This window comes from Erpetoichthys calabaricus, chromosome 12, assembly GCF_900747795.2.
Source record: "Erpetoichthys calabaricus chromosome 12, fErpCal1.3, whole genome shotgun sequence".
Classification (NCBI taxonomy): Eukaryota; Metazoa; Chordata; class Cladistia; order Polypteriformes; family Polypteridae; genus Erpetoichthys; species Erpetoichthys calabaricus.
This window is the reverse complement of record NC_041405.2, coordinates 134,422,946-134,557,945: the sequence shown is the minus strand read 5'-3', so window position 1 is coordinate 134,557,945 and position 135,000 is coordinate 134,422,946. Positions and strand designations below refer to the sequence as shown.

At 41.7% G+C, this 135,000-nt stretch overlaps 5 protein-coding genes across 6 annotated transcripts in view; 2 read left to right on the top strand and 3 right to left on the bottom strand.

The window, feature by feature from the left end:
• The window catches only part of cope (COPI coat complex subunit epsilon), a 17,058-nt gene extending 13,646 nt beyond the window's left edge, over nt 1-3,412 (bottom strand). Inside the window, exon 1 of the mRNA XM_028816303.2 lies at nt 3,246-3,412. Within this exon, the coding sequence (XP_028672136.1) occupies nt 3,246-3,350 (105 nt within the window). The 5' untranslated portion in view covers nt 3,351-3,412. The remainder of the gene's footprint in view (nt 1-3,245) is intronic.
• A 29,024-nt stretch (nt 3,413-32,436) lies between these two features.
• Nucleotides 32,437-62,160, top strand: tnfaip8l1 (tumor necrosis factor, alpha-induced protein 8-like 1). 2 transcript variants are annotated; one of them, XM_028816301.2, is made up of 2 exons: nt 32,437-32,734; nt 61,125-62,160. In XM_028816301.2, the coding sequence occupies exon 2, from the start codon at nt 61,127-61,129 to the stop codon at nt 61,685-61,687; it is 561 nt and encodes a 186-aa protein (XP_028672134.1). In that variant the 5' UTR covers nt 32,437-32,734; nt 61,125-61,126; the 3' UTR covers nt 61,688-62,160. The 2 variants fall into 2 exon arrangements, with proteins under 2 accessions (XP_028672134.1, XP_028672132.1); XM_028816299.2 differs by having other exon boundaries at nt 61,122-62,160.
• An 11,863-nt stretch (nt 62,161-74,023) lies between these two features.
• On the top strand, nt 74,024-90,978 carry LOC127529778 (uncharacterized). Its single transcript, XM_051934517.1, has 3 exons — nt 74,024-74,578; nt 74,878-75,513; nt 90,788-90,978. Exons 1-2 carry the CDS (start codon nt 74,249-74,251, stop codon nt 75,445-75,447), a joined length of 900 nt encoding a protein of 299 aa, XP_051790477.1. The 5' UTR covers nt 74,024-74,248; the 3' UTR covers nt 75,448-75,513; nt 90,788-90,978.
• Nucleotides 78,625-87,064, bottom strand: mydgf (myeloid-derived growth factor). Its single transcript, XM_028816298.2, has 6 exons — nt 86,811-87,064; nt 84,721-84,771; nt 84,365-84,426; nt 84,058-84,139; nt 79,269-79,341; nt 78,625-79,127 (listed from the first exon to the last, which is right to left on the bottom strand). The coding sequence occupies exons 1-6, from the start codon at nt 87,000-87,002 to the stop codon at nt 79,048-79,050; spliced, it is 540 nt and encodes a 179-aa protein (XP_028672131.1). The 5' UTR covers nt 87,003-87,064; the 3' UTR covers nt 78,625-79,047.
• Nucleotides 90,979-109,714: 18,736 nt separating the features above from the next.
• The window catches only part of LOC114661556 (protein-lysine 6-oxidase-like), a 31,724-nt gene continuing 6,438 nt past the window's right edge, over nt 109,715-135,000 (bottom strand). Inside the window, exons 4-7 of the mRNA XM_028814693.2 lie at nt 134,684-134,840; nt 134,416-134,511; nt 121,376-121,491; nt 109,715-111,868 (exon numbers count right to left, since the gene is read on the bottom strand). Of these exons, the coding sequence (XP_028670526.2) occupies nt 111,862-111,868; nt 121,376-121,491; nt 134,416-134,511; nt 134,684-134,840 (376 nt within the window). The 3' untranslated portion in view covers nt 109,715-111,861. The remainder of the gene's footprint in view (nt 111,869-121,375; nt 121,492-134,415; nt 134,512-134,683; nt 134,841-135,000) is intronic.

The following is a 135,000-nucleotide window of genomic DNA, read 5'->3' as shown; positions in this document are numbered from 1 at the left end:
GCTAGGCTTAGGTTAAGTAGGCTATGAGCACAGTACAGTATACATGCACATAATCCATCCCCCTCTCTCCACTTACATTCCACCTCATCCCCGAGAAGGTTGCGTGCCCGTGGATCCGGGGACGCCGATACAGGCTCTGGTACATACAGAGAAGGCAAACTATGTGGGACGTAGCCCCCATGGTGTCCGCTAAAGGACGGTTCTGCTCTCCCAAATTGTGAGGCTGTCTTTGGTGTTTCGACAGGCTCTATTAGCTTGTCCATATTCCTGAAGTCTTTCCAGACCAGCTGAGTGAGATGGGAGGGGAGATTTCCTGGGAAGGGTCTGTTAGGGATTGACAGAGACAATCAGTGCGCCTCACCACCCCCTGGTTAGGCATGGAATTACAACTATTCAGGCCCTTCAGTTGTCTCCTATTCGTATGTGTGTGACAATACACACACACACACACACACACACACACACACAGACTAATTCCTTGCATCCATGACACCTTAATGGCATCCCACACTTCCTGCAGATTTTGTGGCTGTACATTCTTGCTGCGTGTTCCCTACTGTACCTCATCCCAAAATTGCTTGACAGGACTGACATATGAAAGCTGTGTACTCCACTGGAGTAAACTAAAGTCAACATACAACATTACCCTGTTAGAAGAATTCATTTAAAAAAAAAAAAACAGTAGACTGTGACCATAAAGCACACTCATCCTCTGTAGTACCCCAATTGTCTTCACGGTCCAATTTGTTAGGTGTTCGGATTTGCCCATCTGTACACTAGTGTTATAAAGAATAGCTGATGGAGTATTTGTGGCCTCTATATTAGTTTATATATGTCTAATCACTCATTTTCAAAGTGCTTTTGTCCAAAGAAATCCCACTCACTAGTTTTTAAAAAATTTTTCACATAATTCTCTGTAAACTCTAGAGCTTGTACTTCTGAAAATTCCACGAGTGAAGTTGCTTCTGAGATGCAGGAAACACCACGTGTGACACCAAAAATCATACCACTGTTAAAACACTTAGCTCATGTACCTTGATCATTCTAACATTTAGTTAAACAACAGATCAACCACCTAATTTGTTATTTCAAATAGCAGGTATTTTTGTAAAAAAGTAGGTGTACCAACTTAAAGCAGCCACTGCACCCGTACCCTAAAGCCCAATACACACAACATACACACTCACTGAGTAAATTACTAGAAAGACCTGTACACATATTTACCCATACATTTATCTAATCAGCCAATCATTTGCCAGCAGCACAATGCATTCAATCATGCAGATCCAAGTCAGGAGCTTCAGTTAATGTTCACATCTAACACCTAAATGGGGTACAAGTATGATCTCAGGAATTTTGACCATGGCGTGATTGTTGGTGCCAGATGGGCTGGTTTGCCTATTTCTGTAACCGCTGCTCACCTGGGATTTTCATGCACAATGGTCTCTAGAGTTTACTCAGAATGGTACAAAAAAACATCCAGTGAGAGGCAGTTCTGTGGATGATAATGTCTTGTTGATTAGAGAGGTCAGAGGATAATGGCCAGACTGGTCCCAGCTGACAGAAAAACTACAGTATGTCTCAGATAACCACTCGGTACAACTGTGGTGAGCGGAAAAGTATCTGATCATGATGGGTTCCACTCCTGTCAGCCAAGAACAGAACTCTGAGGCTACAGTGGACACAGGCCCACCAAAACTGAACAGTTGAAGAATGGAAAAACAGAACTTGGACTGATGAATCTCAATAAGGCACACAGAGCGCAGGAGCAGAATGTGGCACCAACAGCATCAATGCATGCACCCAATCAAACCTTGTGTCAACAGTATAGGCTTATGGTAGGGGTGTAACAGTGTAGGGAATGTTTTTTGGCACACGTTGAGCCCATTAATACCAATAAATCATCACCTGAATGTCATGGCTTATTTAAGTATTGCTGCTGTCCATGTGCACCTGTTCATAGCTGCAAATTAAATTTCATCTTCTAATGGCTACTTACAGAACGATAATGCACCATGTTACAAAACAAAAGTCATCTCAAACTGGTTTCATGAACATGACAAGGAGTTCAGAGGTCTACAGTGGTTTTCCTAGTCATCGGATGCGATTCCAAAAGAACACCTCTGGGAAGTGGTAGAAAAGGAAATTTACAGCATGAATGTGCAGGTGACACATTTGCAAAAATTGGGTGATGGAGTCATGTCAACATGGAGCAAAATCTCAACGTAATGTTTCCAACATTAGGTTAGATAAACTTTATTAATCCCATGGGTTGTTTTGAGAATAAAAGGAGCTCCAGCCCAGTATTAGTACAGTATTTGCAAAGTTAGCGTGCAAGAGTGATCAAATGTGGTTATCAAGTGTAGTATAATTGTTTTGGGCGTTGAGTCTACAAACAACAATATCAAGTACTGTATATTTATAAAAAATATACTTAAAATAGTTAATGCCTTTAAAAAAAGATTTTGTTTCAAATAGACTTTTTAAAAGGACTTTGAGGGCACTATGATTGCTTATTTTTACTAAAATCAACTTCTTTAAGGCCGATTATTTTTCTTTTAAGTGACCCAAACTTTTTTCTTTGCAGACTACAGCGTTAACCAACAGCTGCTGCTTGGAAAGGAATAACAAGTAAAACAATGCATAAATTACGATGGTGCGAAATGCAAGGTTTCCTTTGACTAATAACTTCAATACACGCCATGTCTAGAGATACAAGAGAATCAAAACGCGCTGCTGTAAAGTCTCAAACTGAAGATCTGGGAGCAAAACGAATTCATCTAAGTAAGCAAGAAGATCAACTGACAGCGATATCCAACCTCAGATAAACACATTTGTTGAAACGAAAACTAGCAAACAGTGTGTATACCTGGGGTCCAAGGCTTAAAGAACACTGATATATGGACACCTCTGGATTTTAATGAGACTAATTTGAAGTTAACACATTACCATGACGAAATCAATAGTTTTCTTTACTGATAAACTGCATAGGCTCTCCATAGTCCGCCCGGAATCTAACTGCCTGTGTTAACAAAAATGTAATACCAGTACATCTCATTTCAGTTTGCAAAGGTTTTAGAGCATGATGTCGGCAAGGTCACTTATTCCTACCCTTTGTTTAGCGTTTTCCTACTTTTTATTCTCTGATTAAGTTATATAGGCCCCTCAAAATAACAAAGTACACAGCCTTCTCTCTTTATACTCTGCTCCCTTGATAAACGACACCGAACACACAATCATATTACCTTGACCTTTTGTGCTTCATTGATGCACTGCTGGTAGCTCCCAATATAGTATGAATTTCTGACATCGAAAAGCTCGTCAACTTCTCCCTGCTGCTGAGACGCCATGTCGCCAGTTATGAGCCTCTATTCCGGGACACGTAGCAGCCCTGACGTTCTCACAGCGGAAAGACTATTGAGTAGCGTGTTACCCGCAGTGTACTCTGGGAGATGTAGTATTAGTCCCGTCAGCTCGTCAATACACGTGACCAATACCTTTGCTACAATGCTTTATGGGATATGTAGTGTCAACATGGTTACGAAAAGGAACTGAGAAAAAAGAGGAATGTAAACGAAAAATGCAAGCTGAAAAACTGAACCTAATGTATACACGATGAGGCACAGTTACCTCTGTTTAAAGAATGAGCGCTAAACATCGTGTCTCCAAATTCACTTTTAATTTTTTAGATCGGAGATATACTTTACTTATTTTTTGTATAAAGTCATGAGGATACAGGCTCTCGCTAATTCAAATAAGGTCACTATAATTTATGAGTGTAGTTTATTTATTTAATCTTGTTGGCTTGTTGGAACTCTTCTTTGTGAATGATTCGCTCCGACGAGTTTCAAAAGAGCCGCTAGGTGGCGCGACAGTACGCAAGCAAAACCAAAGGTCTTTGAGAAGCACGTAATGTCCGATTCTACACAACCTGATTTTGGTGCAACTCAGCATAACCCCGATGACATTCATTTGTGTAAGAGAAGACAACATGGAAATAGTGAAAGTTGTTTTGCTAACTCTTAAGTATATTTTATGGAAGCTGAGAGAATGTATATATATATATATCCACAAAGAGAGAAAATAAATCATCTGAGGAAAATGATTAGACATACAGGAATCAAAGGCAATATATAGCAAATGAGGAGGGATGGGTACGTGGGTGTAAGAGGGGTGTATTAGTACGGTGGGACTTTTTATTATTTGGATGTTCTTCTTTTTAAGCCTGCATATGTTGGGTTTATGTCCAAGTGCCTGTCAATGGCGTTTTCGTTTGATAGCCACGATTCTCTGGTACTCTTAGTATATGCCCTGAATCTTACTTGCACTGTGTCCCAGTTAAACGTGTGCCCTGTTGAAACACCCTCCAAACGCCACCTTACTAATCCACTCCTCTTACACCCACCTGCCCCTACCCCCATTTGCAATATATCGACTATGACATTTGTCAGGCTTCAATGTGAGCCAATTTGAGGGGCGATTACAGTTGGATTTAAAACATCCTTTGCAATGCATTGAAGAGCTACAGTCCTAATGCCATTTTGATCATTTAATTTTATTTTGCCACACCTGTTTTTCCAATGCTACTCCAGTCTGAGGATTATTATTATTATTATTATTATTATTATTATTATTATCATCATCATCATCTATGTTGTAGCCTATGATTTTTGCCACCCACAGAGATTTGTAAGACCATCCATAATTGTGGGGGCTCGTGTTGGTTGTCCGAAGTTAAGACCAAGCATCATAACATAAAATAATATAATTGGGTTTAATTAGAACATTAGAACAATCTAGACGAGAACAGGCCATTCAGCGCAACAAAGCTCGCCAGTCCTATCCACTTAATTCTTCTAAAAGAATATCATGTCGAGTTTTAAAAGTTCCTAAAGTCCTACTGTCTACCACTCTACTTGCTAGCTTATTCCACGAGTCTTTGGTTCTCTGTGTAAAGAAAACCTTGCTAATGTTTGTTTGAAATTTACCTTAACAAGTTGCTAACTGTGTCCCCGTGTTCTTGATGAACACATTTTAAAATAACAGTCTCGAGCCACTGGACTAATTCCACTTATAATTTTAAACACTTCAATCATGTCTCCTCTTGATCTTTTTTTGCTTAAACTGAAAAGGCTCAGCTCTTGTAATCTTTCCTCATAATTCAACCCCTGTAGCCCTGGAATCAGCCTAGTTGCTCTTTCTTCTCTGGACCTTTTCTAGTGCTGCTATGTCCTTTTTGTAGCCTGGAGACCAAAACTGCACCCAGAACTCCAAATGAGTACTCACCAGTGTGATATAAAACTTGAAAACTGGAATTGGACAGTTGTGTCGAGTCTTTGCAAGGCTGAGTCTGTATAGGGTTGTCCAGATCTAATTATGCAATTTTTATTACACTATAACTTATTAAGTTTATTACATAGAGAATTCACAGCACCTGCCCTGCACATAGAGATTTCACTTAAAATTCTTTTTGTTGCAGGTAGGTGGCAGCACTTGCCCTGCATTCCAAAATGGCGGGGAGACAGTTATCAGTCGAACACTTGCATAATTAGATCTGGACCACCTGTATATTGTATTGTTTAAAACAGTGAGGTTTGCCTAAATGGCAGATCCAGCTCATGGTGTTAAGGTTAATTGGTAGTGATTTCAAATCAGCCAAGTGTAGCTATGTGTGAAGGGGCTCTGCCTGATAGGCTCTGCAGGGCTGCTTCTTGTCTTGTGCCCGATGTTGCTGAAATTGGCTCCAGTCTTCCTTAAATTTCAATTGGTTTAAAAGAAATGGTCCTTTCTGAAGACAATAAAGTCACACCAAAAAGTATATATGTAATCTGCTGCACAATACATTTGCTGAGGTCTGTTGATTTGGGTGTAACATTATGCATGTCTGTATGTACTTTAATACAGAAAGAGTACTAGAAAGAAAAAGAGTTCATGATATGTATAAGGGGTCATCCTCTGGCTTATCTTTACCTTTAAGTCTCCTTGTATTGTCCTCTTAATTCTGTTGCTTGATCAGTATAAAGGATGCTTGCTTGCTTGTCTAGCTGACCGTGTGACTCTGTGCAAAGCACTTGGTAAAGGCAGACAATAAGAGTGCTAAGGCTCAACAGATAAGCAGGTAAGAAACGAGATTATTCAAATCCCTCCATATTATCCCATAACTTTGTATATGGAAAATGAATGAATGAATGAACCCTTATGGATAAAACTCTAAGCACTCTGCAGTCTTGTATATTTCAAGTGTTCTAACAGTAACTTCCCCTTCTTTAACCGTCACCTTATCGTGGTGGAGGGGTTTGCGTGTCCCAATGATCCTAGGAGCTCTGTTGTCCGGGGCTTTATGCCCCTGGTAGGGCCACCCAAGGCAAAATGGTCCTAGGTGAGGGATGAGACAAAGAGCGGTTAAACAAACCTCCTATGAAGAAAAACCATTTTGGACGGCGTTTTCCCTTGCCCGGACGCGGGTCACCGGGGCCCCACTCTGGAGCCAGGCCTGGAGGTGGGGCTCGATGGCGAGCGCCTGGTGGCCGGGCCTGCACCCATAGGGCTCGGCCGGGCACAACCCGAAGAGGCAACGTGGGTCCCCCTTCCCATGGGCTCACCACCTATGGGAGGGGCCAAGGAGGTCGGGTGCAGTGTGAGTTGGGTGGTAGCCGAAGGCGGGGACCTTGGCGGTCCGATCCTCGGCTACAGAAGCTGGCTCTTGGGATGTGGAATGTCACCTCTCTGAAGGGGAAGGAGCCTGAGCTAGTGCGCGAAGTTGAGAGGTTCCGGCTAGATATAGTCGGGCTCACCTCGACGCACAGCTTGGACTCTGGAACCAATCTCCTTGAGAGGGGCTGGACTCTCTACCACTCTGGAGTTGCCCCCGGTGAGAGGCGCCGAGCAGGTGTGGGTATACTTATTGCCCCCCAACTTGGAGCCTGTACATTGGGGTTTACCCCGGTGGACGAGAGGGTAGCCTCCCTTCGCCTTCGGGTGGGGGGACGGGTCCTAACTGTTGTTTGTGCGTATGCACCGAACAGCAGTTCGGAGTACCCACCCTTTTTGGAGTCCCTGGAGGGGGTGCTAGAGGGCATACCTTCTGGGGACTCCCTCGTTCTGCTGGGAGACTTCAATGCTCACGTGGGCAATGACAGTGAGACCTGGAAGGGCGTGATTGGGAGGAATGGCCCCCCTGATCTGAACCCGAGCGGTGTTTTGTTATTGGACTTCTGTGCTCGTCACGGATTGTCCATAACGAACACCATGTTCAAGCATAGGGGTGTTCATATGTGCACTTGGCACCAGGACACCCTAGGCCTCAGTTCGATGATCGACTTTGTGGTCGTGTCGTCGGACTTGCGGCCACATGTCTTGGACACTCGGGTGAAGAGAGGGGCGGAGCTGTCAACTGATCACCACCTGGTGGTGAGTTGGCTTCGATGGTGGGGGAGGATGCCTGGTCAGGCGTGGTAGGCCCAAACGTGTTGTGAGGGTCTGCTGGGAACGTCTGGCAGAGCCCCCTGTCAGAAGTAGCTTCAACTCCCACCTCCGGCAGAACTTCGACCACATCCCGAGGGAGGTGGGGGACATTGAGTCCGAATGGGCCATGTTCCGTGCCTCTATTGTTGAGGCAGCTGACCGGAGCTGTGGCCGTAAGGTGGTCAGTGCCTGTCGTGGCGGCAATCCCCGAACCCGCTGGTGGACACCGGCGGTGAAGGATGCCGTCAAGCTGAAGAAGGAGTCCTACAGGACCCTTTTGTCCTGTGGGACCCCGGAGGCAGCTGATAGGTACTGGCAGGCCAAGCGGAATGCGGCTTTGGTGGTTGCTGAGGCAAAAACTCGGGCGTGGGAGGAGTTTGGGGAGGCCATGGAGAATGACTTTCGGACGGCTTCGAGGAGATTCTGGTCCACCATCCGGCGTCTCAGGAAGGGGAAGCAGTGCAGTGTCAACACTGTATATGGTGGGGATGGTGCGCTGCTGACCTCGACTCGGGACGTTGTGGGTCGGTGGGGGGAATACTTTGAAGACCTCCTCAATCCCATTAACATGCCTTCCAATGAGGAAGCAGAGCCTGGGGACTCAGAGGTGGGCTCCCCCATCTCTGGGACTGAGGTCACCGAGGTGGTCAAAAAACTCCTTGGTGGCAGGGCCCCGGGGGTGGATGAGATACGCCCGGAGTTCCTCAAGGCTCTGGATGTTGTAGGACTGTCTTGGCTGACACGCCTCTGCAACATCGCATGGACATCAGGGACAGTGCCTCTGGATTGGCAGACCGGGGTGGTGGTCCCCCTCTTTAAGAAGGGGGATCGGAGGGTGTGTTCCAACTACAGAGGGATCACACTCCTCAGCCTCCCTGGAAAAGTCTATTCAGGGGTCCTGGAGAGGAGGGTCCGTCGGATAGTCGAGCCTCGGATTCAGGAGGAACAGTGTGGTTTTCGTCCTGGTCGCGGAACAGTGGACCAGCTCTATACCCTTAGCAGGGTCCTGGAGGGTGCATGGGAGTTTGCCCAACCAGTCTACATGTGTTTTGTGGACTTAGAAAAGGCATTCGACCGTGTCCCTCGGGGAATCCTGTGGGGGGTACTCCGAGAGTATGGGGTACCGGCCCCCCTGATAAGGGCTGTTCAGTCCCTGTACGATCAGTGCCAGAGCTTGGTCCGCATTGCCGGCAGTAAGTCGAACCCGTTTCCAGTGAGAGTTGGACTCCGCCAGGGCTGCCCTTTGTCACCGATTCTGTTCATAACTTTTATGGACAGAATTTCTAGGCGCAGCCAGGGTGTTGAGGGGGTCCGGTTTGGTGGGCTCAGGATTGGGTCACTGCTTTTTGCAGATGATGTTGTCCTGTTTGCTTCATCAGGCCGTGATCTTCAGCTCTCTCTGGATCGGTTCGCAGCCGAGTGTGAAGCGGCTGGGATGAGAATCAGCACCTCCAAATCCGAGACCATGGTCCTCAACCGGAAAAGGGTGGAGTGCCCTCTCAGGGTTGGTAGCGAGATCCTGCCCCAAGTGGAGGAGTTCAAGTATCTCGGGGTCTTGTTCACGAGTGAGGGAAGAATGGAGCGTGAGATCGACAGGCGGATCGGTGCGGCATCCGCAGTAATGCGGGCGTTGCATCGGTCTGTCGTGGTGAAAAAGGAGCTGAGCCGCAAGGCGAAGCTCTCAATTTACCAGTCGATCTATGTTCCTACCCTCACCTATGGTCATGAGCTATGGGTAGTGACCGAAAGAACGAGATCGCGAATACAAGCGGCTGAAATGAGTTTCCTCCGCAGGGTGTCTGGGCTTTCCCTTAAAGATAGGGTGAGAAGCTCAGTCATCCGGGAGGGGCTCAGAGTAGAGCCGCTGCTCCTCCGCATCGAGAGGAGTCAGATGAGGTGGCTCGGGCATCTGATCAGGATGCCTCCTGGACGCCTCCCTGGTGAGGTGTTCCGGGCACGTCCAACCGGGAGAAGGCCCCGGGGAAGACCCAGGACACGTTGGAGGGACTATGTCTCTTGACTGGCCTGGGAACGCCTTGGGATTCTCCCGGAAGAGCTAGAAGAAGTGGCCGGGGAGAGGGAAGTCTGGGCATCTCTGCTCAAGCTGCTGCCCCCGCGACCCGACCTCGGATAAGCGGGAGACAATGGATGGATGGATGGATAACAGTAACTTTTTTTTTCTAATGAAATCCAAGACTCTACCCTGTGATAGCCTGGCACACTGTCCCGAGTTGATGCTTGCCTTGTGCCTATTGCTGAGCTGGGCTCTAGCACCCCCAGTCCTGAACTGGAATAAGCAGGTTTAAGAATGTACTGTAAATCAAGCCATCAGCAAAGGAGTGTAGATTTTGGCCTGCCCAAGAGTACTCTATGAATGACTGCTTCCTGCCTAAAGCCCCTTCACACTACATGACTTTTACAGCAACTTTGAGTCACTTACATAACCTTAGTGAGTCAGAATTGGGCAGTCGCAGCACGTGTCGTGTAATTTGACATCCCCAATGACTCAATCAGACCAGTCTGCAATTCACTGAGATGTTTTATTTTGTCTTAAATTGTATGGGAAGGCTTGTGTCTGTAAGAACTGACCACCCAAAGATCTCATGCACAGAAAACGCTGCAAGCTGCGAAGACAGAATGAAAGCAAATGTTTTGGACCACACAAACAAAAGAGAAGTTTGTCTGTCTGATAGCTTGTGGTTGTTGTACCACAAAGGAATTGAAAAAGGAAAACGAAAGGGCTGAAATTGCAACTGAACTCTCCATACCTAGAAAACCTTCACACTGACGTGGGTACTGTCAGGCAGCACTAGGTATTGGCAGTTACAGTATGTAGCAAGATTGCAATACTTTACAGAGATGTGATTCTGTGCTGAAGAGACTGCACAGTGTTGTGTAATTTCACATATTCAGCAAATACTTGTCATGAAATCTTAATAGACTAGCTTAAGGCAGCAAGATCCAGCAACTGTGTTAATTAAATCTGACATCCTCTCCAACTAGAGATAATGTGCCACAGGCTTCTGTTTGTTATTAGTCCCCAGCTTCTGTAGTGGAAAAGATTGTGAGGTCACTGAAACTAGAGGGATTCTTTGAAAATGGAGAAAATCAAGGACTATTCTAAGAACAGACTTTTGGGAAGGTAACAATTACTGGCATAAAGGAGAATGCCAGCGCCCCAATCAGTCAGTCAGTAAGGTATCGACATCTTTGCCTTTCCAAGAGCACACTATCATAAGGTATTTGGGTCCCAAGAAGGAAGGACAGGCATCCTGGTCGAGATAATGAAAGGCTTCATACCCATCCAAGAGGCCATAATGGAAGGACCAGGAGAATGGGCTTACCAAGAGCAGGTCACTACCCTCTGCAGCAGTTGGCAGTGTTCCTCAGGGCTAAACCTGATTAGAATACCTACAAGGATGCAAGGAAAATGGAGTTTGGAAATGCAACTGTTTTGGGGACTGCCAGAGGGCATTGCCCTGGACAATTTGGAATGGAGACCAGAAGCAGTACCCGGGTCAACTTTAAAAGAAAGCCCACTGCCTCAGATTGATTGAGACAGAGTTGGGAAGCAGTGGGCTACGCTCTGTAGGAGAAGGAAGGAGAATTGTGCCTGGTGTGTTTCTTTTTTGGTCATTATTCTTGTGAAGAAGGTGTTGGGGCTCAATAAAAACCCTTTATTTGAGCTTAAAGTGTGTATTGTGTCTTATAATTGGTGCCTCTTTGTGGTTACAGGTGCTTTAAAAAACAAAGACTACAATAAAGTAAAAGACACATACTGACACGTGTGATGTTTAAAATAAGTGAGGCACAGTTGTTAGTGGTTTTACTCTTGGATTCAAGGTTCAAATCCATCACCACAAGTCATTGTCTGTGTGCAGTTTGCCTGCTTTACTTTACTGTGGACGTGTGGGTTTTTCTCTGCGTACTCCACTTATTCTCTTGCATCCCAAAGACATACATGCCAGGTGTGGGTGAGAGCATGAGTGGCTATTTCATGCCCAGTAGTGCCATTATGGGCTCTGGTAGCCATGATTTCGATTAAGAGGCATCAGAATGTTATATTATGCTTAAAATGATTTGGTTCAGCACAAGTAAGAATTTGAATAAAGAGACTGAAGCAAGAAATCAAAGCATTCTGAGTAAAATGCAATTCAGGCAATTCAATGAAAAAGCATTTGGAAGGTAATAAGAAAGGCAGGAAGCGACTCAAAACTGAACTTTCAATGTTTTAAGTTTCAACTTCATTTTAAAACAAAGTGGTAAAAGATGATATTGTGGAAGAAGAATACCATCTAGAGGTCATTCTCCAGTCTTATATACAAAGCTTAATATGTATGTGTTTGTTCTTTATAGAATTCCACACCCTTAGTCCACTCTTAACAAAATTTTGCACACTTCTCTCATCCTGTCAAGAACAGACAACTGACTACTTTGGAACCGAAAATATTGACACTGGAGACACCTTTGGGGAAGCTTTTTTTCATCTTTTTACTGCAGTGAGTTTTAAGGACAGTGCCACCTGTCCTTAAAATGCCACTGAGATCTTACCCTAGCGGGGCCCAGGCGTGATTCTAAAACGAGAATGGGGACAACTCAGTAAAAAGGTTGAAGTGAAAAGGGGAGGAATCTACTACTACAAAGGCTTTCTTCTTAAAACATCCACCCCCAATTCCTCCAGTCTGTGCACTTTACACATCGGGGTTTCAGGAAGAGAGCAAATAAGACTGAACTAAAGACTTGACTCTGAGAGAAAATCAAAAGGTACAACTGCTGTTGTCAATTCAGGAGCTCAGCAGCACAAGGTAACTGAAGCTTAATGATTAATATGTACTGTACATCGTTGTAATCTCTTCGACAGAAGAGCCAGACAGACACACAAATACATGTAGACCACTGCAGCTACTTGGCTCCATGTATTTGAGAAACACTTCTGTCTGGCACGATATCTTCCTGTCATTTTTGACTGTTACAGCACTATATGGCGAAAACAACAGCAAACAAAGTGTCGATAAGCATTGCGGCCTATGGATACACAACGTGTTAACACGCTGTGGCTATTTTGGCATGACATATTTGCATTTCCAAGTAGAAAGTGATGTTAACTTACTTTAGTCATTCGTTTAGATGTGCAGTCAGAAGGTGGATGTTTTGCACCCTTGTCTTGCTCCGTCCTAGGCATGATGTTAACCTGTATCCTGCCCTGCAAGTAGGCCCTCCAATCTGCAGGGAAGACTTGGGGGTTGATGAGAGGATTGGCACTCCGGGCACCATAAAAAACCTCCCACTGTTCCTGAGGTGGTTTGTCATGTAGTGGGTGTATCAGCTCATGCTCCTAACACCCCTCTCTCTGTGCTTCTACTGGTGTCATTAGGCAGATTCAGCGATTCGGGTGTGTTGAGTACTGAAATCTGCATCTTTTGTGGCTCTTTGTTATCAGCTCTCTCAATGGTATCCTCTTGATGGGGTGCGACACATTGTTTACTTGAAATGCATATCTTGCAATTCAAATTTTCTCAAACATAGCTGACAATTCCTTTACGCTTACATCAACTTGTACGCTATCGTCAAAACTGAACAACAGAGAGCACACTCAGCACCTGCGACATCAGATCGTTCACTTTTACCACTAGCCCAGTGATGCTTTCAAACGTCAACGTATAACCTGATATTACAGGTTATATTTATATTAACATGTGCGATGTGCTCATTGCACACATGACAAACATTTATATGCTTAATAAAGTTTTTTCAGGAGACGTTTTGGCTGTAGATGGTTCATCGCAAACTGAAGCTTGCTGTCTGCCAGACCAAGGTAACAAGAACACCACTGATCTGTTCAGTTCAGAATCACCACCCTCTCTTTGAGCATCACCTTCATGAGGTGTTGGAGTGGTTAAGGATTGTGACACTCAGTGAGCTGTCTACTTGTCCCCAGCCAGTTTTAAGCAAAATTTACTCCTGGTTGTGTCCTATCGTATATATTGTAAGCTTGGCTCAGTGGGACTAGGTTATCCACAGCTAGTCTGTCTACTGTGGTTCATAATGGATGTCCACACGTTTTGTAGGGAACCTCAATGCTACCACTTGTTGGAACTTCTGTGCTATCATTAAATTACTTCCATAGCCTGGATCATCTTTCTGTGCCTCTTGAGGAAGTATTGACTATAAATACAAGCAGAACAACAAGGGACCACCCTTCTAACCAACTGACACTACTCTCTGTTGTGCCCATGGTAGAAGTTATCATCTTAGTAGTCTTTCATACGGCTCTTCCCCTCATATGTAGTGCCTCCTGTTGTCTGCAATACCAGTTCCTACCAGGCACCTTTTGGCATGCAAACAATAACATCTGCAACCAGGGTTCAATCAGCCTTTATTTGCAGAGCCTTCACAAGGTGATTTACAAAGGGATATCCTGCCCAGACTAAACAATGCACTGGTGAGATGGGGTTTGGAGTATTGTGTGCAATGCTGTTCACATCCTTAATAAAAAGTAAATAAAGCAACACTAGAGTCAGAGCAGAAAAAAAATTAACCAGGTGCCATCCTGCACTGAGAAGCACATGCTACTCCAAAATGTTCCCAGAGTTCTGAGACTTTGGGAGAACTGAATTCTTCTATTCTTCCTTTAATTGTGGAAGTCATGAAATTCAGATTCCAGTTCATGTGTTCAATATTTCAAAACCAGTGTTGTATAAAGTATCCAATAGACATACCTGAGTAAAATCTGGGAAACTTTCTGCAAAGTGACTCAAGTAAAAGTAAAACGTGCCCATGAGAAAACTCCTCAAGTAGACTTTTTAAAATATCTGACATTAAGTGCAAGTAAATGTAGAATCTCTCCATTTTATATGTAGTCAACAAATAAATCTAAATCAATTCCAGCTATCTTCTTTTTGCACGTTGGTCGTATTGTTATTACAATCACAAAATTACAGTATGAGCCAAGTAACTCTAACATGAAGCAGTACATTCATTGTGAGGGGACATGTTAATGATTGCATCCTAATTCAGTGGGTTGGGTGCTAATAGGAAAGGCAAACAGGCTTCCTCCACTTTAAGAAGGAGCTGATCCAGTCCATATAAGGGGAATTTTTTATTATGCTAACACCTAATTACATTTAATTTAAATAGGAAACACTTTTAAGCATTTCCTGGCCCCAAAAATGACCCCAATTTTGCTCAAGTAACTCTAAACTGCATGAAATGGACAGGATTAGTTTAATAATAGCACAACAAACCCTAATAAGGCATTACATTAAATAATTAAATAATTCATCGAATAATTTAGAATTTTCTGCTTTCACATACAGAGGAATGACTATTCATGATCTGCTTTTGAGCTGTGATGCCCAGAATAATGTGAGAAAACATGTGAGTGACACACATGACAAAATCAGCCGACCATGTGAATGCACAAGCAAACATCGCTACAGCCTGCAAAACTAGCCCTGTCCTGTTGAGCAGGCTGCCATGAGTCCGGCCCTGCCCAAAACTCCCAGCTCCGCCCTGTTTTGTCGGTTTTCGGAGAGGTGTACTAGGAATGACTGCGTAGTTGACCAGGTGTTAATGTTTCTGCGTGCATCTGAAAATCATACCAGATTCTTTGTAATACACACATTTTCCTAAAGTGGTGGGAGCTGGTATTTTAGGTAAATAACTGTAAAGGTTAGGGGGTGCCAGTGAGCCCCAAAGTCCAAACATGAACACACAAGACAGTCCCAGTGTTTTATTACACAAATACTTTGTATACACAACCAAAATGAGCTGTCTTTTCTCTCTTTCTCTCTTTCTGCTTTTCTCTCCTCTCCTTTCCTGTCCCGCACTGCTCTCCTCCAGTCGAATGTTGCCTTCCTTCCTCCCAGCTCCAGCTCTGGCTCCATGATGGGAGGTAGGCAGTCCTTTTTATTTTCGCCACCCCAGAAGTGCTCCCGATCTTCCACATATGTGGTCTATCAGCACATTCAGGTGTGGCGGAAACCCCATGACATAGGGACTCCCCAATCCTGTGGCAGCTCCCTCTGATGGTCCCCATGGGACACAGCAAGGCTCTCCCCCTGCAGGCACCCATGTGGGAATCTGAGCCTGGACTCGCTGCCATCTAACGTCCTGGGGGAGCACCTTATGAAGGTTGTCTTTCCCTGTCCTTCTCTCCTAAGGGTGTCTGGCCGGGTAAGGATGCTGGCCGTCCTTCACATTACTATGTAAATCATTGTGCGTACGGACATAACCCTTTTGTTTTCTGGTGCAATCAGAGCTGCTCCTTCCATTACGCAGATCACACTATGTGTGTGGGGCCCATGATCGGAAGACTGATACAGAGTTGGGGGTGCCCGTTGAATGGGTTGGCAGACCTTCCATGATTCAGGTGCTCTGCTGGACAGCCAATTGGATTGCACGTTTTTGTCACTTGGTTTAAACTCCTCCCTCAATTCTAATCTTGTAATGGGGCATTTTATGTAACATCACTGAAGTATAATGCAAAGTAACAACCTCTACAGCAGAGCGGAGCTCTGGAGGTCCACAGCTTGACTGTATTGGCGTTATTGTCGTCTCATGAATCGTCAAATTAATGTTGTTGACAGTCACCTGTTGTGATAATTTTCCATTAGTGAGCAGAAAGATAGCTTCAAGTCAACACCAGTCACGAGCACAGAAACGAAAAAAGGAAAGCTTTGAAGAAGCAGCTTTGTGCATTGTGTAGAAATCTAAATTTGTCTAACTTCCAGTAAGCTAGCTCATGGGCCCCCAAGAAGACTCTGCTTAGGGCCCCAGTTTAACTAGGGGTGGCACTGGGTGTAACACTGCAGTAACACATATGTATAACAAAAAGAAGCCAATCGAATTTGAAAATTTATTGAATTAAAAGTAGAATTAGATAGAAAATTTTACATTCATGTAAAGCAGAAATCTTCTCAAAACATTCTCAAGTATAGAAACAAAGCATTTCTGCTTTGTTGCTATTGTCAAAGAGTTAATATGGACTGGTTGGCACCAAAACCGGGACTGATGGAACCTTACCCAGCTAGGAAGCTTTTGTAATGGACAGATGGGCAACCTGCCTAGAATCAATGGGACACCTTTATAATGGATGCTCCTAATGGAAGGATGATCATCCTGCATGGGATGGATAATCCTCGCCTGGCCGGGATGCTGAAATAATGAATGGGTGGAACAGGGCTGCTCCCTGGGATCATGTTGGGAGCGTGCACTGATACAGTGTGTTGCCGCATCCTACCACACAACGAACCACCTTAGGATCCCAAATTAGGACCCGGGCGCAGCCATGAAATGGGTGATACCTCAGCACCACACTAGTTCAGATGGAGTGGAACAGTGTGAGTTTTTTTTTTTTTTTTTTTTTTTTACATTGGCTCTACACCCCCAAAAAGATGTGTGGCATGAGAGTTGTAGTCCTGCTGGGCAGCCTGGCTAGATTACATGGGAGGTGCCAGGGAGAGCTGCAGGGATGACGATTCCTTACTTTAGAGGGGGTCCATCTGACCCAGGAATGGTCCTGGATTTGAGGCTGTGGCACCAGAAGTATTATCCAGTTTGGCATAAAAGGGACCGCAAAGCCGTCAGGAGTGGAGGAAGTACAAAACTTACTGGGAGAGGAGAAGAGAGAAGAGGACAATCAAACGTGAATAAACTTGTGTTATTTGATCAAGAAGCCTGTTTAAAGGCAATGCAGCAAATAAATAAAGCTGTGTATTTGTGTCTGGAGTTTAGGGCTCTGAGGTGCCCTTTACAGGCCACGATATGTAGCAGTGTTTGAAAATGTTTTCAGCATTCAGAGATTCCATATTATTTCTTGCAGAAGATAATCTGTCTGTCTGTCTATCTATCTATCTATCTATCTATCTATCTATCTATCTATCTATCTATCTATCTATCTATCTATCTATCTATCTATCTATCTATCTATCTATCTATCTAAAATTGTAAGGCTTGTTTGTCTGTCACTAAAAAGTCATGGACCTGTGGCCTTTGAAGTATGATCTTGATCTCAGTCATCAGCTTTCGACAAACAAAATTGTACTTCAAGTATCTCTCATGGCTGACACAGACACAGCCCGTGCCTGACTTCATAGGAAATGTGTGGTCACGCGCCCCACTGTTCTATTTGACACCTAGCTGAGATGACAAGTACGGCCGACCAGTCACACTGCTGGTCTGAATTGTACGTGCAGCACACAGCGGACTTCAACACAACACACATGCCCCCCCTGCAGCATTGACAGGCAAGGCCACCAGTGTGCACCATGCTGGATCACTGACACATAAAGTATGATCACGCTGCAGGTCTGACACAAAAATAAACTTCATCAACTGAAAACCTTTAGAATAATCTCAGTTTAGTGACAGGGACTGCTTCCTTTTGTGAGAAGTGCATACACTACCTAGTCTGACATGCATTCAGGCCACGTACTAGACAGGATAAAAATAGGTGCAAACACCGACCAGCGTTACAAAGACAGGCTGACTGTCTTCATTGCTCACGTAGGCTATCAAAGACGTGGCATCATCTCACGGGAAATTCACGGGTGCAGGTGACTCTGTGAACCAAAAAAGCAGCCAATTGATCATGCTTCTTGTTTGACATGAAAGTAAAAGAGGCCTTCAACTCCTTCTCACTGAGAGTGGTGACGCAGATATTCCAAAGTCTTGATGAGCAGGACTTTAGCTGTGGACTGGCGGTCTTCATGTTCAGCTAGTACTGATAATAATAATACAGTGGAATACTGCTAAGACATTCGGCAATGGCTACTGTGGATCAGGCCCTTGCATTCCCTTTACATTCCCATGATTAACAGGTTGGATTGATTAGTAATCTGAAATTGTCCAGGTGTGACTGAGTATGCCGTGCAATAGACAAGCTGTCCCTTTGGGACTGGCAGTAGTTGGTAGTCAGTGCCAGCTGTAGCATTTTTGGTAGTCTAGGGGTAACTGTAAATGGCACTTCCAAACTTTACTTGGGGGTGTCACCTTGGTGTGAGCATGCTTTGGAACTGGGGGCTTTGGTGTTTGAGCAGAGAAACTCATAGCTAGGAACTGGTGGAAGGGGTCCCATTTAGTGTTATGTTGAGTCCCAGTATTTCTACATTAGGTCTGCCAAATAGATAGATAGATAGATAGATAGATAGATAGATAGATAGATAGATAGATAGATAGATAGATAGATAGATAGATAGATAGATAGATAGATAGATAGATAGATAGATAGATAGATAGATAGATAGATAGATAGATAGATAGATAGATAGATACTTTATCAATCCTACTGTAGGTAGTAGAAGGTTTATTATTACAAGTATACAAGTATAGCGAAATTCTTACTTGCACTTCCATCCAAACTGTGATTTGTGACTACAGTCTGGTGCCATAAAAAGCAAGAATGTACTGAAATACAAAAATTCATTTTCTTTAACAGGAAAGCTTATCTGATGGACTCTTTATTTCTGTTCTGTTTTGGTTTGCCTCAGCTTCCTGAAACCTTGTGCAAAAAAAAGGTGGAGAAAAGCTCTAGTTGTGTTAGCTACTGTGGTGATTCAAAAAATATTGAAAACTCGAATATTGAAAAATATTGAACAATTGAAATAGATGGGTTGAGCAAAAAGGTAACAACACAGATTTGTTTTTGCCATTTTGTTTGTCTGAAGCTCTCACCGCTCACCATCTTAACCTTCATCAGTGCCACTGGACATTAACAAGGGCTATCCCAGGAAGTGATTAGCTGGCAAACAGTTTGACTGTACCTAAAAAGTCTATTCACAAAGAATGTAAAGCTTGTGGCCTGTAGAGGGCATACCAAGTCCTAGATCCCAGACACAACTACCACAGACACAGTCTCAGGTTCAAATATCCATCCATCCATCCATTATCCAACCCGCTATATCCTAACTACAGGGTCACAGGGGTCTGCTGGAGCCAATCCCAGCCAACACAGGGCGCAAGGCAGGAAACAAACCCCGGGCAGGGTGCCAGCCCACCGCAAAGGTTCAAATACAGTTCTTAAATTTAATAACCAAAGTGTATCTTTTACAAATTTCTTCCCTGGACTGCCGTAAAGAGTTCCATCACCCGACAGTGCAGCTCAGCACTTACTTTAGTCCTTCATTTATTCCCTCTGACCTCCTCCAGTCCACCCAGGTGAATGTGGTCCTTCACCTTTACCGACTCAAACTCCCTGGGTCAAGTGGAGGGCTCTCTTTTAACTCCAGACCTGGGAGTGCTACCAGTGCTCAATCTGATGAAGGCCCTCTGGGTGAGGTGGCACCACACCAGTCATGATGCAGTCAATATCTAATGATTCCCCCTGGCAGCCTCCACCAGGAATCCCATTGGACTGCAACTCCCATACTGCTTTGCGGATATCCAGACTGGGGTTCACCAGACGGGATGCTGCTGCCTAGTGTACCGGGGGACGCTCTGCTATTTGTAGGCAGTCATTCACTGCTCTGTCCTTCCAGCCTAACAAGCCCAACCACTGGGTTCCACCATGCCTCCTGGGACTGTAGCCCCAGTGTGATTTGCTGTAATAATAATAATCATAATAAAATAATTCTTTGCATTTATATAGTGCTTTTCTCACTACTCAAAGCCGTCAGCAATTGCAGGTTAAGGGCCTTGCTTAAGGGCCCAACAGAGCAGAGTCCCTATTGGCATTTACGGGATTCGAACCGGCAACCTTCTGATTGCCAGTGCAGATCCCTAGCCTCAGAGCCACCACTGTAGCAATGCCCTGGCATGGACACAGCACCCTCGCTGACCTTCCTCTAGCAAGAAAGCAGGGTCCGTCCCGGCTGGGATGGCAATTCGTCCTTACAACCTGTAAACTGCTATTTTATGCTGTTAGAATGCCAGATTTGCACAAATTATAGGCTATTGCACTGTTTCTGACCCTGTCTGGACAGGCTCCCTGGTTGAAAAATAGAGGAAAAGACCACTGCCTGAAACCCCTTTTGAGGAAAAGGGCCTCTTTATGTGGTTTTGAAGGTGCAATTCCAAACCCACTTTCACAGGCACTCTACTCTAAACTCCCAAACTAGAAAATGTGCTTTAAAAATCCAGAACAGGAATTCCTTTTTGTTCTTCTTGCGGAAGATGAAAACAATGAAACTGCATCCGCTATTGGAACATCTATCATGCTGTTAGTAAAAGGAAAACAGCTGTTTTTTTCCTTTTTTCCTGTTCTCAGGTCTGTTTTTATTATCATTTTGAATAGTCTTTGTATTTTACTGTTTAAACATTTGTAAGTGTCTTCTGTTTAGTTTTGTTAAGATTCTGTATTTAATTTCATTATTTGATCCTAAAATGAATAATGTATTGCTTAAGGACAATAAGAATTAAGTAAAATGGAGTCATAATATTGTGCAAGGCAGGATCCAAGCCTGGACAGTACACGAGTCCAGCACAGGACACAGTCACACAGAGAGTGCCACATTAAGGTCACCTGTCAACTTAACTTACACATCCAAACTGTTAAGGTGATAGGACATGCTTTGAGGTCCTGATGTTAGACTTTACAAATGAATTAAATGTAACATATTCAGACTCACTGAATCCAATTGAAGACCTTTGGGTAGCAGAGCCGACCCCATTGGAATGAAAAATCAAAAGAAAGATCTCCTAAATATCTATTTGGTTTGTCCTGGGCAACAATGAGATCATAAAGAAATAAAATGGAGACATTGCTTTGTATCTCCTGCTTTTTAGATTTTTCTCCTGAGACAAAATACCCCGGTATTCTCACAAGGGTCTCCTCTTGAGTTTCAGCAGAGACCTCAGCAAAGTCTTACAATGGCCTTAGATTTTCCAGGTTGTGTCTTGATATTTTTTTTACAATTTGAAAGTACTTGCATTGTGTGCTGAGTAATATGTGGTGAAATGTATGGACAGTTATTTGTGCTAATAAAACACTACGATTACAGAACTGTAGCCCTTGCTTCTGAATAATACTATTAGTTGCTCAAATTTATACTGGTGTGCTCCAGTTAGATCTCACTCAATCTAGAAGAAAAGGCCGGCAGTGTGACATATTGGTTAAGATTCTGAACTTCAAATCCTGAGGTGTGGGTTCAAATTCCACTAGTGATACAAGAAAGTCACGTCATCTGCCAGGTTGTAGCATTGCCACATAAAAAAGTATATGTTTTTTTTTCTTCTCTCTATGTAAAATCCCGTTGTCATTTGAAAATACAAAAGATAAGATAGGCGGGTTGGATAGAGAGGACTTTTTGGGAGGCACAGGGCTGTCATTGCGATTTCCGGGAGTGCCATGGAAACGGACGCACATTTAAATGGGGGCGCAATAAAGGCAAGAAGAGAAGGAAGAAAAGACAGCCCAAGTTTTTATGGTGAAAGAGGATAGGACATGACCCATCTGAATCCAGAAGAAAGATTGTTTTCGGGGAGTACCACAATTCCATCGCAGTCTGGGGTGGCCACCTTGAAGATTCCGGATACGCTGAGGTTACCGTGACAGGGATTGAAAGCAGTGTGAGCTGTAAATCTTTTATTCTGGGATTAGCATGTCTAAGGAACTATGGGGAAATAGGAAAACGGAAAAAAGACTAAATCGAAAGGACGGAGGGGAAAATTCTTGGATAAATAAGTTTATGCTTTGTGTTCATTGTATATATTGGAAGTGGGGGTGTTGTAAAAATGTATTAATTATACTTTTTTTTGTTGTTGCATTTTTTTCTCTGTGTGGTTTAGTTAATATCGCTTTTATTATTATAGATTATCTTTCGGCTCTCTGGGAAGGGGTTGAAGGCAGTTTGAAGTTGACCTGCAATCATCAGTATAACTTTCAGTGTAAACTTAGTGAAGTGTAGCGGAAAAAACTCGTTACAAGGTGGTCCAATTGGAAAAACAAAAGAAATATAACTGATTGTTTCTCAAACATTGTAAGACACCTTGGAGAAAGGCATCATTTCTTTAATTAGTAACAAATATGAAGCCTTGAAAGAGATTAAAAGAAGATCTCACAAAATTTCACATGCTTTTCAGACAGAATTCTCCATATTTGACTCCTTTCACTTCAGTTGTATCTCATGTCTTCTTTTTGTTTGTTCATCCTAAGGAATTTTAGGAGAACCATTTATGGCAAAGTTGATTCTTTACTGAAACCTAAATAAGAATCTCTTTTAAGTCTCATCAGCCATCAAAGATCAACCTTTGGGCTGTAAAATTGTCCTATGGGATATCAGTAGCAGTGTGCACAAGGCAGGAGAGAGTCCTGATCAGGGCACCCATCCATCTCAAGGCCCACTCACACATACACGGATGATTTGGAACACATCTTTGGGGATGTGGGAAGGAAAAGCCAATTAATATGAAGGTAACCCAAACAGATACAGGTGTTTGAACACAGGCTTCTGAATCTGTGAGGATTACTCACTGCACCACACACATGTAGTGCCTTCAGAAAGCATTCAGACTCTTTCACTCTTTATGCTTTTTGTTATTTGTGGCTTTGTGCTACAATCTTTTATTTTTTCCCTCATCAAGCAACTCAATAAAACAGCATGACAAAGCAAAAACAAGATTTAAGGAGGTTTTGCAGATTTATTTAAAAAAAGAAAATTCTTTGCACACCTGGATTTTATGCGTTTTCTGCCATTCTTCTCTACTGACCCTCTCAAGCTCTGTCAGGTTGGAAGGAGACAGTTGGTGGACAGCTATTTTCGGGTCTCTCCAGAGATGTTTGATTGAGTTCAAATTCAGGCCTAGTCTGAGCAGCTTAAGGACATTCGCAGAGTTGTCCCTAATCCACTCCAGGGGTGTCTTTGCTTTGCCCTTATGGTCATTGTCCTATTGGAAAGTGAACCTTTGGCCCAGTCTAAGGTCAAGAGTGGTCTGAAGCAGGTTTTCTTTAAGGGTTCTGCTTATGATTTACAAAGCATTAAATAATCTCACTCCGTCCTGTATCTTAGAATGCCTTTCACCTTACATTCCAAATCGTAACCTTGGATCTTCAAATGAATGTCTGCTTATAACTCCAAGAGCCAAACTTAAATGAAGTGGTGAGGCAGCCTTCTGCCGTTATGCACCTAAAATCTGGAATAGCTTACCAACAGAAATTTGCCAGGCTAATAGAGTGGAGCACTTTAAAAAAACTGCTAAAAACTCATTATTTTAGCATGGCTTTCTCATAGCTTCATTTTAGTTTAATCCTGCATTTAATTATCTTGTTTTTTTTGTGGCGCCGAAATCCGTATTAACCCCTACTTTCTCTGCTGTGGTGATCTGTGCCCCCACCACCTGATCAAAGCACTTTGCTGTCCCTACATTGATGGATTGAAGGCCAGAGGTCCACGTGACCATCATCATCAAAATCTTCCATGTGAATCTTGAAAACCATGAGGACTGATTGAGGTCATTTATGTTGGGTAGAATGCCTAGAGAAGGCTGGGTGGTCTCGTGGCCTTGGAATCCCTGCAGATTTTGTTTTTTTTCTCCAGCCCTATGGAGTTTTTTTTTTTTTTTTTTTCTGTCCTCCCTGGACAACTGACCTTATTTTTATTCTAAGTTAATTAGTATTGCCTAATTTTATTTTTATATTTTGTCTTTTTTCCTTCTTTCTTCATCCTGTAAAACACTTTGAGCTACATCATTTGTATGAAAATGTGCTATAGAAATAAATATTGTTGTTGTTGATGATGTCTCTGTACTTTGTTCCGTATAGCTTTCCCTAAAATCCTTCCATTCTCCCTGCCCCTGCTGCTGAAATACAATAGCACAGCATGATGGTGCCACCACCATGTTTCACCTTTGGACTGGTATTGTGCAGGTGATGAGCAGTGCCTATTTTCCTCTGACAAGATGATTAGAATTGAGGCCAAACAGTTCAACCTGGGAATTTTGTTTCTCATAAGAGTCATTTAGGTGCATTTTTAACAAATTCCAGGTAGGCTTTCATGTGTCATATGGCCACTCTGACATAAAGCCAAGATTAGTGGACAGCTTAAGGGATGGTTGTCTTTCTGGAAGTTTCTCCCACCTCCACATGGGATCTCAGGAGCTCAGCCTTCAGGTTCTTGGTCACTTCTCTTACATAGGCTCTTGCTCAATTTTGCCAGAGAGCCAACTCTAGAAAGAGTTGTGGTTGTTCCAAAATTTTTCCATTTAAGAATTTTGGAGGCCACTGTTTTCTTGGGAACCTTCAATACTGCAGAACTTTTTTTTTGTAGTCTTCTCCTCCATGCCTGCCTCTTTGTTCTGCAGGCAGTTCCTTTAACTTCAAGGCTTGCTCTGATACACATGGTCAGCTGTGGAACGTTCTTTAGACGGGTGTGGGCCTTTCCTAATCATGTCCAATGAAATGAATTGACCACAGGTGACCGCCAAAAAAGGGGGTAGAAACATTTCAGTGATGAGCAATAAAATGGGATACACCTGAGCAAAATTTCAGGTGTCACTGCGAAGGGTGTGAATGGTTGTATCTGTGGGACATTTCAGGTTTTTATCTGTAATAAATTTGCACTAATTACTAAAATTCCATTCCATGATATTGAGTGTTATTTGATAAAGGAAAAAATTAATTCAAATGATTTTAGCATCAGGCTGCAATATACAGTAAGAAAATGTGTAAAAAGTGAAGGAGTCTGAAAACTTTTCCAATGCACTGTAATTATTTTATAAATTTAGAGACCTCCTAATCTTCACACCACATTATTCACTGAGGTTGACATACAAAATAGCTATTAATTATAATAATTGTATTGGGTAAATTAGATACTGAAAAGGACAATCTAGTCAAAAGCTGTCTAATTCTAATTGATTCAGTGGGGTTTCTCCAAATTGTGACAGAGCCTTCACAATCATAGTTTAGATTTGATTAGCTTCCAGAGTGGTGACATCCTTCCAGTGATACATTTTCTAATCTACTTCTCAAGTTCTGGGTTGAACCAAGTCTAATAGCAATAAAAAAATCAGCAAACAAATAGCTTGTATGTGAAGTAAGTGAACTCATAACGCTGCTCCTTTCAAAACAAAGTAAAAGGGAATTCATCTTGGTTCAATTACAAAATTACAATCCTGAGCGTAAATGGAGATTAATACACATGTAGGCTTACCAGCCTGCACGGACTCAGAGTATTAAAATGTAAAAGAAATCTCTCTGTATGACAAGCTCTGATTACAATTCCAGATTAAAAGGTGAAAATATTTACAACCTCCCAGCTTTATTGAGAACAATAGCTGACCTCAATAATAAGAAATACAAACTATGTGACACAACTCCACTTAACATTGAAAGTAATGGGGTGGTGCAGTGGTACCTCATGGACCCGCTTCCTTGGCTCTAATCCTGTTCTTGGTCACCTTCTGTGTTATGTCTGCATGCTCTTGCTGAGTCTGTGCTTAGTTTCCTCTGGCTTTCATCTCAAAGACATGCAGGGTAGGTGAACTGGTGATTACATATTTGCCCAATGTGAGTGGATCCTGCAACAGACTGGCACCCCATCCAGGGCTGATGTATGTCTTAAATCAGGAAAGACTGCGACACTCAGCAACCCTGAATTGGTCTGAATACCTCATGCTATGTTATTGAATGCAACGGCATCTTCAGTGTCATCAATAATGGCATTAAAGTGCAGTCGACAACCAGATTTGAGAGCACTGGATCACAACATGTCATCTCCACCACTTAATGTCTTAGCAAATTTAAGTCAATAACAGCAAAAGAATTACATATAATACAGTATGTGTGATTTCTGAGATTAAACCAACAACCTTAGTCTTATAAGACTGAGCTGAAATAGTGTTGAAAAACTCAAGTGCAGTATTTGCACAACTAATTCTGAATATATGAATATATAATAATAATAATAATAATAGTAATAATAATAATAATAATAATAATAATAATAATAATAATAATAATAATAATAATGGACTGAGGGCCTTTGATGCAAACCCATAATCTCCTTACTGCATATGATTAATGTATCTTCTATAAATGACTCATTTCTTTATTCCGTTAAAGTGGACATAATGCTGAACTAACAGCTACCTACCATTTGAAAAATGTATATAAACTGCTCAAAAAAATTAAAGGAACACTTTGAAACACATGAGATCTTAATGGGAAACAAAAATCCTGCTGGCTATCTCTACTGATATGGACTGGGTAATGTGTTAGGAATGGAAGGATGCCACATCGTTTGATGGAAATGAAAAATATCAACATGCAGAGGGCTGAATTCAAAGACACCCCGAAAATCAATGTGAAAAAATGATGCGGCAGGCTAGTCCATTTTGATTAAATTTCCTTGCAGCAACTCCAAATTGTACTCAGTAGTTTGTATGGCCCCCACGTGCTTGTATGCATGCCTGACAACGTCGGGGGGGCATGCTCCTAATAAGACGACAGATGGTGTCCTGGGGGATCTCCTCCCAGATCTGGACCAGGGCATCAGTGAGCTCCTGAACAGTCTGAGGTGCAACCTGGCGGTGTTAAATGGACTGAAACATAATGTCCCAGAGGTGTTCTATTGGATTGAGGTCAGGCAATTGAGCATGGGGGCCAGTCAATGGTATCAATTCCTTTATCCTCCAGGAACTGCATACTCTTGCCACATGAGGCTGGGCATTGTCGTGCACCAGGAACCCAGGACCCACTGCACCAGCATAGGGTCTGACAATGGGTCCAAGGATGTCATCCTGATACCTAATGGTAGTCAAGGTGCCGTTGTCCAGCCTGTAGAGGTCTGTGAGTCCCTCTATGGATATGCGTCCCCAGACCATCACTGACCCACCACCAAACCGGTCATGTTGAACGATGTTACAGGCAGCATAACATTCTCCACGGCTTCTCCAGACCCTTTGACGTCTGTCACATGTGCTCAGGATGAACCTGCTCTCATCTGTGAAAAGCACAGGGTGCCAGTGGTGGACCTGCCAATTCTGGTATTCTATGGCAAATGCCAATCGAGCTCCACAGTGCCGGTCTCAGGCCACCTTCACGAAGTCTGTTTCTGATTGTTTGGTCAGAGACATTCACACCAGTGACCTGCTGGAGGTAATTTTGTAGGGCTCTGGCAGTGCTCATCCTGTTCCTCCTTGCCCAAAGGAGCAGTCCTGCTGATGGGTTAAGGACCTTCTACGCCCTGTCCAGCTCTCCTAGAGTAACTGCCTGTCTCCTGGAATTTCCCCCATGCCCTTGAGACTGTGCTGGGAGACAATGGCATGTATTGATGTGTCATCCTGGAGACGTTGGACCTCTGTAGTGTCCAGGTATCTCCTCATGTTACCAGTAGTGACACTGACCATAGCCAAATTCAAAACTAGTGAAAAAACAGATGACAAGGGAAAAATGTCAGTGGCCTCCCTCCACCTGTTAAACCATTACTGTTTTGGGGGTCATCTCATTGTTGCCCCTCTAGTGCACCAAAGCAGCTGAAACTGATTAACAATCCCCTCTGCTACTTAACTCACCAGATCAATAGCCCAGAAGTTTCATTGACTTGACGCTATACTCTCATTAAAAAGTGTTCTTTAATTTTTTTGAACAGGATATACAATATATATATATATATATGTACCAGACCTGAGAATCAATTAAAAAATAATCTCATAATGGAATGGAATTAATTGTAATTATTTGCATGTAACATTAAAACATGCAATCATAATATATATAAATATATATATACTGTACATATTTTTTTTTCCAGTTACTAATAACTTCCTTTGTCTTTGTTTTCTGTTTCTGGTATCCCGTGGTGGTGTTCTGCACCAGTGCCACTTTGCAACTATTGTGCTGGAAATGTTGAAGGATACTAGTGCTATGATATAAACCTGCAGCACATCATCTTCTAAGACTTTCATCATTTGCAGATAACATTGAATTATGATATCACATTTATGTATTGTAGAATATCCATTTGGGGCTGGTGGGCCTTTGGTTGTGGAAGCCCTTAAAGTTTATTTTCTCTAGCATTCTTGCAATCTTCAGTTTTACTTTGCTCTCCTCTCCAGGCATCTGACCATAGTATATGTCTTCAAGTTGGACATTGATGTTTACAAGTTTAATCATCAGACTTACAAACTATGGATTCTTCCATTTTACCATATTTATAATATTAAATTTTGTTTTAGTACTTGTTTAGCACTTGGAGTTACATGTATGCATGAAAATGTGCTATAGAAATAAATGTTATTGTTGTTGCTGAGTGGAAGTCATTAAAAGGCCACTACTTTCCATACATCAATAGGTTTAGACAAGCAGGCAGAGGCACAAAATTCCCCTTGTTGGTGGAAGGTGACCAAGTAAAGTGGAAGTAATAGCAGGAAAAAAAAGGTGAGGAAAATATTAATTAAGTCAGTATTAAGAGGTAAATGGGTGAACCATATTTCCAGAAAGTTAATGAAATGTGGGTCATTTGCTTTTTGTACTCTTGGTTAATTTCTCCAACAGTCCTTAACCATTTCCATCTTGCCTGATTGTAATCTTTTTAGTTAGCCAATAAAAGGTGTCATTTTGCTTGGCTTTTCTCTACATGGGCTTAACAAAAGGCAGTTATTCTTATACTTTGTCTGATTTACCATTTAATGCCTTCCAGGAGATACTGGGACATGGAAATGACCCAACTTACAGAGCTACATTCTTGTGCCTGCATCCGTGATAGATAGATAGATAGATAGATAGATAGATAGATAGATAGATAGATAGATAGATAGATAGATAGATAGATAGATAGATAGATAGATAGATAGATAGATAGATAGATAGATAGATAGATAGATAGCAACAACATCCTTGTTTTAAAAATATGCCCTTAGAGGGATGTATTTCATGCACAGTTCATTCCCAGCAAGAAGAAGAAGAAGAAGAAGAAGAAGAAGAAGAAGAAGAAGAAGAAGAAGAAGAAGAAGGTGGTTTACCAAACTCCTCTCAGACTCTCCACCTTTCATTTCCATCCTGAGGTTCCCCCATTTCACTCAAAGCAAATAAATGTGGGTTGTGCATTTGAAGTGGTTGTAATATATGTGAAGCACATTATATAAAATAAATGAGTTGAATTGAATTAAATGTACGCCCTCATCCAGGGTTAATTCTGCCACATGCTGCCAGGATAAGCTCTGGTTTTTGTGATGCCAAGATGGATTAAATGAATTCAGTAAAGCTTGGACTGATTTGGCTGAAATTATTCATTTGTTCCAGTCATATGCCACTGCCTCGTCTTGCTTTTCTTATCTCTATGAAATGTCATCCTAGCACTGGAGTTTCTGAAGCGTACCTGCAGCGTTTCTGAACAGAGTCTCCTGTGACAGCTTTATGTCACCACAGTGCAACAGGATCTGGAGTGTCAGCAAAGCCATTGGTCTGCCTTGCTATTAGCACGCCCCCATGATGTTATGTAACACTAAAAGCCCATAATGGTGCCGATTGTCTGCTCACCTGAATGCACCCATCTCAAATATTCATGTGCTCTTTGAACTGATAATCTCCTGATTTTAAATCCAACTCTTTTCCCATCTAATCATCTTGTTACTTTTTGGAAACCCCCATTTTAGCACCGTATCTCATTTCTGTTTACTGTGTGTTTGTTTTACTGTCGCAATCCCAAAACCACAAAATTGTAAAATGTGCAGTGCAAAGGACTTGTGTCTGTCAAGAATGGGCTCCCCTCCACAACCCCGCTCCTATTATACTTGGCTGACATTCCTTTTATTTGTGTTTTATCACAATGTTAACATCCTGCAGCCCATAATTTAAAAGTTATTTTGTGTTTCCTGTCTTACTGCCTTTGGTGCCTGGCCGGTTATGAAATCCAGTAGTCCTAGTATTACAGGAAAAAAAAAAATCTTCATAAAATGAATTTGTGGATGACAGTGGATGGCTGAAGCTGCCACTGCAAATAGTCAACAACAAGCCATTTTAACCTTTAATGCCTTCTTTTGACAGACCATAATTTCATTCTGAAGGATGAAATTACATGCCAGATGTCTAAAATACAACTTTAACTCTGCGGAATTCAGATGCAGCATAGAGGCTAGCACTACTACTACTTCACAGATCAACTGACTTGGGTTCAAATCTGTACCTTCTTCCTATGCATATGTGAGATTTTTCTCTGGATACTAAAGCTAGAAGATGTGTGTGCTAAATTAATAGGTGACTTTAAATTGACCCCCTGGGTGTGTGTGTGTGTGTGTGAGAGAGCAAGTGAGTCCTGTGATGGACTGGCACCCAAATCCAGGGTTAATTCCTCTCTAATACTTGATGCTAATGGGACACACTCCAGCCCCTGGGACCCTGAATTGTATTGTGTGCATTTGAGAGTGTTTTGTAATGTAATGTTAATCTAAATTTGAATCACAGATATCTATTGGTATCCTTCAATAAGGGCGCGCACAAAAAGGCGAGCTTCAAAAGGGCGACCTCAATTGGGCGAATGTTTTAATATTCTTGCTTTCGCCTTTTTTATACGTTCAATCATTGCCTTTATTTAATAAATTTTCAGTAATAATTTTGTTGCTTTTGCCTTTATTCGCCGCGCCCAATTGAGGTCGCCCTTTTGAAGCTCACAAACCATATCTATTATATACTGTAATTAGAGATATAAAAAACTGGGGGGATATTTCTCATTGGGGTCTATGAGACTTTCAAATATACATACCATATTATACCAGGCTCAGACAGGCTTAGCCCACTTCAGTCTCTATCCCAATAGCACTAGGTGCAAGGCAGGAACCAGATTTGGACAAGACACCAGTCCAACCCAGAGCTCACTCACATACACACACTGACACAGAGCCAGTTTAGAATTGGCAGTTCACTACAGTTACATGTGGGAGGAAAACAAAACACACAGACACAGAGAGAACATGCAGACTCCACACAGGCCGGATCTGGCTGTGGTATATCTGATAGTTAAAATTTGACTAGTTAAAGTCAGATTTAGAGAGATTTTGAAATGTATCTTGACAATTTAAAATTACTCTTTAGATATTTAAAATAGCATTTTAGACATAAATACATTAATATTACCTGCATTTCCAATTTCCACTATAGTCAAAATGTAACAGATACCTAAACTATTAAACACAGTGCTACATTAAATGTTAAAAATGACTTGCCATACATAAAGTGGTTGAAGTGGCTCATTTATGAGATCAATTGATTTACTGATTTACTGAGGAGAGGAAGCACAGATGACAGAGCTGCTGTTACAGAATGGAAACCATAAAGAGCTGCAAAATGCTTAACAAAGTGGACCCCACACTGTTGATCAATGGGGTTAGAAGAGCAAACAGACAAGTCTCAAGCACTGAAACAAAAAGGCAAATGGGAAACACTTAAAATATGAAATAAGGATAGATAGATAGATAGATAGATAGATAGATAGATAGATAGATAGATAGATAGATAGATAGATGTGAAAGGCACCATAAAGTACTGTAGATCACATAGCTTTATATAATCGCACACTCGTTCATTTTTCTTGATTTTCGATGATGTTCCAACAGCATTATGTGCAAGATGTGCAGTACAGTAACCCTATAGTCTACATCATAGCTTTAACTTCTACAAGATCGATTTTTTTCATTTAGGTATTTGAATGAAAACACACAGCAATCCGTTTCTTTCACATCGCACACTTAACAGCTAACCACATAATCATAGTGTAAAAGGTGATGTCGGCATTTGGACTCGTGGCTGAGTAATAGGAGCGGACAGGTGTGAGGCTGGAGAATGGGCTAGTGCTGATTTCAGATTTATACCAGTGTGTATGTCCACTCGTTTTCACTCAGTATTTGCAGTACAAACTTTTCAGAACTTTTTCCTTGTTTTTTTTCCCCTAACATTTAACCGAGTTTCCTTTTCCAGTTGTCTGCGCTCACAATTACTGGAAGCTGGATTGGGAGGAGTGGGGGAGCAGGTCGTTAAACTTTGCAGTCACCAGCCGGGCCCTAGGAAGAGGAGGCGACTAACCCTATTGGTTGCTGTCGAAGTGCCAAGTTGAAATCCCTCCTCAAATTTTGAAAGTTCTCTCGTCCAGTGTGGAGTCGGGTTTCCGCGCTTGTAATCGATCTACGCGTTAAAACACAACAAGGCTCTTCAATAATTTAACAGCGCGCCTGGAGGATCTACTGAGAAAAAAACAACGTGTCCACAGAGATGATAATCCTCGGCGCTGGAGTGAGAAAAGTTTGAAACGTGAAGATCGTAGAGGAGGAGGAGGAGGAGGAGGAGTACAAAAAGAAAGTCGAGTGAACTTCGGTCGAGAGGAAGACGAAGAGAGAGATAGAGGTGAGATAAACGTGCCGACCTCTAACTGCACACTGAAATCAAAAGTCGGTGAATAAAGCGTCCGCCGTCCTGCCACAGCCGTACTGATTGGCGACACTAAAGTGGCCTGGGTGGGAGTGTTTTTGTGACAGTGTGCAGAGATGGACTTGTGCCCGCACCGGGTTGGGTTTGTGCTTTACGACAATTATTGACGATGGAATTTTGAAAACATTTAGGTGAAGGGGTCAGTCTGAGGACCGACGTGTGTGCCGTGGCGTCACTTTGTCAGAGATGAGGAGCACCGGGGTGGCGAACAGCAGACCATGTTCGACCTCCCGCAAATGGGAGCTTCCGGCGTCCGCGAAGTATTTGTGGGAGCGCAATGACTGCTACCAAATATTCTTTTTATATGGCGCCATGCAGACTGTTTCTGTGGCAACTACATTAATTGCAATAGCTGCTTCCTCACTGAGTACCCCCATTCTTAAGCATTTTAGTGATGGATATTTATGTATTACGTGGCTTCGTTTTTAATTAATATAGCGCCTATCACACAATGCTTGACACAGCTTAGTGCGCAGGGTTTTGTTAGTTCTGCGCACTTTGCCTCCTTAAAACATATTGGTAGCAGAAGTGATGCGTGTTATTGCTGATAGAGCGCAGTAATAAAGTGTTACTGATCTATAAGAAAAGTTCAAACACGTTAGGATTCCGCACTGTAACAGATACAAGGGGCTCATAATCAAGTGTTACTGGTTCATGGCGACTGATGCTGCTAGATCGCTGTTTGTTATTTGATATCTTCTCACGTGATCTTGCCATGCCCCCACCTCTCAGACCCGTAAGTTTTGGGAAGACCCCGATCCAGACGTCCGTGCCTCACGCAGCCCTTTTTTCTCTGAGGGCGTCTCTAGGGACGCGAACTCTCTGAGCTGGAGAGGCGGAGGAGGAAACGCCTGCCACTCGTGCGTGATTCTCGGGGGGAGGAGAGCTGGTATCCGAGCAACCGGGGCGCGGGAACCGCGAGCCGTGGGTGGACCCTTGGGTGTCGCTGCTCCGGTCTGCGTCTTTGACTTTGACCGTCCGAGGCCCTGACGGGAACGCCATTGATCATTTCCAGAACTTTACTATTCTTTTTCCATTGACGCCCACAGTAAGGGGGACCGACCGCACTGGATCAGCCGCTGCAACTCAAATGTAAACCCGGGCCTAATGACAGGACTGGATTTAAACAAATTGATTGAACTCATGTGACCCAGTGGTGCCCTGTGCGGAGTTGGTACAACCCTTGACCACCATAAAGCAATTGCAGAAAAAATAACCAACATGAAGCTTGGTCGCACTATATGAGTGTTTTTTTTAATTGGTGCAAACAAATATAAATTAAAATCATCCACCAAGGAAACACTGATAAATATTTCATCATCCCACTGCCTGTAAATTTCATGAAAATGTTGTCATCCATTCTTGAGATACGAATCAATCAGAAATCAATAATCGACCTGTTCAATCATTTCAACTCGTCAGGTCAACCCAGACTTCCCTGTCCCCAGCTACAGATTGAAGAATTCTCACGTGTTCCCAAACCAACAGAGAGAATTATCCCTCTAGTGTGTCCAGGGTCTGCCATGGGGTCTCCATTTTGTGGAATGTACCCAGACCAGATCTAGTAGGAGTTGCCAGGGGGCATCCATATGACATGCCAGAACCACTTTAACTGTCTCTTTTCAATCTGGGGGATCAGTGACTCTACTCTGAAGCTCTCATGAAATTGTTGAGCTTCTCACTCTGTCATGGAATGTCAGTCCAGCAGCCTTGTGAAGAACCCTCATCTCTGCTGGTCATTACTTACAGCTCATGACCCATAGGTTAGGACAGAGATGCAGATGGACTGGTAAACCGAGAATTTTATCTTTACACTCGACTCCTGCTTTACCACCATGGAAATGCTGCTGCCATACTAATCCACTTGTTGATCTCGCATTCTTTTTTTCCATTCACTCCTGAACAAGATCCTGAGGTACTTGATCTCAACCACTGAGGGCAGACCTGAAGGAAGTAATCCACTCTTCCCAGAGAGGACCTGGAGGTGCTGATCCACATCCCAGGCGCTTAACACTCTACAACAAATTTCTGGAATGCGTGCCAAAGGTCACCGTCAGATAAGGCAAAGAAAAGCAATGATGCCAATCCTGGCCTCCTCAACTAGGCACCCTCTCATCCTCCGCTAAACCTTAATATCCTGTCCATGAAAACCATAAACTGGAGTCGTGACAAGACACAGCCCTGATGGATTCCGACACCCATAATGAACGAATTTGACTTAATGCAAAGTATTCGGACACAACTCTCACTACATTTATAGGGAACAGACAGCACCCAAGAGCGGCCCTGCTACCTCATATTCCTGCAGCATCTCCAATAACACATGCCGAGGGACATGGTCATATGCTATTTCCACATCTACAATACACATGTAGACTGGGTTACTCCCATGCACCCTTCAACAACTTCGGCAACTACTCCAGGGAGAATAGGTGGTCTACTGTTTCATGTCCAGGATGGATTCTCCTTTGTTCTTCCTGTGGCTCAACCATTGGACAGATTCTTCCCTCCAGCACCATTCCATATGCCTTACCTAGAAGGCTGAGGAGTGTGATCCTTCTGTGGTCAGAACACACCTTCTTAAATATGGGGACCAACACACCAGTCTTCCATTCCAAGCGTGCTTTACCTGCCTTTCTGCCATGGAATAGACTTGTTAACCACGCCATCCAAATAATATCCAGCGCTTTTAACATCTATGGTTGGATCTCATCCACCACAGTAGTCTTTCCACCACCCTTTTCAATCAGTAATCAATAATTGACCAGTTTGTGAACAAAATCTGTCAAGAATGGCTGAATTTGCAAGGAATGTTCATTGGACTGAATGAAAATCTTTTCAGCCGTTCATGAAATATTTTGTTTCCAAACAGGTCAGTGACTGATTGATTCTCCTTGACAATTATAATGATACAAATCAACTTGAGAAATCAAAAACCTTAGAATTTGTGTTTACCACATTTCTGTGTTATACTGCAGTTTCACTTGCAGTTTTGTTCCTTAGGTGGTGGCACCATGGGTAGCACTGTCACCTCACAGATGCAGTGCCCTGGCTTCAAATCCTCCACCTGGACGTTGATCTGGAGTTTTTTCTCCAACCTTTCTAGTTTTCTCTCACATCTCCAAAGGCATGCAGGTCAGGTTGACTGGCAATTCCAAATTGTCAGTTTGTGTATGCCTGGGAGTGGGCCCAGCAGCTCAGTGGTGCCCTGTTCAGGCTGTTTCCTGCCTTGAATTCGGTGATGCTGGGGTAGGCTGCAGGCCCCTGCAGTCCTGAATTGCACTGAGCGGGTTTGTGAATAAGATGAGGTGACATTTTGTCCTCTGAGTGATGGTGCTATTCTAGTGGGTTTAGTAGTGGTGCATAAGGCACGGGTGCCATATCCACATCTTGGAGGTCTGCAGTGGCTGCAGAATTTAGTCCTGGCCCACTTTTTAAATGATTTACTAATTACTTCTCTTATATGAAATACTCATTTTAACTGAATTTTAATACAAAATTGAGAATTCTTAACTGTTTTCTTTTTCCTAAACAAGTAACCAAACAATAATAAGATGCAAAGTGAGCAGCTGATTTGATCCCATTTGCACTAGTGTATCAATCATACAATACATGTTTCAATAAAGTATTTGAAAAGAAATGGTGAACATCTGAGAAATATTGATCTGCTCCTGGCCACAAAGCATTTAGATGGTGCACTTATGAAAAAGCAAATCAAGGAAGAGTAAGAGCACTAAGACACCATTGGATTAAATAATGTGTTTCATTAACGATAAGAATTTCTACCTAATTAAAAAATGTAGCCCTCCTGGATATGAATTTGAGATGCCTGAGGCCAGTAGATTAAAATTAGCAGGAAAGAAGCTGTTCAGTTCGTAAGAGTAATTGGTCGCTAATAAAGAAAGCATCTGGAATGAAAACCTGCAGCCTATGTGACCCCTCACTGCAGCTGATGTGGGGTATGCATCTCCTCTCTGAAGCGTCCTCTTGTTCATGTATGAAGAGTAAAAACAGACAGCATTAAAGATGAAGTCAGGTGACACACATTCAAAGCTGTTACAATACATCCATCCATCCATTATCCAACCCGTTATACCCTAACTACAGGGTGACGGGGGTCTGCTGATTCAACTTATATTTTGTATAGTGTTCTTCTCTGAGTGAAGATAGAGAGAGCTGTGAACAATTCTCAGTTAAAGTACAAGTACAGATTATACTAATTACTACAGTACAGTACATAGAGAAATGGTACACATAAAAATACAGATTTGTTAAAACACGCCAAGAACAAGGTAGAAACTGCTTATATATAAATGGAAACCCACAATATCTGTCCATTAATTCATTGATGAACTATGGCTGGTGGAGATTAAAATTGTTAAAGAGAAAGTCAAAAACAAAGTCACAGACTTGGAGACCCCGGCTACCTGGCTGCCTACCCCCTGCTGGGTTTTCTATGGTGAAGTCTGTGGCGGCCATCCAATCTAATGAGAGAATCTTTCCAATGCTCCTTTATTCAAGTTGACTTTTCCATACCCAGGAGAGCACCCTGGCAGTAGAGCAGTGGCACTAAGTGGCACATCCAGATACTTAGAAGAGAAACAGAACAGAGAAGGGTTAGAAACGGTTTAAAGATATTGAATTATTTATAATTTTGAACAAATGACTAACAAACAGAGATGCAGTATGCACAGCTAATCTGCAGCTCTAGTCAGGGTATGCCACACTAAGTTGTGAGTGTACAGCCTGATTTAAAAGCTAAAACTGAAGGGGCATTTCTTATATGAGCGGGCTGATCATTCCACAGCTTCAGGGCCCTGTAACTAAAAGCTCGACCTCCCAATGTTATTTTATGAATCCTTGGAATCTGAAGTAGACTGGCATCTTGAGATCTCAATGTGCTCTTCAGTTTGTAAGTAATGATTACCTCAGATAAGTAAGCAAGGCCTTGGCCATTTAAGGCTTTTTTATATTAAAAGGAAGATTTTGAAATCAGCCCTAAACTGAACTGGGAGCAAGTGTAAGGACTTGAGAACTGGAGTTATGTGTTTATATTTTCTGCTTCATTTTATAATCCTTGTAGCGGCTTTTTGAATTAACTGAAAGCTGCATAAAGAACAATTTAAATAGCCAGTAAAAACACATTGCAGTAGTTTATCCTAATGTTGTCAATCACTTTTCCCCTTTTACTTAATGTAAATTGCTGTTTAGTTATTTTTCTTTATTATTTGGCTAAGGCCATTTTCGAAGGTGACTTACAACATTTGAGTAGGAGAAGGTAGGGTGAAATGACACCATTTATTGGCTAACTAAATAGATTACAAATGCAGACTTTCAAGGCAGCTAAGGCCCCTTCATCAGGCAATTGGTTCAGTTCCTTTGGTCTTTCCAACTGGAGCACAGGCAGACGAAGTGACATGCACGTGGTCCACAGTGTAGAGTAGAGGGTTTTGAACCCACAACCTCAGGGTTTGAAGTCCAAAGCCTAAAACCACTGTGCCACACAATCTCTTTCAAATATTAAAATGACTAAAGGAAAGCAAGCTTGAGATACTGGTGGAGTTACCTGAGAGGAAGTATTAAAAGAATATAACCTTAAGTCCCTCTGAAAAAAATGGGGCCCTAACAATTGTAACAATTGGTAAGGCTGGCTCTTCTCCATGGGATGTTATGCTCTTTGTGTGTAAACTGGTGATCCAGTCACAATGGCCAAGGGAGCAGCAGTCTTTTGTCTTTTGGGGCACATGGTCACTGTTTAAAATTTGTGTCATATTGGCTACTTGAAGGGAGGAGATGATGACGATGAATGTATGGCAATTATGGAAGTGATTTGTAAATGAGGATGTGGCACCAACAGGGTCCGTTAAAGCCTCTCACTTGATTCTGTCCATTTGTCCCTTTTGGCTGGTAGGGCGACTTTACATCCTTCATAATATCCTTTTAGCAGAAGCCCATCATCTCCGATTCCAACTGTTTCTAACTGTTAGGATTGGTTCCTTTATCTCAATTTTTTTGTATGGTTTCTGGTAATCATACTCTCTTTTTGTTTTCTTTTATTTTTTGAGTCACAGAGCCTGATTCTTATCTTCTTCTTTTTTGTCCTAGCGGCTATCCCGCAATGGCACAGGGTCCGCTGTCTGGTACGCACGTCTCCACTTGGCACGGTCAAGGAGCCTTAATAGAGCCCGATTCCACCATTTTGGTTTTCACACTCACGGTCATTTTGGAGCTCTTGTCCTTAGTAGCATGTCCTCTGAGGTCATGACATGACGCGATGGGTTAAAGGGTCCTCTGGGATATCACTTCCTCTTCCGAGTTGCAGATTCAAGACCCTTATCAAATTGCTCTTTCAAACACTTTTTGTGAAATGAATTTTGGTAACAACTTCTTTGCTTTTGTTTTTTGGCCACAATTGTTATCTCTCATTTTGGCCTTGACAGTCGTCTCCTAGTAATGTTGCTTTTTTGGCTTTTCTCCTGGTTTACTCAAACCCAATCTGTTGGCAGTTGTGGCCAAAAGTTTTGAGAATGACACAAATATTGGTTTTCACAAAGATTGCTGCTTGAGTGTTTTTAGATCATTTTGTCAGATGTTACTATGGTACATTGAAGTAGAATTACAAGCATTTCATAAGTTTCAAAGGCTTTTTATTGACAATGACATTAGGTTTATGCAAAGAGTCAATATTTGCAGTGTTGGCCCTTCTTTCTTTCCCAAGATCTCTGCAATTCGGCTTGGCATGCAGTCAATCAACTTCTGGGCCAAATCCTGACTGATGGCAGCCCATTCTTGCATAACCAATGCTTTCAGTTTGTCAGAATTTGTGGGTTTTTGTTTGTCCACCCATTTGGACTCATTTGGACTATTCCCTTCATACTTTCAAACACTTCAATCATGTCTCCTCTTAATCTTCTTTTGCTTAAACTGTAAAGGCTTAGCTCTTCTAATCTTTCCTCATAATTCATCCCCTGTAGACCTGGAATCAGCCCTGCTGCTCTTCTCTGGACCTTTTCCAATGCTGCTTTGTCCTTTTTGTAGACTGGAGACCAGAACTGCACACAGGACTCCAGATGAGGCCTCACCAGGGTGTTATAAAGCTTGAGCAGAACCTCCTTGTTTAGATAAGGGTTGGATGGAAGCAGTTTAAAACCTTAAGCTTAATAGACTCAATCCCTGTGATTCTGAATTTGAATAAGTGGGTTTTGGAATATTATGCCATGTCATGATCTGTTCTGTCCAGTAGAGAGGCAGCCTGTCACATTTCCAGTCTCACCAGTATACTTGCACAACACATCTGCATATGTCAGTCCAGTACAGGATAATCATTGTCAAGATTAGGTAAACCTTATTAATCCCAGGCGGAAATTTAGATGCTTACAGTAGTGAAACAAAAAAACAAAGATACAGACGTACAGGACAAATAATACAATTGATCTATCAATAGATAGATAAATAAATGAATTTATACTGTGCAGAAATAGCAACATGAACTTAAAGAGTGTTAAGTGTTTAGTCTGGGACATCAGGAGGAAGCATTGAATTGCCTGATAGCAGCAAGCAGAAAAGCCTGTGGCTAAAAGGGCTCCAAGACAGCACCTCCAGGAGGAGATTTTTCATGATGACATCCAGTTTTGCCACTAGCCTCTTTTCCAAAGTAGCTTCCAATGTGTGCATTGATAAGTCTCTTAAGGCATGTTGTGTCTTTTGATCTCAGGTTTCTTCCGTAGGGGACCACAGCGTAGAACATTTCACTGGCTACTACGGACTGATAGATCACCAGCAGTTTGCTGCACACGTACAAAGACCTGCGTCTCCTTAGGAAGTCTAGTCTGCTCTGGCCCTTCTTGTACAGTGCCATTGTGTTATCAGACCAGTCCAGTTTGTTGTTTATGTGAACCCCCGGGTACTTGTAGCTCTGCACCCCTTCCACTTCCTCCTTCTCCTGAATGGTGACTGGTCTGTTGGGCACATCGAAGATCCACCATCAACACTTTAATCTCGCTGATGTTGTGTTGCAGGTGGTTTTTGCTGTTCTAGAGCCTACTATTCTCTGGCTCCTTTTCATTATTAATGTAGTCTATGATGGATGAGTCATCTGAGAACTTCTGTAGATGGCGAGTGCTGGTATTAGACTGGAAATGCATTGTGTAGAGGTTGAACAGGAAGGGAGACAGGACAGTTCCCTAATGTGTTCCAGTATTACACAACACCAGTTCTGACACACAGTCCTTGAGTCTCACTCACTGCTGTCTGTTCTTTCCATATTTACCCAGTTGCTTCAGTATGTCACATCCCAGTAGTTCCAGTACTACAAGTCCTGCTCCCTGTATTAGCCACAATTTTTCAAGTGCATTCAATTCAATTCAGGTTTTTTTTTTGTGTAACGCTCTGCAGGCCCAGAGTGTGGAGACAAGTTCACAGATAAATGCACATTAGAAGGTTAGCTCAGGATGGACATTTTAGAGACAAAGCCAGAGAGGCGAGATTGCGTTGGTTTGGACATGTGCAGAGGAGAGATGCTGAGTATATTGAGAGAAGGATGTTAAAGATAGAGCTGCCAGGCCAGAGGAAAAGAGAAGGTTTATGGATGTAGTGAGTGAGGACATGCAGATGATGGGGGTAACAGAGCAAGATGACGATGACAGGAAGATATGGATGAAGATGATCCGCTATGGCAACCCCTAATGGAAGCAGCCAAAAGAAGAAGAATACTAACTTTACAAATTACTAATTACATAATACATACACATTGTAAGAGAAACAGATGACAACGGTAAAGAGTTGGGGTATCAGCCTGGTCACCCCATATAGTTGGTTTTGTAAAAATAAACAATAAACGCAATGAATGCGGAGTCGTCTTTGCAGATGCGAGTTCAGAACAGAATTGTCACAAGATGGTGGAGCCTCCAGTGTTGGGTCCTTCTAACAGGAAGAGGAGGGTCCAGGAGGACGTACACCAGAAGTGATGTCAGAGGCCATCAGTCATCTGGTCTGCAGAGAGAGGGAAAGAGAAAGGCATTAGGACACAGCGCCAACCCCTGGAGCGGCAGTAGAATTACAGCCACTAGAGCTCTTCAGCTGTCCCCTATGCGTACGCATGTGACAGCATAAAGGCATGGATTAAAAATAAAATAAACGGCTTAACATAAATGGAGCCTAGCAATGTCTGTGCAGTACATAATTGATGAGCCGCGGTGTATCTGCTCCTTGCATTTTGGCCAGCTGTACCGGGCTGTTCAGTTTATTTAATTTGTTTTTGTCCTCTCACCCTCCTTTATGCTTTAACAAAGGGTCTCCAACCTTTTTTTCCCTGAGAGGTACTTTCACAAAATGAAAATGGCCGAGAGCTACTCATGTTTTCTAACGTTTATTCTCATAGCTTATTTCAACCCAAACAAACTGAATAAGCTTGTTTTGCCTGAACATTTACAAAATGTTAGTGTCCACAACTCGCATTTTGTATTAAAACACCACAAAAAATATTTAGTTCACCTGCAAGTGCACCCTGTAGGTAAGGCAGACAGAAGTTTCGAGGTAAAGCTGTTACAGTCATTAGTCATGGCGCCGGAGAGTGCTGACGTGTTGTTTGTTGACTAGCACATGTAAGTAAGAATTTCATTGTCCTGTGACAATAATGACTCTTCAGACCTCTGATTCTTTCGACTACCCACCATTTTTAGTGTCAGTTCTCCATGTGTTGGCCACAGTTTGCCCAGAATATACACCTTCTCTGGATTTAACCCAGCTGCCTCAGTCTGTTCAGTTTAGCCACTCGTGGCATGCAGTTGCTCCATGTTACTGGGTAAGACTGCGAGGAGATGCCAGTCACCTCTGTGACTTCAGTCTCTACCCAGGCAGCGGCTCATGATAAAGCCTGCCAGCAGTGCTACATCTGTGGTGCCATCCTGCATGCTCCAGTGTCTCGTGATGATGCTTTTCTGTATGCTGCTTTTGTCTAGGTTACCTCCATTGTGTTTTCTTTTTTTTCTTTCTATTGTTTCCTAGGATGAGTCACCCGGCACACAATAGGGCAGCTCACTGTGATGCTTGTATGTGAGTGGGTGTCTTTTTTTTTTTTTCCAGACTTTCCAAAGGGAACTTTTGGTCTTGTCATTGTGGGTAAACAAGAACTGAGCCTAGCATGTGGGCTTTGTCATTCCAGGGTGCGTCACCCATTTCAGCAGCCTTGTACCAAATTGATTTCTTTGTTTACTAAGTCGCCAGCTTGTGGAAGGAATGAAAAAGGACAATAAAGATGAATGTGCTGCTAGCAATGACAAGGGGAGGAGTGGCAGAGTGGCATGGCTTCCAGAGCATGGCTCTGTACCTTGTCTAACTATATTTGGTATGAGTGTACATGGTGGGGAAACACCAGTGCTATAAAAAGCTCATCAGTAAGGAGTATGGCAGAGCAGGGTGGATTATTAGGGTGGTCAGCACCTGAATGTGGTGTGCCAACGAGGGATCACTTGACAATTGCCGTGTGTCAAGTAAACATCATCCTCTCCCCCTGGAATCTGTCCTAACCCCCAATTCCAGACCCTATGTTACTCCATTTACTTTTACACTTTACAAGTATGCCAGTCTGAGGATTGGGAGCCCTGGCATACAGGAAACCCCGCTTGTGGGATGTGTGTGGGAGCTGGATTATTTTATCTTATTTATTTCTTTTTATCATCAGGCCGTCTTGTGGTGGGTGGTTTCATGATCCCTGGGGATGGTGGGATGCAGAGTGGAATTGTTTTATGTTTTTAATTATTTATACTGATCATTTTCACACTGTCCTCCCATCGCTCCACATTTTATACAGTGTATGCATGGACCCTGGAGTCAACTGAAAACATATATCCACATGCAAACCCCGAAGGGTCTCGGTCTCCGAGTAATGAAAGCAAAAGGTCGCCTCTTCACATCTGCTTCCTGACGTGGCCCATGAGAGTGGACAGCCTAAGACTGCCCGTCCAGTGACGACGCATTCCAGACATTGCCGGCCTAAATGGTGACGGGAAAGGAAGAGAACATTGTGCACGCTCGCACACTGCCAGACACAAGGGTGCTATTTTCATATGTAAATGTTATAGTGAGACAAAAATACTCGTCACTCAATTAAACAGAAGTTGCTACAATTTTGCAAGCAGTTACAGAATGCAGCACGTCAAATGAAAAAGACAAACACCGATTTTATATAAAGGAGAGAGATGAACAAAGAGTGTGTGCCTGCGCAGAACAGGACATGAACAGGTGCACTTTATACTGTATATTCTGATGGCAAAAAAGGAAGGCAACATTATATGGAAAAAGGAATGTACAGTAATGGATCCTGTGGGGTTAACTACCACAATAAATTCAGCTGCTGTCTCTGCCCTTTTTATTTTGTTTTCTTTTTCTCATTCTGTCGTGGTGCATTAAACACAAGATCATCTGGTGGATAAGCTTCTCTTCTGTTTGTGAGGTCCAAAGCCCCCACGTTTCTTATTCCTTGTCACTGCATTCTGCATTACACTTCCAGATGACCATTCATTGGTTGTCAGCTCTCATGCACATAAAGCCACCCGTCTCGTCTGAGCAAGTTGCAGAATAGCTGGAGTGAGTCACTTGGCATATCACATTACACGACTAGCCTTCACAGCAGCGTGCCGCTGACTGCCTCCAACTTGGTAACATTAAAGGCCATGACTGAAAATTGCTAGAAAAGTCGTTTAATGTGATGTGGCCTTTTGCCCGCAGAATGGCAATCCAACTTGTGTAGCATGGCATTGCCACTTGTCAAAAACACAGCAGTTCATGAGGTATACTTATATCCAACAAAGCACAGGTAGAACAATGCCTGATCAGGTCACAGCAAAATAAAAGACCCCATTATTTTGTATGCATTCTGTAATGCCTTAAATGTTACCAGAAGCAAAGGAGATGGCCATTGGCATGCTGCAGACAGACGTGTCTTATGCCAGTGTTGCCAGACACTATGATGGATTAAGCTGCTCCAGGTTGTGAAGGTTGTTACTTCAACTGCACAACGCAGTTGTTTGTTCAAGATTGCCACAACCATGGGGGGAGCTTAGGATGATTCCAAGGGTCTCTTACTGACAGGGGCACTCAAAATATTTGAGGATAATTTTTATCAGTTTTTATTTAGCATATAGAAATAGAGATAGCAGTGTGTTAAAGAGCATTTCTTATTTTTTGGCCAGAAATAACCATCCAGGCAGTCTCTATTGTGTTGTGTTATGGAGCGGAAGGTAATCCACACATTTGCTAGCCAACATTAGACGCATGTTTGTTTTGTTTAATTTGAAATGTCGAAGCCAAAGTTTGGGTTTCATAAACGAAAAGAAAGGCAAGAGAAGCTGGAAAGAGAGAGAAGTTGGTCTCCCAATTATTCTTAAAGAAATGTCAGTTTATTAGATCTATCTATCTATCTATCTATCTATCTATCTATCTATCTATCTATCTATCTATCTATCTATCTATCTATCTATCTATCTATCTATCTATCTATCTATCTATCTATCTATCTATCTATCTATCTATCTATCGTAGTCCATTCTCCCTACGTTGTGAGAACAAACCAGTTTACAGGATCGTTCCGTCTAACCCAACAACCAAAAGATCAAACAAATCAAATCAGAAGCCAATTCAAATAAGCTATACAGACATATGCTTATTATTAAGTAATCCACAAGGAATGTGCTGTATTGCAGTAAATAGAAAACTGCGCATTTCTGTTACTAATAATTTTAATACTAGACCGCTTTCTTTGAGGGTATCTGTGAGGTAACATGGTTCATGCACCTCTCTAAATCAGTCCTTCCCTGGTGTCAGCAACCCTTTGGTCATCCCAAATGAAGGTGGTGAGTACAACTTTGCTGACAGTTCTTTAGACACAGAGCTAACCCTGGCTGTGGAGCTAATTACATTAATCTTGACTATAAAAGTTGCAATTGAGTTCATTTACAAGATGTATATTGTTTTGAGACCAAATGTAGTTAGTTACTGTAGCTGATATTAGGGTGATATTAATATATACATATATACTACTAGCTGTGCTACCCCTCTAACACAGGTTGAAATGTAAGTAATCAGTATAGACCTCATTGTTAACATTTGCAATGCTCCATGCAATTCATATGTCTCTGTTTTATACCATTTGGCATTGGATTTGTAAAAGCGGTATTACTGTAATGTTTGTGGTGTGCCATCTGTTGGAATGTGAAGTGTAATGTATTTTATTACTACAAATGTTTGTGATGCTCCATCTTTTATAATGACAGAGACATAGCAACTAGACAGACAGCCAGATACATATCCTTTTATTAAAGATGAGGAGGAGGAAGAGGTTGGGTGGTTTGTCATGCGTTGGATTCGGCAACCCTTTTATTATGGTGGATACTATATTGTTTCCGGGCATTTTGCTTAAACAGCTATTGTACAGGTTAGTTTAGTCTGTGAAGGGGTCAAAAATCTCTAGTGGCACCCCTGGCCAGAAGTGCTTCCTGGCTTCAGTCCTAAATTCTCTTCTCCTTAATTTCCACTGGTGTCCTTCCTGGAGTACGTGGTTTGCAGTTTAGTAGAAAGAATTCTGCTGGGTTTACTGTGTCAGTGCTTTTTTTTTAAGCATTGAAGGTTGAAATTTCCATTTCACCACAACCTTTGTGTTTTTTGTTTCCATCATTATGCACCCACACTGAAGAGGCCACATGTTTATGTCCACCTATCTCTTTTGATAGCATCATACAGTTCCTGCAGATTTTTCCACCTCACTTTCATATTTCAAACCTCCTGTCCCACATCACCCTGAAGGTGCTCTATTGGATTAACACCTGGGGACTGTGCAGGCCTTTGGAGAAAACCAAAGTCACGGTCATGTATCTGAAACCATCATGGCATGATGTAGGCTTTGTGATACAGAGAACACATTTTGTATAAACAATGGTAGACTATGGCCATAAAAGGACGCATTGAGCTAGCAGTAGTGCCACAAGGACAAGGAACAGGGATCGGGAGAACAGCAGCAGTCAAATGCGGCCTAAGGTCATTACTGGAAATGTTGGTAGTTTTCCAGTTGGCAGTTGTCAAAGCCAAATTGAGAACCAAAGAACAAGGTCAAAAACAGAGCAAAGGTCGTAAACAAAAAAGTGAAATACTGAGGTTTTGTTGGGTTGTCCAAAAACTTGTGTAAAGCAAAAGTCACGGTTGCAGTGTGATTTATACATATTTATTATAATTATACATAATTATTTGTGACAGCACATAGCCCCAGACATCACTCCAGGGTGATAAAACAGAAATCTTATTAGTTGGTACCAAATCTGTCCTCTCTACCCTTCGTGGGCTACAAATTGACATTGATGGGATCCTGGTTGAACCCTCAGCATCAGTCCGTAATTTGGGTGTCATCTTTGATCAGCTTCTTACTTTTCAGCCACACATTAGCTCAATAGTACAGACAGCCTTTTTTCATCTTCTCAACATTGCTCATCTGCATTCTTTCCTCAGTGTGAAGGATACTGAGAGACTCATTCACGCTTTCATCACCACCCGTCTGCAATGCTTTGTTTTTTGGCCTTCCGACTAAATATATCAATAGATTACAATATGTTCAGAATTCTGCTGCTCATTTACTTACACACACTAAAAAATCTGCTCACATCACTCCTGTCCTCTATGATTTGCATTGGTTACCAGTTTCTTCAAGAATCAAATATAAAATTATTCTTCTCACCTTTAAAGCGCTTCATGGTTTAGCCCCTCATTATCTGTCTGAGCTGCTGCTTCCTTACACTCCTGCCCGTGCATTACAATCATCGGACGCTAACTTACTCACTGTACCGAAACACAGGTTAGTAACTATGAGGGGCAGAGCTTTCAGAGTGAAAGCCCCTAAAATCTGGAATGCTCTTCCTCTTAGCCTTCGCGAGGAAAAATCTATTATTAATTTCAAACTCCTGTTATTATTCTTTTTCGTGTTGTTAATGTGTGTATTGAATTGTAAAGTGTCCTTGAGTGTATGAAAGGCGCTACATAAATAAAACTTATTGCTAGTATTACTATTATTGTCCATGAAATTAAAAATTGCGGGGAGATGGAAGAATAATATTACACCATTAATACAGCTAAATGCATAAAAATAAATGGCAAAAAATTTGATTCAGAGATCTTGAAAATGGTATAGAAAATACAAGGAATGTATAAGTGAGTGCCAGTCATTATGACCGCCATTATATAATTGACACATGTTAAGGTGGAGCCTGGAATTATTTTTATAGTAAATTCTGACTCAATCCATCTGCATGTTGCTGCAGAAACTGAGATTCATCAAACTTAGTGTTGTTTTTTTGCATTCTGTAGTCATCCACTTTTGGTTATCACACGCCCACCTGTGTTTTATCCTACACCACTATTCTTCTCAATCCAGACATGGGCACTGTTATAACGGCTGGTGCTCAGTCATGACCCTGCGATGTCTGGATTACAAATGCCCTCAGAAGCTCCTTTTATGATGTGAGCGATAGACAAAGTCCTGTGTGCACAGGGGCTGACAGGCACTGACCACAGTGGACATGTTTGGATTAGGATACCACATGCTGTGATTCTACGACAAAACACTTGGTGTAGTCGGCAGGATGGCGCTGCGGCACAAAAGATGGGGGCTGAGTGAGAAGCTCTCCACTCGCAATGCTTAGAGGCAGGCCCTGCGTGCACAAACGTTGAAGTTATCCTGTTGCTCAGAGTGTGAAAGGAGCTTCTGAATGCCTTTGTAATCTTGACATCATAGGTTCCTGGCTGGCCACTGGCAGTTACTACAGAGCAAATGTCCCGAACTGGGGCAGATCATGATATGACTGCAAGACAAAACGCTTGGTGTAGTTGGCAGGTATTATGATCTCCAATATTTATAAATTGTTGTGTCATTCTAATTATTCAAAACTGTTTTATACTGTAACATTTATGGGATTTTGATGTACAGACACTCTGAATCTAAGGACATTTTTTTTTTGTTTTTTTTGCGTCCTGACAAATGTGAATTTATGTTTACATTCCAGCACAACACCATTTTGTTTTCGCCACAGACGCCGAGCATTGTGCTGGATATCTTTCTCAATGCTCATTCGTGACTTCAAACAAGTGACAGTTGTAAAATAAGGACACAAACACCATCAAAGGTTTGGGAGGATCCCCCATATACTGTAGCACAAGCAAAGGAAATGACATCTTCACAGACAAGAGTTCAAAATGGAACTGACACAAAGAGAAATGGAGGCGGTGTATATATAGTAGGTTGCTGGAAGTCATGTCATGGGTGAAAGGCATTCTGGTACCAGAACTGACGGCATGAAGAGGTGGGGTCTTGACGGTTGGAACCAGAAGTGATGTTATTGTGTGGATTCTTCAGTTGTTCTGCAGGGAGAGAGGAAAAAGAGTTAGAGGGCAGCGAGTAACTGCATCTATTTGAGCCCATAAACATAAAACATAACATAAAATCTGTGTGACAGATTAAATTCCGGCGGCTTGACAGATAGTAACATTTACTAAGCGACAAACTAAAACTCTTCTTCTGAATTCCTTGTCTCAAATCTCTGCTCGTTTCTTGACTCTGTATTTTGATTGTGTTTTGGGCTCTGATGACAGGTTCTTTCTGATTCACGGTTTTGACCGTGGCCTGCATTTTGGTTCTCACGTCTTCTAGTCATTTAAATTTTTTGACCTCTGTTTGTCTTAGGCAGAACAACAGAATGGAAGTACTGTGCAAAAAAGGTGACTAGGAAGCACTCACCTTGCAGTGTGTATCGTCCCTACACATGTGAGTGCAGGAGTTCTCCTATTGCTCATAGCATACAGTAAAAGTAGCTTCTGAGGGCCTTTTGTTATCCAGATGTCAGGAGTTCACAGTTGCTCATTAGCAGTTATCACATTGCAAATGTTTGAATTGGGACATATCATAGCATGATATATGACAGAACACTTAGTGTAGTCGGCAGGATGGTGGAACTGAGTGAAAGAAAGAGCTCAGCTGACGTCACCTGGATCCACTCTGCTTGCAGTGCTTAGAGACAGTCCCTTTATGCACGGGCATAGGATTTCTCATATTGCTCACAGTGTGAAAGGGGCTTTGGAAATCAAAACGTTGTAAGTTCACAGCTGGCACTGGCAGTTACCACTGTGCAAATGTCCAGATTGGGGCAGATTGTATTGTGATTCCACAACAAAACACCGCTGGAGACTCGTCTTCCTGTTTTTAGTGGACAGGAATGGAACCCAATGTGGACTTCTGTTATTGTAGCCCATCTTCTTCAAGTACTGACATGATTTGTGTTCAGAGATGCTCTTCTGAATGTCACTTTTCTAAAGAACTGCTGTTTGAAGATTTGTTACCTTTCTGTTAGCAATAGTGAGTCTGGTCATTCTCTCTCATTAACAGGATGCTCTTTAACGTACTATCTCTGTAAACTTCACGGTCTGTGGTATGTGAAAATCCTAGGAGGGCAGCTGTTTCAGAGAAGCCTGAGCCACAACATGATATCATGGTCAAAGTTGCTTAGCCATTCTGATATTTGGTCAAACCATAAGTGAAATTATTGAGCTGTAACCACATTTGTGCTAATCTAACAAGCAGGTGGACCTAAAGGTGGTCACTGAGCATATAGAGACAGACATATTATGCAGAGACATTTGGTCATGTGTGTCACCAGGCTACATTTGCACTGGTGGCGCTTTCAGCTCATCACATCCTCCTGGGCTTCCAGAACACAAATGTGGGTGACATGGAGTGCAGAAAGCAACTGTCTTATGGCTTCCAGTGTACAAATTGGGCTAGTGACTGCAAGGGTGTCTGTTCTTCATCGTGGAATCACACATAACCTGTAAAGAGAATGGCCTCTGAATATACACAACGCCAATCAATTTCAGGTTCCTTGCTTAAATACTCAAACGTTTTAAGGTTTTGCCCTATTCAAAATAAAAAATGCCTAGGTAATGTTTTTTTTATCATATGTAAAAATAAAACGTGCTGCTTACATACCATAATCAGACTTTTCCCATTAATAGTCCCCAGGGGCAGATTCCGATTATATCTCTTATTCAGCCTGGGAGCTGGCAGCTGGAAAATGTTGTAATAAATCAAGAAGCCTGGACTGACCAACAAAAGTTGCTGCCAAAAGGCTGATTGGAAATGAGAGGAGGCATTAATGTTTGGTGGAGGCGCCTGTTCAAGTTCTGCTGAGGACATTGCCAAGAGTATGTCATTCTTGGCAGCAGCATGGCCAGTATAATGCCACTGCTACAAGAAGTTCTTGGAGGTCCGGTCTTCTGCCCACAGCTTTTCTGTATCTGCATTACTGCACATGCTTCACGTTGGCCATATCATTTATGTATGTATGGTCATGGTGGTCGTTACACGTGTCATCTCTTGGCTCGTGACTTTTCAGAAATGAAATGCTGGATGGAGCACAACCTCATAAAACTAAACTAAAATAAAATCGGGTGCATTTTGACTGGCATGAAGGCCTAGTTTAAGATTATAATTTCTTTCTTATAAAGCCTTTCTCTGCCTTATTGAACCTTTGGTATTATTTGGATTTTCCTTTTTCTTGCTCAACTCCTATAAATCACATTTTTTTTGCTTTACCTCCTCCCCCACCATAACCTGTCATCTATGGGAGAAGAGTGAAAGCTTTAGATTCGTCAAAAATTTTGATCTCCAGTTTTTGACAGATCTCAACGTTTTAGGGTCCCCAATACCAAAAACATTGATATCTTGATGATGGGAGTGTGTCTATCTGTATTTGTGTCTGTCTGTCACAGTTTCTTGAGGAACGGTCTAGAACACTGTCGGGCAACTGGTGCGCCATGCCGTGGAATTTTCTAGGGGCGCCGCGAAAACTTTTCTGAAATATTTAAATTGCTACTGTTTTTGAACTTTTGGTTGATTAAAAAGATAATGTTTAAAAAAATATATTTTATGTTGGAAAAACAGATAACGGTTAATCAGATTGTTGCAGTTAAAATTTTTGCTGTTCACCATTCATCATAATATCAACACAAGCGGTGTCACAAACACAACTCGTGAGACTTAAAAAGTCTCGTTGTTAGAAGATCTCGCTCACTGTACGGATAGAAGAAGGCAGAGCAAATATAGAACGAGAAAACACGAACGCTACATTTCGGCTCTTGCCAACGAGAGAGTATCTCTGTAGCTGCAGCTCTCACCACTTAATTGTCTGAGTATTACTATGGAAAAATTAACTCTCTGTGAGCAAGGTTTTTCAACACTTACGGAAATTAAGTCTAAGAAATGCGAGAGACTTCAAATGATCGACAAGGAAATGTGCGTCTGTCTTTCGAAAATTGATCCTCGCATCAATCTCATATGTGGTGAAAAACAATCTCAACGTTCACATTAATTAAATTTAAGATTTATCCTTTGATTCCTTTATTAATAAGATGTCTTTCAAACTTGTAAAATTAACTGTTTTTATTGGCGATTGTCCATAGATTGTGCCACCACGACTTTATTTATGGGCAGTCCTTCAGGTGTGCTGCAACTCGAAAAAGGTTGCCTTTCACTGGTCTAGAACTAAAATGGCTGGATGGAAAAGTACCAACCTCGAAACTTAAGCCTGTTATGAGATGACGATGTGCAGATTAGTTTTTGAGCCATTTCATGCAAGAGAAAGAGACACTCTAGAGCAGGGGTCGCCAGCTCTAGTCCTGGAGGACCACCGTGGCTGCAGGTTTTCATTCTTTTCTTAACTAGTGACCTGTTTTTGCTGCTAATTAACTTCTTTTGAATTAATTTTTAATAGACTTGCTCTTGAAGACTCAGACCCCTTAATTGTTTCTTTTTCCTTAATTAGCATCCAAACAATAATGAGATACAAAATGAGCCAAAACAGGACCAGCAAACTGTGACCATCATACAATATCTGAAAGTAAAGAATGATGAAGGTCTCAGGAATGTTGGTCTGCTCAGGTCCACAAAACATTTTAGCAGTTGTTCTTAGAAAAGAGAAAATCAACAATTTCAGAAATGTCTGCTATTAAACAATGAGAGCAGCAACAAGCCATGGAATTAAAGAACGAGTTTAATTAACAACAAGACTCTATGCCTCATTAAGCAACTGGTTGGAGTGAAACTGGTTGGAGTTTAAGGCCCTGACTTAGTTGGTCTTCTGTTGGCTTACTCACATTCCTTTTCTGTTTGGGTGCCATTTATGGAAAGAAATGAAGCGATTCAGAGGAACGATGAAGAAATTCAGGGGAACAAATGTTAGAGAAGCAATTCAATTAAAATGAATTCATAAGAAGTTAATTAGCAGCACAAACAGGGCACTCATTTAAAAAAAGGGTTAGAATGAAAACCTGCAGCCACGGTGGTCCTCCAGGACCGGACTTGGCGACCCCTGCTCTAGTGGAACCCTCAAATATCATAATTCTGCAATTAATTATGAATTCTTCTTGTCAGTTGCTATCATAATGACCTATTTTATGATCAGACAGAGCAGCATCAGAGCGGTAAATAATTACTGTAATGTTATAGAATAGTTTGGTAACTTGGCTCCTAGAGTGCAAAGCCAACTGCTGCTCACGTCTGATTTTTTTTTTTTTCTTCTTTGACTTTCATAACATCAACATTTCCATGTCACCCATTCATTTATGCATCCATTTTCATACAACTGTATCTATTTCAGTGTCATGGGGGAGCTGGAGCAGCATCAAGTAAAGAAAGAAAGGGATGCCAGCCCATTGCCAGTGTTCCAGCTCGGAGTCACAAATCTGCCTCAAGGCCCTGTCACATTAAGTGACTTTTCCAGTGATTTTTTTTTTCAGTCGTAGCCATCTTTTACATAATCTTAGTAAGTCGGAGGCAGTTTGTGGCGCACCCCCATGAAAACATTCACATAATGTGACATATCTAGCAGCTCACACCAGTTAGTACACAATTTGCTCTGACAAAATCAACCAAGGTTAGACTTTGTCTTCAGTTGTAGGGGTGGGCTTTACATGCATGAGAGCTGACAGCCAATGAATGCTCATTCTGGAGTACAATGCATAGAATGCATCGACGAGGAATTAGGAATGCAGGTCTTTTGGACCTCACAAACAAAAGAGAAACTTGTCTGTCTCATGTGCTTTATGTTTTATATACCAGCAAAGAATGGAAAAAAGAAAAAAGGTCAGACATTGAAGGTGAACTTGCTACAGCTGTTAACCTTTCGCACAGCACTGACGCCATCAGGCAACATGTTATTGGCTGTCAGAGAAAAGGACAAGCAAGTCTGCGCAAGAAGGTCGGCACTCAATCAGTAAATGTGACGTGGACTGTGATTTTCAGTCCTGTAATTTGACATGATGCAGCAAATCTGACATACCCCACAACAAAAAAAGTCACGTAATGTGATATCAGCTTAAGCAACACAACAAGCACATTAGAAAGCAACTCTATGTCTGCTATGCTGGAATATGAGTTTCTTCTGTGACCAATCAGGGAATGAGACATTGTATTGAGCAGGATCCAGTCAGGGATGGGCTGCAAAATAATCTTGAGCAAATCAGAGTGAAATGAGTTGGAATTTTTAAAAGTGTACGTTTTCGCCCATTCACATTACAACACTGAGGTTGTATTTTCAGAAGAATACTACGACTCTGGAGAGAGCATTTTAGGAGCTGAAAACACAGGGGTAGTGTGGATGAAAGGTGATAAACAGAGACTATGGTCTGTGTTTTTAAACTAAAATGTAGCAGTAGGGACAGGACCCAAAACAAAAGCATCCTGCTGCGGTATTATAAAAGCTTATCTGGTCTTGTGGGGGACTCCATCAGCCTCCTCCTCCTCCATCATTTTTCTCCAGTCTGAGCAGGCTGTCAGTCTTCTTACACTTTCAACTGATGTGTGTGCTGTCGGTGATGGAGCCTTCAGTTGTGTTGTACCCAGGCTGTGAAATGGCCTGCACCATTTATGCTACGTTCTCTTTAAAGTGGGAAGTCGGAATTTCCAAGTTTCTAGTTGGAATTTTCAACTTTGAAACTTGGGGCTGGTCTGTCAAGCGTGAGTTTGTCCAACTTCAGATCATGACGTTAATCCAAAATAGCTATGCATGCCATGAAATTTAGTGAACACTGCAGTATTTATGGTTTATTAGTACTTCTGTCTCTTAGTGTCTCATTACATCAGTCGCACACACTGCACTGTCCAACTTCTATCCTATGGTGTATGTACCGTATATACTTGCGTTTAAGCTCTCCTGCAGATAAGTCTGGACTTGATTTTACTGTATAATTTCCGGTATTTTATAATGTCGGTCGTATAAGTCGAATGCGGAAAACTCACGCTATTGGTCCAAGAGATTATGATATGCTAACAGCCACCTGAAAGAGGAACCACGGAGCACACAGCCTTTATTTCTATGTATTGTGCCTGCGTGACCACACAGTAATAACTGAACTATTCCGAAGCGACGTTTGCACTGTTTTGTGTTTTTTGTATCTCACACCCTCATACACCTTTATCGTAAGAGCATCCCTTATCTATGGTGGAGCTTTCAATCAAAAGAAAATATGAAGCTGGTTTTAAATTAAAAGTCATTGAGGTGGTAAAAGAAATTGGTAGCTGTGCTGCTGCAACAAAATTCAATGTGTCTGAAAAACTGATGCGAGACTGGAGGAGGCAAGAAGATGTAAAAAAGAAAAAATGTAAGTGTCGCATTTTTGAACGGGCGTATAAGTCGGGGTCTGACTTTATGATCGATATTTCAGGTTTCAAGACCCAATTTATACATGAGTATGCACAGTATACGCAAAATACTGCATAATGTGTTTTTATCAACTGCTGTTTATTCTGATGGAGCAAACACAACAAAGGTTTTCCTGGACACGTCCATATTGGTGTTCTGAATGTTTTACTGGAGTGTGGTCAACTCGGATGTGACGTCATTCCCAGCTCTGACTTATGGGGTGACTGGAACACAGCATTAATTTTGCAAAACATTTGTAGCCCCTCTCTCACTTTTACTACTGCCTTGTTATTTTCTAATTAGATCTTAATTTTCTATTGCTTTTGATTTGATTGAATGATTATTTTCTATTTCCATTATTTCCTACTTTATAACTTTGCAGAGAACAGCAGTTTTAGTGTTTATTGCTTCTGAAGTGACTGATATTAATGAATATACGTACATTACTGCATTTGTTGTCTGATTTTTGCAAGTATGCCAAAATTATCATAGCAAAGGTGCTCTATAAAATGTCAGTCAAACATTCACCAACCCGCTTTATCCTAACACAGGGTCACGGGGGGTCTGCTGGAGCCAATCCCAGCCAACACAGGGTGCAAGGCTGGAACAAATCCCGGGGAAGAGCGTCAGCCCACCGTAAGACACACACACCCACACACCAAGCACACACTAGGGACAATTTAGAATCACCAATGCACCTAACCTGCATGTCTTTGGACTGTGGGAGGAAACCCACGCAGACACGGGGAGAACATGCAAACTCCACGCAGGGAGGACCCAGGAAGCAAACTCTGGTCTCATTACTGCGAGGCAGCAGTGCTACCACTGCGCCACCTCCATCAAATATATTATCTTATCATTTATTTTAGATGCTATATTTGGGTAACTGGGTTCTCCCAGAACTAACAGCAAATGGCCGGGGTGGAGGGTTGTGTGGTGAAACTGATGATCGGTAAGTTGGTTTATAATGATTTGCAGATTTCATGACTCCTTTTCTTCCATATTTTCACATTCTTTGCTATACTAACTGTATTAGAATACTGTATATCTGTCCCCCACTATAACGCTGCTCACATGTAGCTGGACGAGGTCCTGCTCAGCGTCTCAAATCATAACGGCTATGTTATTAGTACATTATAGACGATGTGTTATGCTCACAAACTGCTGACCGCACACTCCTTCTGAAAACAGTCAGCAAAATTATTGGCAGCGTCACTGGCATCTACAGTATAATTGAGCAGAGCTGAATTTCAGAATGGTCTTTCTTAATCCTGGCCATTCTTGTTGTGAGAGCTATACAAGACACTTGAAGTGCAGTCTTTCTCTGTTTGTATCTTCCACTTCTTCACTGTGTGCCGGCCACAATAATTTAACCCATCATACCAGCATGTGCCTTGATACGAGAGTAAACCAAAAGGTAAAGGCAATTTAAAAATTCCGTAGTAGTTGCAACGGATACATGTTGACTCGATACAAAACGTTTGTGTTGGCTTATGGGTAGTTCAAACACTCATAGTGCAGTGCTCTGACGTTAGCCTAGTTGAAGCCAAGGACAAATAAAACATGGAAGCTCTGCTGCGGGATTGCACCGGTGTTGAACGACACGGCCCAGTGAGAGTTCTTTGGGCAGAGGGAGTGAAACCTGCTGAAATGCTGACAGGCTGCATATTCGTCATCAGTTTGTGTCCAGACCCCCATTCTGAATTGGATGGAGATCTGGACTCTGACTCAGCCACTCCAGGACATTCACGTTGTTGTTTTAAAGCCGTTCCAGTGTAGCTTGGGCTTCATGATTTTGCAGTCATCATCTTGATGGAAAACAAATCTTCTTCCAAGGTGCAGTTTTCTTGTAGACTCTGTCAGCTTTTTCTCCAGGATGTCTCTGTAATCTGATGCATTCGTCTTACCTTAACAAGCCTTCCAGGGCACATTAACAGTCATATGAAAAAGTCTGGGAACCCCTGTCAGCCTGCATAATAATTGACTCTACTTTCAACAAAAAAGATAACAGTGGTATGTCTTTCATTTCCTATGCACATCTGAGTACTGGGGTGTTTTACGAACAAAGATTTTTAGTGAAGCAGTATTTAGTTTTATGAAATTAAATCAAATGTGAAAAACTGGCTGTGCAAAAATGTGGGTCCCCTTGTAATTCCTCTAATTTGAATGCTTGTCACTGCTCAATGCTGATTACTTGCGACACCAACTTGGTTAGATTACCTCGTTAAGCCTTGAACTTCATAGACAGGTGTGTCCAATCATGAGATATAAAGATATTTAAGGTGGTCAGTTGCAAGTTGTGCTTCCCTTTGACTCTCCTCTGAAGAGCAACAGCATGGGATCCTCAAAGCAACTCTCAAAAGATCTGAAAACAAAGATTGTTGAGTATCATGCTTTAGGAGAAGGCTACAAAAAGCTATCTCAGAGGTTTAAACTGTCAGTTTCAACTGTAAGGAATGGAATCAGGAAATGGAAGGCCACGGACACAGTAGCTGTTAAACCCAGCAGATCTGGCAGGCCAAGAAAAATACAGGAGCGGCATATGCGCAGGATTGTGATAATGGTTACAGACAACCCACAGATCACCTCCAAAGACCTGCAAGAACATCTTGCTGCAGATGGTGTATCTATACATCGTTCTACAATTCAGCGCAATTTGCACAAAGAACATTTGTATGGCAGGGTGATGAGAAAGAAGCCCTTTCTGCACTCACGCCACAAACAGAGTCGCTTGTTGTATGCAGATGCTCATTTAGACAAGCCAGATTCATTTTGGAACAAAGTGCTTTGGACTGATGAGAGAAAAATTGAGTTATTTGGTCATAACAAAAAGTGTTTTGCATGGCGGAAGAAGAACACCGCATTCCAAGAAAAACACCTTCTACCTGCTGTCAAATTTGGTGGAGGTTCCATCATGCTGTGGGACTGTGTGGCTAGTTCAGGGACTGGGGCCCTTGTTAAAGTTGAGGGTCAGATGAATTCAACCCAATATCAACAAATTCTTCAGCATAATGTTCAAGCATCAGTCACAAAGTTGAAGTTACGCAGGAGTTGGATATTCCAACAAGACAATGACCCAAAACACAGTTCAAAATCTACAAAGGCATTCATGCAGAGGGAGAAGTACAATGTTCTGGAATGGCTGTCACAGTCTTCTGACTTGAATATCATCGAAACTCTATGGGATGATTTGAAGCAGGCTGTCGATGCTCAGCAGCCATCAAATTTAACTGAACTGGAGAGATTTTGCATGGAAGAATGGTCAAAAATACCTCCATCCAGAATCCAGACACTCATCAAAGGCTATAGGAGGACAGCATCTAGAGGCTGTTATATTTACAAAAGGAGGCTCGACTAAGTATTGATGTCATATCTCTGTTGGGGTGCCCAAATTTATGCACCTGTCTAATTTTGTTATGATGCATATTGCATATTTTCTGTTAATCCAATAAACTTAATGTCACTGCTGAAATCCTACTGTTTCCATAAGGCATGTCATATATTAAAAGGAAGTTGCTACTTTGAAAGCTCAGCCAATGATGAACAAAAATCCAAAGAAATTAAGAGGGGTTCCCAAACTTTTTCATATGACTGTAAAACAGATCTCTGCAAAGTGGTCTAAGTAAATTACAAGTATGAAACATAAAATATATGATCACATAAGTGTTCATCTAAATCAACAATGGTGCAGCCGATTAGTTTTAAAAATCAAAGAATTAGTTCAGGTTTCAGTTGATTTTAGTATAAATGTATTTATATGTGGAAGGCCCAGCTTGTGGTGGTCAGTATGGGGATGGGTGTGGGCTAACATGTACAACGAAGACAAAAGAACACTCCAGGTAACTCCATATAAAGGTGATTGAAAACTACAAGTTTTAGGGAATGGAGAGTCTCTAAAGCACTGACTATACCTTGGAGCCCAGTTAAGTTGACCATTAATAAATGGAAAGAGTGTGATAGAACTGTAAATCTGCTAGAGCAGAAAACTGAGTGAATGCAAGAAGCTGACCAGTGATAGAGGTCACCAGGAGACCTCTGAGAACTCTGTAGGAGTTACAAGCTACAGCGGCTGAGATTGGTGAGACTGTGCAGACAACAACTGTGCCTGTGGGCTTTACCAGTCACAGCTGTATGGGAGAATGGACAAGAAAAAGTCACTCTTTAAAAAAGCAGAAGACACATGAGAGACTCATTTAGGAGAAGGCCTTATGTTCTGATGAGACAAAAATGGTTTTTTTTGGCCATCAAATGAAATGACATGTTTGAACACTGCACATTATCAAAAGCACATCATGGCATGGCAGTGTCTGCATCAGGCTGTGGGGATGCTTCTCGGCTTCTGAGGGGAAAATAAACGCATGGAAATCCTGAAGAAAAATCTCATGCAGTTGGCAAGAAATCTGCGCCAAAAGAGAAGATTTATCTTCTGGCAAGATGACAACCTCAAGCTTAAAGCTGAAGCTACACAGGAATGGCTTCAAAACAACAATGTGAATGTCCTGGAGGGGCCGAGTCAGAGCCCACATCTCATATCCAATCCAGAATTTGTGTTTGGACTTGGGAAAGGCTCTTCACTGAGGATCAACCTGCTATCCTGTCAGCAGGTTTCACTCCCACTGCCCAAAGAAATCTCACTACGGCATGTAGTTTAACAATGGTGCAATCCCACAGCGGGACGGCCAAGTTCATTTGACCATGGCTTCAACTAGACTAACAGCAGAGCGCCGTGCTGTGTGTGTTTAAACTATACCCATAAGCCCTCATGAACGTGTTGTGAACAACATGGCAATCTCCTGGCCAAGTCAGAGTCTGGATTTCATTGCAAATAAGAATCTGTGGCTGGGCCTGCCAGAGGCCATTCACTCACAACCCCCAGGCAGCCTGACAGAGCTTGCAGAGAAGAATGGAGAGACGTGGCAGTGTCAAGATATGCAAAGCTGATAGTGAGCTGTGCGCGCACACACACACACACACACACAAGGCTTTCATGGCTGCCAAAGGTTATGAACTTGGTACCGACTTGAACGGGGTGAAGATTTGTGTGATCAGTTATTTTGAGTTCTAGATTTGTAATTCATTTCAACCACTTTGCAGAGATCTCTTTTTACTTTGACATTTTTGATTACCTCTCACCTGAAGATGAGGCCTGAGTTGCCTCGAAAGCTTGCATATTGTAATCTTTTTAGTGAAAGGTGTCATTTTGCTTGACTTCTCACTACATCAATAATGGCTAACACGGTGCAACACCGTAGTACTACACTTTGACATTAAAAAGTCTTGTGGTGTGACAAAAAAAAACAAACGACGCACACCCTAATGGGCACCATTGGCAAAGAGCCGAGACACAGGTACTTGAAAACAAAGGCTAGAAGCCATGAACAGGTAAGAAATGGCCTGTGAACGTGCACACTTAATTAAACACTTGTGTTCCCTCACACACACACACACACATGGGTTCAGGGTCATGTACATGCCCCACACACAATGTGGCTTCCTTTTTCAACCTAAACTAAGCTCTCTTCCCAATGATCTGCCATCATTTCTAATTCTTGTTCTGCTTTCTCTCCCAACAGCAGAAATGGATGCCTTCAGCACAAAGAACTTGGCGCTTCAGGCACAAAAGAAGCTTATGAGCAAGATGGCCAACAAGACAGTGGCTAACATGTTCATTGATGACACGAGCAGTGAGGTGTTGGATGAACTGTACCGCGTCACCAAGGAGTACACTCGCAATCGCAAAGAGGCGCAGAAGATCATCAAGAACCTCATCAAGGTCGTGGTCAAGCTGGGCGTGCTCTACCGCAACAACCAGTTTAACGCTGATGAGCTTGCCCTGGTGGAGCGCTTTCGCAAGAAGGTCCACACACTGGCCATGACGGCCGTCAGCTTCTACCAGATTGAGTTCACCTTTGAGCGCCGTGTCATGTCTGCAATCCTCAACGAGTGTCGGGAGCTGCTGCACCAGGCCACTAACCGGCACTTGACCGCCAAGTCCCACTCTCGCATCAACCACGTCTTCAACCATTTTGCAGACTGTGAATTCCTGGCTGCCCTTTACAGCCCTTCCGATCTTTACCGTGTCCATTTGCAAAAGATCTGTGATGGCGTCAACAAGATGCTGGATGAGGGCAATCTCTGACTGCCAGCCCACTGCCCATGACACACCTTGGCAGAATGAAAAAGACAATTAGAGGTGCTGGCAAGTTGTGTTTGTCATTGGCACAAGCTGATTGGTCACGGCCTACAGTTCTGAGGACAGCGACTCTCAAATTACCATAAGCATATGTAGGGGAACGTGGTTGGCGCAGAGACACAATTTGGGGTGGGTGGGGGTTATTTGAGCTGGCACTGACACATAGTGAAGGTCTCGGGCATGTTGGGTGGCACTGACATGCTGAAGGCCTTATGCATCTGGACTGTCACTTAAACTTTGTGGAATTGAAGCACTTGGGTTGGCACAGAGAAATTTGGAGGGGTGATGAGGCACTTGGGTGGAGTGGCATAACCATGAAGGATAGGGGGTTGATACATGTACAAAACAGGTTCTGTGGCACTTTTGTTGGTAAAAATACAAGGGAGAAATAGGCTGGCACACATATCAGAACTCCAAAGGCTCTCGGGCTGCCACAGAAACAGTTATGAGTGCACATTAAAGGCAGTCAAGGCACCCATTTACTTGGAGTGGCATCAATCACTGAGCTGATCTGACAAGGGAAGGCAGCCTGAATTTGTTGAGTTTCTTCCTGCTTTTTATTGTTTTTTAAATGATTCTTGATTATTTGGCAAATGCCTTGTATTGTACAATTTCAAGATATGTTACAAATTATTTAAATTTGTGTTATTTCAATCACAGACATGTTTTAGTGATTTGCTTTATCATGAATGGGCGAGTCAGGATGAACCAGCCACGTTGTGGTTTTTAGAATCACACACAGCCTACTAGGGCATCCACAGTTACTGGACTGGCACGAAGTCAAAAACGGCCTTCTCGCTTGACATGTCCAGCACTTATCTGATTTCCCTAACATGGCAGAAGGCCATTTCAAAGAAGGTCTTATTAGGAAGGATAGCTGGTGGAGGACAGAAGGAGGCCTCCTGCCATCTCATCTCTGACTCCGTGGCTCAAGCAGTTTTGCTTGCCTCGAGTTGTGTTTCCTACTCCACATGCTATGTTTCAACATGCTATACCAGCCTTCTGGCTGATGCCCTGCACCTCTGCAATAGATGATGGTGTTGGCAGTAATTTGTAGATTGGTCACGTCTGATCAGAGGCCAGGTAACACTATGCCGTCTTTGAGCTGCAGCTCCACTTTGGAGGGGGGAGACAGGATCACCCCTAGCCCAGCGGATGCAGTGCTTGGCACTTTAGGAGGCTCCATTATACAGTTCACCACTGCTCTTCGATGTTTGTGTACAATGCCACCCCTGGTGTCACTTGCTGTTGGGGATGGCTTTTCTATGCAATTTTAATATGGTGTATATACTGTATCTCTTTATAAATGATTAGTATTTTTGTTGTGTCAAATTGTTAAATTCTTTGAAGAAGGCCACATCTCTGTGTTCTGCATTTATAAATACATGTCTGAGGCACTAAGCCTGATTTTATCTGTTTTCTTGGGGCATTTTATGTCTTGAAAGTCACACAGTTTTGACTGGTAGGCTATGTATGGAGTGCCTTTTGTTTGCTCTCACTTGAGACCTGAGGATTTTCTACTTATATGGTATAAAAAAGACACAAAGGTCTTCTTTTGATCCCCACTTTTTCACATTACAGGGTCACTTGGTGTCTGACCCTAATTGGAACTGGCTGGAAGCAATCCGGGATGTCACAACAGTCTAATAAAAGACACACTCAGGCCAAAGTAAAAGTGGCACCTAACCTGACGTGCTTGTCTTGGAGATGTTGGAGGAAGTCATAGAAACTGCAAATGGGATGGGAGTTGGAGCAAAGTCCTCGGAGCTGGGACTTTGCCCTAAGGACTTTGCTTTAACTATACTGTGCCAACCTCCACGTATTCATTCATGGGAGTATTTTGAAAACTTGCACATTCTATTTTGAGGGAGCCAAAACTTTGATAGATAGATATCAGATTGATAGATAGATAATACTTTATTTGTCCCCAAGGTAACCTGGTTTAAGCCAACACCAGCTGGGAGCCCAGTGCCACTCACTCACACATTCCAGTTTAATGTGCTAATGTGATGTGGGAAGAAATTGGAGTATGTGAGAAAGTCAAAAGAAAATTAGGATGGGACCATTGTGCCACACTGCTGAGTACACTTTGAATCTTATGTTAAAATTTTACAACTGCCAGGCAAATCTGTCAATTGAATACAACAGAGTAGCCTGGGAGTCATAACTGGGTATAATCTACAGTGGCCTGGTACTGGGGAAATAAGTAGGAAAATCAGTTTAAAGTCACTATTAGGTAAAAACAGCATACATATGGCATATTCACAAAATAATACAATATGCCCATGGACCCCAGTCGTATTGTAACACACAGATCTGGCCTAATAATGACACGTTTACTGGATTGAGATTATCCTCTGGTGGCCGTGTTTAGTGCACCGTTAATACTAAATACCAATGCATTACCTACAACTCTTTCCACAGTCCGCACCATCCCGATCTACTTGACATCACTTTCTCCAGTTGTACTGGTGTATGGAAGTTTAGAATAGATGGATGCAACTTTATTTGTGGCAGAATAAAATTCAATCCAACGCGTTAACTAAATTGAAATGTAATGCATTGGCACATGGTGCGTTTCTTCTTGGCCTACAGAGCCGTTAGTCCATTATGCGACGTGGTCGGCCGCCTAAGGGCGTTGTCATCCGGGCATCACGGGGCGGAGTTTATGAAAACTCAAGTAGCGTCCGCTCCGGACTGTTCCGCCCACTGGACCGCAGTATTGACATAGTGGTTTACTGGTTTCGGTAACTGAAGTGGCGAGCACCCCCACTATCTAATCTCCAGAAATATGTCAAGAATACGAAATGAAAGCCTTGGACACCGAGGAGCGAAGTTTGTGTAACTCATGGGGCGTGCGCGCCAGACACCGCCTAGGGCACCATATGGACTTTGATCGGCACTGTCGACACGGTTTTATAATTAAAAACACATCAACCCATTGATCGATTACTTATCACTACGCCAAACAATTTTCGTGTCAGTTTAAAATGCAATATAAAAAAGTATGGCATGTTCACGTATGCCCATAAATCGTGTGCCGTGACCAAAAAGCAACGCAAACATTCTGCATACAGCTCGAATGTATTACATTTCGATTCGAAGCTATATTTTTCGTGCCAGAGCTAAATATAATCAAATGACTAATTAGAATCAAAGGCGGTGTTAGAGGCGTTCTCAACAGTGTGTTCAACCAGCGAAAAAGACGGCGAAAGGGGAGTTGATAAGGCAGGGGATCCGCCGTCTCATCAAACGGGTGGAAGCTGGCGATGTAAATGGCGATTTCATTCTTGTTCTGTGTCGAAAAAAGGGCAAAAAATATATAATACCTGCTTTTCGTTGAGGGGTTGAATAAAAAAGCTAACAAATCAAGCAAACTAATGTTTCACCTCGAAAATGTATCAGCATGACTTATATTAGCAAGTATAAAAAGAAAACAACTTTAGACAACTATACATGGGAGTAAAATTTTTCAGCGAGACCTAAAACACACATCTCGCCGATTCAGTTAATTACTCCACTGTGTGCGAAACCTAAATCAGCCGCAGAAACCACTCACCTCGACTGTTGACGTCGCTGGCTTCAACTTTTGACGCTGATTAGTCGTTTGATGACATGTGACGCGGTTATAGCGCAGCGGTCTCGAATCGAAATGCAGTACGCTCAGCGAAATGTAACGCGTTTACTTCGCTTTTTAGTTATCAAACGCGATCTATGGCCATGAATGAAAATACAATACGCGTTTGTATTGCATTGTACACTGACACGAAAACTGAATGGCGCAGTGAAAAATCAATTAACCATTTGGTTGATATGTTTTTAATGTATGAGGATATTTCAGAAAAAATATAAAATGTACAGAATTGTGTCAAGTGTGTTTGATTTTTTTTGGTAATATTTCTGTTTCTTGGTCATCTGTAAAAAGTAAAATCCCCTCTTGGGGATAAAATAAATGAAACACAATGATATGTGAGCATAAAAATTGTTTCATGAAAAATGTTTTTGTTAGTTATTTCTTTGTTTATTTAACAATCTTTTCATTTATTTATGTCAGTGACACAGCATTCAACACAAAATACGCCATGAAATGAACTCTACCATTTTCGCCCATCATAGTTGAGAAGGTGTGCCCAAGCGTGTCCTGTGTGTTTACTGGTGAATCACAGGTAGAGGGGACGCTTACAGTCACAACTTTTCATGAGGCTGTGGGTCACGGGATTCCCATGGCGATCAAAGCAAAAGCTCAAATTGTGACTGTGCGTGTCCATGGCGGATAGGTTGCCCGGAACTGCTGCATAAGGCGGCTACATTCATTTAAGAAGTCCTTCAGAACTTTTGAGGCACTGCAATGAGCATCTTGCCAGCTAGACATAAGCGGGGGTCTGTTCAGCCTTGTGGGAGTTCATTTATTTTCTGACCAGCCCCTGCTGAGTTGGATAGCGAAGACAGTATGATGGTGAAAGACCTGAAACCCTGGAGGATGTCATTGAAGATGGGCACAGCTGTGGCATCATAACATGTATGCACACTCCATACTTTACTGTCACATTTTACAATACATTTATTTATTTGCACATTTGTTTCATTTTTTCTGAAATATTTCTCCATAGGTGGCAGATGGAATGAGGTACTCAGGGTCACACAGGGGTTTGAACTGACAGTCTTGCACTTTTACAGCCCTGTGCTTGAGCCCGTAGCCTTCACTTAGACAGCACTACATTTAATGCCTGTCTGGATGTTCACGGTTGGTATTTTATAATCTCAGCATTGTTGAATGCAGATGTTATCGTGACTGATCCACTCCTCTTTCAATTTACATGACATGAAACCAAAAGTAATACATCGCCAAGAGAATCCTATTCCAGTATCATGATGTGGTCTGAGGCGTCAGGGTGAACTCATTTCTCCAAACGTTAATACAAATCGTTTTCATTGCCAACTGTGTGTTATTCTTCAATGTGAATGCTTCATTGATGGAAACAGTGTGTAATAGCGAATAGAGCCACTGCCTCAGTGCCATGCTGTCATGGTGTCTAGGGTTCATCCCTGCTTTATACACAGAGCTCATGGGGTCAGCTTGGACACTCCTGCATTGCTGACAGGCAGATTGTGGAAGATGAATGACTTCATAGAATTCTCTGCTGGTGTCATGGCCAGTTCATACTGTTGCTTTTAAAGCCAGGGACTGCATTGTATTTGTAAAAGCTTTATTATGTGCTCTCTTGTGTTCTGAAAATTCCAGCTTTGTCTATATCAGTGACTAGCTGAGGTGCCCAACATTACCCGAGTATCCACCTTAATAAAGGATAAGTGTCTGTCAGGTTGCTATGTCTCTGTCATTCCAACAGATGGTGCATCACAAACATTAACAGTTAGAATGTTATATGCTGTTTGGTATGGGATTCAGAGACATATGCATTGCATTTTTCATTTCAACAAATGGTGCATCACAAACATTTGTAGTAATAAAATACACTGCATTTGTCATTCCAACAGACGGCGCATCACAAACATTAACACTGTTGGTATGCTATATGGTATTTGGTATGGGATTCAGAGACACATGCATTACAGTTGTCATTTCAACAAATGGCACATCACAAACATTTGTAGTAATAAAATACACTGCATTTGTCATTCCAACAGATGGCGCATCACAAACATTAACACTGTTGATATGTTATATGGCATTTGGTATGGGATTCAGAGACACATGCATTACATTTGTCAATTCAACAAATGGCACATCACAAACATTCGTTGTGATGGATTTTATTACTACAAATGTTTGTGATGTGCCATTTGTTGGAATGATAAATGCAAAGCATTTTATTATTACATTCATTACAAAATACATTCCAGTAGATAGCATTAATGCTTGCAGTGCACTGAGGTCTATGTTGATTAGATTTCAAACTAGTATTAAGGTAAATAAAAAAAAAGTAAAGGCAATTTGAAAATTACATGATCACCACAACAGTTAGAAGCTGATGCAATACAACACCTTTGCAATGGCTTCTGGGTAATTCGTACAATCACAGTGCAGCACTCTGCCATTAATCAATTTGAAGCCAAGGTCAAATGAACAGCAGGATTACACCTTTATTGAACAAGGCACCATTGTGAAATTTATTTGGACAGAAGGAGTAAAACCTGCTGAAATTCACCGCAGGGTGTTGGCTGGTGCAGATCAGTAAGCTATTTGGATGCCCATCTTGAGCAAACTTTATGGTACACCAAGTCAGATCATTCAGATCCATTGCAGATATCCAAAAGTGCAGTAATAGTGGAGATTGTAATCTGTCAGCCTTCTCTGATGAAAGCATTCGCCATGTAGATGTGGGCTTGTGTGTGGGAATGCCCTGCATCTCTTCAGGACCATCCACTATAATGGCCTCCTGATCAGGCAAAGGAACAGGAAGGCAAGAGAACAGGATCCATCTCAGCCTTGTATGACAGCAGGGTTGAATTTTTCAAACATGTAAGGTTTCACTTTGATAAAAATGTTGTGCTAGTAGTTCACTTCAGTGCAATGCAATTCGTGTCTACATGTGTGACCAACATGGAGCAGGTCACCTCTGTCCAAGTCCCGAGGCCAAATTTCATTTCATTGGTTATGTAGAATGTAGCATCACTAAATAATAGTTAGTGGTGATTGAAACCATCGAGTTTCCTTTGTATGTGGAGCAAAATTTACCATCAATTTTGCAAATGCAAATCTCACTAAAAAGGGCATTTCGAAGTTTTGAAGAATTTGTTTAGGGTTCAACATATGGAACATTACTCCTTACAAGGGCAATTTTCTTCTTCTGTGTTGAAGGTACGCCATAGTCCATGTCACCTTGAGGTGAACGCTACAGCTCTGATTGGCCAGTTTGGTAACTACTTATTTCCTGAAACCCGTTTCTATTCGTCTTCCAGTTTGGAAGTTGGCAATGAATGAAAATGTTAAATATTGTAAGGGAATGTCAGTCCTGAAGAGCCGCAGTGGCTGCAGGTTTTTGTTCCAACCCAATTTCTTAATGAAAAGTCAATTATTGCTGATGAAGCGCTTATTGCTTAAGTGACATTTTGATGCTTCATTTTAGTGGTCTCACTTGCTAAGGTTCCCCACCCTTAATTGCTTATTTCAATCTTAAAGAGCTGCATCCACTGTTTTAATGGCTCCTTATTAGCAATAAGATGTAAATGACAAAGCAGTCAGCAGTTCACCATCTAGCTTGTTTCGATCTCTGTGTGTTCATCATGCACTGTTTGATTTATTAAAACACTTAATAGAAAATGTGTCAGACTGAAAATTATGCATTTCAGGCTTCAAATCATTTGGATGATATCCTTGGAAATTAAAAAAAATCTACGTTATTAGAACCTTACATTGCAGACTAGCAAGCAATAAAATTAAATAAGGTCTGAGACTGGCAAGGATTGGTTTCTAAGTAAGCAATTGGGTTGGAATGAAAACCTGCAGCCACCGCGGCCCTCCAGGACTGACATTGTTCACCCCTGACAAAGGCTTAGCACGCAAGTATAAATCAGCCTTAAGGGTTTGGCAACACTGTACACCCTTTTTGGACCCATACAGTATATATTTCTAATAAAGGGATCTACATGGAAATAAACATCAAGAAACTGATTTTTGGAAACTCAGCATAGTGTCACAGATAGCCGGGACGCCTCTTCACTGTATGGACCGGCGGTGCAAGCCTGGTCAGGCCAGTACCTTCCCCGGAACGCTAGATGGCAGCTCAATTGGGTTGCACCGGTGCCTAGGACTCCTGCAGGGCTTCATGGGAGTTGGAGTTTGGTGCAGCCCTTTTGGAATCCGCGGGCGCCACCAGGGGGTGCTGTAGCTGCTGCTGAGCCCTACAGAGCAGCTCTTTAGCCAGACCCACAAGTGCTGCCAGAATTAGGTCTTCAAGCACCTGGAGCACTTCCAGGTGCATTATAAAAGGAGTCAGCAGGAGGGAGGATGGAGATGAAGCTTGCTGGAGAGGAGTGATGGAGAAAAGGAAGAGAAAAGAATTACTATTGTGTGGTATTGTGTTCGGGACTGTGTTGTGTGCTCGTGGGAACGGGGAAGAGGCTCTCCACGAGGGAAGAAAAAGGAAATAAAAGCCCTGTGTGGTTTGAACTTGTGTCCTGCGTCTGTCTGTGTCATGGCTGGCCTTTACAATGGATAAACACAACTGATGATTAATCAAAAAGACAAACACTTAAGACAAAAGCTGCAATCCAGAAAGACATTTAAATTGTTTTCTAAATTAGATAAGATGAAAACGCTGTACCTGCAGTCTTAGAAGAGACCAGTACAAAACTCTGAACATGCTTCAGGCGGGGTCCTCCCATTAGTCCCAGTGCACTCCTGCGGCCTGATGAGAACTGCAGTCTTCACGGTGGCACTGGTTTTTGGGTTGCCCCCCTTCATTTCAATACGACATTTAGCCAGCAGCAACACACATGCAGTGAAAATCAGTTCACCTGTTTTTGTGTGACTGGTAAACAGAGAACCAGATTATGATTTTATTTATCTAGACTAGGGGGCTTCACCCCCTGCCTGCTTCGCTCACCAACCCCCCTGCCTGCGCTACGTGCCAGCAAATTCACGTCTCTGCCGCTCGCATATGTGGATTTCATTTTCACCAAACAACAAATCTTTTAATTCTTACAGATATGTTACTTCATTAGGAAGAAACTCTACCTTTCCCTGATGGCAACACAAATTAGATGATCTACAAGTCTCCGACTTAAAAGTTTAAAGCCAAACAATAACTACATACTTCTGTCATATCCCCTATGTCCATATATTCGATCTCTTTTCGCTTTTACCTTTTCGTCAATATTGCATTGAATTTTGATTCCGTGTTTGGAATTACATCGTGACAACACAACGTATAACTGCCCGTGAGTGAATATCATTTCTTTCTCTCTACACAAATTGTGTCTGACAATAGCATTCACACAAATGAGAAATGATTGAACTGTGTGCGTAGTTATGAGGGCAGGACTTGTCCAAATCTCTTTGCATAAAGTCTTGTCTCACGGGATTTCACTTTCACCAAACAACAAATCTTTTAATTCTCACAGATAGGCCTCTTCATTGGAAAGAAACTCTACTTTTCCCACAACATGAATTAGACGATCTACAAGTCTCCGATTTAAAGTTTAAATCCGAACAATATATTCAATCTCTTTTCGCTGTTCCGTTATTTCACCGAGTAATATTTTCCATTTTTGCAATAATGCGATCTTTACTATCATTTTTTTTGAGACTTTCGAATTTTCGCACTTCCATTATCTCTAACCTCCTCTGCATTTGTATCGCGCCAAAGTTTTTGAATTCCTTAAGATGTACTACTTTGTCATCTACTCTTTGTCTTTTATTTCCGGCGCCGGGCGTGGTTAAATCTCTTGGCACAAAGACTCGTCTCGCGGGGCGTGAAAGTGTTTCTCCGAGAATGTCACGTCTCGTCTCCTTCCACGATTTTTTTTTATCTAGAGAGATAGATATGGTGGTGTCTCTCTAATTCAATATAGTACTTCCAGCATTGGAGGGCGCTAACATTCTGCTTGCCTGTTATGGATCTCTGGATCTGTGCACTGTTCCTGCCTGCTTCAAGTCGTCCACCATCATTCTAAAATCGAAGGTCACAGGCCTGAATGATGCCTTATTCTGAATTATCTCAGTAATGCTACAAATGACTTCCTGGACCTGTTTAATTTTGCATACAGAGCCAACTGGTTTGTGGATAATGCAATGATTTGAGGAGGAGGAGGTTAGAAGCATGCACTGATACAGCATCTTGCTGCACCCACCACACGATGAACCACCTCAAGATCCCGGATTAGGAACCGAGTGCAGCCGTGCAATGAGTGGCACCTCAACACCAGTGGAACAGCATGAGGTTTTGTACAGAGGCTGGAGTCCCAATCCTACAGGTTAATGTCATACGCATGACGGAACAATTGCAGGTTAAGGGACTTGCTCGAGGGGCCAACTACGTGGCATTTTATGGGATTCAAACCAGCAACCTTCCAATTGCTGCGGCAGATTCCTAGCTTCAGTGCCACCATTCTGCCCTAAGTGAATTTAGGTCTGCGCTTTATTTACCAACACCTTGATAAGCCAGTGGCATTTGTGAGGGCCACGTTTGTGGACTTCAGTTCTGCTTTCAATACAATCATCCCAGAGCTCGTGGATAAGAAACTCACCCATTTCAACCTGCCATTGGATCACCGACTTTCTTACAGAAGGGAAACACACGTCTGACCCATTCACCCTCAGTACTGGTGCACTGCAGGTATGTGTCCTTTCCCGGTTACTCTTCTCACTTTATATAAATGACTGTACCACTGGTGATTCATCTGTCAAATTTCTTAAATTTGCTTATAACATAATATTAATATTCAAATAATGAGTCCATATACAGACAAGAGGTGGAAAATCTGACATTGTGGTGCAGCCATAATAATTTGAACCTTAACATTCAAAAAACTCCGGAGATGATCATAGATTTCAAGAAACAGGCACCTGTTCACCTACCACTTGCTATAAAAGGCGTCACCTGTTGGAATGATGGAATCCTTTAAGCTTCTGGGCACTGTGCGATCACAAAACCTTAAGTGGGACAAAAACATCACATGCATTCTTAAGAAAGCCCATCAGAGAATGTTCATTTTGCGTCAGTTGAGTAAAGTCAATCTCCCTCAAGTGATATCGGTCCAATTGTACCCAGCCGTCATCAAGTCCATTATGACCTCAGCTGTAACTGTCTGGTTTGGTGTTGCCTCTGCTCAGTCGATGGCCAATCTGCAGCACATAATCAGAGTCTGTGAAGGTCGTAGGATGCAAGTTACTGCACAATGAAGGCCTCTAAGAGTCCAGAGTAAGGAAAGATCACTACTGCTCGACGCCCTCATCACCTGCTCCAAAGACTTCCGTCCAGCAAACGTCTTCATGCAGTGAAAGCTACAACAGTTATTGTGACTAATCAGGTCTGAGCTTCTACCCCGTATCTCTGTATACCTGCACACTCGACTGCCTGGGCATTTTAATCCTCTCTTTATCTTTTCTATTGCCCTTGTATGCTGCCTCATATTTTATCTTCTTACATTATCTTTAGTATTCTGTGCTGTCCTTGTACGTTTCCCACATTACTATCAAGACAAATTCATAGTACACATTAGTGTACCTGGCAAATAAAGTGAATTCTGATTCTGAAGTATCTCACATCAAGGTAGAAGAAAACAAACCTGCCATTACAACACAGACTTCAAATTAAGAGCCCAAGTGGTGTACCCAGATGAGGGCAGCAGGTTGGCAAGGACAGTTGGTCAGGATGATGTTTTAGAACTCTTTACACGCTCAGCTCTGCATGTTTTGTGACAGGTGTTTAAGAACAAAAAAAAAAAAAGATGAAATAGCTTTAGATCCAAATCATTAGGACAGCTGCCACCTTATTCTGTGTGCCCAGCAGATGTAACCTCCCCCCCTTAATCCTACTCAAACTGATACAGGCAGAGGCAGCACTGTTGAGCTATCTATCGCTCAAATTGTACTCTTTATGTAATTTCAAACTCAGGAGGACGGATGCCTGGTCATCTGCTCGAGAGGCTTGCCGGCTGCCACATTGTTTCTAGAGCAGTGTGGCTTGTTCCTCCTGGCCAGGTTGGGCAGTGGCAGCAGCAGGGAGCACGTGGGGAGGCAGCATCCGTCAGGGATTAAACAAGATTGCAATCATGAGAACATCTGAGGGGAGCTGGAAGAGAAAAAGAGAGCGAGGAGGAAAGAGGTAAGAATCAGAGCTGTAGGGGTATCAAAGGAAGGAAGGGAGCGACAGAGGAAAACAAACAGGACAGAAAAGAAGAAGAAGATAGTGGAGTACAGGAGAGACAGAAAGTGGGGAAACACGAATAGCAGCAGTAAAAGAGGGCTAAAAGGAGAAGAAAGAGAAAGGGAACGAGAGGGAGGGCACATGGTGGGGTGAATATACAGGTTCAAGAAGAAGGAGTACGTATGTAGAAGAGGCTGGAGAAGTAGGGTGGGCCGAGGGGTCAATACTTGTAGCAGAAAAACGGAAGTGGGATAAGGAAAGTTTGGATCAGAGAACGGTAAAATAGAGAAGAGTTACTGACCAAGAAGAAAACGTGAAGCAAAGGTGTGGCAGACTGAGGAACCGAGCAGAACATAAATAGAAATAAATAAATGAGGAAAAACAGTAGAAAGGAGTTGAGGGACAGCTGATGGAATGAGGTACAGCAGAACAATAAGCTCAAGACACAGAAAGAGTCGAAGTGTAGGAATGGGGAGAGGATGACGGGACACTGCCAACTGTGAGGAAAAAAGGTGGTGGTGGAGGTTAGGGTGCACAACAAAACAAAAGAGGTAGTTAGGGAGCAGGAGGAGGGTAAGAGCCAAGAAGAAAAGCAAATATGGTGAGGTTCTTTCAGAAATTAACATTAAAGAAGAGCCTGTAGAAGGCATACAAAAGGAAGACTGGGTGCAATGCCATGTCTTCCCATCACAGACCTCATGGGCAAAAGCTCTGCAGGTCACATCAGAACAAAGGGCCGGTGGGGTCTTCCACTACTCTGAACCCCCCGCGGGAAACAGAACGTCATGGGCAGCAGTGGAAAGGAACGCTGGCTCTTACCAGAGAGGACTTCCATTGGCAGCTGCTGGAAAATACGTTTGGGCGTGAAGGAGGGGAAAGCATCAAGAGGCACACACCTCAACTATATCCTCGTCAGCTCTCAGTTCGGGAAGAAATCAAGGGAGTTGTGGAGAAGTTAGAGGTAGTCCTGCAGAGTCTAAAGGAAGTGCATCAGGAAATGAAAGAGGTAAGCGGTCTCCTGATCTTCTATTGTAATGACATGAGGAAAATTGGGAAAAACAAATGGAAAAAAAAGCAGGCTGTCTGTGGAGTCTGGTACCTGCTGGGTCTACAGCCAGCTCTAACACTGAAATGAGTAATCACAGCCCTGTAAAGCATGTGCCAGGTGCTGAGTCAGACTGGCACTCCATGCACTCACATGAACCCTACCATCTGCTTTTTAGAAAATGTACCACCTACCAGCCGTAGTGGCATGGCCCACCTGAATACCAGTCTCCTGCTGTCTCTTGTCTCTCCTTTACACAGATGCTTCATCAAATTGACCTGCTGACCTCACATCTTGACCTATCCGATGATGAAACTTGCACTGATGAGCACAGCAAGACAATTTCAAGTGGAAGTAGCACAAATAGGGATTCCATGTCAAGTATTGGAGGTTTCCAATTGGAATCAGAACATGCAAATCTATGTTCCTTTTCCAGGAAAACACGTGAATGGCACATGCACTGTCCTCCATTTGCATCGCTCCAACCTCCACCAGGGCTGTCTCATATGTGGGCCTGCAGCAACTCTGGTCGATGCAGAGAAGTTGGGATGTCGATTGCCAATCATCCAATATTTACGCCACACAATGTGGAGCCAGCCTGGCTGCTGGTGTCAACTCAGGGGCAGAGAGTTGGCAAGGGTTGCAACTCCAATAGTGCCTGGCAGCTGTCCACTCAGAACAGATTATTTTGCCCTGCCAGACATCATCTAACTGTACTTCCAGAAGACACTTGTTATGAATGTGTGACATCATCAGGTCAGGCATCATTGGCTTTTAGGAAGGGACCCTGCCACACAAGAAATCACCAGTTAAAGTCCACAACCGTGTAGCTGAAGAGTCAGCAACATTACAGCCCAAAGGAATGTGGATAACAAAACTGGAAAGCACCAGAATAGGTGAGTAAGGCCAAACGGTGAAACAGGAAAAGGTAATTTGCCCCCAACTGCACACCCCACCCTACCACTTAAAAAAATAAAATAAAGCAGAGCTCATCTAAAAAGCAGCTTCCCCAGACATCTCCACTCATCCTCAGAACTACAACTTTCTGCTGGTGTTCAGTTTGTTCACATTACCCCACAAACTGTATAGCACCTGACCGAAAATGTGCTTCTACTCTGACAATACTGACCCCCTTCTTTGCCTTTATTGCGGCAGATACTGTAAATCAAATGACACTCGGTACATCTCAGTAAACGTTTTTGTTTGCGAGGACTTGTTTCATTCTGGTCAGTACTGTGATGTTTAACCTTTCTAGGACATTCAGTACAATGTATGCTGTTGTCATAACCATAAACAGTATACTCGTGTCTTATCAGTCTCTTACTTTTGACTTAAATAAATTATACATAAATTATTATTATGTTCAATTTATAAGCAATTCTTACTTTATACAATGCCTTTTTATATTGAACACTTCCAACCTCACTTTAACACCATCTGACAAGATTAATACTATTAGTGTGTCTTATCTACTTATCTGTCTACTTTTGGCACTTAATTAACTTGGGGATGCAGGGGCCAGACTGCATCAAATAAGTGGCTTTTACTGTACACAAACATTTCTTTAAGTTTCCAGGTATATTATAAGCTTTATAATGGGGAAAAACACATTTTGCTAATTCAATATCATTTTGCAATGCAGATTTTTTTTGCCATGCATAATGGGATTTATCATTCATGTCTAAAAACTTGTCCAGATTCATATAAAAACAAACAGATCTACTGTATATTTAAAAATTAATACCTTGGACAATTTGCCAACATTAATAAACAAAAAAAAAAATCAGAATTCATAAATTGTAAATCTGCATAGTTTTGATAAAAGCAAGGTCTAGTGAGTAAAAACAAAAGCAGTATTTGTACTACAACAGTTAAGAAATCTTAACCATAGTGAGAGGCAAACCTGTTTTAAAAAAATATGTTCTGAATAAAACAATGCGGTGAACAGAAAAACACAATGAATTAAGACTTTTTTTTTTTTTTTTTTAAATTATCTGTTTTGTCAGAATGGTGATATGGTGTTGTAATGGTTAGTAATGTTGTGTCACATCTCCAGAATTCTGGTTTAGAAACCCAGCCTCTAGTTTGTTCTCAGATCTGAAAGAGTTCCATGTTAATTTACCAGGCAACTCTCAGGTTGACTGGTATAGTGCATGGCCTGTGGTGCTGCCAGTGTAGGTTACGAGTCCCTCAATAGTGCATTGGAAAAATAAATGTTCCCTAGCCAGTTTCCCATCATATTTGTAATATTCAAGTACTGCCAATTCTTACACCTAACTCTAACCTTTAGCCCAGGAGCACACTGGACACAATGCTGAACAATCACATATATATTACATGCACAATTGGATGGATTAGATTTTTCAACTAATTTGACAAAATATATTTAAGCTATGGAAGGAAGCCAGAAGAAAACAGTACAGTGAAAGATCAAGCAGTCTCCACAGAATAAGCACCCCAGTACCCCCATTATTAACCAAACTGGGTGGAAAGTGCACTGAAGCACTATTGATATCCACCACTTTAAGAAGTGCAGATTTATGCCAGGCAGAGGACCGAGGAACAGAAGCAAATTATGTGGCTAGCATGCATTGAGGCGATGTTGGAATGTAAACCTGCAATCTTGTGGTTTGCAGTCTAACTTGTTAACCACTAAGAAACACCACAAACAAATAAATGTGTAGCAGCTGACCAGTTAAATGCCACCAGCAGTACCCTCTGCTATAGTGCAGAATGGCATACTAGAAAAAAACTCAATATTCAACCCTAGGAAACAACTGCTTGCTTCCCCCCCACCACAATCAATCTGTAAACTGGATTCCATTTCCTGCATTTTAACTGAACTCATTCTGCAAACCAAAAAAAGAACAAAAATAAATACATAAAACTGCATGTAATTTTGCCAACTGAAAAGTCAGTTCAAATATATACTAGAATCACACTGACCACAGGATTTTGATTTTGCCAAGTATGACTGAGTTCTAGTACTGCAATGATTTGGTAATTATGTACTTTAGTAATAGTAATAATATTGTAACATATACAGAATACTATGACACTATGCTCACTATTTGATGAAGAAAGCAAGAGGTAAATGAACGTGTGTGTAATAAAGTGGGCCTACTCAATGTAGCTCAGTAAGGTGACAGTATTCTGCGAGTCTCACCTATAAACTACAAGCAAACAAACTCGAGCAATTAAATGCCTCTTCACTCTGTACTAAAAAACAAATTGTGAATGAAGGCAGCTAACAGATACCTAAAACCAAAAGAGGATAATGTTTTTTTTTCTTCTTTTTTTATAAGAGCATTAATCCCTGATAAAATATTATGGTGCCCTGCTAGTGGCTTAACTGATGATAATCCTCAGGCAAGGCTTACATGTTCTCATGAGCAACTGGATTACTGGTAGATGGTTCACTAAACCCTCTGATCTATTTCCAATTAAATGCTGTATCAGACTCAATAAATGAAACTATTCACATAGACTTGCAGAGCACTAGTCCTGGGCAGTAAAGATCATTAAATGTTCACACACCATGTCCATATTGAAAATAGGTGGTGGGAATAGATAATAATTTACATAAATATTTTTTGGAAATTCTATACAATCTACTGTACACCATAACATAAAGTGTGTAGTAAGTATCCCTTATTGCCTCTTGGCCTGCTCAGTTACTTCTAGGTGTAGGGTGCCTGCACTGGACCAGTCCACATCTCTTCCTTCTTTTACTGAGATCACAAATCACATCTTACTTTCCTCTTAAAATACACCTGGATAAATCTGGATGCAATATTTTTTGAGGCATAATATTGTAATTTTCTTTCATGTAACAAGAAAAGATGCAATTCCCTATTGCTATGTTATACTTAATTTTGACTTGTGTTGCTTCTATTGTAACTCATGACGACCTTGGTGCTGTAGCTCAGCAGCATAAGACGTTTCCATCCCTGCATTATGCACCAATTATATATCCACATGTCAGAGAGACAAGACTCATTCTGGACTTGCACAGTTTGATAAAAATTGTATTAGAAAAGTAACGAAACCATCTACATTCAGGATAAAGGAGGTAAAAAGTAATCATTGTTGACAACTGCTTTAAATGCTACCCAGCACCAACCTCTGAATAAAATCACAGGTTCACTGTAATGGTGCTTGTACTATTATCCCATCTTCTCTGGGGTTCTATTCCTGATTTTAAGCCCCTTACTGAATATGTACTGAGAAGCCATTCCCTTTGTCTAGTTTATATTGACCTATACAGATGAGAGGAAATTAATGGCTTTCATATTTATGGAGTCCTGCACAATACTTTACAATAATCAAGTCCACAGAAATGACTATTTTGTTCCTTCAAAACCTGCTTGTCACTGTGTGCATAGAAGCTTATATGTCTCTTCAGATTGTCCTTCTTGTCACAGATGTGATTACAGCTCATCATGTCGCGTTCTTGCAATAACCGTCAATTTGGACAGTTCAGAACGAAACTTCCCTTCTCTGTGAGTCACTGTAAGCAGAAGCAGAGAGAAGCAGGTTAGAAGAACTGCACACACAGGAGATACCATGCAAGCGACTCTCTTCTATTTCACAGGTCTCACTATTTCATCCCCCATGTAGCTGGTCAAGTATACAAGGTGAAATCACTAACCTGTTGTGTCTCCAATAATGTACTCCTCGTCTTTCAAAGGAACATCTCTGGTACCCCCAATTGCAGCCTGGGACTGCACAGAGAGGGAGAAAGAGCAATAAAACAATTATGATGTAGTAATATGTAAAAAGATTAATAAACCTAATAAAAGTTCATACAGCTTAAAACCTTCACATCCCAACTCACCGCTGTTACTTCTGGTATGCCCCAGGGCTCTGTCCTGGGGCATCTTCTTTTTATTATTTACCTTCTTCCCCTTGGCAATATTTTTCACAAATATAACATTAATTTTCACTGTTATGCTGATGACACCCAGCTCTACCTTGCTGGTAAACCCACCTCCTCTTTTCCACCACCCTCGCTTATTGACTGCATTTCTGAAATTAAATCCTGGTTTTCTTCGAATTTTCTTAAATTAAACAGTGACAAAACTGAGGTTCTCCTCAGTGGTTCAAAATCATCATTATCCAAAACCAATAATCTTTCTCTTATTATTGATAACTCTGTTGTTTCCCCATCATCTCAGGTCAAGAGTCTGGGTGTCATCCTCGATAGTACTCTATCTTTCCAATGTCACATTAATAACATCACCCGGTCTGCTTACTTCCACCTACGTAATATTAATCGCATTCGCCCCTCCCTCACTCCTCATACCACTGCCATTCTTGTTCATAGTCTTGTCACTTCTCGGCTGGACTACTGCAATTCACTCCTCTTTGGTCTCCCTAATAAATCTCTTCATAAGCTTCAGTTAGTCCAGACTTCTGCAGCACGTATCATCACTCGAACCCCATCTATTCACCATATTACTCCGGTCTTGCAGCAACTTCATTGGCTCCCGATCAAGTTTCGTACTGATTTTAAGATTCTGCTATTAACATTTAAGGCCATCCATAACCTCGCCCCTCCATATCTGGCGGACCTTCATCATGTTGCCAATCCATCCCGTAACCTTAGGTCCTCTTCCTCCACCCATCTGACCGTCCCTCCCGCCCGCCTAACCACCATGGGGAGCAGAGCTTTCAGCCGTTCTGCTCCCAAGCTCTGGAATTCATTACCTGCGGATCACCGAAATATCAAATCATATTCATCCTTCAAATGTAAACTTAAAACACATCTGTTTAAAATGGCTTTTTCTTTTTCCTCCTGATTATAGTGGTTTTGTTTGGTTTTAATTTTTAGATTTTCTGATGTTTTAAGTTGTTTATAATTGTGTCTTTTATTTATTTATTTGTTTGTTCAGTGTCCTTGAGTTCCCTGAAAGGCGCCTTGTATAAATAAAATGTATTATTATTATTAAAAGCACACACTCCAAAAAAGAAAATAATGACAGATGTTCAAGGTTAACAGAATAAATTTTGTATAATAATACCAACAAAAGTCCTCTGTGATTCAGATTCTAACAGTATGAAAGCAGCTATAGTACCTTTAGAAAACATTCAGAGCCTTTCACTTATTTCATATTTTTATGCGATAGTCTTATTCTAAAATCATCTGAATTAATTTTTTTTCCACACATCAAGCAACACTTAATACTGCAGAATGACAAAGCAAAAACAGGATTTTAGGCATTTTTGCAAAATGTAAAAATGAAAAGGTGAAACTTCACATTGGCACAGGTATTCAAATCATTTACTCAGTACTTAGTTGAAGCACCTGTGAACGGGTAAAGGAGCAGAGGAGTACCAAAGAAACATCTGGGGGCCAACCGGGCCACCCAGTTTAACGCCAAACACCAGAAATAGGCAGAGATTTTCAATCAGTTTAGAGTCCAGACCCTATCTAGGCTACTCAAAGACATTCACATACTTGTCCCTAAACCACTACTGTGTTGTCATTGCTTTGTGCTTGGGGTCACTGTCCTGCTGGAAGATGAACAGTCAGGCCAGTCTGAGATCCACAGTGCTCTGGTTCTTATTAAGGGTGTCTGCACTTTTCTTGGTTTAGTTTTCCATTAACCCTGTCTGGTCTCCCAGTCCCTCCCACCGATACCCAACCTCACCGCATGATCCAGCCACCATGCTTCACTGATGGAATGGTGTTGTGCTGATGGTCAGCAGTGCCTGGTTTCCTCCAGATGTGATACTTATAATTAGGGATGATCCAATCAGGATTTTTAAGGCTGATACCAACTACCAATTTCATTTTATTTGATCAGCCAATTTAGATTTTTTTCCCCCTTTATGCCTTTAAAAAACTCTACATAATCAGACACAGCTGAGCCACTCCATTAGAGAAAGCGATTGTATTTAAAGATATGGTACAAGCTCCCCTGGCAGCTTGTGCGCCCAACCCCCAGTTGTGGCCTAGTAGGACTCCCCACAACTTTCTTGATATTTTAGTTTATGATTTAAAAATGGAATAAGAATCTGAAAATCTAACAACATCACATTAAAGTTCGATAAATTCTGAAAAGAATGATACCAAACATATATATGTAGGTTTTAAAATAAACCTGACTTAAAGCGTAACAAAAAATGGGACATAAAATCGTTGCACTTTTAGGCTTAGGATTTTGTTTATATATGAGAAGATATGGCATAAAAGAAAATAAAATGCTTTTCATGATTACAAGCTGTCATAGGTACATATCAGAAAAAAAAAATTCTATCTGAAGCAAAGCTTAATTAAAAAAAAGCAGTTTTCACCATTTTTCTAACAGAAAAAATATATACATATTCTCACACAATCAATTAAATTGGTATTGGCAGTTAAACACTGCTAAAATGCAAATATACGTGCACTTATAGTTTTTAATTGTTTTAAATCATTAATTACACTAAAGTTTTTTTTGCTGTTAAAAATAAACATTTACTATATTTATACAGGTATTTTGTTTTCTTCAGTGTATCAGGTAGACATTTGTAATTGTTGAGGTGTAATTATAAATATGGATTAGCATTTTAATTATTTAGCATTTGTTTCTTACCAAACATTATGCTGCATGACACCCAGCAACAAATAATAAACACTGTACAAATCTTTAGAAAAAGATGCAAATGTATCAAATGTTCATAAGTTGTTCATCAAGAAGACAAGACTAACATGCTTAGCAGTTTCAACATTTTACTGTTAAGCTAACCAGTCTATTGTTTATGAAGTCGCAATTTCAAATAATCTTTAGTTTTTATTTTCTAACTACCATTAATACCTTGCATAGAGGAGCACTGCAATTAGCTTAGAAAAGCAGGGGTGGAAAATAGTTTGTTTTTTTTTTGGCTTGGCTAATTTAGGGGCAGCACGGTGGCGCAGTGGGTAGCGCTGCTGCCTCGCAGTTGGGAGACCTGGGGACCTGGGTTCGCTTCCCGGGTCCTCCCTGCGTGGAGTTTGCATGTTCTCCCCGTGTCTGCGTGGGTTTCATCCGGGTGTTCCGGTTTCCTCCCACAGTCCAAAGACATGCAGGTTAGGTGGATTGGCGATTCTACATTGGCCCTAGTGTGTGCTTGGTGTGTGGGTGTGTTTGTGTGTCCCCTGCGGTGGGTTGGCACCCTGCCCAGGACTGGTTCCTGCCTTGTGCCCTGTGTTGGCTGGGATTGGCTCCAGCAGACCCCGGGACCCTGTGTTCGGATTCAGCGGATGGCTAATTTAGAGTGTTTTTTTTTGTGACAATCAGATGTTTTAGATCGGTGGACAATTGATTGGAGCGTCCCTACTTACAATTAAGGCCAAAGAGTTCAATCCTGATTTCATCAGACCAGATATTCTTGTTTCTTTCAATCTAAAAGTCCTTTAAGTGCTTTTTTGAATGCTCCAAACAGGCTTTTATGCATCTTTTTCATAGGAGAGGCTGTTAATGAAGTCCAGTATCGGTGAAGTGTTGCAGTCATGGTTGTCCATCTGAATGTTTATCCTATTTCGACACAAATTCTCTGGTGCTCAGCGAGAGTGACCACTGGATTCTTGATCACTTCTCTTACCAAATGTGCCCATCTCTGGGAAGAGTCATGATCGTTCCAAATGTCTTCCATTTAAGAATTATGGAGGCCACTGTGTTCTTGGGAACCTTCAATACTGCAAAACTATTTTGTAACCTTCCCCTGATCTGGGATGCACTTGTGCCACATTTCAAGTGTCATAGTAAAAGGGTATGAATACAAAACTCAAGTGTGATATTTCTTTTTTTTTTGTCATTCTGGGTATTGAGTGTTGCTTGAGGAAGGAAAAATAAATAATTGCAATATTTATAGCTTGAAGCTACAACTCACCAAAATGGGAAAGGGGTCTGAATACTTTCTGAATGCACCATAAATATTTTGTTAGTGCTCTCTCCAAGTATAATATGGAGGCGATTAATTTAAAGTTAACCTGGGGATCTGTACATTTCTTGGCTCCAAGTTTTTAGGGCCCCAGACCCTCCTACAAAAATTGGGAAACTTTGTGCTTTTTAAATTATTTTGAACAGAACAACGGGTAACCTTCTATGGAACAGTTCAGCTCTTACTGTGTTTGACCATCTCAGATTTTTATAGTTTGCGTGGGTGTCTAAAATAAGCTTGAGACCCAGGGTTAGAATAGGGGTGGACGGAAGGAGGAAATGTGGAGGGGGCTAAAAAGAAAAAATCTCTGCTTTAACAAAATAAAAATAAGTGCTGTGGTAAAGGATGTTTTCAGAGGACAAAAAAACAAAACAAACAAATGTTTTTTTGTTTTTTTTTTTAAACTGCCATTAGACAAGAGGCAACTATTAAAATAACATTTATGCCATCAACAAAAGAAATAAAGTTTTCTGCATAATTTTCTTCCCAACTCGGTTAGCCACAAATTCTGCATACAAAAAGGGAACACTTACATAAGCACTGGCATATTCAATCTTAGCACCCGTTACTTCTGCCTTGAACTGTGTGAAGAACAGGTAGGACTTTCCTTGAGGTCTGTCCAAAAAGAAAAAGAAAAAAAAAAAAACAACGTGAGAAAATGCTGAGTATAAAGAGCATGTTTCATAATGTCAAAGCCTTAGACAGGGAAGATAGCTGTAACATATTCGGTGATGTAAACGTTTCTGTACAAATGTGTCCCCACAGCTGTTCTGTGGATTGAAATAGTGCAACAAAATGAGCATGATTACCCCCAAAAAATAAATAAATAAATAAAAATACCTCCACACTGAACAAGAGAAGAGGCCTTCATCTTCACTGAGTCCAACACTCATCTGCCACTGCTACACAGAAAAGAAGTAAAAAAAAGGGGTTAGTTTATGAGGGGAATCACATGTTTCAATTTTGCTAATTTTGCACACATCTGGAGGTGATAATTCTTTAATCAATCGAGGTATTATCAACTGACCCATAAATATGATATGAAAAAGGGAGTGAAAGTATTAGGAAAAAGTCTCTATAAAGCCGAAGTCAACTCCTCAAATGATGACAGTAGGTATATCCCTATACTGGCATAGCTTAACCAGAACATACTGTACACAAATTAAGTTACAGGTTAGTAGGTATGAACCACTCACCTCATTTGTACCACCCTGGGATGCATACGTGAATGAGCAGCGATGCTCCCCCTGCAGATTATAAAAACATTTAAGTGAAAGAAGAGTACTTTGTCTGTATAAGCAAATATAAAAGACATTGTGAAGTCTCTGATGTAGGAGGCAGACACTTCGAAGATGACTACTAGGACAAGTCGGATATTGAAAAGATGGCTACCCCCTATGCTGTATTCCACACTAAATATCCAGCAGGGCCACATACTTATACACATCATCTGCACAGTGTTTTTAATTATAGCTTTGTGTCAACAGGAGCATTAAATCTTTGCTCCCTTGAACAAATACATATTCATACACATTCATTTATACATACACACAAAAAAATGTTATGTATGGGGGCACTTTGGTGTAGTGGTTAAGGCTTAGGACTTCAAACCCTGAGGTTGTGGGTTCAAATCCTGTTATACTGACACTATGTGACCATAAGCAAGTCACTTCACCTCCCTGTGAGCTAACTGGAAAAACAAAAGAAATGTAACTGATTGTACAGGGTATCATAAATGTTGTAAGTCACCTTGGATAAAGAAGTCGGCCAAAAATGTAAATCTTGGCCTCTTTGAATATATTTTACCCGATGTTCACTTGTCATTGTTTAAATAATAAAAACAAAAAAGCTGGCTTGAAGCCACCTTACTAAATTTTCAAGTGTACATTTTCTTACACTTTCTCAGCTTTAAGGATATGATGAAGAGTACAGACATTAGGGGGAGCCGCTGCTCTTCTGCAGTGAAAGGAACCAGTTGTGGCAGTTCTGGCATCTGATTAAGATGCCTCCTTGCATAGTTGTTTCAGACATATCCAATCGAGAGGTGACCCGAGGGCAGACACAGCATACTTTGGAACGATTTGCTAGCCTGGTAATGTCTTGATATCCTCCCACAGGAGTTGGAAGAGGAAAGGGACATCTTTTGCTTAGACTGGACCCAGACCCAGATAAGCAGTAGAAAATGGAAGAATGGAATAAAAAAAAAAACATTTATTTCTATAGCACATTAACTTCCAGATTTCACTTTGTATGAATTCAGAATTTCACTTTAAATGTATCACAGGTTTAGAGTTTTGGGACTTATTTTTTAAATTTGTTGTAAAAAAAACTTTAAAAATACCAGATTCATATTTGTTGCAGATAAATTTTCTAAAAATATACAGTACATGCAAAATGAATAGGACTGCTATTCATCCAGTCATCAATTTATCTAACACACACTCAATTCATTTTCTAACCAGATTAGTTTTTTATTTAGCCAACTTGCACGGAACTGGCGTTATTCATGCAACACGGGAGACAAGATATTCGTGGTCACACATACGAGGCCTATTTAGATTTGATAATGAACCTAACCTGTATGCCCTTGAAAGCAGGAGGAGAACGCATGCAGCCCACACTGAAATTCAAATTTGGAGCCCTGGAGCACTAACCACTGCACCGCCAAACTGTCCCTGGCCTCTTCCCATTGCAGTAACAGATGATGTTACTTAATCTAGCGTTCTACACAGTCATTAGTGGAACCTCTATGTGCTAAGTATATAAAACATTAAGAAAAACACAAGGTGTTGAAACACTGCCTGAAGCCTGGGATGAGATCTGAATAGCAGACAGAGGAATTGTATTTAACATGGCAAAAAAATAGCAAATTGCTACAAAATCCAACTCCACCTTTTCACTGTTTGGATGACATTGCCAGACAGTTGTGAAAACTTTACTTGGAGTCAAAAGTCACTGCTACTAGACCCAGCTGCAAGCAGAGCCTTGCAAAAATGAACTTTGTATACGATTACTGACCAATTTGTTCATCTACTGAAAGTCGTTACCAAATTGTGTGCAACTACGCCCCCTATCGTTCGCAAAGTGCGTGAAAAGAAGCACAAAGCAGTAGAAGTGACGTGTCTCTTAACAAGGGTCTGAAGAAAACTGCAACATTCAACACATCATGTAAAGTTCAACAAAACACACCCACTTGAGACTGTTACGCCACCGTCATCGCTGCAGACAGTGAACTCGCACGCTCAACACCCTTAAATGTCTCCTTACTACATTTTCATAACCTTACCATGTTGTGAAAGAAGCTGTGCACCATGCCCCCGGGACGCACATCAAACTCTACCGTCTGAGTCTTCTCCTGGGTGGCTCCTATCCCTACAATCAGTAATAACACGTATAGACAGGTAAAAGACAAACAACCCCATTTGGAAGGCGAACAGCTCCATAATGATCGATAATAAATACGGTTGCTAGAATCCATAGCTAAATGAGGAAGTACGTGCAGAGCAAAGTGAAGCTCTAAAGGAGACGCATGCGCACCTAAAGGCAACTCTGTTCCGTGGCGCAATATGAATGACGGAAGGGTATTCAGGACAAACTGAACGACTTAAAACGCGAAGTACGAGTGAAAGGATCTGTGCAGAGTAAATGAAGTGAAATTTTTTGTTATATGCGCTCATTAAAATGAATTTCTTACTTACATGTGACCTACATCATTATAAAAAAGGATCTTGATGAAAAAGTCAATAAATGAAATACATGATTTTTAAAATCAATTAACCCATATCAGTTTAACAGTAACAATTCACATTGTGTAGTGATTCTAACTTCCACCTTCAGAGTCCTGGGGACAAACCTCAGCTTGGACATTGTCTGTGTGAGGTCTACATGGATATTCAGAAGACATGTAGGTTAGATCAACTGGTTACTGGTGTGCTCTGTAATAGACTGCTGCTCCATACTGGACTGGTTGTTCCCTTATGAATGATGGTGGTGGTGGTGGTGGGCATGCCCACATTACAGCAAGGGCTTATAAGGGCAGTAGTATTAGTACCTTGTTCCCTGAATCACTTCATGAAAGTTAAGTGAACTATTTTTTCACCAGAGCCCCATGATGCTTTGTTTCACACATTCCAGGATGGTTCTGAGGTAGATCTCCATGGCAACAAACAAAAATGGCATTAGAGCAAAACAGTAAATAAAATTCTTGCTTTATCACACCCACCACCTTCATGTCCTCTCTCACCCCAACAATAAACCTCTTCCTCTTTTCCTCTTACCTGGCATCTCCATCCTTAACCTCCTTTTCCCAATATAACCAGCATCGCTCCTCTGCACATATCCAAACCAACGCAATCTCACCTCTCTGGCTTTGTCTCCCAACTGTCAAACCTGAGCTGACTCTCTAATGTACTCATGTCTAATCCTGTCCATCCTCGTCACACCCAATGCAAATCTTAGCATCTTTAATGCTGCCACCTCCAGCTCTGTCTCCTGCTTTCTGGTTTCTGGGCAGTGCCACCGTCTCCAACCCATATAACACAGCTTGTCTCACTACCGTCCTGTAGACCTTCCCTTTCACTCTTGCTAATATCCGTCTGTCACAAATCTCTCCTGACACTCTTCTCCACCCTGCCTGCACTCTCTTCTTCACCTCTCTTCTACCAACCCCATTACCCTGTACTGTTGATCTCAAGTATTTAAACTCATCCACCTTTGCCAACTCTACTCCTTGCATCCTCACCATCCCACTGACCTCCCTCTCATTTACACATATGTATTCTGTCTTGTTCATACTGACCTTCATTCCTCTTCTCTCTACAGCATATCTCCACCTCTCCAGGGTCTCAACCTGCTGCTCTTGTTACAGTGATTTTGTTTTTTGGCAGCTATTTAGAGATTCTGCCTGATATGTTTTTTAAATCATTGCTATTTTATGACTATTTGTTGTGTTTTGTTTGTGGTTATCTCTGTCTGTGGCTTTTGTTGTTTGAGGCATGGTGGTGCATTGGTTAGCACTGCTGCCTCTCAGCTCAGGTCATATTTTTGGTCACAAACATTGGTCCAGCATAGTTGGCAGGCGCTTCTCTAGGTGCTTTCCTTTCTTCTCAAATGCAGAGATTACTTGTAGGCTTCGCCTGACATTGCCTGTCGCAAATGCAAGTAATGAGAGATCTTTCTCCAAGCACAGGCTAGAGAAGTATAGACTCCAATCAACAATGGAGACAGTAAAGATGGAATCATTCGATTATGATGTCAATTGAGAGTGATGTGGTTTGAAAACTGGATTTTAATGATCTTATCAAGGACTTTGTCTGCAAAGAAATCCCGAAAAGTACAATTTTGAAAAGCAACCATTTGTGTTGATATACAGAATGGTCTATGCACTGTTTTTGTAACAGGGTTCCTCTAGTTGACTTTTTAAATGTTGGTTTGTGATGGCTACTTGTCATCTGTGCAGCAATGGCTTATTAAAGATAAGCTTTGATACAGCACACTTTGTCTCTCGTATTTTCAGAGATTGATCCCATGTATTTATTGGTCTGATGCTTTTATCCAGGTGGGTTGGCACCCTGCCCGGGATTGGTTCCTGCCTTGTGCCCTGTGTTGGCTGGGATTGGCTCCAGCAGACCCCCGTGACCCTGTGTTCGGATTCAGCGGGTTGGAAAATGGATGGATGGATGCTTTTATCCAAGGGCAACTTTACAACATTTCAGATGCAGCTTCTTTTGTATTTCCAGTTGGCATACAGACAGGTGAAGTGACCTGCTCATCTTCACACAGTGTCTGTAGCAGAATCTGAACTCACAACCTCAGGGTTCAAGGTCCAAAGCCTTAATCGCTACACAACTGTCTGCTGTGTTTTCTGGTCTTCAGATTTCTGCCATTTCTTTTTAAAGCTAAGACCCTGTAGTAGAAGTTCTTTACTTCAGCCTGTGTGACTCTGAGACCTTGAAGTTGATGCTTATAACACTCTTAGGGTTTGGTGTAGGAAGAGCTCCAAAAATGCTTCTAGCACAGGACCCCCCATCCTCCTTAACCTGGCCCTGGTTGTGGGATTGGCTCTGGCCACCCAGAAGCCTTAAAGCAGCTAATTTATAAAATGAATTAATGAATTGCCTAAATATTATAGTCTATTCAACAGCTGCCAGGTCTTGTCCATTCATATGAGTTCTCCTTGTAAAAATTTCAAAGGTACAGCATGGAGCATTCATATGTCATACAGCTTAGACTCCAGCTCTGTTCTTGTCTGGTATTTGCATGTTCTCAATGTGTTAATTTGGGTTTCTTTACACAATTCCATAAAATGCCTTTAAAAAAGCTCAGAAGTAGAGGGCATAATTGTAGCCTATGAGGGACTTGTGACTTTGCCAGTTTTCTTATATAATGCGCTACCGTGGCTGTCCGTTTTTCTGTACAGGATTTTAAATCACCTGTAGCTTGCAAACCATTTGAACTATTGATCTGAAATGACTATGTGACATCTACTATTCACTTTCGGAGTGATGATTGACCTCCAAGGTTATTCCTCTTTTTATTTTTATTTTATTTCATTGTAGAATCAACTCTAGGCAGCTGTGACATAAGGGCCCGTTCTCATCCCTACCACTTTTGCTGTCACTTCCCCTACCTCTTCATATCTTAAATCATTCTTGAGGCAGATTGAAGACTTAAGTGCCAGCTTAACTGAAAAATTAAGGAAATGTAGTGAGTAATTCCAACACAAACACTGACTTAATCAGTTTTAACGTGAAAAGATGCCAATGGAAGAGAAGAAGCGGGCCGCTAGGGTGGAGAAAAACAGAGCTGCTCGGGAAGCAGCAAGTGCATCAACCTCTGAGCAAACAAATGCTAAACGTACAGAGAAAGAGGATGAAAAATATGAATGCTCAAGTCAAGTGTATTCACTGCACGTTATCATGCAGTGCGCCATTACTGGTTAAAATTTATTTCATGATAATTTCCACTACTTGATCATGGATAGAATTATGGTTCATGTACTTTTTCCCCCTTCCTTGACATTAGTTCCTGGCTATGCTCTGGTGGAGGGTCCACTTGAACAGACCCTGCCATTAATTGCTGACCTCTTCAGTGCTGATTACTTCCAACTCCTTCAGATGAGCATATAGATGGATTGCTTATTACCTTGAACTGTGGCAATGGACAGATGTGCCTCCTGGGTTACACTCTCAGATGTGGGGAACATTAAGAGGTCAGGATGGGTGCACTGTTGCTGCTTAATTGCATTTATTTTTTGATTTGCAGGTAACATGGCTGTATTGTTTAAGAAGAAGAATATGAATCTACAAGATCGCAGGTTCCCATACATCACATTTTTAAATGTTCCTGGATGAAGATGGGTTGGGATGGTGCTCATCATTAAAGATGCTATATAAAGAAAGATTCAGAAATGAAATGAATATGTGAATCTTAAATAAAGCAAATGATTTATCTAATCTTTTACAACATGAAATTGATATTTTTTAACTTTGGTCTGTCAATGAAGCTTTGATGGGCACCAGAGGAGGATACTGCCCCTTTTCATTTAGCTCTCCAGGCTGTTTGATTTTGCCACATGCACAGTAAGTTACCCTCTCTCAGCTCTCTTCAAGTCATGTTGGTGGGCCTCACTGCAGAATGTGCTGCTGGCACTATGTCCATTCATGCCCTTTTTGGCTATAGGCGATGCCCATCTCGGTAAACAATGTCCTCACTTCTCAAGATGTTGGCAGATCTTGTTTACATTCCAGCCTCTTCTACTTTGTTCCCCTCCTTATTGCTCCCCTAAAAGATAGTTCTTGGGTAACTGGAAAAGATGAACGACTGTGATCTAAAGCCCCATCTGCTTTCTGAGACCACAGTGCCCTCCTCCCACTAGTATTGATATTTTGGAAGCGGGCAGAGGGCATTGTAAGGTCACAGGCTAACTCTCACTGCTACAGTATGGGTAGAAAAGTCCGCATGCCTGACATTTGGTAACCATATAGAGTTGACCCTTTCCTTGCATAGTCTCCAGACTGGATCCTCCTGCTTACTCCAGCCCGGGTGTGCCAACTGCTCTCAGTTTACCATGGAAGGAAAAAAAGACAACAGGGTGTATAAAAGCCTCCTCACCAGTGCCACCAGTAGAGCTCTAAGAGAACACATCAAAAAGTGAAGCAGCTGGTGAAGGGTCAGACTTTTTAGCAGCAGAAGCGAGCACACCCAAGGCCTCAACTCGGCTGCCTGTCTGTCGCTGACCTCAGCAGTTTCAGGTCTCAGGTGTGGCGCCAGCTGTGGAATTTCTCTCCCCACTGTTAGTGAGATTGCTCAGGAAGCCTTCAGCCACCCCAACTAAACTTTACTTGCACTTCCTCCGCCATGCAAAATCACACCTGTGTGCACATGTGTGTTCATGGCTGAAGTTTGGAAATGCATGCCTGTGTGTAATGGCATGTTTGTGTGTGTGTGTGTGAGAGAGAGAGAAGGTGTGAGCTGATGGGTAAATATGTTGGTACATGAACAAGTGCGTATATCGCCTGATTTAACTGCATGTTTAATGTCTGGTGTTGTATTCATTTTACATTCTTGGTGTTGTACTACTCTCTTTAGTCTATGGGAGACATGCAAGTAAGAATTTCACCATAAGATGTACACATATCTGAACTTGAATCTGAACCCGAGATGCCTACGGCATGTCTGTGTCTGTGTGTATGCAAACGTGTAACAGTGTAAGGAGAGCGCATGGAGGATGGGTGTACGAGTCTTATGGAGTCTGTTCAGCCATCAGGCTGTACTCAGTTACGTGTGAACGTTTTAGTGGTCCAGTGCACTTCAGTACAGGTGTGATTCTGAGTGCAAGCCATCGTGCTGACATGGTGGCTGTGGACTGTAAGGGGCACTCATGCATTGCCCCAGAACCCAAATGACAACCACAAAAGCAAAAGTAACAAAGGAAAAGGGTTTTATTAACAAGCAAATGCCCAATAAACACATAGGGGTTGAAAAAATAAAAACCTAAACGATGAGTAATTACATAATTAATTCAATAATTAAGCTTGTATTATGATTGGATTTTGCTTTAATTTCTTTGTGGATTTTTCTGAAGTGATCAGGGTCTTCTGGTTGTCTCTTGAGGGTCTTTCAGACCCAAGTAATTGCTGCAGTTTGTTTTTCACCTGAAGGCTTTATTAAAAATTGAATTTGTTTTTATGTTATCTTCCTTTTTTATGAGCAACAAGTGCCGGTACTTTGTGGATTTTGCATTGTTCATTACCTAGATTATGTTTCCCTCAGTTCGACGGGACAGTGTGATGATGTCATAGATGTGACATTTGAAGGATTGCCATTTTTAGTTTTAATTTATCTGAGATTGGATGTTAATGCTTTGTCAAGCATTTGTTTGAATTTCATGGCTTTTTTGAATTTTCGCTTTACCCTTTCTGTGTTTATTTATTTTGAAAAATAGAATCGCCTTCTGATTAGCAATCTTGGGTTTCATTGAGTGTGACTGGGGAGGGCCTCTTCATCACTCCTGCAAATCTAACCCCCAGTGTCCTCTAATGGTTTGGGGGGCAAAGACAAGGGTAACAAATCTATTGTTATCTGTCTCACTTTCACAGTGTGTAAGTCTTGGTGAGCTTGAGCAGGTATGTAGTGACATGGCAAAGTAGAGAAGAAAAAATGGTAATATCTAGGATGATGAATAATTTTGTATATTGTCTTTGTGTGTAAAGCTGACTTTATATTTTTCTGTTTAAGCCAGTCTAGTTATCAGATAACACCTTTGCAAGAAAAGTAGAAACTGACTGGCCATCTAGCCTGGGGGAATACAGCCGACTGAGATGAAGGGCCATCTGACTGGGGATGGAATGGGACTGAGTTTTGTTGAAATGTGACTGGAATGAAGTATGACACTTTCTTACACTATTATTACCCATTGGTCTGGGAGGTACATCAAGGTAGCCAGACTAACATAAAGACAGGGGCAACAAAGATGCTCTCTCTTTGCTATTTTCAATCCTGAGGAGACAGTCTCTCTGTCTCTCAGTGACCATATTCAGACAGGCCATGCTGCCTGGCACCATACAGGTTGTATGCTGGATCAAAGACCAAGCCAGACCAGAAATTAATACGACAGTCAGCCACCTGTTGTTGTAGCTCACTGTTATATTTAATTTTTTGGGGTTTTCCTGAGTCTTTAAAATTCTAATATACATCCTTTCTGGGCTTTCCTGACCCAGAGAACATGTTTCTGACATGTTTTTCATTTGAAGACCTTATTTAAACCTTTATAACATTATTTTGGATGCTGTTTTGTTTTTCCAACAGGTGTTTTTAATTTTGGGAGACTTTTGTTCTATACTTTGATTCTGATTTTGTGTCAGCACTTCTGGTATTGTTGTTTCTGTCTTTGATCTCTACAGTAGTTTTGACCTTTGCTATACTTTTTGACCTTGTCTCTTCTCCTGGTCATTCCTCATAACTTTTTTCTGACTTTCATTTTCAAGTTATAATGCTAGTAAGCATATGGACGGATGATGAAATGGTTGCAAAGGTATTACTGTCACACCCACATTTTTACTTTCCTCGTTTCTGGACACAATTGAAAATATTAATTTAATCTACAGTATGTATGGATAAATGTGTAACTTTTTCTTCTGCCTGTTATGATACTCTGAGTACCTTGGGTTCTAGATATAAAAGGTAACATATAAGGACTATGGTATGGGATTTGGGGCATTGTGTTAATGTCTATGTAATAAAGAATATAAAGAGAAATAGGGTAATCCTAGGACCCAACCACGTACAGAACACACGTGTGCATGTAAATCCATACTGCTGTGCACCCGTGGAATCTAGTCTGTGTGTACATTAGCAGTTGTGTGTAACACTTTCAAATCCACTTAATCTGATTTAGGGTCACTTGGGATGACAGCCTATCCAGGCAGCACTGGGTGTGAAGCAGGACACAATCCTTGAGAGTGTACTTGTCCATCACATGGCTCTCTCATGTGAACACCTACCTAAGTCCAGTTTGGATTTGGAATAACCCATTAGCTTATAGGTGACGCCCTGCTCGGGGTTTGTTTCCTGCCTTATGCCCTGTGTTGGCTGGGATTGGCTCCAGCAGACCCCCGTGACCCTGAAATTAGGATATAGCGGGTTGGATAATGGATGGATGGATGGATTAGCTTATAAAACATGTTTCTGGAGATATGGGAAGAAATCTGGAGTACCCAATGGAAAACTCATGCAGGCTTTGGTCAGGTCAGGTCAGGTTGGGAAGCATGCACTGATACAATGCATTATCATACACACCACATGACAAAACAGCTTGGGATCCTGGTTGGCAACCCCCCAGGTCAGGCATGCAGTTCAGTTCCACCCATCAGAAATGACCCTCTTTCTGCCACAGCTAGGTGTTATGTAGGCATCTCCTTGACCTGGTCCAGCTGGTCTGGTCCTCAACAATGAGAATCCTGCGAGCCAGATCATCCTCAGAGAATTGTGCCACATGGCCGCACTGCTGTGACTGACACTCCATCACAATGCAGGTAATGTGCCTCATTCTGGACTCAGTGAGCATCTGCCAAAGATTCTCCAAAGAAACACAGTACCAAAGGAGTCCAATCTTCATCTCAGATGGCTGGATAGCATCCATGTCTCTCAACCATATAGCAAAACAGGAAGCATCGGGACTCTAACCACTTGGACCTTTGTCCTTTTGCAAAGATATTGGGGAATGTCACACACCCCTTTCCATCGACCTCATGACCCTTCCATGTTGTAATTCATCTACTGACTTCATAGGAAGACTCACCAGAGACATGAATGTCACTGCCGAGGTAAGTAAACCTCTTGATGATGTTGACATTATCACTGCAGACAGACACATTGATGGCTGTGCCCAAGAGGCCATTAAAGGCTTAGATCTTGGTTTTAATCCAGGATACTCACAAGCCCAGACACTTAGACTCCTTGCTTAGTCACTCAAGAGCCCAGATCACAGCCTCCTATGACTCAGCAAAGATCACAACATCATTGTCAAAGTCGAGATCAGTGAATCGTTCTTCACCAAAAGATAACCCACAGCCACTGGACCTTACAACCCTGCCCAACACCCCAAGGATTGAGCAGAGTAGGAGCAAAAACACACACCTAATGAAACCCAGAAACACCACTCACAGACCTGCCATGACATCCAGCAACTTTGGGGGAATTCTGCGAAGTCTCATAATGTCCCACAGGGCAGCTCTATCAACTGAGTCAAAAGTTATACAAAAAGGCTGCAAAGAAACTCTGCCGATATTTGCATTTGCACTCCATGAGAAACTTCAGTGCCAGGATGCAGTTGATGGTAGACTTCTTAGGCATAAAACCGCACTGCTCTGGTCGCTGGTAGATGAGCAGGTGATTCTATGACCCTAGCAAGGACAGTACCTGGCACCGAAAGCAGTGTTATCCTCCTGCAGTTACTGCAATCCAGGCAATCACCCTTCCCTTTCCAGATAGAGATGATAAGTCCTGTTTACCAGTCAGTTAAGATGACGCCCGTCTCTAAAATGGAAGCAAAGATTACTTGCAATGCAAGGACCGCCTTACCACCAACTTGGAGAAGTTCACCATGGAAACCATAGATTCCTGCAGCCTTCCCTACCATCAGCTGGCTGACCACCTGTGCAATCTCAATGAGATTGGATGGTTCACAGCAAATTGGAGAATCAGCCTCAAGAACCGTGGACTCAGAGATGTCCAACCTCCTAGCTGGAAGATCAGCTTTGAACGGCTGCTCAAAGTAGCCAGCCCAGCAAGTCACATTTGCCCTGTCATCTGTAAGGACCGTTCCATCACCTGTCCAGACTGCAACTCTCCAAGCAACAGATTTGAATGTGCATAATGCTTCTGTTGCTCTATCGGGAGGATGTGGGTCGCTAAACCATAGATGGTGTGTCACTTGGTCACAGATTCCTCTATCTGCCCACAGAGCCTTCTCAGTTCCCAGTACAGGATGCCGTTGCCATCAAGCTGTGTGCTGCAACTCCTCTCGATGATTTCCAGGGTGTTCTGTGAGATGAAACACCTCCTTCTAGTAACACTGGCAACAGCAACACAAACCTCAGCAACCTTCAGGGTTTTGTCATGGAAAGTATCCCATATCATATTAGGATAAGCAGTCACACCCAAGTGTGCAAGTTCCTCACACAAACTGCATGCAAATGCATTAGAAACAGCCTGATCTTGGAGTCTGGCCAGGTCCAGCCTCATTCTCCTAGGTGGTAGCCTACTGGACCTAAGTTGGATCTTCAGAGTAGCAACAACAAGTATGGTCAGAATTCACAAACTAGGCACTTCTGTAGACTGTAGTTTCTGTAGTTTTGTCAGAGTCCCCAGTGTCTGCCCAATATGATGTGATCGATCTCCTTCACCGCACCACCAGTATTGGAGTACCAAATCCAATGATGCAGCTAAGTATGCTGGAACCAGGATCCAATGATCCACATCCCCTGACTTTTTGCAAAGTCAAAGAACATGGAGCCACTTTCATCATGGTCGCCAGACCCATTGGGATCAATACAATCTTCATAGCCAGCCCTGTCAGTGCCAGTGGTCACATTGAAGTCACCCATAACCAGGGAAGTGTCAACTTACAATACAATACAATACAATTTATTTTTGTATAGCCCAAAATCACACAAGAAGCAACACAATGGGCTTTAACAGGCCCTGTCTCTTGACAGCACGCCGGCCTTGACTCTCTAAGAAGACAAGGAAAAACTTCCAAAACTCCTTGAAGGCATCCATCAACCACTGAGTGAAGCTGTGAATAAATTGTCTCCTTCATGGAGACATCAATCATCGTGGTTGGAGCATACACTGAGACAACAGATAAGGTACTCAGAGAGTGCCTTAATCTGAGTCTTATAACACACTTGCTGAAAGGAGTGACATCGGACACCATCAGGAGGAGCCACAGCAACAACTACTCCCTGAGTATGACAGCCATCAGAGCAACCAAACCAATAAAAAGTGTACCTACCTACAGAGATATAGCCAGTCCCAGGTCTGCATACCTCAGAGAGTGCCACCACTGAAATGCAGAGTTTACAAAGCTCCTCTGACAGCAGAGGAAGACGATCATCATGCCAAACAGACAAAACATTCCACGTGCTTACCTGGATGGGCCACCTCAAATGAGGACCCGAGTGCTACCATACAGCAGGTGACGCCTCAGCATAACAACAGTTCTGATCTTCAACGGGCCTGACTCCATTGGCTCTCCTTCAGAATGTGAGCAGCCTTCTTAAGGGCGGCTGTAGCAGAGCTACTCCCGCAGAGAGCAGAAAGGAGTCCTGTCTGCTGTTTCGGATCTGTATAGCTTTGGAGGAACGTGTAAATGGGTCAAAGACAAAGATTCAAATCCAAAATGATGGTTCTGTGACGTATCGGAGAAATATTCAAAACTCAGGGTACTCTGAAATAATGAAAATTTATTATTTATGTTCTAGAGTTTAAAAACAAAGTTACATTTTAAGATATTTTTGTTGCAACCTTCATTTCCATTTCAGTTCCACTTTATGCGTGAGGACTATTAAAGGAATTGTTTGCCGTTGTACACCAGCATTGGTCACCATTCTGTTAGAATCTTTGTTATGCACTTCCTCTATTAAAACATAATTTTTTTTTCATCCACAATTGCAAATAACAGAGGTAAGTAAGTACAAATATCATTATTTATGGGTTGAGTATTCCTTTAAGGAATTTTGTGGTCTATTCAAGATTGCCATGCACTTATTTGAATTTTATTGAGAATAGCTCATAGACTGAAAAGTAAATCATAGTCAAGCTTTGAGGATTGGACTTTACTTTGGGACAAGGTGTGCATCACCCCGAATGTAAGGTCAAATTGGCCAGGGCTGAGCTGTCTCAAATGCCACAACGTAATGTGTACCCTGCACAGTTGTGCTCTTGCTTTCATTTCTGGTTTGTGAGCTGTGCCATGCAGACTTCCTCATCCTGGCTGGTTTTAAATTCCACAGAGTTTGGCTGTCTGTGTAAGCCAATGATGACGGGGGGCACAGTTTGGGGGCACAGGGCCAGCAGAAACATGGAGACCATTAAATGTATTATAAATAGTATGTGTTTGTTTAGGGAAGGTTACCATTGCTGGGCCAAGGGTCATTGTATGGCCAGCATGTGTAAGTGTGGCCGCCTAGCCAGCTTTGCCTACTCCAGATATTTTGCATAATTTTTCTTTATTGAACTTCCATTATAAAGCTGCCACATCACCAAACTACCCACTTTAGGCCTGCACCCTTCCCCATTCAGGAAGAGACCTCCTCAAGCTGGATTCTAGACAAAAGTAACTCAAGCGCATCCCTCTGGTTGCATGCGTCATGCTGGCAAACATGGGCCTGGAATGCCGAGACCTGTTGGAATGGAGTCTGTCAGCAGGGGGAAGGCTGTCCAGACACTTGAAAAAACATGCCAAGCAGTACTGGCAAGCAGCAGTATCTGTCAACTCCAAAGTGAAATGGCCAGGGGAGGAATCTTTTGTTATTCATTTGCTTCACCTTTTCTTAAAAATCAGCTTATAGAGCAGGGATTTATGGCTCTGGCACTGTCCCATTAGATGGTATTGTCTGCTTAGCCAAACCTGATCATTCTTTTAAAATGCTTGTGCAGAACAAGTGGCTTAAAGGGAAGAACAACCATAAAAACTAGAAAGGAGTGCAAACTGAAGGGTCACCAGGTAAAAAGAGGAGACTTTTACACATTTCCACCTAGATAGCGTCCCATGTCTCCAGCTCTTCATGTCCAATCTCCAAATTTTTCTGCTGCTGGCTTTGGTGTGTGAACACGTGCACATACTCACGCACTCACACTGCAGTCTCTCTACATCCTTTTTTTCACCGAGCCCCCATCCGGCACGAGAAGACGGGCTACTGTTTTTACAGCTGAAAAGAAAAAAAGCCACATTCATCTCAGCTTTCAGGCAGCCGGCCGGCTTGACAAACATCACATGACCGCTTCATATCCTTACGCACCCAGGCTTCACAGCCTCCTGTCAGTAAACACGTTGCTACCAGCAACAGTAACCTCGAGGTAGTCCTTTAGACTGACAGGCGGCGGGCTGAGGGGTTAATGTCCAGAGGGGTCAACTTCAGGCACCTTAGGCGGCCAGAGCCGGGCACGAACAACCAAGGTGATGTGATTCATTAGTCTGGAATTCTGAGAAAGACCTTCTCTATACGTAGATTATCCTTCAAATTATGATTTTCTGAAATGTGAGGGGGGATTGTTTGACTTAAAATACAGTGCCCTCCATACTGTTTGGGCCAAAGACACATTTCTCCTTGATTTACCTCTCTGCTCCACAGTTTAAAATTACAAATCAAACAATTCAGATGGGAATAAAGTGCACATTGCAGACTGTCATTTAAGGGTTAGGGTTAGGGTTAGGGTTATTTCTGTAACAGATAGATAGATAGATAGATAGATAGATAGATAGATAGATAGATAGATAGATAGATAGATAGATACTTACTTTATTAATCCCAATGGGAAATTCACAGTATGTAGAAATTACATCACTTTTTTTAATGGCTCCCTCATTTCAGGGCACCGTAATGTTTGGGAAACAGCAATGGCAGGTCTGTTAAAGCTGTCATATTCAGTACTTTGTTGCATATCCCTTGCATGCAATGACTGCTAGAAGTCTGCAATTTATTGACATCAGCAGGTACTGAGGATCTTCTCTGGTGTTGCTCTGCCAAGCCTCCAAATCCAGTCATCTTCAGTTCCTGCTTGTTTTTGGGGCTTGACCCCTTAAGCTTTGTCTTCAGCATATAGAAAGCCTGCTCAATTGATTTAAATCACATGACTTGCTTGGCTATTCAAGAATTTTTCATGTTTTAACTTTGAAAAGCTCTCGTGTTGCCTTAACAGTATGCTTGGATCATTATCTTGTTGCAGTATGAAGCATTTACTGGAACTTGAACAGATCAGATGTTTCTACACTCCTCAGAATTCATTGTGCCACTGCCGTCAGCAGTTCCAAGATCAATGAAGAAAATTGTGCCAGGACCCGTGGCAGCCATACATGCCCAAGCCATGACACCCTACCACTATGTTTAACAGATGAGGTGATCTACTTTGGATCTTGGGCAGTTCCTTTATGCCTCCACACTTTGCTCTTTCTACCACTCTGTTGCAGGTTCATCTTTGTCTCATCCGTCCACAAGGCCTTTCTCTAGAATTCTGCAGTATCTTATAAGTCTATTTTCTCAAACTGTAATCTGGCCAGCCTGTTTTGTGGTTTGCATCATGCAGTGTGTCCTCTGCATTTCTGCTCATGAAGTCTTCTCCTGATAGTTGTCTCTGACACACACACATTGACTGTTTCTATTCTGTTAGACAGGTGTCTGGGGCTTTTTCTTTGCCATAGTGAGGATTCTTCTATCATCACAGTTTTGGTCTTCCTTAACCTACCAGTCCCTTTGTGATTACTGAGATCACCAGTGAATTCTGTCTTCTTAATGATATTCCAGACAGTTGATTTTGGTCACCCTAAGGTTTTACTGATACCTCTAATGATTTTATTCTTGTTTTTCACCCTCATAATGACTTTTTTTGATTTTCATTGGCACAGCTGTTGTCCTTGAGTTAAACAATGGCAACTGCAGACTCCAAAGGGGAGAAGCAAACCTTGCTGTTTTATGAAGCAATGAAACCCACCTTGGGAATCACAAACACCCGTGACACCAATTGTATCAAATATTGTGGTGTCCTGAAGTGGGGGAACCACATAGAAAGTGTTGTTGTTTCTACAAGGTGTGACCAAAATACATCTCCGCAAATCCCCTTAAATGAAAGTCTGCAATGTGCACTTTAATCACATCTGAATTGTTTGATTTGTAATTTTAAACTGTGGAACAGAGAGAGGTAAATCAAAGAAAATGTGTCTTTGTCCCAAATATCATGGAGAGGACTGCATGTATTATTAATTTACTTATCCTTTTTTATAATTCATGGTCAAGGGAAATAAGAACCAACACTAACAGCACTGGTCACATCTACCCCTGAAAGCAGCACAGTGGTCCAGAGTGTGGTGATGCAACCTCACAGTTCTTAGTCCCATTCTCATTTGGGCTGCCATTTGTATGACGCTTGTACTTTCTCCTTGTGCTTGCTTTGGGCTGTGGACCCAGAATCAGGTCAAGTATGAATGATTTAATACTGGGTTCTCCATGGACGTATGGTGTAGAAGAGGCAAAGGGAGCGGCTGCTCATCCATGGCCCTGTCTTGCTTGGCTCTCTGCACAGTTGTCCACCACAAGGCCAGCCTCTGGCTATCCCTGGTCCACTGAAGCTCCATGCCACTAGGGTATCATCAACTTTAAGAGGGATTCTGATTTAGCTTTGCACTATTGGCACCTCAGGCAAACCAGTACACCAGATTTCTGAGTCTGCCATTCTTCTGTGACAACACATCATCAGGAGGATGTGCCTGTAACTACCAAGTAAGACCTTTCTTTTCTTTTAGTTGTCTTTATTATGGTGCTTCAATGAAGTACTGAGTAAAGTGTTTGAATACTTCTATCAATGGGATATTTCAGATTTATTTTAATAAATTTGCAAACATTGCTAAAATTCTGTATTTGCATTGTCATGGTGAGGTATTAGTGTTGCTTCATTGGGGAAAAAATAATGTAAACCATTTTAACATACGGCTGGAGAATAACTAAATGTGAAAAATGAAGGGGTCTGAATACTTTGTGAAGGCACTGTAAATATACAGAGTATACCATCATATAAACATAAATAGCATCATACAATGATATGCCCTACTAATTTTCAGTGACTTTTTAAAGTATTCAGACCCTTGACTGGTTCATTAATTTTACTGATTAACAAATTTTACACTGAAATTTTGCTCTCAGTAATAATTTTTAAAGTCAAGATATTGAAACAAAAAACACAACGTTTTAAATGTGAATTGTTTTGTTTGCTTAGCTTGCTTTATGTTAACAAAAAATGGTATTTAGCAAACAGCCAGCCCAGTGCTGCTTCCTCTTGATAAGCTGCTATTGGGGGACAAGCTCAATGATGGCAGAGTCAGGCAGTGCACAACCTAAGCCTGGCCTATTCAAATGGCGGCACCGCGGGCTACATAGGGACCAGAAGCCACCTTCGAGTGACCCAGCCTGTGGTCCCGCCAGAAACGCACAGAAAAAACGAGAAAAACGCATTTGCGGAAATTCCTACATACATTTCATAAACACTTACAGGTAAAAAGTAGGGGTTGGTGGCAGGATTGGAACCCCAGACACCGTATAAAACCTCATACTGTTCCAGTGTGGTGCTGAGGGTCCCAATCGAGGTGGTGTGGTATCTGCGTATACCCCCCCCCCCCCCCCCCAATCTAACGGTAGTACAGACCAGGGGTAGGCAACGTCGGTCCTGGAGTGCCACAGTATGTGCAGGTTTTTGTTCCAACCCAGTTCCTTAACGAGAACTTAATTATTGCTGATGAAGCACATATTGCTTAAGTGACATTTTAATGCTTCATTTTAGTGGTCTCGCTTGTTAAGGTTCTCCAACCTTAATTGCTTATTTCAATCTTAAACTGCTGCATTCAGTGTTTTAATTGCTCCTTATTAGCAATAAGATGTAAAACAGGGGTAGGCAATGTCGGTCCTGGTGAGCCGCAGTGGCTACAGGTTTTCATTCCAACCCAATTGCTTAATTAGAAACCAATCATTGCCAATCTCAGACCTTATTTAATTTTATGGCTTGTTAGTCTGTGCAATGTAAGGCTTTTATATCGTAGATTTTTTTCCTTTCCAAGGATATCATCCAAATGATTTGAAGCCTAAAACAGATCATTTTCAGTCTGTCACATTTTTATTAAATCAAACCGTGCATGATGAACACACACAGATGTAATTGGAAAAAAGCTAGCTGGAGAGCTGCTGGCTGTTTTGTCTTTTACATCTTATTGCTAATAAGGAGCAATTAAAACACTGAATGCAGCAGTTTAAGATTGAAATAAGCAATTAAGGTTGGAGAACCTTAACAAGCGAGACCACTAAAATGAAGCATCAAAATGTCACTTAAGCAATATGTGCTTCATCAGCAATAATTGAGTTCTCGTTAAGGAACTGGGTTGGAACAAAAACCTGCACATACTGTGGCACTCCAGGACCGACGTTGCCTACCCCTGGTACAGACCATGAATGCGACACTCTGTGTAGCCTAGCAATATTCAACCCACAATGCAGCGCGTTGTTGCGTGGTGTTAGTCGTTTATAATAGAATGATTTTTTTCGAAGAGAGTCCAGCTGCAGGCGAGACAGTCTGAAACCTAAGACCGATTCAACAACCTGATACATACTGAGGCCCATAAAATGACGCTCCTCTCAGTGCCATCTCTTTGACTCCGCCCACTGTCAAACAGCCACTCCCCATGTTTCGCCGGTGTACAGGCGCCTCTATTTCAAGCCCGTCATATCAATTTCAATTCCTTTTAGTTCCTGCTCGCAAACCTGTGGAATCGGTAGTTTAGAGGCTGGTGTATTCAGCATTTATTAAACTTCGAAACTTATTATTAGGTGGTTACGTACCAGGTAACACTTGTGGTTGGTCAGCCAGTCGGCAGTCACCCGCCACGTCCTCTCAGTTGCGAGAAGCAGCGTTTGTCGACTGGCAGATCAGACACAAACATTACCTGGTAGGGATGGCAAAGGTGCGTACAACTAATGAACCCCAATAAGGGCGAAACACGTGTCTTGCACTGTTTGTATTACTGTATTTAGCAGGCACTGTGTCGTATGTAGCATATGTATTTTTTCCATAAGTCAACTTGACATTTTGTGTGAAAAAATAAATCAATTTTCTGCAACACATCGCATTAAAAATGTCTATTGAATCCAGTTAGTCAATTATTTAATTGCACAGTCATACAACAGGTAAAAATAAACGTTGTCGTGTTTCTCACATGCATATGAAGAGGTTCCAGGCCTCATAGCGTCTGAAGTGCTCGGATCTGTCGGAGACCTAAAACTCTCCTGACTACAACTGGATACTTCTCTTTACTTCTTTTGTAATTGTATGCAGCCGCGACAGCTGCTGTATCGACTACATATTAAATGGTCTAATAATCAATTGTGTGCAGAGTCTTAGTATGTTCCAGTTTCATTAAACACGTGCAAACGTGGGGTTTCACAAATTAATCTATTTATTACTCCAATCAGAACCTCGTTACTTACAAGCACCGTATCCGCATTGCGATTGATTGGCACTCCACTCACACGCTTAGATCTGGTGGATTCATGGGTGGTAGGAGGTCGACGATCAGCCATTGACACTCAAAGCAAAGAACGGATTAAAAAGAATGCATTGTTCCTCAAATGCATAAAAATGCGTAAAAAAGTTTGGAATTTTCTTTAAGACTCGGTCAAATTAAGCACTGATTGCTTTGCAGGATTATATTAACAATTTTTTTTTGAATTCCGAGTTCCTTATTAACTTCGATATTCTTCGATTTCAGAAATTCTGTGTAATTTTAAATTTACAAGCAGAATATTATGTAGCAGCATTTTAAACTATCCAGTGTAATATTATGTAGCAGCCGATGCCTCGCAACAGGAAGGTTTTGGGGTTGCATGCCGGGTCCTCTCTCCGTGGAGTTTGCAAACCTCTTTGAGTAGTGAGTGAATTTCTATAAATGTAAAAATTATTATTATACTTTGATTTGTAAATTACAGATTCAAAAAGGTTTTTTTTCACCAAATAAAACATGAATCGCAATTATTCTATATACCGTCGCAGCACCTCAAACTTGATCCAAACATAATGTATGCGTGCCGTAGTGCCACCTTTTTCTTTAAAAAAATTAGCACTGCTAGTCACACGTGTGGCGATTTAAAACGAAACTTTTGTATGTCCCCCCAGTGTGCAGTAGACGTTCTATTCATGTGTGTTAGTCACGGTTATAACTTGTTCAGAGTTTGTACACTGATAGCTTTGATGACATTGATAGTTTCTTTTTTATTCTGTTACAGGCACATCACAAAGTGCATTTGTCAAATATAACCAAAATGTTTTCTTTTATTTCAAAAGAGAAATGTTGCTGCTGTGCACTATTTTGTTTTTATGCACTTTGAGATGTGCTTAGGTCAGTTGTGAGCAAAATGTTGTTTTTTATGGGGTGTTTTTTTTTTTTTTTTTTAAACTTTAAAAGTATAAAAAACGTATTGCTACAACTTCAGATTTTGTTCAGTTATAGCACTTTATTGTTTTTTTTTTTGATGTGCCCGTGTAAGATGTGACCAAATTTAAATGGGAAACAATAACTAAACATTACTTGTTTTTCAATACATTCATTTGTCTGGTCCAACTGAATCTGTAACTAAATAGCCCTGACCTAAGCCTTTTTTTTTTTTCTTTCAGCCATGGCTGTGCACTAAAGCAAAGGTGAGCTGGCTGTGGCAAAGTGCTAAAATTCTAAAAGAAACACCAAACAAAGAAGTTTGGAAAACCAAGAAGCTCCAGGAAACCTCTTAATGAACTAAATACATCTACAGTATTCTGTGTTACTGGCAGAGAAGTGGCAGAGAAGTATGAAAGAGTTGTACAGGATATGTATGAGGAAGTGTGACTGTGGTGAGGTCTGCGGTAGGAGTGATGGATGCATTCAAGTTGGAGGTGGGATTACATCAGGGATCGGCTCGGAGTCCTTTCCTATTTGCAATGGTGATGGACAGGTTGACAGATGAGATTAGACAGGAGTCCCCGTAGACTATGATGTTTGCTGATGACATTGTGATCTGTAGTGAGAATAGGGAGCAGGTTGAGGAGACCCTGGAGAGGTGGAGATATGCTCTAGAGAGGAGAGGAATGAAGGTCAGTAGGAACAAGACAGAATACATGTGTGTAAATGAGAGGGAGGTCAGTGGAATGGTGAGGATGCAAGAAGTAGAGTTGGCAAAGGTGGATGAGTTTAAATACTTGGAATCAACAGTACAGAGTAATGGGGATTGTGGAAGAGGGGTGAAAAAGAGAGTGCAGGCAGGGTGGAATGGGTGGAGAAGAGTGTCAGGAGTGATTTGTGACAGACGGGTATCAGCAAGAGTGAAAGGGAAGGTCTACAGGACGGTAGTGAGATCAGCTATGCTATATGGGTTGGAGATGCTGGCACTGACCAGAAAGCAGGAGACCGAGCTGGAGGTAGCACAGTTAAAGATGCTAAGATTTGCAATGGATGTGACAAGGATGGACAGGATTAGAAATGAGGACATTAGAGGGTCAGCTCAAGTTGGACAGTTGGAAGACAAAGTCAGAGAGGCGAGATTGCATTGGTTTGGACATGTGCAGAGGAGAGATGCTGGGTATATTGGGAGAAGGATGTTAAGGACAGAGCTGCCAGGTAAGAGGAAAAGAGGAAGGCCTAAGAGAAGGTTTATGGATGTGGTGAGAGAGGACATGCAGGTGACGGGTGTAACAGAACAAGATGAAGAGAACAGAAAGATATGGAAGAAGATGATCCGCTGTGGCGACCTCTAACGGGAGCAAGCGAAAGAAGAAGAGTATTCTGTGTTACGTGCTTGTCTAGGTCACCCATCCTGTACTTGTTTTTTCCCATACATAAGTAATTACCTATTTCTAAAATCCTCGTGTTTTTCAGTAAACTGCAATATTGGCTCTCGTTGAGTCCCCACTAGCCATCCCAATCTTGAGGTGCGCAGCTCTCATTTTTCTGGGTTTATCCTTGGTGGCTGAGCCCATGTCATGTAAAATTAAATGGTCCATTAAATTTTTATAGACATTAGAAACTATAATAAGAGTAGCTAGTATACAGGGGGCTGGGTGGCAGCTCAATGCTGCCCCAGCTGAAGCCTCAGACCTCCGATAGATGAGCTTCCAATTGCAGGCTGTGCATCATTTATATGAAACACACACCTTCTGCCTGTCTGCACGTGTGCTTCCTGTAGATACTGAGATGTTCCCTTTACATGCCAAAAGTAAATTAGAAAAACTCCTGCGTGAAGTGGCCCAGTATGACTGGTTGTGCTATCTATCCTGTTACAATTTATTAAAGCAAATTAGTCCAGTGGATCGAGACTGTTACTTTAACCTGAGTTCAGCAAGAATTTGGGGACACAGTTGGAAACTTGTTAAGGGTAAATTTCACATAAACATGAAGTTATTCTTTGCACAGAGAACCATATGGAATAGGCTACTAAGTAGCATGCTAGACAGTAGGACTTTAGGTACTTTCAAGACTCAACTTGATGTGATTTTAAAAGAATTAATTGGACAGGACTGGTGAGCTTTGTTGGCCTGAATGGCCTGTCCTCGTCCACATTGTTCTAATGTTCTGATAATTGCTGCCCTCTCCAAGGTTGACTCCTGCTGTGCATGCATCCATCCATCCATTGTCCAACCCGCTGAATCCGAACACAGGGTCACGGGGGGTCTGCTGGAGCCAATCCCAGCCAACACAGGGCACAAGGCAGGAACCAATCCCGGGCAGGGTGCCAACCCACCGCAGGGCGCTGTGCATCCAGTGCTTCTGAAATAAGCTTCACCTTCTTGTATTTTAAAAGTTGAATTGAGTAGATTCAGAAAATAGATGGCTGAAAATGCAGCCAGGTGAGGTGATATTTTGGAAAAAAGATGTAAATGCTGTGCTTGGATGATTTAACCAGCAGTTCTGCAAAGAGGTAACATGATAACTGAATAAGAAATCACACGTACTGATATCAGTCAATCAAACTTTATTTTTATATAGCACCTTTCACTGAGTATTATCACAAAAAAACTTTACATTGCAATTAACATTACAGTACAAGATGAAGTGATGCATGGTAGGTACGTAACAGCAGATATAGACAAGGGGATAAAACATAATCTTTGACTGTTTTAAGAATTTAAAGATGCCTAGTTCAGGATGTAAATAAAAGAATTAAGTCTTTAGCCACAATGTAAACGATGAAGGAGCTCTAAAGGGCTGATGGATGATGTGAAAGGGTTCAAGACAATGAGGCAGCTGTGTGTGTCTGTCGAGAATGTTCTGAATGTGTAGGATTTCTGGTTATGGGCACCTTCAGGGCTTTAGATGCTGGAGGTGTTCGGGTAGAGTCAGTTTAAGGTCTCTATAAATTATTGCAATAGTCAGAACATTCATACAGTAGTTGGATTTCAAAATGGAGCTTTAGAGACCATGAGAATTACTGGGAGAGAAGTGTGCAAATGAAAAGCTCACAATGATGTGATATTGAGGACTTTAATAAAAATAGAAAAGGACACTCAAATTAGGACAGAAAGGAATGTCAGTTAGTTCAAATTGTATGCATAAGAACAACTTTAAAAATGAGAACAGGAACAGATGAACATATAAGGATTGCAAAAATGAGAATTACTGGAAAATGACTTAGAAAGAATAGCTGTAATTAATAAGAACTGCTCGGAGTGGACACTCAAATGTGGACAGTAATGAATGAGAGTTAATTGAACTGAATGTACAAAGCTGAAGAGCAGTCCGTGGAATATAAATGTGAATGAAAATGAAAATGGGAACTTTAGAATTGAGTATGCATGGAAATGGTCATGCAAGTAAAGGACTGTAATCCATGAGAATAAGTAGGAATTATCAAATTATTGCATCTTTAAAATGAAAATTATTGCAAATGGAAATCCAGATATGAACTGTAGGGAATAATTGGTGGGAAAAGACAGACGTATAAGAAAGGAACTTAAAAGAATTAATGGACGCAAGTCTGAACTTCAGCTGGTATGACTGTACATGAAAATCAGAACTTTAAAACTGACAATTGCTTTCTGACAAGGCACAGTGGTGGCTCTGAGGCAAAGGATCTGCACTGGTATTTGGAAGGTTGCTGGTTCAAATCTTGTTACCGCCAGATGGGATCCTATGCTGTTGGGCCTATGAGCAAAGCCCTTAATCTGGATGACCCTGCGCTCTGACTCCAAAGGTCATGTGACAAGACAATTTCCCTCAGGGATTAATAAAGTATAAAAAAAAAACTCAATCTGAGGTAACTGACTTGTAAGCATGAACTACAATCAAATAGATACATATTTAAAAATTGTAAAATGAGGATTTGAGGAAAAGATATGCAAATATAATTATTCAGAATTTATGGTAATGGGCAATCAGATTTGGACTGCATTGCATTTAAATATGAGGGATTCAATGCACAATAACAAATTTTAGAATGGGAATTAGCAGAAAAAGTCAGGTAAATATGAGCTGGGATAAATTAGTGCAATGAATGGTGTCATGTATGTGCGTCGGAGGGTCATCCTCCAGGCTCCTCAAAGGTAAGCATTACAACCCCAGGACACAAGGGGGTGCGATTGTTGACTGTCTTGTCTTTTTGTCCACCTACCGCTCCGAGAAGATGCCCAATGAGGACAACTGACTCTGCCCCTTCTGCTCTACAGACTATAACAGCTGGGTGCTCCTGGAAGCAGGTGTCTCATTTGACTGTACGGAGCTCAGTCCTAAAGCCTGACCGCTCCTCAGAGCCTTATCACATGGCAGCCAATGGCCGAAGAGACAGCATGCACCTGTTATTTTTGGTTTGTTATTTCAGTAAACCGGGTGAACCGGTTGGTCCCCAACATTTCATGTGGACTTATGCAATGGATGCATTCCTCTCAGTCGAAAACAATGGATAATAAAAACTTCAAAAATGAAAACAATGTGAAATAAACAAGGAAATATGGACTGTAAAGAACAGCAATTGATGGAAAGGGATGCATTACTAAAAAAAATAGAGGGAAAGAGAACTTGTGGGAATGGATGGGCAAATATAATCTGTAATCAGTGCTAATCATTGTGAATGGACAATTAAATGAGAATTTGAAAACTGAGTATTAGTGGAAATGGATATGCAGACTGGAGCTGTAATAGATGAAAATCAGTGGAAATGGTCAAGAAGGCCAGAATTGTAATTACAACACATTCAGATTAATAGACACTTGCAAATGAATGGGTGTAAACACACCAATTTAAAAATGAGAATTATAGGAAATGTAAATGTGACCTGGAGTGTGTGAAAATAAGTGGGAAGGGACACTCCAATATGAATACTACTAAATAAGAATCAGTGGGAAAAGGAGTGCAAATAAAACTGAAGGAAAAGGGACACACAACTCTGAACTGTAATCAATGAAGATTAATGAATACAAACGGATGTGAGCAGGTGATCTTCAAATCCGAGTATTACAAGGAATGGCCATGCAAACATGGACTGTAATGAATGTGAATTAGTAGAATGGAAGTGCAGGTAAGAATTGTAAAAAGGACTAAAAAAGTGACTTGCCAATTAGATGTTTAATACATAATAGTTCTAGAAATGGACGATGGAAGATATTAAATGGGAATTAGTGAGACTGAACTCACATTATCACCTGTTAAAATGATGGGAATATGTGGCCATACCAACTGCAAAAGTTAGAATCACCAAGAATGGAGTACACATTTTAACTGTACTAGAAGTCAGTGGGAACCAAATGGATGAACTAAATGAGAAACAATGACGTGCTAGCTGGCCTCAAAGACTGAAATTACAAAAGTTAGGGATGGCAGTGGTAATCTTTAGTTATTTCATGTCCTCCGTGGGCTATGCTATCATTTTAAATGACTGTCACTGAGAGCAGGTGTGGACTGACGTACTTCTGAGACACTTGGGTGTCGATACAACTTTTTTGGGAAGGTACTGTCTTGTACAAAGCAGTATGTTCACACATGGATATGATGGATGCTAAGCACTTACAGTAGGGTCTATCATGATAATCAGGTGGGTAGACGTTTCCACAGGCTTTGGTGTCCTGCACCTCTGAGATACAGGAATGCTCCAGAGTGGGATTGTGCTTAGATTTTACCACCAACTGGGATTGTAGACAATAATGACCATTCTCTAGATGACTGCTACCCCGCAGGACATGGGGACCCAGCTTGGCATCTGCTATTATTTACCTACTGAAATATGCAAATAATTAAAAAAGTATAGGACTAGAAGAGTTGTGTATCAGTGCTCAATCAAGAGGAAAATATTGAAACCAAGAAGGTGAGGCTTAAGTAGATGATTCAAATAGGACTTTCACTCAAACACACAATCTCAAAAATCCATAAAAAAAAAAACAAAGTCATCAAAGTATAAAAAAATACAGCTCCGGTGAGCTGGGACTTGCACAGTGGCCGACATTGTAGGGATACAGGGTCTTGTGGATTTGGGGCTCAGTCTCCATGCCACTTGTATTCACCAGCCTTGCATAAAATGAGCTCCCTGGCCTCTCTCTTCTCAGTGGCCACCACTCCCTCCAGTTCAGTAGCTGCAAAGACACCAGCAAGAAAAGTAAAGGAAGAAGAATCAGTATTGTTCATTTAAAACCATTTTGATCAAGGGTGGAACCGTGGGATACACGACTTGTCATTTCTTACTCCGGGATGCAATTCCACAGGTTAATGCTTCTTACTGCTTTCCTTTTGCAAAGTGAACATGGAATGACTTAACCTCCAGAGCCATTGGAACACCCCTTACTGTGCTGTCTTGCAATGCCTTATGTGCTCATATGAAAGAAGTGTTTGCAATTGGCACCCATAGTATTAAATGCCATTAGTTTAAAAAATATCATTCATTATAGACATGTTGCATTATAATTCTTATTGAGAAATCTATGGATTGTGACGGACGGCCGGATCCCATGCCCGGCCGGGACGCCCCTTCACTGTATATTCAGGGGGAGCAGCCCTTGACGGTGCAATACCTCCCCCTGGACGCTGGATGGCCGCCCCCCTGGGTTGGAGCGGTGCCTTAGCTTCCCGCAGGACTCCATGGGAGATGGAGTTCTCCACAGCCCTGCTGGGATCTGGGGTGGCCGCCAGGGGGCCCTGCATGGGGCCCGGAGCCTGGCTAGACGAATCTTCAGCCCCACCTGGAAGTGCAACTGGAAACAGGTGATCAAGCACCTGGAGCGCTTCCGAGTGGGCTATAAAAGGGGCCAATAACCACCACTCAGTGGCCAGAGTCGGGTGGAAGAGGACAAGGTTGCCTGGGAGAAGTGGTGGTACCAGAGAGAAGAGTGATTCGATTTTTGTGTGTTGGTCATTTGGGACTGTGTTGTAGTTGGGGGACACAGAAAAGACGTGCCCTCCAGCTGAAGAAAAATAAAAAATTTTACATGTGCCTCCATATGAATCTGTGTCAGGTCGGGCGCATATATAGCGTCTCTTTTACAGGATATACATCATATTATCCAGCAATCAGAAAATGCACTTTACTGGTCAGGTCAGGTCAGGTTAGGGAGCCTGCACTGGTACAGCATGTTGTCACACCCACCACACAACAAAACAGCTCTGGATCCTGGTTGGCAACCCCACAGGCAAACATGCTGTCCAGTCCCACCCTCCGTGAATGACCATCTATCTGCCACAGCCAGGTGTTACATGAGTGTCCCCTTGGCCTGATCCAGTTGGATCACCCTCGGGGAATCGCGCCACATGGCCGTAGTGCCGTAACTGACCTTCCCTCATGATGCAGATAATGTGTCTCATTTGGGACTCTGTGAGCAACCACTCCTTCGACACAAAGTCAAACCAGCCATACCGAAGGATTCTCCGAAGAGACGCACTACCAAAGGAGTCCAGTCTTTGTCTCAAGTCACTGGATAGTGTCCATGTCTCGCAACCATACATCAAAACAGGAAGTCCAGAACTCTAAAGACTTGGACCTTTGTCCTTTTGCAAAGATATTGGGAGTTCCACACACCCCTTTCCAGCAGCCTCATGACCCCCCACTATACGGTCTTCCACCGCCTGAATTACTGTTGAAAGAAGGTTGCATCCAAGAAAGGTAATGTAGTACAACTCCCACGGATAACATTAGACACCAAATGAGATCTTGATATGCCATTCGTATTAAAACGTACATCCGCATCCCCATACACAAGTGGCCTGGGGGTTGGCAAGCGAAGCGAGCAAGAGGTAAAGCCCCCCTAGTATTTATAAATTCCTGATTATCCTTCCATTCAATTAGTCCAGTTGTAGACCTATGGGAGGCTAGTAGAACTACATACAAAACGCAAATCAAACACGGACGGATCAAGCGGCCTTCATGCTTAAACACTGGGCCAATTTAGAAAAGCCAATCAACCTGACCTAAATGTTTTTTGGATAAAAATTGGGAAATCGGCAGAAAAAGAACACACTTCATAAGAACTATAACATGTTTACATTTATATTTATTCACTTAGCAGACACCTTTATGCAAAACAACATGCAAAAAAGTCAGCACTTCAGCATACTGCACTCTTTAAAGCAGTATGGGAATGAATAATAAGAACACTAAGCCCACAAAATACAAATATGAATATACAGAATGGGGACAGTATATTCTAACTCTTCTAGAAGTTTTCTTTGCACTGTTTGCTTTACCAGCACAATGCTTACCAGCAATGACACAGTGCATGATGGGCTATAAATGTAAAAATTCTTCTTTAGTAGCATGTATTTGTCAGGCTGCTGTACATACTTCCTTAGAAGAGTGGCGTCCTTCAACATCTGCAATAAGATGCTGCAGATGTTCTATCAGACGGTTGTAGCGAGCGCCCTCTCCTACGCAGTGGTGTGCTGGGGAAGCAGTATAAAGAAGAGGGACGTCTCATGCGTGGACAAACTGGTGAGAAGGCAGGCTCTATTGTAGGCAAGTTGCTGGACAATTTGTTAAAATTATACAATGTTATTGTCTGTCTGTATACCTGTATTGTTATCGGCATTGTTATCACTCTTTAATTTAATATTGTTCTTTATCAGTATGCTGCTGCTGGAGTATGTGAATTTCCCCTTGGGATTAATAAAGTATCTATCTATCTATCTATCTATCTATCTATCTATCTATCTATCTATCTATCTATCTATCTATCTATCTATCTATCTATGTGTAATGTCATTTCATGGCAGATGTTTATCTCCATAACTGGAACCCCAATCCTTACCTACTGTTATGTCTTCAGGGCAGATGAGATACGGATTGACCAGGACAAGAACGTGAAATCAGAAACAGGCCAAAAGCGGGATATCAGAGAAACAGTATATATGTGTCAAAATGATGAGCAAGAAAGAAAATTCAAAGACACAAGCAAAACATCACTACACAAACACATGAAGCACAAAGGTTTTTAGCAAGTGTAAAGACTGTTATTTTTTTTAAGTCCGTAGCTCAGATTGGGAAAGATTGTCATGGAAGACCATTTATATTTGTTGTGCCACAGTTTCCAGGTCCCAACGTCCCAGGACAGGCCCATAACAACCATTATGTGTCCTAACAACAGGTGCCCAATAGTGCAGCAGATATGGACAGTTGCAAGTTAAGATCTCAAGAGTAAAGTGGGGTGAATGGCAGGGAGAGTCATACAACCCTTACAGAAAAGGTCAAAGGTGAATTCAAATAAGTTATAACAGAGAATAATATTTAGTGCATAGGTATAGTTTTTATTATTGATGTCTAACAATTTAAATATTTGATAATTATTTTGCCAACATTTGTACTCTCCTCTCTTATATTTTGGGCATGAATACATTTGCAGCTTCTCGGTTGTCTGTTCTGGTGTGCTATCTAATTGCCTGGAGTTACAGATGTAAACAAAAGGTGAAAGTGTTGAACTACAATAGCATTCTGTTATAGCAGTGTGTCAAAAGTGTGGGATTTGGGGTATTCTGCTTAATAAAGGGGAGGACAGGATCACCCTGGAACCCTAAGATGACAAAGCACTTGGCATAGGCAGTGGGAACATTAGGGAGAGTCATCCAAAGTTATTGTCTGTTTTTACCTGCATTTTTATTACTCTTTAATTTAATATTGCTTTTTTTTTGTAACAGTATGCTGCTGCTGGAGTATGTGAATTTCCCCTTGGGATTAATAAAATATCTATCTATCTATCTATCTATCTATCTATCTATCTATCTATCTATCTATCTATCTATCTATCTATCTATCTATCTATCTATCTATCTATCTATCTATCTCTCTAGTTTGTCTTTTCAGCACTGGAGGCGTCTATGGATCCTCATTGTTTACTGCCTGATCTGTGGTATCTGTAACTGTGCTGGGAAATTATACATTATATTATAAGTTACATTACATTACATTAGACATTAAGCTGGGAGATAACTCTTTCTCTGTGCATTGTTTCAAAGTTCCAAGTGGTCACTTTACTCAAAAGAAGAGTGCCATTTTTGTTTACACTGGAAAGCATACTAAGATACATACACTAAAATATTTAAAAATAGCTCAGTAAAGAGAAGGTAATCTGACTACAAGTAAAGAATGTCTGCCCCCCAACAAGGAATTCTCACATGTTTGTCTTGTCTTAGCCCTTGATATGTTTCTCTTTGTTTAAGCGTTATGTCAATTTGGTTTCAGTTGTCATACAGTTAATCCAAACACAGGTTTATTTGTAGAATTCAAAATTGCGTTGTGAGATTTTTCACATGTGGAAGACAGAAGTTTCAAGGTAAGGTAGCTACACTCTGTAATGGCAACGTGTTGCATGTTGATGAGCACATCTGAGTAAGAATTTTATTGTGCAAAAGTGACAAGACTAGCCCTATAAACCAATAAACCCTGCATAACCAGACCTTACGGGGGGACATAGCAGGGGATTGCAGTCTTCTTTTCTTGTGTCCATTAAGAAGGCTTTATCGTTCCCAGTTGCAAAAGTACTATTTTAATTCTTAATTTAAGAATTGATAGTCTTTCTTCATTTCTGGAATATGTGAATGCATCAAAATACTTGCAGTAATAGTGGAATTATGAATTCTTTTTAGTGAATAAATTAGTTTAACTCTTGTTTTTCTTTTAAATTTTTCACTTATTAAACAGGATTATGATTATGCGGCTACTAATATGGACACAAGAAAAAAAAGGCATGACTTAAGGTAAATATGTGAATAAAAGACCAGTAAATGAGAGCAACTACTGGGCTAAAGCAAAAACCATAAGCAAGGACAGGCACCAAGTTTAAAAAACTGATCAGTAAAAGCACAAAATATAAGGCAAATATCAAAGTTAAAACATCAAAGCTGAGAATCCCAATCTATCCAGTATTTAAGTGTTTTCAGAATGAATTCACCAGGTTGGATGCTACGTGTACTGCATTACCATTTTACATAGCCGTTGTGTGATGATGGAATAAGTCACACATGCCATGTCTCAGCCAGGCGTTTCTTCTTCCCTGGACAGTACACTTTATTTAGTATATGCAGTCAAACATGGAATCATGGGGAGTGCCTCGGGGGTAAATGTTCTGCTTATCCATATTACTAACCGAGAATGGTAAACTGGAAGGCACGGACCCAGGTACACGGCGATGGACGCAGGAGACATAGTGTGCAGGCGCCTACAGCGCGCGTCTCATAAACCGCAAGCGAAGTCTGATCCACCGCGAACGAAGGAGTCATGGCTCAAAAACGAAAGAGCTCAACTAATGAAGGAATCACGGCTCAAAAACGAAATAGCTCAACTAACGCCACACAGAAAAGAGGATTCTGCACTGCACCCCAGAGTCAAACGGAAGACACTATGGAGTCCGCAAAGGTCCACAAACATAGTACGGAAGGCGCGAGAAAGTACGAAAGGCGCAGGCGCCTACAACGCGCTTCTGAACTAAACGTACACACTACACAGCATGGTCTGGGTAATAAGAATAAACGAACTCTCCGTATTAAACGTTCGGCATCCTCACACGTCCAAACCATATAGCATATGTGAATCACATTACAGTGATGCATTATTAACAGTACAACCACAGAAAACGCTCCGTATTAACAGTAAGTGGAATTATCCGCTAAACAATTCCGACAATTAGCTGACAACGCATTCTCTAATGAGTCCACTATTAATGAACATTCATTAGGATTAATGAATATCATTTGCTGTCATTGTCATTTACTTAACTTCCCTGAAGAAACAACTGGCAATACAACTAATGAGTTTTCACGTTGTTGTCAATAGGGTCAGGTTAGACTGCCTCCTTTAGATGACTTTCCTGCATATCTACGGAAGCTTCTAACTAACAATGTACCCGAAAGTAAAAACTTTATGGACTGCATTGGATTCTACAATAGTTCATTTGCTTTTGCATCTACCTGGGTGGATATCAGGCCACCATCTGGCAATGGCCCATACTGCTTTCGCATATTTGGACAAATATTACATCGGATTGGAACAGTGCACCCTGAACCAAATCACGAACGCAAATATGCACAAATCTACGTGTTAGATCCAGATGTTGCAATCTATCAGCGAATGACCCTTCCTGAAAACAAGCAATACACAGAGCTGATAATGAGAAACATCGCTGAAGTCATAAACAGTCACCCATTAGCTAAGTCTACAAAAGTACTTACAGGATCAAATTCTAACAATACTGTTTTGATTCATAGAGTTGACCTTACACATTCTGACCTGGAATCACCTTTTACACTTTAACGATGCCAATTTCCCATTAAACCTGCTTTTGCCATGACAATCAACAAATCCCAAGGACAAACCATGGACAGAGTTGGCATATACCTCTCTGAGCCTGTACTTGGACATGGACAACTTTATGTAGCCTTCTCAAGAGTTCGGTGTTCATCTGACATTAATGTTGAAGTTGTAGATACTCCATACCAAGGAAAACTCATTCAAGGACAACACACCATCTTTACTACAAATGTTGTGTATAAGGAAATATTCCAATTAATCTTTCTAATGTGGTATTTCGGGTTACCCAACACCAGGGGTTGGCGAGCGAAGCGAGCAGGGGGCGGAGCTCCCTAGTTTTAAGAGGAAAGAAAAAAGAACAATGCACCAGAGCTAACACAGTTTCTGTTGATTTTACAATGGAAGAGAAGTCAGCAGAGGATGACTGACATCACTCCCCGGTACAAACGCCACAAGTCCTGCCATTGCCGGTCTCCAGGACACTTCACCAATGTCACACACGAAGGCCGCTGATCACTCATAGACCTGTTTTAGTGATGGACGGAACTCCTAAAGAAAAAAACCATTTATTGCAACCTCAGAGCATCACCTCATAAAGATCACCACAATAAACATTTCATTTATATATTTTTTATTATTTTCATCAGGACATTAAACGGTTGTCCTAATGGAGACCCAGCTCTTTTTTGGTGTACCTTTGTGTTTTAACATTATATATATATACAAGGGGTTAACCGGATATATAATTTTAAGAGATTGTTATTTTCATGGGAATTGTTACATATGCATTATTTTCATTTTTACTTTTCAACTTTAGTATAAACAATATTTGGAATTAACTTTTCTTCAAGATCGCATTGAATTTTGATTCCGAGTTTGGACTTACATCATGACAACGCAGTGTATAACTGCCTGTGAGTGAATATCATTTCTTTCTCTCTAATAAATAAAACGACTTTTTCAAATGTTTGTCCATGCTGTTTCTTCTTCGCTTAGTCATTGACGTGTCATCTAGAATGTATAAAATTATTGTCCTGATAAAATTTATAAGAGCTGAGAGCGCAGGAAGTGTGTCTGACAAAAGCATTCACACGACTGAGGTTAGATGACTGTGGTCTTGTTTGAAAAAGGTTGTAAGTATGGCATGACTTGAAAGAATCTCATGTTAAAAGTCTCCATCTCACGGGACTTCATAACACGCCAGCGTTTTTGGAATCTTTAAATTCTCGCGGATACGCCTCTTCATTGGGAAGAAACACTACTTTTTCCTGATGGCAACACGAATTAGACGATCTACAAGTCTCCGACTTAAAATTTAAATCTGAACAATATATTCCATCTCTTTTCGCTGTTCTGTTATTTCACTGAGTAATACTGTAATTTCCGTTTGTTTGCGCTAATGCGATCTTTACTATCATTTTTTTGAGATTTTTGAATTTTAGTATTTTCATTATCTCTGACCTGCTCTGCATGTGTATCGCGCCAACATTTTAAAATTTTTTATGACGTTCTACTTTGTCATCTACTCTTTGTCCTTTATTTCCATTCCTGTGTGTACTCGTCTCATGGGACGAGTAAGTGTCTCTCCAAGAAAATCACGTCTCGTCTCCTTTCAAGATTTTTTTTTTATAATAGAGAGATACTTCCATGCATATCATATATACATTCTTATCTTTTTCATTCATTTTAAAACATTTTCTGCGAGTCCATATCAGTTTTGTTAATTTTGCTCTACTTATTATTTTGTTTATTTATTTGTAGTAAATAGTTGCTTCCAGAATAATCAGCACCCAGAATAATCAGTGCTGGGCATAAGGAGAAAACTTAAGCCTCATGGGATTGACTTTTGGAATCGAAGACCGCCTCCCTTCCTTATTCATCGGTCAAGAGTCCTGTCTTCATTCCCATGAGGCTTTCATTTTTCTCTTTTGATTACTCTGGAAGCAACTATTTAAAATATTTTAGAAAAAAACATGCATTTTTCGTATTTTGTGCATAAGATTGGATAACTGACATGTGGATTATGTGACGCAGGTAACGTGAGATTTTTTTTTCTTTTATCCAAGGATGTTATCACATTTTTTGCCATTGCACAGCTTTGTTCATTATTGCCTTCAATTAGATCATAAACCCTCTTCTCTCCTCTCTGCTTGAAAACATGAGATTAAAAATTGTCAGTCACCACTAATAACTACACAGGGTAAGTAACATATAAACAATATCATGTTTGGATGGAGTATTCCTTTAACTTAATGTGTCACTCTCTGTCTTCAGCATTACTTCATACACTTGTGATTTACATTCTATGTGCTGACTGACGCACTCTTTTTCCTGTGACGAGGCGTGATCTTTTGAAGAGAGACAGAGAGACACTTTCACGTCCCGCGAGATGGTCAAGTCACGTCATACTTACAACCTTTCGAAGCAAGTCCCGTAATACACATGCAGAGCAGGTTAGAAATAATAGAAGTAGGAACATTCGAAAGTCTAAAAAAAATTAGAGTAATGATCACATTAGCACAAACAAACCGAAAATATGACTCGGTGAAATAACAGAACAGTGAAAAGAGATTGAATAGTGTTTGACGATGTCTGGAGGAGAAGAGAGACAAGGCAGTGATTTTAAAACACTTGAAGCACCGCACGAAATGCAGATCACGTGGCACTGAAGCAGTAGCAAGCCAGCAGCTGATCGAGCAAAGAGGAGGTAAATAAAACAGCTGTTATTTGATATCCATTGTATCACCGTTTAAGAGGGGTTTCAGAGGAGCGGACAAGTCTCCCCGGGGTGCGTTCAGCCCCCTTGTTCACAATGGGGGAGGGGGGGAGAGGAAGGGGTAGGCGAGCAAAGTGCAGAGCATGCGGCACGGCAGCAGCAGCAGCGAGCCAGCAGCTAATAGGGCAAAGAAGAGGTAGAAAAAAAGGAATTTGTTTCCCATTGTATCACTGTTTAAGAGGGATTTTGGAGGAGCGGCTGCGTCTCCTTGGGGTGCGTAGCGCTTGGCTTTTTGGTGAGTGAAGTTTTTGTGTAGTGTTTCTGTGTTCATGTGGGTGAACTATTGCCCGATGATTGTGCATCATTTTGTACACAGAGTGTAACACTGAGAAGCCTTGCAGCATGCACTTGCACTGGTGCCTTTATACCACTTAATAATAATAATAATAATAATAATAACAATAATTCTTTACATTTTTATAGTGCTTTTCTCACTACTTTCATCTCTGGTGCTTCCTATCCAACTTTAGCTTTCTCAGACTCTCTTGGCACCTTTTGTTCTGGAACCTTCCCCATTAGTAACAGCGTCACCACCCCAGTGTTCCCTGGCACTGCCAGTGTCTCTGGCCTGGCACTCACCTGGATATCCTACAGTTACGTGTTGACACGTAGGTGCCAGTGTAGGTGATGTCACATCTCACAATGTTATTTGAGAAGTCCAGCTCTTGCACAACGAAACTGGGGTTCACTGTGACCTTTTTGAAACAAATAAAGAGAGAAAGTTGATCAGATTTCAGGTCTGTCAAATGGACCTTCTCCTTCTGGCACTCTGCACTGTAAAGTGAAGCTGGGTGCACATATTCCAAAGTCCTTTTCTGAACATCACTGTGAGACTAAATCATTTTAAAATAGACCTTGTGGCAGTTTTATGAGCACTTCACTGCATTCATTTAGCAAAGCAGATCTGGCCACCGTGTGAAAGATACTTCTTTCTCTTGAGCACACATCCACACGCCTCTTATGTCTACCCACACTTTATAGACCAGCTTGTCAATATTTGCCCAACGCTCCTTCGTTCTTTCTTGCAGCAAAGCTCCACTGTCTGGAGTGCTGCTCGATGCCAGCATCTGTTTTCTGTCCTGGGAGTCGAGACCCGACTTGACTCATCAGACAGTCTGTACATCGTGAATGTATACAGGAATTTGGAAGTTGAAAGGCTGCTGAAGGTTTCATACCGGCTAGTGAAGAGGTGGCACATGCCCTTGTGTGCATTACTCATTACATTTATATTTGAGTACTCAGATGGTGCTTTAATCCAAAGTAACTTACAAATGTAGTGCACAATGCACCTGTTGGTGTATTTCCCTTCAGTTCATTTGTACATACCATTTAGAACAGGGGTCCTGGAGAGCTACTGTGGCTGCAAGCTTTCATTCTAACTCTTTTCTTAATTAATGGCCAGTTTGTGCAGCTAATTAACTAGTTCCCTTTATTTTAATTGACTTTTCTTGAGACTCTGACTGCTGAATTGATTCTTTTTTCCTTAAATGGCACCTAAACATAAATTTGATGTGAAGTGAGCCAACAGATGACCAACTAAATTGGGGCCTCAAACTCCAACCAACTTCACTTCATTCAGTTTCTTAACTTGAAGCCAATTATTGTTGCTAATTAAACCCGTTATTTAATTCCATGGCGCTCATTCTGCCATGGCAGACATTTCCAAAACTGTTGATTTTCTTTTTTAAGAGCGCTGTCAAAATGTTTTGAGGACCTGAGCAGATCAATATTACTGAGGCCTTCACCTTTCTTTATTTTCAGTTATTGTGTGATGGATGCAGGTTGTTGTTGCTTGGTTCATTTTGTGTCTTAATGTTGTTTGGTTGCGAGTTAAGGAAAAAAGAAATAATTAAAGGGCCTGAGTCTTAAGTTGTGTATCAATTAAAATTAAGGCAAAGAGTTAACTAGCAGCAAAACTGGTCACTAATTAGGAAAAGGGTTAGTATGAAAACCTGCAGCTGTTGTGGACCTCCAGGACTGGAGTTGAAGACCCCTGATTTAGAAGCTGTGAGAACTGTGTAAATCTACAAAAAACAAAGCCACAGGGATAAACTCAACAGTGACAACCTAACTTAAGGTCAAAAGCAATAAAAAAACACCCCACAGAACACAAAACGTTGACTTTATGTACGTTACTGTATACAACTATGGCCTTGGACTTTTTAATGATGTTATTTTACCTCCTAAATAGTAATCTGTTATGATTTACGTTCATTTTAAATTAACTACTTACCTCTTGGAGCTCTAGATATTACACTAAATATCTGGATATTGGGTTTTGGGGGTTGCAGAACTGAATTTTGGCACCAGTTTTTGGGTTAGACATTTTTTTCTAATGGTTTATATTTTGTATTACTTTTTCTGGCACCATCTTTATTTTCCCGGGTGGCACAATTTTTGAGCATTAATTTGATTAAATTCAATTCTCGCTATTTTTATGTAGCACTCTTCACTGAGAGCAGACGCACAGTGCTCTGACAAGTCTTCTGGTAAAATGCCAAATTTAAATGTTGCAAATCTCTTGTTATCCCTTCCGCTCTGTCTATTCGGTGCCCCTTCTCTGTACATTTTGGCTCATTGTCACTAAGACCTGCCAAGTCAGTACACAACCTCGGGGTGATGACTGATGAGTAACTATCTTTCTCGGATCACATTTCAGCTGTCTCTTGCTGATGCAGATTCGCTCCATATAACATCTGCCAAATCAGACTTTGTTGGAGTGAGTATGCAACACAACTTCACATCCAGGCTTTGGTCTTTTCATGTCAGGATTACTGCAACTTGCCATTAGCAGGCTCCCTGTAGCAGCACACGTTAAGTTCAAATCTTTCATACTTGCCTACAGTCGTGGCCAAAAGTTTTGAGAATGACACAAGTATTGGTTTTCACAATGTTTGCTGCTTCAGTGTTTTTAAATCTTTTTGTCAGATGTTTCTATGATATACTGAAGTAGAATTACACACATTTCATACGTTTCAAAGGCTTTTATTGACAATTATTGACAATTGGTACCAAAACATCCTCCAAAAGCAACTTCTCCCAACCATCCAAGAACAGTTTGGTGACAAACAATGCCTTTTCCAGCATGATGGAGCACCGTAACATAAGGAAAAAGTGACAACTAAGTGATCCAGGGAACAAAACATTGAAATTTTGGGTCCATGGCCAGGAAACTTCTCAGACCTTAATCCCATTGAGAACGTGTGGTCAATCTTCAAGAGGCAGGTGGACAAACAAAAACCCACAAATTCTGACCAACCCCAAGCATTGATTATGCAAGAATTGGCTGCCATCAGTCAGGATTTGGCCCAGAAGTTGATTGACTGCATGCCAGGGTGAATTGCAGAGGTCTTGAAAAAGAAGGGCCAACACTGCAAATATTGACTCTTTGCATAAACATAATGTAATTATCAATAAAAGCCTTTGAAACTTATGAAATTCTTGTAATTATACTTCAGTATACCATTGAAACATCTGACAAACAGATTTAAAAACACTGAAGCAGCAAACTTTGTGAAAACCAATACTTGTGTCATTCTCAAAACTTTTGGCCACGACTGTACAGAGAAGTCAGTGGGTCAGGACCTGTGCATATGGAGACACTGTTGTGGTGCTGTGCTCGCCCACTCAGGTTTATCAAGGAACAGCCAACTCTACGTGATATCAAGTCTCAATGCAGACACTTTTAGTAACATACATGTAGCTCCTAGCTGGTGGAACAAGCTGTCCTCTGCCATCTGAACTGTTGACGCCTTGAATGTGTTTAAGAAGCCATTAAAAACCCTACTGTTCTGTGAATGTCTGTCAAATTGCTAATTCATGTGTTTTGCTCTGTGGATACCTGTCATACTGTTGTTTCATAATTTTGTTTGTTATGCTAGCTTGACAGCTCTTCTACTTGTGGTGATCCACTTTTCTAACCTGTCCCCCTAGACAGATGTTACTTGATTATTTTGACCCCCCTTAGTAAGCCATTTTGGATAAAAATCTCTGCTATGAAAATAAATGTTAATGTAAATGCAGAATTAGTACACATAAAGACATGGATTTGTTTAAACACACAGTGGAAACTGAATAACATAAGTGGACATCATCAATAATAACTGTCAGTCAGTCATTTTTCCAACCCACTATATCCTAACACAGGGTCACGGGGGTCTGCTGGAGCCAATCCCAGTCAAAACAGGAATAAATCCCAGCCAGCCCACCGCAGTGCACACACACTCCCCAATCACACACTAGGGACAATTTAGGATCGCCAATGCACCTAACCTGCATGTCTTTGGACTGTGGGAGGAAACCCACGCAGACACGGGGAGAACATGCAAGCTCCACACAGGGAGGACCTGGCAAGCGAACCCAGGTCTCCTTACTGCGAGGTAGCAGTGCTACCACTGCACCACCATGCCGTTTGTCAAAGCTAAAAAATGGAAAATTCTTGAATGGCCAAGCCAGTCATCTGATTTCAAACCAATGGAGCAGATCTTCCATATGCTGAGGAGAAATTTAAGGGGTCATACTGCGAGGCATCAGCGCTACCACTGCACTGTTACTGCCCCCCCCCCCCCAGTAACACTGCCTTAATTAATTACTGAACTAGGACATTTAATGTAAGTAAATGTAAAGTATTATATGTAGGAAGTAGAAATGGTAGATTTTAATACACAACGGGATGTTTGAAACTTGAAAGTACCATTTATGAGAAGGGCTTTGGAGCCATAGTGAACTCCTCTTTATCTACATTCTAAGCAGTGTATAGAAGCAATCATAAAAACTAATAGGTTGTCAAGTTATTATCATGATGCATAGAGTACAACTCCAGTGAGGTTATGCTTAAGCTTTATAACAAACTAACAAGGCTGCCTGGCATACTGTGCTCATTGTTTGATCTCCACATTCTAAAAGACATAGCAGCACTGAAGTCCAGAGGAGAGTGACTGATGATTGGTCTGAGAGATATGAGCTATTAGGAGAGATTGAAGGATCTCCAACCTTTTCAGTTCAAGCAAACAGCGATTAAAGGGGACATGACTGAAGTGTTTAAATTATGAAAAGAATTAGTAAAGTGGATCGAGTCTGTTACTTTAAAATGAGTTCGGCAAGTTCCAACACGGGGAAACAGTAGGAAACTTGTTAAGGGTAAATTTGTGCAATGTTTGGACGTTGTTCTTCATACAGACATATAGAATAAGTTACCAAATAGTGTGGTGGAGAGCAGGACTTGGGACCTTTAAAATTTGGCTTGATGTTTTTTTTTTGGGAGAAATTAGATGGACTGGCAAGCTTTGTTGGGCTGAAATTGTCAAACTTTTTCTAATGTTCTGTTGCAGGGTTTCTTAAACTATGGGTTGGGTCGTGGGTTGTCGCCTGTGGGCAGGGAGTCACTGTTGTATTTAATGTGAATGGGTCGCGGGTTGATTAAGCAATTGACATTGCTCTAAAGGGCTTCCTCGATTCCCATGAGCTGACAATAGGCGGTGATTCTCCAAGGAAGACACCACCCCATGCTCTAAGAATCCTTCAAGGGGAATACCATGATGATTGTCTGTGAATCTCCAAGGGGAACCCACCTGAGAAAGTTCTGACAATCATCAAGGAATAAGTCTCAAAGACACTAAGAAAGGCAAGACTGGGTCACGACAAACAAAGTTTAAAAAGCCTTGTTCTAATGTTGTAAAAATGAGCACAAAACCTCTCTGTTTCTCACTTCTTCATTTGCTTTTCATAGCTGTGGCCTCCTCTCCGCTTTCCTCCGTCTAACTCCAAGCTCTTCAAAATAGAACCAGAAGGTGCTTCTAAGTTTTGTGTTGAGGCTACTGCTGGTTCCTGGCCTGGGATTGTTCCTGGGCTCACAAATGCTCCTTTAAACTGCTCCTTTAAACTACCCAAGTGCCACTACACCTCAGTCCCTAACATAAGGGTCAGGCAAACTTGCCATCAAAAACAGGAGGCTGAACATTTGGCCGTTTTTTTCCCTGCTACCAGCTAACTCCTTCAAAGTAATTTATTCCATGGATTTGTCCTTTGTTTATGGCATTCACCATTTACATAAGCATTCAGTCTGGGACAGTGCCTAACCAACTTTAAAAACAGTCGTGCCCACGTGAAATATTAAAATACATTCTTATCATTTTCCCCAATTGCCACACTCCTGCTGTTCAAATTCTGGATGACAAAAGTCACAGTCCTGCTGAGTACGGCTCTCAAACAAACTACTTGGAAGCATCGTCTCTTTGAGGCCTTTGACAAATGGGTAAACAGCTCCACAGGAGTCCTTCATGCTGAATTCATCTCATATATCCTGCAGTTACACAGACGCTGCCCAAACAATGGCTGCTGAGTTGACTGCAGTTGAGGCATTCATTGCAGAAGAAACTCCCTCAATTTAAGTATCACCTACAGGTGTCCAAACCGGGGTCAATTGAGCATAGAGCTTTGATATAGGAGTACGGCGGCCACAATGGACAACTCAGGTTAAATGTTCATCAAGTCACAAAGATTCACACTGATGGCACAAAGAGTCTACACAATTAGAGGTAAAGATGGACACCCTGACTGATGCCTTTAATTCAATGACATTAGACAGTAGACATCAAATTAAACAACTGAAAAATATGGAGTGTATCAGGACTCGGGACAGAGGCTATTTGAACTCTAGGGACCGATATGAATAACAAGAAGATGTGGAGTAAATACAGATATAGTGAGGCAGGTGGAAACCACAGGCAGACCCCCATATGTTTGATGTGTGGCAGGGAAGGGAAAGACTGAGATACTAAACACATGCAGGTCATTGGTTCCTTTCACCCTGTGGTCCTCCAGGAAAATCTCTAACTTCTGCCAACTCAGCTCAGAGGCCTAGGTGGTGTGGTGCTGCATGACAGGAGGAGCTGTTGAGTATGTCACCGAATGCTAGAAAGGCGATGACAGCACCACCTTGGATGGGGACATAGTGGGACGGTCTAGTGAAGATTATGCCACTGACAACTGTGTAACCACTCCTAAAATTGCTGTGAAATGAGGACCAGTGCCCCCACCATTGGCCCCTGCCTCCCATTTTTATTAAATATGCTTATCATGGTCTACAATCTTTCATCAATGAAATCAAGGGCAGATTAAGACCACCACAGGACCCTGGGTGACTTAGCTCCTTAACAGAAGGTTGATCGTACCTTTAACAATGCAGCACACAGACACTGGGTTGTTTAATGCAGTGTGGCATTTCTCGCTCTTGATTTTGACATGAAAGTCAATTACTCCATCACCTCCCTTGGGTTCACTTGGTCATTCCAATGCATGGATAGTCCATCTGTTCAGTTCTCTTTTCACCTTTGATCATTTCCAAAAGTGAAAAGCCCCATTGCTATCATGTGCCCCTGGGCATGCACCCAGAATGCCCTGATGGCAGATATGCCTTTAAATGAAGTACTCAAGTTGGATACCACCTGGTTTTTCAAATATGGGGACTGAACCAAGGAGCTCATTCTTGTTTTGGACCTAAGCTGAACTACTGTAGGTGCAACCTCCATAATATCAATTACTTGTTTATTTCTTATTGATAAAAATTGTACATACTGTTGATTTCTTCAATTAATTAATAACTATGGTGGCTAGGGGTCTGCGCCAGCAATCACAACGATGCCAATTCAAATCCTATAAATGCCAGAAGTGACTGCACTCCATTGGGCCCTTGAGCAAGGCCCATAACCTGCAATTACTTCGTATGATGTTAACCTGCATCTAGCCCTGTAAGCAGGTCTTACAACTTGCTGGGAAAACTTGGGAGTTGGTGGCAGGATTGGCACTCAAGTGACTGTAAAAAAAAAAACCTGACACTGTTCCTGTGTGGGGCTGAGGTGTCCCAATCTGGGTGGTTTGTCAGGTGGTGGGTGCAGCAATGCACTGTATCAGCTCATGCTCCCAGCCTATGTAAGCAATTAACAAATTACTAAGTAAATAAAATACAGCACAGCAACACAATGTTATTGATGCCAGCTCAGAGTCCAGGGCTCAAATTCTGGTCTGGATGCTGCTTACTTATTCTCCCTGAGTCTGTCATGCTTGTATGATTGCCTGTGGATGGATCATGCAGAGTGGGATTATCATATCTGAGCAAGTGATGTGAGGTTTTTAAGACCGGTTCTGAATAGCCAGACAGGCAGGGGTCGTTACACTTAAACTAGACCGACAACCAAGCAAGAGGGGTAGACAAATGTGTGAAGTGAACAATAAGCAGAGGATTACAAATTTATTAAAGCTAAAAGGTATTAGATTGCACAAGAAGCTAGCCTTCTCTTGCAGATGAAGCTTTCTTTTATTTCAAGTATTTGCAAACTCCAATTTGAAAGTGTCTCATTTTTAAATAATCTGCCACGTTGTCAATGCCTGCACTGCACAGGTGCCCACATAACCTTGCAAATAAATGGCATCACGGCAATGCAAATCTGAAATGATACTGGTGGTGACATCACCGGTGAAAGCATTCCAAACAATAAAAGAGATCAAAATATAACTGCTTAAACTCTTACATGGTCTTTTATTTTCCAAGCAATCCAGTTTTCCTCCCACAATCCAAAGACATTCAGGTTTGGTCCACTGGTTCCTCTAAATTGGCCTCATCGTAAGGAGTGCAGGCAGGTGTTCTATGATAGACTCGCACTCTACCTTGGGCTTCTCAACATCAATGGCCACTCGGTGCCATGTGGCCCATCCTTCTTCTCCCCTTTTCTCTTTGTGCATTGGGGACCTCATAGTCTCGCTGAGCCAGACGTATAACATTTACGTCTGAAGACAACCAGGAGTGAAGTTTGCTTAAAACTGAGTGAGGACAAGAAGACAGCTCCCTGATTATCACATTTCTAAACCAATCCAACACCTCATGAAGGAGGCACTCAAACTAGGGGCGGTGATTTGGAACTGCAAAGATCAGGAGTACTCTCATTAACCTGATCTGACAGGGGGAAAGCTTCTGATTATGATAAACTGTCTACAGCCGAATAGACCCCTATTAAACATATACTGTATGTGCGGAGTACTGTTGCAAGGGAAAACCCTTTCTGTAACATCAGATTATACTGTACATTGGCATGCAAGGACATCAATGGACGATTGGTAAAAGTGAATGATACGTAGTCACAGGTGCAGTGTGTGCGTTCTGCTGTTCAGTTATGATAATACTGTCAAAGGCAATGTAAGATTGAAAGAATTACCAGCTATGCTTGTGAAAATATGAATTGTAAAACATTCATTTGTCACACTCCATCAAAAGGAGCTGAAAAGGACTGCCATTGATAACGATGAGCAACAGGAGATGCAGATTTCAGTACTCAAAACACCTGAATCCACAAATCTGCCTGACACCAGTAGATGCACACACAAGGCTGTACAACATCCACCTCCTAACTGTACATCTAAACGAATAACTAAAGTAAGTTAACATGTTGTCTTTTAACATGTTGTGTATCCATAGGCCACAATGCTAATTTACACGCTGTTTGCTGTTGTTATGTCATATTCTGATGCAATAGTCAAAATGCCAGAAAGATATCATAGTAGAGAGCAGCACTTCTCAGAGGCATAGAGCCAAGCAGCTGCTGTGCTCTACGTGTGCCTGCTCTGTTGCTGCCCTCATTACAACATGCAAATTCAGTATTAAGTGTCAGTTACCCTGTGCTACTGAGCTCCTGAATGGATAACAGCTATTTCAGAGTTTTATGTTCTCTTAGCATCCAGCATTCTGTTCAGTGTTGCCATCTCCCTAACCCCAACAGGCTTAAAGTGCTTGGACTGGAGGAACTAGGGGGTGGGTGTTTTAAGAAGAACCCCTGGAGGCGGAGCCTTCGCAGCAGAGGATTGTTCCGCTTTTCATTCCAACCATTCTAACGAGTTGTCCTCATGCGTGTATTCTCGTTTGAGAATCATATCTGGCCCTGTGTGACAAGGAGCCACATAACGGGTATGCAACCCTGACCTTGATTAAGTGGGCCTGATAATAAATAAATTATAAAAAAGGATTCATTTATATTGCAGTATAAACAAAATTATGTAACTGCTTTGTAATCTTGAAATGTTAGTGAATCTGTCATCCTTAAATCCAGTTTCTGCCACATCCCATTCTAAAAGTACCTGTTGAAAGGCAGCAGCTAAGGCTAAGCCCATACTGCACAGGTGTCGAACTCCAGTCCTCGAGGGCCGCAGTGGCTGCATGTTTTCATTCTAACCATTTTCTTCATTAGTGAGCCGTTTTTACTGCCAATTAACTTCTTTTGCTTTAGTTTTAATTAACTTGACTCAGGCCCCTTAATTGTCTCTTTTTCCTTAATTAGTAGCCAAACAATAATGAGACATCAAACAAGCCACCATATGACCAGCTCACCTGTGCCCATCACGCAATATCTGAAAATAAATAAAGGTGAAGGTCTCAGTAAAGTTGATCTCTCAGGTCACCAAAACATTTTGAAAATGTTCTTAGAAAAAACAGAAAAATCAACAGATTTGGAAATGTCTGGTGTGGCAGAATGAATGCAGCAACAAGCCATGGAATTAAATAATGGGCATAATTAACAGCAAGAATCAGCTCCTCATTAAGAGACTGTTTGGAGTGAAATTGGTTGGAGTTTGAAATCCCAGTTTAGCTGGTCATCTGTTGGCTCGTTTCACGTCTCATTTCTGTTTGGCTGCTGAAGAAAGGAATTCGAGGACTGATTCCTTAAAAACAGGGCTATTAAAATGAATGGAAAAGGAGTTAATCAGCAGTGAAAACTGGTCACTGATTAGGAAAAGGGTGAGAAAGAAAACCTGTAGCCACTGCAGCCCTCCAGGCCCGGAGTTTGACACCCCTGCCATACTGGTTTGTTTTCATTTTAAAAAGTTTTTTAAGCAAAATGGTCTCCATCAACATTAGTATTTTCTAGTGATTAATGATTGTGATTAGTTGCAATTAATCACAGACAATCACAACAATCACATTATGTGCAAAATTCAATAATGAACTCAAAAGTAGTGTATTGCATGTATTTGGTTTGCAAGCACTTTAAACAAATAAGGTGCTTTTTAACAGCAGTATTCCCTTTACATAGCAGCAGTTAAAATATTTCTTGTAAATCTCAACTTAAACATTAATGTAATCAAATCAAATATAAAACCAAAGCTATTTGCCACTGCCAGGGCATTAACGTTTTATCTAGTTTGTTAAAGAAGAACAAAGCCACAATCACAACATTATAGCAGGCACCTTCTGAGCAACAGCAAGTTAACATTTCTAAATCTGTTTTCTTTTCTATCTGAACAGATACCAGCAGAAACATTTTCTTTTATCAGGGAGCAGCATAAACAGTCGTATGTTCAGTAGCAACTCTTTGAGGGCTAATATTTTTTTCAAAAAACTCAGTTTTCTGAAAAGCGCACAACGCAATGGTTTCACATATAAATCAACATAAAAGGTCTGCTCCAGCTTTCTGTGCCTGTTTGCAGTTTGCGGCACCAGTGGCTGTGTGTGTGTGTGTGTTGGGGGCTTTTCGACAGCCAGCAGGAATGCACAGTGGGCTGGCTGCTTGGCTGTGTTTGTGAGACAGGTGCTCGGGGTTGGCAGTTGCAGTGAGATACAATATGGTTTGTACCTCCTGTCATCATAAGTGTCTGTCCTCTCAGGCAAAAGTTGCTGTAGGTGCATCAGCTACACGAATGTGTTCAGCACCACGATCAGCTGGGGACCAATCGGCTGATGCCAGTACCTCACTTTCATTTTCGATCTACATCTCCAGATCACTTGCATCAAAATCCGACAAATCAGAGTCAGATTCAGCGATAATACGAAAAAAAATCATCCACGGATTCTTTTGGTTTGAGCATTCACTTTGGTATCTCTCCACATGCCATTTTGGAGGCTGTTTGCTCTTCACTACTCATGGATGCACAGGGAATTGAGGTCCAAATCAACAAAGCTAACTTTCCTTCTAGCAAAAGCATAGAAAAGCGCTGTAACAAGAAGATCACTGAATTTATCGATCGCTACAAGGCTACAAGGCATATCTTTCAGTGGAGCACTTTAAAAAACTGCTAAAAGCTCATTATTTTAACATGGCTTTCTCATAGCTTCATTTAAGTTTAATCCTGATTCTCTGTATATGCATTAAATTATCAATACCATTCCTGGTGGATCCATAATCCGTACTAATCCCTACTTTCTCTTCTGTTCTTTTTCCGGTTTTCTGTGGTTTCGATCTGCGCCACCACCACCTGATCAAAGCACCGTGATGTCCCTACATTGATGGATTAAAGGCCAGAAGTCCACGTGACCGTCATCATCAAGTTCTTCCATGTGAACCCTGAATACAATGAGGACTGATTGAGGTCATTGATGTTAGGTAGAATGCCTAGAGGGGGCTGGGTGGTCTCAAGGCCTCAGAACCCCTGCAGATTTTTTTTTTTCTACAGCCCTCTGGGTTTTTTTTTTTTGTTTTTTCTGTCCTCCTGGCCATCGGACCTTACTTTTACTCTATGTTAATTAGTATTCCCTAATTCTATTTTCTTATTTATTTTGTCTTTTTTCTCTTTCTTCATCATGTAAAGCACATTGAGCTGCATCATTTGTATGAGAATGTGCTATGTAAATAAATGTTGTTGTTGTTGTTGTTGTTGCTAGCGAGACTGAAACTTTCAAAATAATAATAATAACAAAAACTGCATTAACACGCAATAAAATAAATGTTGGCGTTAATTAATGAATGCGTTAATGCAATAATAACACGTTAACTTGCCCAGCCCTAGTATTTTCACATTCTTTAAGAAAGTCTCACTGCCCACACTAAAACAACCAACAATGTATATAATGTAGATGCTTCCTTGCCTACACTGGACATGTGCACATCAGTGGAAATCTCCTAGAAGGGCTTGTAATGCTACCAGCCACAAGATTTATTGCAAACCTAGTAACCAGTAAATTATTTGAACTTCTGTGCATGTAAGCAACATTTGAACAGTGCAAAACACAATTTAGATGCATACAGGAAAGCAACACAACAAGCGCCATGGAGAGCAACTCTTCTGAGTGTGCTATGGTGGAATGTGATTTTCATCTGTGAAGGTTGACCATTCAGGGAATGAGACGTTGTAATGAGCAGGATCCAATCAGGGAAAGGCCACATAATAAGCACAAACCAATCAGAGTGCGATTACAGTCTGCATTTGTAGGAGTCAACGTTTACACCTGTCCACATTGCAACTTGTCAGCTGGCCTTTTCAGAATTATACAGCGTTTTCAAAAGTCTCCATTTTTGAGGGCTAAAAATGTCAGGTTTGTGTGGACGAAAGGCAAAACAGAGACTAATGTATGCACTTTTAAGCAAACTTTTAGCAGTGTGGATGGGTTTGTCGAAGCCCCCCTGTATGCACACATCCATGTTCATTCATTTTGAGGCTAATTCATAATCACTACATTTGGAATTTGGCTAATGGCCGAGTACATGAGGAGAACATGCAAACTCATTACAGCCAGTGACAGGGGTAGAAAGTGAATCCATGAAAGTAACACTAATCACTGTGCTGCCATGCTGCCCTGCTAATTAAATGAATTCCATTCGGTCTTATCTGATTTGATTTGAGGGACGATGTGGCCTTACCTTAAGTATGTAATTTCCTGGACGAACGTCAGTGATGTCAATCCACTGGCAGTCGATGTTAGCATTGTAGGTGTCGTAACAGCCAGGTCCCAGGCCCTGTAGTAGTACATTAATGAAAGATGCGCATTCAGAGTGCTCTCTGACAAATTAAAAAATCTCATGTTATGATTACTCCTGATAATTAGCACCAAAAGCTCGACCCACCACCAACGCCAGGCATCACAATTCATTTTGAAACTGTAACCCATTGTGCAATGGGCAGTCCCACCTGAGTGTGCGCCGTGCAGGCATAGCGGCGCCTGAACCCTGGGTCACAGGTCGTGTCCTCCAGACAGAAGCTGGCTTTGTGACCCTCTGCCACCTTGCGGCCCGTTGACACCTCCAGGAGGTCATAGCTGCTAAATGCATCCATGCTATGGTAATGTCTGAAAAGAAAAGGATAAGAAGGTAACGAGTGGGTCACCGACAGACAAAGTCTCCATAGAGATTTGCTCTCCAACCTGAGACATTAGTAGAAGTTCAGTCAGTAAACATATTCTTCTCTTTACTCTTTGTGAAACCATATTTGAGTTTCAGTCTAGCGGC

Bases quoted from the DNA above. Each gene is read 5' to 3' on its own strand.
- LOC127529778 (XM_051934517.1), top strand. From the start codon at position 74,249: ATGTCTTCCCATCACAGACCTCATGGGCAAAAGCTCTGCAGGTCACAT. The intron at 74,579-74,877 runs GTAAGCGGTCTC...TCCTTTACACAG, and splicing joins TGCATCAGGAAATGAAAGAG to ATGCTTCATCAAATTGACCT.
- mydgf (XM_028816298.2), bottom strand. From the start codon at position 87,002: ATGGATTCTAGCAACCGTATTTATTATCGATCATTATGGAGCTGTTCG. The intron at 79,342-84,057 runs GTAAGTGTTCCC...CTCTCTGTGCAG, and splicing joins TTGAATATGCCAGTGCTTAT to TCCCAGGCTGCAATTGGGGG. The intron at 79,128-79,268 runs GTTAGTGATTTC...TTCTGCTTACAG, and splicing joins CATTATTGGAGACACAACAG to TGACTCACAGAGAAGGGAAG.
- tnfaip8l1 (XM_028816301.2), top strand. From the start codon at position 61,127: ATGGATGCCTTCAGCACAAAGAACTTGGCGCTTCAGGCACAAAAGAAG.